The sequence below is a fragment of the Sylvia atricapilla genome, chromosome 2 (genome assembly GCF_009819655.1).
Source record: "Sylvia atricapilla isolate bSylAtr1 chromosome 2, bSylAtr1.pri, whole genome shotgun sequence".
NCBI lineage: Eukaryota > Metazoa > Chordata > Aves > Passeriformes > Sylviidae > Sylvia > Sylvia atricapilla.
The window spans coordinates 53,847,580-53,967,682 of NC_089141.1; the positions used below are offsets into that span (position 1 = coordinate 53,847,580).

The 120,103-nt window shown below is 40.9% G+C and overlaps 3 protein-coding genes and 2 non-coding genes across 5 annotated transcripts; 4 read left to right on the forward strand and 1 right to left on the reverse strand.

Annotated features, from left to right (window-relative positions):
* The first annotated feature begins 10,422 nt into the window (after positions 1-10,422).
* TPT1 (tumor protein, translationally-controlled 1) lies at positions 10,423-15,594 on the forward strand. Its single transcript, XM_066313306.1, has 6 exons — positions 10,423-10,564; positions 10,808-10,881; positions 11,527-11,717; positions 12,442-12,547; positions 13,844-13,960; positions 15,370-15,594. The coding sequence occupies exons 1-6, from the start codon at positions 10,537-10,539 to the stop codon at positions 15,370-15,372; spliced, it is 519 nt and encodes a 172-aa protein (XP_066169403.1). The 5' UTR covers positions 10,423-10,536; the 3' UTR covers positions 15,373-15,594.
* LOC136358280 (small nucleolar RNA SNORA31) lies at positions 15,175-15,304 on the forward strand. The gene has a single exon (XR_010743041.1). It is a non-coding gene; the product is annotated as a small nucleolar RNA SNORA31 (small nucleolar RNA).
* Positions 15,595-16,246: 652 nt separating the features above from the next.
* LOC136358281 (small nucleolar RNA SNORA31) lies at positions 16,247-16,383 on the forward strand. The gene has a single exon (XR_010743042.1). It is a non-coding gene; the product is annotated as a small nucleolar RNA SNORA31 (small nucleolar RNA).
* A 6,881-nt stretch (positions 16,384-23,264) lies between these two features.
* On the reverse strand, positions 23,265-102,476 carry GTF2F2 (general transcription factor IIF subunit 2). The gene is made up of 9 exons (XM_066313311.1): positions 102,333-102,476; positions 95,843-95,916; positions 95,334-95,352; positions 94,355-94,499; positions 87,605-87,643; positions 65,310-65,391; positions 33,418-33,517; positions 28,498-28,641; positions 23,265-24,103 (listed from the first exon to the last, which is right to left on the reverse strand). The coding sequence occupies exons 1-9, from the start codon at positions 102,396-102,398 to the stop codon at positions 23,984-23,986; spliced, it is 789 nt and encodes a 262-aa protein (XP_066169408.1). The 5' UTR covers positions 102,399-102,476; the 3' UTR covers positions 23,265-23,983.
* On the forward strand, positions 73,608-77,180 carry KCTD4 (potassium channel tetramerization domain containing 4). Its single transcript, XM_066313313.1, has one exon. The coding sequence runs from the start codon at positions 73,749-73,751 to the stop codon at positions 74,520-74,522; it is 774 nt and encodes a 257-aa protein (XP_066169410.1). The 5' UTR covers positions 73,608-73,748; the 3' UTR covers positions 74,523-77,180.
* Positions 102,477-120,103: the final 17,627 nt, after the last annotated feature.

Consider the following 120,103-nt stretch of genomic DNA (forward strand, 5'->3'; position numbering starts at 1 on the left):
ACTGAGGGCTTTGGATGAAAGCCAAGTCTTTAAATAGCACTGGCCACCAGTAGAAATCCAAAGCAGTGGATAGTAAACTCAGATTAACAGAAAGAAATAAAAACTATCCCCATTTTCATGGCATTGCTCTTATGTGCCTGGCTGGAGCTCACCCCTTTGCCTTGCCCCACAGGATTCTGAAGCTGAGCCAATTTCTATCCTGCTGTTTAGGGGCCCAGCACAGTTCTGGGCACCACGAGCACATCACACTCTGCAAACTCTCACCCTGTGTCTGCAACATCCACTCTCCCAAAAAGCAGCTTCTCTCTAGGATGTTCAACACAAACCCATCTGAGACTAGTGAGAAAATGCACCAAAAAATGATCAGAATAATTTGCATGTATTTGATGTTCAGCGTAGTGCATCTGTTGCATGGTTTCCATATTCATGCTGTTCTCAGAGGAGAATCGTTTGCTTTGTGCAATAAGAGCTACGCCCCCACACCTCCCTCATTTCTCCACATTCACTTGCTCCCATATGTAATAATTTTTTCAGTGGGATTTCTTCCTGGTTTCCTATCCCCATAGACTAGTAATGATTTGTTCTATGAAGCCCTGCAGGAGGTGGATAAACATTACTGGCCTCATTTCATGCCTGGAGAATCTGAGACAGGAAGGTTATGCACACACTGCCATCGCAGAGAGGAGGGGCTGTAAGCACCAGGAATTTCTCTGTTGCCTCACAGGTGTGCTCTGTGCTCCCACGCATACTGTTGAGCTTCTTAAAACTGAAGGATAGCATGACCTTTGAGGAAAACAAGCCCAAACCTAACAGGCACTGTGTGCAGTATGGCCACGGTGGTTGTTATTTACAGCAGAAAAATATGTGTGCTCAAGTTTGGAAGTGCATGAATGTGTTTTCTACGTCCCAATGCACTTTGCTTGTACACATGTACATGTTTGTGAGTTGAGGTATTCACGTGTGGCAGGATGTCCCAGACAGGAAATTTGCTGTGATGTAATGCCTGATGAGCCACAGCTGGAGGAACACAGGAACACTAGAGCACATTTCAGAACAACTTAAAAATGAGACACACAGACAGGGCCTGTGGCTGTACAAAAAAGTGCAGAGGGTGGATGTGATTTCTTGGCACTGCTGAAACAAGGCAGCCCGACCTTACAGCACCTCTGTAATCCTTCGCTTACTCAGGGATATTCAACACCTCCTTGGCTGGGCATTTGAGCACAGTCATTAAACAGTAAGGAAGCTGGTGGCAGCTAAACCACCTGTCACATGGGAGGAAGGTTTTGCTTGCTCTTTCAAATGTTAAAACCAGGTCAGAACTGTGAGACAGCAGAATCAGACGAGGTGAAATCCTCAGGGCAACAGCTAATGTAATTGGCATAGCTGGGAGCTGGTGAGGCAGAATGGAGAGCGGTCCTCCCTCACCTCAGCATGGCCCCACAGTTTGCCAAGGGTTATTTCAGGGCAGAGAAACAGAGAGAGATGACTCCCTAGCCTCCTTATGACTTTTCCCCTCAGTGTTTCTAGAAATGTTCTTCCCCAAGGGTGTATATATTGACAAGTTAATAAAAGGGCATTTAAAGATATAGAGGTATCTTCCAAACTCCTTCCTGAAAAACATACAAATCTATGCAGAGGAAGACACTATATCAATGTTAAATTTCCTGACCTCCAGCAGTCCTTCGCTTTAGGGCTTCTTCCTCAGACAGAACTGCTTAGTAGCCCTTTCTGCAATTTTTAAATTGCTTTTGCAATAATCTAAACTTTTGGCATCCACAGCATCCTCAAGCAGTAAGTTTCACAGGGTAACTGTACACGGGGTATTAAAAGGAGCTTTCTTTTGACCCTTCTGAACTTGTCGCCTCATTATTTTCTTGATGTTCCCATATTCCCTGTCTGCTGATAGATGGTGAATAGTTGGTCTGCTTTAATTTTCTCAGCTCTGCTGCTGATTTCAAAGATTGCCATCACACCCACCACCCCAGATATCTCTTTTTAAAGTTGCTGTGTCCTATTCCAGATTAATATTTTGCTCTTTGCCTCTCTTCTTCGTACTGGTCCCACTTTTATCATACCTTTTTGACACTGGGAAGCCAGGACTGCACATGGCGCTTGACATTCCTGCATACAACAATTATTTACAAAATATGTGTGTGTGTACTTACTCTGTGTGCATGTATACAAACATTTGGCAGGGATGTTTCTGGGTTTATTCTCTATTTCCATCTTAAAATGTCATTAATAGTTTAGACTTGTGATCAGCACTGTGAGATGCTCTTATGTTTTCATGGTATTCTCTATTATCACTTCAGGAAACTCTGCCTTGAATTGTATTCATTAGCTAAACTGCTTTTTTTTTATGTAAAGCTCCTGAGGAAGTACATGAGATCAGCTCATGTGGTTCTTCCATTTTTCCTCTCTACCTACAGTATCACAGCCATGAAGAGAGACTTCCATTGCCCACGGACCCAGTGAAGGAACCAAACAGTGAGGAACACCCTTGTTCATCCTGTATGAAAGAACTCACAAATAATATAGTTGTGTTTTTTTAAATAAATACAGATATTGTGTGGCCAAGTGTCTGTGTAGAATGGGGTGTACTGCGCTCCATAAGGATCTGAGCATCAGACAGGCCTCTAAATCCACATTAACACAGGTTATGAGCTGCCATCCTATACGTGCAACACTCACAGGGGACTGGTAGGGCCCAGTCCCCTTTTCAGCAAGTATTTGTTCTGCAGAGGACGATGGAAATCTCCATCATCAGAAAATTTGAAAAACAAGGTAAGCAAATATCTCCCCAGAGGAGTGCATGACTAACTAATCCCCCTGATGAAAGAAGACTGGCTGACTGAACTCTCAAGGTCCTTTTCTACCCTTATCTTGAAGTGCCTCAGATTATCAGCCATCTCACAGATAGATAAAGAGATCAGACTCTATTTCCCCAGAGCATATTCGTAGATAGAATCTGCAAACACCTTCTTCTCTCATCCTTCTCTGAAAATTCCTCTTTTTGAATAGCTCCTACAGTGCTGCCATACCTTTCTGGAACAATAAAGCAGTCCAAAATCTCAGAAGCTGGAAGATACCTCCTAAATGTCCAATAGATCCTTTGTCACCCAGGTACCTTTTTGATTTTCACAGAAGGGATATCCACAGAATGTAGTGGACACAAAATTCTTATCAGAAAATAATAAATATCTGTAGTGAGATCTTTGAAAATGACAGCAGCTTTGTATTTCCAGATGACATGTGTTATGACCTCATGTTACTGGATTGCCATTTGAGAAGCTGTTTTCCAAAATGGAATCTTTTAGTCCTGTTGCCTGCTATTCCCTACAGTATTTTAAAGTGATGCTTTGAGAGACCAAAAGGTTCGTCTACCCATTTCCTGGAGCACCTGCAGCAAAGTTTGCTTTCTAAATGTGTTACCCGCTGGTAGCGTCAGAATTATTGGGATAACACCATTAACATGCTGAGTGCTCTGATGATTGTTTCCCTATTCACAAGACTGAGAGCTCACACTGTGGAACAACGACCTAAAAAGCACACAGGGATGGGTTGAAATGGCAGAACTTAATTTCAGGCTTCATAAGATTTCTGAAGCAAATGCCATTCTGAGAAATGGCAGCTGAGTGAGTTGAACATGGCAGGATTAGCCCCTGTAATGGTTAAGATCTCAACAGACTCCAGCTCATCACGAGTGGATGCTAATTATCTGGAGTGAATGGCATCTGTGTGCAGCATCCAGCTGGCCAGGGGCCCAGAGCGGCTGCATCAGTTACCGGCCCAGGATCGAATTTTACTTGCGCTGGTCCTGGGGCATTTCAGGTGACATGGGAGCGGGACCAACAGCAGTGGAAAAAGCTCTGGCCTCCTACCAAGGTGCGCAGAGCCCGGCTTGCTATCCGCCGGCTTCCGTCCCGCCATCTAGTGGGGTGTCTCCACATGGCACAGGCGTTTAGAAATCCTTAAGGCAGGCACGAAAATAGAGAGCTCGTGAGAGGACATCTTCTTTGAGTCCTCTCAACAGGGATCGCTAAGGTAACTGAGGGTGTCTTCAATGCGAAGAACTGGGCAGAGACATTTGCCTTAGAAGCACTGGCTAACTTTGAAGAAGTGCCTGTGGATAGAAATCGTAACCTCGGCTCACGTTGCAGTAAAACCAGCTCCATGGATGGAGCCGTGAGCTGCCCTGCTGGGACCCTCTTCCCCAGGGCTCGGCAGCTGTTTGTGCTCAGGCTCGTCCCTCACTCCCCATCTGTGCTGTGCCGCCCGCTGTGTCCGGCCTCATCCCAGCCCTGCCGTGGCTTTAGACATTGGTCCCACCCTGGGACTGAGCCCCTGCTGGGGAGGACACTTCCCCTGCCTGCCGTTCCAGCTCCCCTTCCCTTATGTAGCCGGCCTGGCTGCTCCATGAGAAGTCAGCTTGAGCTCTCTTAATAAAGGGATCTACTCGTGAGCTATCTCTGCTGTGGAGTTTAAATAGGATAAGCTCCATTCCCATTCTTTACAAAACAATTGAACCAGCCAGGCATGCAGTGATAACTTTTTTTTTTTTTTTTTCCTGTGTGGATGATTTTATAAAGCCTCCACTCTGCTATAAGAATGGATCTCTCTGCAGAGGGACATCCAGCTTTACTGCCCACGGACTAAGGAGAGTCCCAGCCAACACAAGAAATTAGATCCTTGCTCACCTTTGCTTTAGGTTTGGCATGGAATGAGCCCTTTCTGCAGCATACCTCAAATGTGAGTTAAAGGACTGTACCACATTGTATTCCAATAGGACTAAAATAGGGGGTTACTAGGATTCAAGCTCTGGGCACTGCAGAACCTGAATGCTTTCTCCTTCTGTGTACATGTGATTTCCATGCAGACCCATCTTGCCAAGCAAGGCAACATTCCTCTCTTATAATGTCCCTTTTCCAAACCCTCTTGTTCATTCTGAATAGGGATTTGAGGATATTATTTTTATCCTAATTGTGTAACCACTCTGAACAGGTATAAATGACAGCACATAGTTCATCTAAGAATCACTTGATGAATAGGGTTAAAAAGGACCTAGAGACAGCCTGTCCCTTTGCTGTGGGGCAGAATCAGCCATCATCTGTGTCAATAATAACAGATCTAACATGCTTTCTGATCTTCCATGAGCAGGTTTCTAGATTATTCTCAAAAACCTGCCAGGACCAAGAACTAGGTAGCAGCCTATTCTTTGCTTGTCTATTGGCTGTACTGGAAAACATTTCCAATGGCTAATCTAAATCTTCCTCGCAGCAAAACAAACTCACTCATGTTCCTTCTGCTCATTCCCTCTGCTCTTGTGAACCCTTGCTGATCAGTCACCATCCCTGGAAGTATTTAAAAGACAAGTAGATGTGGCACTCAGGGACATGGACTTGGCAGCGCTGGGTTAATGATTGGACTTAATGATCTCAGAGGCCTTTTTCAAATCAAATGTTTCTATGACTCTATGATTCTGGTTCAGCTTTGGATCCACCAGTATCCCAGATCTTTTTTGTAGAACTGCTGCCCAGTTCTCTGTCCTGTGTCTGTGGCTGATCATTTTTGCTCTGCACTTGCAAGCATGACGTCAGAGCACCCATATGGAGCTTATCCATATCATCATCTCAGTATTCCCTGGTATTTGCCAGCAACAGAAGCCTACAATAGAGCAGAGGGCCAGGGCCAGGATAAGGCAGCAGTTCCCCCATGCACTCTTTCAATTTCTAGTAATGTATTGCTCAGAGCTTGTTTGAATGTTATGCTGCATCTTTCTGTTCAAAAGCCTTTCGTAGATTTTCCTTTTAGTAAGTATTTGACTGCTCATCGACCTGCTAGTCTTGTCCAAATGCCTGTTAACAATCCAGGCTACTTGTCCAATGTGTCAGGATCACTTTTTAATTCCAGTCTTAATCTCCAATACACTTGTGGTCCTTCCCAACGCAGTATTACTGCCACTTTAATGAATGCACCCACTATTCCATCATTCAGCACATCAGTGGGACACACTGGCAGCAGACCCAAGGATCAGGTGAAGGCCTTTCCACCACAGCCCTTTCAGTCACCTGGATGTTAATAAGGTTAGTAAGTATAAAATTGCAGGTGGGCAGCACCTTTCTTCATAGTTCTTAACTTGGGAATCACAGTCCTGTTTTTCCTAAAAACGCAGCAGTTGCAGTGCTGGCTGACAGCCTCACAGCCCCCAGGGCAGGGTTTGGATGAGCTGGCCTGGTGCCAGCAGTGCCACAGATAAAAGCGGTTTGTAGCTGCGCAGTGACCTCTGTGTCTGCTCGCAGAAGTGCAGCTCCCAGCGAGAGAAACAGAGCTCTCAGGGTCCTGGATGCATCCAGAGGAATTGTAAATATTGAAAATGCCAAGGTGAGAATACCTGCATTTATTCTGACTGCAAAAGGGGCTGTTGATCAACCGAAGACCTTCCTTATAGTCTAAAAAGTATCTATAACAAAGTGATGCCTTTGTCTGGGATACCTTCGTCTATCTAGTCCAGTCTAACATGGTCTATCACTTGTGAGCAGATCTGAGCTGATAAGCTACACTAATGATCAAAGCTCAACTCTTTCAAATACTAATCTTGGGATCTGGAATTCTGGCTTAGTACACTGCCAATGTAAATCTAAATGATGAATTTTGGCTAGAGATCCAAAGCAGTCGAAGAATTGCCAAGCACTGGAATACAGACTATATTCATAACATAAACTCACCTGAAAGAATGAAACTGGTGGTCTGGCTTTGTAAGATCAATTCCCAGTTAATAAGAAGGGGTAACAAATTGTGATCAAATCTTTATTGCCTGGAAATGCCCCAGGGAAAGAGCTTGAAGGAAACAAGTTAAAAGCTACAGTTTCCATCTGTGTGTGTTGAAAGAGGGGCTACAAAGTCACAGATCTTTGTTTCAGTCCTATATTCCAGACAGTTTTGTGAAGACATGGGCTGATCACCTGCATACTCTTTCCCAAAGCCTTTGTGCTGGGAAATGCACTGGGGAAGGAGGCACTGGGCACAGACTGTCCTGCCAGCCTCTCTGCAGTGCCAGGGCTTCCTGAGTCCTTTAATCTTCATTTTTCCAGTTTCTTTCTATCAGCATATATATATGTGTGTGTGTGTGTGCATATATATATGCACTTAGGATCCTCTCCTCCACACCCAGTAAATTATGTAAAACATCACCACTATTATGTGATTTTCACAGCCTTTTGTAAAGGTTAGAAGAACAGCTGGTGCCACCCCTGATGTAGTACCCCAGTATCACCTTTCCCTCCAGCCTCATCTATGCTTTATTTTCACTGATTGCACCCTGCAGGAGACATAGCTGATGGCAGGATCTCCTCCCTTTTCTTACAGCTCAATGGGAGTTGCCACAATGGGCTGAAAATGTATTATTTATTTAGGGAAAAATAGTGTAGTATCAGCTGTCATCTGGCACTTTAATCCAAGACACAATTAGTTGACACAGCCATATCCAGATGCTAATACTTGATGGAAGTAATACTGCAGTAATTCACAACTGTCTGAGGTGTGGCTTTCCATGAGAAAGGCTTCCTGGGAGACTCTGCAGACACCTGCCTAGAAAATCCTCCTCAGATACTATTAGAAGACTGATCTATAAACCCACAGGATTTCCATCAGTCCTTTGGAATTTACAAAACATGAAAGGTGAGGTTCACCATCAGGAAAACCTGTCACATCATTTTGGCTGTCAATCGGTGCTAAAAAGGTGGAGGGAGGAGCCACATTTTTAATCTATCACTCTGAAATGTGAATCCAACTGCGGCTGGATGTGAGAAGTACTTGAGGAGGCCGGCTGGATAGAAAGCAGGTGAGGAACACTAAGGTTGGCTCAAATGTCACTGTTTTCTGAAAAAAAAAAAAGGAAATCTATTTCACAAAGTATCAGCACATTACATAATTCTCTGTTTATATGGGATCACAGGAAAATTTCAGCACTAGTACCTCAGTGAGGCCTATGCCAATTAAAACACTGCTAACTTCAGCATGATACTGATTTAACTCCACATCAAACTGGTGCTCACACAGGAGCCTTGACCCATTTAACAGATGCATTTTTAAATGACATCTCATGTTTTACACCTGCAATTCTTAATACAGACTTACAGGCAAGGCAAAGCAACCTGAAGGTCCATCTACCTTCAGACTGGGCCAAAGGCTTTACACCCTGACTTCAGCAAATTGAGTCAACTGATGAATTTGTAAGAGATTTCTGGACTACTGCAGAAATATCCATTTTTCTAGAACAGTCTCTCGAAAATAAAACCAAATTGAAGCACACCTACTAACTGGATGTTTTTAGCTGCGTATTACATTATGTAGAAGGAGCCAAATGTTCCCCTGTCACTCAACACACTGCTGAAGATGTAAGTTGCTCTTTTCCTACTGTGGTTTGTAAAAAGAGGGGCTATCTTTTATCAGGCCAGCTGCCACTAAGAAAAAAAACAGGATAAGCTTTTGGGCAGAAGCCCCTTTTTCAAGCTTGAAATAGCAGCAGTAGTCTAAGGTGAAAACCAGCAGAGAACAACCTATAAATTTAATTAGATTATGTAAGCAGCTAGACCATCTTAAAGAAAGGGCACTGATATCTGGAGCAAAGGAAGGAAGAGCAGAGGAGGAGGAGATAAAAAAGGAGCTCCACTGGCACACACAAAGAAAGCAATGAGCAATTTACTGCCTAAGGAAAGTGAGGGACAGAGAATTGTGTCCTGTGCCCTGATGTTTCTCCCAAGTCCAGGATCATTAGCAGCATTAAGCGTTTCAGGTCCCATGATGTCTTTTGAAGGTATTTTATCAACGTCTCTGAAGAATCAGAGTTCAAGTGAGGTCTAGATTTGTTTCAGCTGTGACAGGCTGCTGCAGAAAAATATCTCCAAAGGGGGAAAAAGAGGTCTAGGCATTACTGTCCTTCCGTCTTTCATCTCGACCCTGACAACTGGGCTAAATCTCACTTATCCTTAGAAAAACAAGGAAAATACACCTGATGCAGCCAGCCCTTCCTCAAGTTCATGAGCAGTGTCTCTGAACATACCCAACTCAATTTCCCTGAGGGATTAATAACAGGAAGAGTTCAACAGCTTCCTAATTATTTCCCTGTTTTGAAAACATCACTTATTTGGAGGAGGTGCAGCATCCAGTAGAGCAAATGTACGTCCATGTAGTGCAAATGACTCTGTGTGTCCCCATGTCACAGCCCTTGCAGAGTCCAGAGCCATTCAGCAGCGTGTGGGGATGACAGTGAGGAGGCAGCTGCTGGAAGTGGCCAGGAGAGCTCACACAGACACACATCTGTCAGGCTGCCCATGGAGGGGACACCTTGGCTGTGGTGGGACATGGGCAGCAGTGCTTCCCTGGGGCGCTTGGGAAAAGCTTAGGAGCACTTCTCCTTGGAAAGTCAGTGAGTGGATTTACGAGGCTGCATGTGTTAGATGGGAGGCTAGTTTGGAAAATGTGGGTGCAAAGATGCTTTTGCAACACAAGGAAAAGAGGGTGGATATACATAATCGCCTCCCTGAAAAAAAAAAAAAAAAAAAAAAAAAAAAAAAAAAAAGAGAGAGAAAAAAAAGAAAGGTTGCATAGATGTGCCCAAAACTTGTACCGTCTTGCACCAACTGGCAAAAACAAAGTGAAAATGTGATGATCCCAGCTCAGTGACTCCGGGTAATGAGGAAAAGGCCAGCGATCACACATCCCAGACACCTGATAAGAAGTTAGACAAAAAGCAAAGTGTTACTAAGAGCTTAAAAGATTAGAAGAAAGAGGAAAATTGGTGTTGAAATCCATGAAATGCAACCACAGGCAATGAGGGAGAGGCACCAGCCCTGCTCTGGCAGGGGCAGGACTGGTTTCTCTCCAGAGGTCCCTGCCAGCCCTGACCCCCTGTGACCCGGGAGGGATGAAACCCTGCTCCCCGTTCTGCCCGCTGAATCTGAGCAGCGCCCCGGCAGCCAGGAGGGCGGCCTGGGGGGCACCAGGCACAGCATCTCCAGCCGGGCAAGGGAGGGGATTGTCCCGCTCTCTCGGGGCTGGGGCGGCCTCACCTGCAGCGCTGCGGCAGTTTTGGGCGCCACCACGCAGGGAAGACACGGAGCCCTTAGAGCGCCCAAAGGAGGGCAATGCTGGCGGTGACGGGCGCTGAGGGGAAGCCGTATGAGGTCTCTCGGTGCGCTCAGGGGTGTGAGGCAGGCCCCGGCGCGGTGACAGCGCTGGGCCGGGCTCTGGCGCTGCCGGCGGCCGCTGTGGCCGGGGGGGCGCTGTCCCGCCGCGCGCTACGGGAGCCCGGCGCTCGCGCCCCCTCGCGCGGCGGTTCCGGGCGCGGCCGCGCGGGGGCGCCGCTGGCGCAGGGGCGGGGCGACGCGCAGTGCGCGTGCGCGGTGACGCGCGGGGCCGTGCCCGCTATATGAGCCCCGGCAGGCGCTGACTCGGCCCTTTCCGCCCCGCTCCCGCCCCGCGCCCGGGTCGCTGCGCTGAGACCCCGCGCCCCCGCCGCCCCCCGCCGCCGCCATGATCATCTACCGGGACTGCATCAGCCGTAAGGCCGCGGGGGGGGCCGGCGCGGCCGGGAGGGGCGGCCGGGCTGGCGTTGGGAGGTGGGGGGGAAGCGCGGCCCGGGCGCCGGGCCCGGCGGTGCCGCCGCGCATGTGCGGGGCTGGGCCCGGGCGGGGGGGGCGCGGGGCCCGGGGGCGGGAGCCATGGGAGGAAAGTGGTGGGGGCCGGGAGGCGGAGGCTGACGCGCCTTGGTGTGTGTGTGTGTGTGCGTTTGTGTCCCCCGCAGAGGATGAGATGTTCTCGGACATCTACAAGATCCGGGAGGTGGCGGACGGCCTGTGCCTGGAAGTGGAGGGGAAGGTGAGTGCCCGCCCGCCCCGAAGGAGGGAGGGAGGAAGCGTTGCCGCGGTGACTCACGGCCGCTGGGAAATGGCGGTGGCGTCCCTGCGAAGGGCGAGGAGGGAGGGAGAGACGGGAAAACCCACCTCGGCCCAGTGCCTGGTGCTGCCGTCGGTGGTGCCTGTGAGAGAGATCCCAGGTCAGCCGGGCTGGAGCGTAATGGGTTAGGCACGGTGGGGAGAGTCGTGCTTGGGAGTCGTAGAATCGTAGAATGCTTTGGGTTGGAATGGACCTTGAAGATTATCTAGTTCCAACCCCTCTGCCATAGGCAGGGGCACCCTCCACTAGACCAGGTTGTTAGGGCCCCTCCAGCCTGGCCTTGAACACTTCCAGAGATGGGGCATCCACAGGTTCTTTGGGCAACCTCTGACAGTGCCTCCCACTTAAAGAGTTTCTTCCTAATATTTAATCTAAGTCTGTCTTTCAATTTGAACCCATTGCCCCTTCTGCTGTCACTGGGAAATTAGTGCTCGAGTTGCAGCCGGGTTCCTGGCACTGAACTGTGTCTCTGGAGTTGTGCCCTGCTGTCAGGTCATAGGTGTGTAAGAGCAGTAGCGTTAAGGTTTTTTGCAGAGCCGTTAAGTTTTTTGATGTCTCTAAATCTAGATGGTCACCAGGACAGAGGGTCAAATTGATGACTCTCTAATTGGTGGCAATGCCTCTGCTGAAGGTCCTGAGGGAGATGGAACAGAAGCCACGGTCATAACTGGTGTTGACATAGTAATTAACCACCACCTTCAGGAGACCAGCTTCACAAAAGAATCCTACAAGAAGTATATCAAGGATTACATGAAAGCGTAAGTGTTGATAAGCTTTTCCTATCAGTTGGATTGCAGTGGTTTTATGTGCTTGAGGTTATAAGAACAGCATTGGTTTTATTCCTAGCTAGTGTTAGTTCTGATACAGGTATGAAGCTGGCTGTGAACTTGAATCATGTCTTAATGCTTGGCAGAACTGGAGCCCTAAAGAATGAGTGCTGGAATATCTGTGTTTATCTTGGCTGAGGTAGAGGACCTGATCATGTGCTTTGGATCTTACGTGTAATGTTGCTGTTTTCTTTTGTATTTACCTTCATATGGAAGGGAGTGAGGTGGTAAAGAAAAGCTTCTGAAGCTTTTCTAGCATGACAATGTAAACAGCTAAAAAACAAGTCTAGATAGGTCTTTTTTGCTAGTTCATGGTGTAATTTCTGTTGGTTGGTGTTCAGTGGGGTTAATACTGAAAGGGAAGAAGCTTTGTGACATGGATGGGTGATGCTTGCTCTTGCTGCTGTGGAAAGGGCTTGTTGATTTTTGCCTATCAGCAGCCTGGTCATAAAAATGACCATGGCAGGAGTTGTAGGTAGTGTTCTGTGATTTCACTTGCAAAATTAAGTTAAAATTTGGGGGCTTTGAGAGGGAGTGGGGGGAAAGGCAGCAAAAACTCAAAAAAGGTTGCTGCGCTCCGCTATGACATTCTGCGAGACAGTGAAATTATTAAGTTAGAACATGTTTTCAGAGCATTTTTTCTTTCTCCTTCTAGAATCAAAGCCAGACTTGAGGAACACAAGCCAGAGAGAGTAAAGCCTTTCATGACTGGGGCTGCAGAACAAATCAAACACATCCTTGCCAACTTCAAAAACTACCAGGTAAGTTATGTCTCCTTACAGCAATATTGATAAGTTGTGATTGGGTCATCTGCTGAATAGCTTTTTGAGAATTTTGAGGGCTCTTGTTGTGAGGATGCTAAACCTGCCTTTCTCTGAGAGCATTAGGGGCCCAGAGAGTCGGGGAGGGAGGAGAAGCAGCCAAAGACAGTTAGCTGTTAAGGGGTCCCATTTCAGCTGGTAATGCATGTAGTTAGCTACATTTATTCAGGGATTGTGCAGTTAAGACTTGGAAGGTGGATCACTTTGGCCCTTGCTGTCTCCTATCTGTTCATAGCAGCATGGTAAAAAAATCAAATCACAGAACGCTTTGGGTTGAAAAGCATCATTGAGTTCCAATCCCCTGCCATGGGCAGGGACACCTTCCACCAGACCCAGGTGCTCAGAGCCCCATCCAGCCTGGCCTTGAACACTGTCAGGGGTGGAGTATCCACAGCTTCTCTGGTCAGCCTGTGCCAGTGCCTCACCAGCACCACTGTAAATAATTTCTTCCTAATATATAATTTAAATCTTAATATCTTTTAAGAGTTTGAAAGCCATTTCCCTGTTCCTATTGCAACGTGCCCCATCAAAAGTCACTCTCCAGACTTTTTGTAGCTACCTTTAGGTACTGGAAGGTGCTGTAAGGTCTCCCTGGAGCCTCTAGGGGTGAACAGCTCCAACTCTGTCAGTCTGTCCTCATAGGGGAGGTGCTCCAGACTTCTGACCATCTTAGTGGCCCACCTGGGCTTGGTCCAGCAGTCCACGTCCTTGTTTTGGGATCCCAGCTCCAGAGCTGGATGTTGCAATCCAGGTGAGGTGTCAGCAGAGCAGAGGAACAAAATCACCTCTCTTGACCTACTGGTCACTCCTCTTTTGGTATGTTTGGGTTTCTGGCTGCAAGCTCACAGTGTGGAGTTACATGGAGTTACTGGTCATCCAACAGCCCAAGTCTTTGTCCTGTCGGTTTGTTCTCCAGCCCAGCCTGTATCTGTGCTAGGGCTTGCCCCGACCCTGGTGTAGGTGTTTGCATTTGGCTTGTTGAAGGTTCCCATGGTTCCACAAGGTTCCCATGCACCCACCTCTCCAGCCTGTCAAGGTCCCTCTGGGTAGCATCCCTTTCTTTGGTGTCAGCCATGGTTGGCACTAAGGTGGACAAGCTGCAGAGTAGGAATATCCCTGTGACTGATCAGGGAGACTTTTACACTGAGCTTGGTGGTGATCCATTGTTTGTGTACAAAAAGGCATTTTCTCCTGGCATTAGCCAATTAAATGTCTAAGTGACACATTGCTCTGAAGTTCTTTGTAGGGGAGAACATGAATCCAGACGGGATGGTGGCTCTCCTGGATTTCCGTGAGGACGGTGTGACCCCATATATGATTTTCTTTAAGGACGGCTTAGAAATTGAGAAATGTGTAAGTACTGAGCTGAAGTGGGTGAATGTGCCCAACTACACGGTGAGCTCCTTCCTCTCTTGTTCTCCTGTGTCCTTGTTAAAGTTGAACAGTAACTGCCAGTTTGAAAACCTTAAATTTTGTGTAAGTACAGCCTGATTGGGGCTTTCATATTATATAAAGTCCCTGAAACTTTGAGTACTATTCAGTTGTACTAAGAGGGAATGTACTGTCACTGCAGTGACTCATGGTGACATGATGGCTAAAAAATGCAGAAGGGATGGCCCTGGTGAGATGTGTGTAACTGGGAATGGGTTTAATCCATTAGATTAAAGAGCAGGCTGTCTGAAATGGAGCACTTCTACTTTAGATCCTTTTTTTGGGGGTTACTTGTGAAGCTCTTTGCATGGTCGTGTTCCATCTTGTTTCGCTTAATCTGATGCCCTAAGTTTAAATATTACCCTAAATTTGGGAACACAGTAATACTTAACCAGGTACTTTCTGTTTGAAATCTCCAACTACCTGAGCTCAGGAAAGCTCCTGTGCTCTTCTTTAACTGATCTGTATTGGAATGTGGTTGCCACAATACAGTATTTGGATCCCAACACTTGTGGGGTTTTGGCTTCCTTGGAGACCTGTGGAATTCACTGCAGTATGGGATCACCAGTTGCTTTGTCCAGTCACTGTGGACTTATCAAGTCTGTATATAGACAGCTAAATTTATCTGTAAAGCCTCTCACTCTTGCTATGCAAGACATGTAAAGATGAGCCAGCTTCTGGTGTGGAGCAGTAGCCCAGTTAAAAGAATACTTGAATTGGCCAGACAGACACAGCACCTCCCACAGCCTGATGGAGGGGGGATGTCTGTCTTGGCCCTGGAACAGGTGATCAGCTGGAAGATACCTCCTGGGAGTGAAAGTTTCTGTGCACCTCCTCTACAGGCGCACACCTTTTATGGATGTGGTGTTTGGGTAACTCCATCTACTTGAAGGTGGGGTAAAAGATCAGTAGCAGAGTGCTCCCATGTGCAGTAAAACCTGCTTCAGCTCCTTGGTGCAGCTGTTTTCAGAGACAGCGGGTACGTTGTAAAGTCTGGTACTTGTTTAGGATGTGCTCTGACTTGAGAGGAAATCTGAACTTTGGTGTGTCAAGCAGGAAGGGTGGGAATGAGTGTTCCACCTGGCTTGCTCAGCAGCTGGTGGGTGCCAGTTGCTCTGTACAATTGTAAAAATGATCAGCATCCTCTGATAGACCATGGGCATTTTTCCTGTTGCTCCCTGGTTTGCACTAAGATGCAAAAATAACTTCCTTGCGCTTTCTGCCTGCCTGACTGTGGCAGCCCAGATTGAATTAGGGAATACAAAAACAAGTTACAGAAACTTGCTGTTACTGTCATGATCTTCAGCTAACCCTTGCTACTCTTGTTTCAGTAACAAATCAAACAGTATGGTTTTGGATCACTTGTCTTCATAGCTGGCTGCTGTTTCTTCTTCATCGGCACAACACCAGGAATCAGCAAAGTCTAACAACTGGACTGATGTCATCTTGAGCTTTATTCACTTATTTTGACCCTGATTTGGAGTGGAGGCATTGTTTTGAAAAACGAAAAAAACATCTATCATGTAGGTTGTCTAAATAAAACTCATTTAAACCCATTCTAGATGATGTCTTTTGGTCTGATGTGTCTCAAGGTGACTCGAAGGAGAGGTTGCACCATGGATTGGGTGCTGTCAGTAGCACAGCTGGTGCAGGCACACAACTGGACTGTTTCCAGACAAATGTCACAGTTTGCCTGTGGCACTGGAGATCAAAAGTAGGTTGAGGTCAGTGAGGCAAAGTCCAAGAAATGTCATAATGGAGTGGACCACCTTCACCTTACATGATTGTGCAGGGGCTTATCTCTTCCAGAGATAAGAAATAAATAATAAAAACATCCTAGAATGGAATATGTGCTACTCAAGCAGAGTGCTGGCTGAGCTGCTTTGTCAGATGAGTAATTGAACCTCTCCTGGGCTGTAGTATGTCTCCAAGATCAAGGCAGGAGGCTGAATGGGAATACTGGAATGAGAAGGTGAGGAAATTGCTGTTTTCCAATACAACCCGCCTGTGGTACTTTGTATTTGACAGCTGTTGGGGAGCCTATGAACTAGAATTCATTCAAGTTTGTGGGATTTGGGTTTTTTCTGTACTTGATCTTTTAGAAAGAGATGTTGGAATGACCAAGCTCTTCCCTAGACTTCCTCCAAACCAGGAGGCTTACCTGAGTGTTTGCAATTTACAAGTTCCTGCAGTGTTCCTTGTTAGAGAATGCATCTGTTTGACAGACCTGGAGCAAACGCTGTTGCTTCTCAGGTTCTTTCTTGAGATGCAACAGTAACAGGTTCCTTGCGCTTTCTGTCTGTCCTGACCCCGTGGCAGTTTGGATTGAATAAAGGAACACAAATTCCTTCAGAGCCACAGCTGGAGCATGGGCGTGTCTGTTGCTGCTGACCGTGTTACTGACCAGGGATGTTGCCTTGGCCTGCTAATCATTAACTTTTTTCTGCTGCAGTGATGGCAGAGGCATAGGAGGTTAAGGTGCCTGAAAGGGGAGGGCATGGCCCATGTGCCAACTGTTTATCTCCTTTGAAATTTTCACGTCTTTGCTGTCTGGTGTGGTTTTTGGTCCCTGGTGCTGGAGGGTGGAGGTGGAGAGGGGTTTCTGCAGGGGTGAGATAGATGTGGCAGCAGGCTGGGAGGAGTGAGAGACTGGAGGAGGGAGTGGAGTGCAGTGCCCTAGTTATCTCGGGTTCCTGTCTGGTTAAATACACGACATTTTAGCTCTGTGGGAACTTTATATATGGGGGTTTAATTTTTTTTTTTCTAAGCTTTTTCAAGAAAGCATTTTGGGTCAGCTGAGCACCTGGATGAGGTACAATTTTGGTATAACCTGCTTCACCCAGTGGGGCTGAAAGGCAGGGTGGCAGGTTCAAAGCCTAGGTAAAATCAGTGAGGCAACTCTTGCTTTTCTTGCAGAGGATGTATTTAATGGGGCCAGGTGAGGGTGTTATCTTCCCTTTCCTGATGCATCTTCATTAAAAATGGGAGCATTAAAGGAGAGGGAGACACTTAGTTGAGTAAAGTTAGTGCAGGCAAGGCAGTGCTACCCCTCATAGCCCTGGCTCCCACTTCCTGTGAGTCAGAGGTTAAAGCTCCGTGGAGCTGATACGTGGGAGTGGAAATGACTCCTCCTGCATCACTGGTCCTGCCGAAGCTGGGAGCCCTGGGCAGCAGCCTGGAGCAAATCGCCACGTGGCACCTGTGTACACATGCTGTGCTGCTTTGAAAAGCAGCTGCTTCAAAGCACAGCACAGCCTTGCTGCTTGGTTGAATGGCCTATTGTGTGTCATCCTGTCTTTACTCCAGGCTTATTGGGGTATTTAATTGCTGTGTGCAACACATTCCTAACTAGGGAGTTCTTTGCTCCAAGCAGGTGTGCTTTTTTCCTCTGGTGGGAAGGCTCCTTTCAGCTTGCTCTAAGGAAGTGTCAGTTCAAAGGCTCTGGAGATGTGAGATTTTGTTTGTTTCTTAAACGAGTTGAAAGAGAAGTCTTCTTGCACTCAGTGCACTTCCCAAAAATGCATTGCCGCCTTCAGGTTCTCAGGGAAGAGGATAAGTCTTGCGCTGCAGCATCAAATGTGTCAGATGCACCAGGGAGGGTGTGGCAGGGAAGGACTGCGGCAGTGACAAGCAGCTGCACTGCTGTGGAGTCAGGCTGAGGGAGAAGTGGGAGTAACTCCATGCTGTGCAGGGGGAGGCTGGGAAATGCACTTGTCCACAGCCCATGACACAGCTCTGCCTTGGGAAGGAAGTCGGCGTATTTCCTCATAGCATAATTCCTCATCTTCAGCCCATCTTCATTTCAGACAGCTGTTTCTTTCCTGGCCCTGAAAAGCTGAAATGATTTGGAAAGGGAAGTCTTCATACTTCAAACAACAGCTTTGGAGTTACTAAATAATTTCCCCCATGACAAATTACCCTGGAGCTGCTTAAAATACAGCTGGAACAGAAGGACAATTTTAACACTTAGCCCTGTCTTGTTTTAAAATGTGCTTATCAGGCATCTTGCATTCCTGGAAAGACACTTTCAGTGGATTTGGGAAGGATCCAAACTGCATTTTCCCTGAGCCTCATGGAGCAGGTTAAGCAGCTGGGTAGAAACCTTCCTTATGCTGGCTCAGGTCTCAGGCTCTGTGGGGCCAGGAGGCTACTTCTGCACCCACGACAAGCTGGATGCCGAGAGGGGAAGGAATGTTGATCTGCTTATGAAGAGAAAAACTTGCCTTTAAGTGTCAACCTTTGGGACTGAGGGAAGCAGCTGCTGTGCTGGGCAGGTGTCTCATGGTCCCTTTGACCTTTTGCCCTCTCACCCCACTATTCCCCCTCAATATGTTTTTTGTCTTACAATTTTGCTACCCCCACCAACAAATCCACTGTAATTTTGCCCTCTGGAAGCAAACAAAAAGCCCCAAACGCTTTCCATGTGCCAGGGACTGATGTTAATGACGGAATGCTACTACAGCGGCCTTTTGGTGCTTGGCTGTCTGCCTTGAGAAAGGGTGCAGAGCTGGGGGTGTTGATGCAGTACAGGGAACATCTGGTGTGCAGGGAGAGGCACTGGTGTCCCCACTGCCCCTCTGGGGTGCCCAGCCCTTAGCTTTGCTCGCTGAGCACGGGCTGGGGGTGGATGCCAGAGCCCAAGTGGGTAATGGTCTTGGAACCTTGTGCAGTTCCAAGACCTGCACAGCCTGGGAGAGAGGGAGAACCTGCAAAGGGAAGATTCTAAAAAAAGTATGTAGGAAACACAGTTGGGTTTGATTTGTGGTGTGGGCTTTTTTGTGGATTTATTTTTTAACTTAGTTTAGCTTACAGCCAGGAGACAACTACAGTAAGCTTAGAACATGGTTGTTGTCAAATACAAGACTAATTTTTTTTTTTTTTCAAATATGGGGGAAAAAATGGGAAAACTGCAATTTGCTTTCTTCCCTAAGCAAGTCTCTGGTTGCTGAGCTGGTACAGGTCAGCCCACTGCAATCTTGGCAGTGTTTTCAGTGACAGCTGTTCAGGGAGGATGCTTTTCTTAACGAGCAATAGTATCTACATCAAGATACTTCTGCTTTCTCACACTGTTGCTGGCTTGGAGCAGATAGGATGCCTTCCTCTGCTCCTGTGAACCGCCGTCTATGCTTTAACTCTGATGCCACTTTTCTAGGGAGTCACTGCCACTGTAAGCTGGGATGTTTTTGCTCTGGACAAGGACATCTCTGTTACTGTAGGCAACAGTGGGAGAGCAGCAGTTAAACATCATGTTTATTAGTTCAGGGATAAACGTCTTGGTAGGAGGAAAAAACCCTAGCCAAGTCTGGAAGTTTTTGCCCTAAACAGAACCAAATCTATCCCCAAGAGCACAATCTTGCTGGTTTGCATCCCTGTGTCTTGGCTGCCTTTTGGTTGAAGCTGCAGCTGGAAGCTGTTGTGCAGAGATCACAGCCAAGTGCCCGTGGCCAGGGCTGGTGGTTTGAGGGAGCTTTTTTTGCGTGCCAGCAAATGCTGGCAACCCTGCGTGTTCTTGCAGGAGTGGGTGGGATGTTGTTGAGGATGCACATGGCCGCTGGGCATTTTAGCCCACTAGAGCTGCATTCATCACCTTCCATTCAGGCAGAAAGGAGCCAAACACCCTTGAAGACCTTTTAAAGACCATTTTGGTTGTGTGATGCCAATGTGGCAGCAGCTGGACGCACTGATAAAAATGCTGAGCCATTGTTTCTCTGCAGCCCACACTTTATCCCGGGAGCTAACAGCTGGGATTCACCTCCCCATCTGTAACCACCAGCAACAGCAAGGAAGCACTGCTGGCATTTCAGAGAGCAAGCCTCTATCTTCCTATCCTCAGCAAGGTGCAGGTGTGCTGGCACAAAGCAGTCCAGCTGTTTGATTCTTTTTTTAGAAGGGAATGGCAGCAGGGAGAGAGGACTTCGCTGCCCCTGCAGCTGTGTGGTTGCTGCAGCCACAGAACTGCCTGCAGCTGCTGGTGCTTCCTCACGCTGCCCACAAAAAGGTGTTTCAGGGAGTCAACTCCACCCTTCACCCACCGGCTGCAGCTGCCCCAGCCTGGCAGCCACCCCCGGCAGCAGGTGCCATCCCAGTCAGTCCCCCTGTGTCCTGATTTTTCAGCCATGCTCATTTCTGAGTTAAATTCTTCTCGGTAGCTGTTACAGTGCTGTGTTTTGGATTCGGAATCCAAGCGGTGTTGATAACACACCGATGTTTTGTTTTTCTGCTAAGTCATGTTTACCCTAAGTCAAGGACGTTTTTCTATTGTCTCATGCTCTGGCAGCGAGGAGGGATGCAAAAGAAACTCAGAGGGGAGCAGAGCTGGGACAGGCGACCCGGGCTCACCAGGGATATTGCACACCACAGAATGCCATGCCCAGTATAGAAACAGGGGGACTTAACCATAACGGGGGGGGTGACCTGGGTTCAGGAAGGGGAGGTCTGTCATCAGTCAGAGGGTGGTGAGCACTTGTTTTGTCCATCACTTGTTTTTCCCTTTCTATTATATTATTTTACCATTACTACTATATTTTACTATTTTTAATTATTAAACTGTTCTTTTTCAACATAGAAGTTTTACTTGGATTTTCCTCCCTTCCCTGGGGTGGGGGAAAGAGAAGGGAGGTTGAGTGAGGAGGGGATCTCTAAAGGGGTGGCTGTCACCTCGTGTCTGCTCAGGTCCCTGCTGGTACTGCCTGAACTTACTGACTATGAAATTTCCAGTGATTCAAGCCAATCTTTCTGGATAAGCAATGCTGGAGAGTAGGACATGTTTTTAATCTCATTTAATGGCATTTAGCACACAGAAACTTCTGCTCATGCCTGTGGGACCCACACATCAAGCAGCATGTTGACCACTAATATTCAAGAACATCTGCATGAGCAGAGCTCGGCGTCAAGCAGAGACAGCAGCACATGGGAAGACCAGCAGGGAATTGTTCATCACTGCTGCGAGTCCAGAGTTTAAATTAATCCAAATGTGGGGGCCAGGGAATCAGACCTGAACGCCTCCAAGCCTCCTTCTCCTCTCTTCTGGCAGATGGAAATCCTGCCAACAGCACTTGCATAAGGACCTTGTGCAGAACAAGTGCAGCAGAGCTGGAGAGGTTTTGCTGGTTATTAAGCAGTGGATCCAAATGAGGTTGTCCCAAATGCTCAAATCATTATCCCAGCCTTGCATGAATTTAGACTAGTCCTGCAGTGCCCTGGGTTACTGCAGAAGGTAGAATATGAGCAGCATGTTTATCTTGCTGCTTCTGTCTCCATGATGGTTTGTACTGCAAGATCCCATGGCTTAGCTGCAGGCTGGATAATGACCTGCCATGGGCACATCAAAACTCCATCATTACCATGTGCTCCCACCAGGCAGGAGCCAGAAGAGCCCTTGAATGCATAGCACAGGTCCTGCTGCCAGCACAGGAGAGCATCTTTTATGCTCTAGATCAGCATCTCTGTGGGCTCATTTTTCCCTTCTCTCGTGCCACTTGGAGTTTGTGGCAGCTTTTGAGGCTAAAACTCCAATTGCACCCTAACATGCTAGAAAAACTTCAAAATCATGCAGCAAGCAGGCAAAAAATGTAGTTCACAAACTGCTTGGCTTCTGGACTCTCCACTGGTTATCTTTTCTTAGTTTACTCTAATATAGCATTTCCTAGTTCCATTTTTGAAATTGTATTTCCTCACTGGCCTGCTCCTCATAATTTATAACTGGTGCTACTCTGCAGAAAGCTGCAAGCAAACCAGTACACCTTGGCATTCCTCAACCTTTCTGGTTGCTCACTGGTTGCAAACCTCACCTCCTTTTCTGTTTACTTCTAGCACTGCACATTTTTAATGATACCCATAAAAATCAGCCCTTTGCAAAGACCATAAACCCCATAAAAAACCGAGTGCTCTGCACATTTTCCATTACTCCTGAGTAGAGCTTATTTACCCTGTCCAAAGGCACTCTGTAGATCAATACCTCCTTTACTTACATGTTCAGGCATTTCACACTGACTGAAGACAAACTGTGAAGCAGCTGACATAAAACCAGAAATACAAGCAGATCCAAAACTTTTGTGCTAAAATAATCCTGCTGGAGATCCCACTCAAGGTAACCATTTCCCTCTGAAATGGCACAGTCATTTTTACCTGTGGTAAGGAATTACACCACTACTTAATCAGGATTGCATGGTATCCCCTGCATGGTTTTAGAGGACCATGGACTAGGTCAGGGAGAAGCTGACCTAGACTTGCTGGGTGTTCAGCTTCGACTGCTGAAAACAGGACACGGGTCCCACAGAAGAGCCCAGCGCATGAAAGGCAAGAGCTCTCATCCTACACATCCCTGAACACAAGTCCACAGAGGACTCGAGCAGTACTATGAGGACAGCAGTGTGAGCAGGCCCTGGCTACTGGCTGGGAGCACATCATGTTCCTCAGCAAGACACAAAGGCTGACTTCCTGCCTTCCTCTCAGCATCCTCAGATGGCTTCTGCAGCCATCTGCAAGCTGGGTCCTGCTGCAGAGCCCAAGAAGACACAAGTCAGTGGCAGTATTTATGAAAGCACATCCCCGTTGGAATGTCATCTGCTCTTCAAAACTCTCAGCACTTCCTCTCCTGGGAACTGGACACTCAATGCCACTGGCCACTGAGCACCAGCCCAAAGTGAGCTGTAGAGAGATACCTACACAAACAACTCTAGAAAAAAATGAACTGAGCAAAATTGTGTGAGTTATGTATAAGAGTTGTTTTACAAACCTCTGAAAGCATTTGACCACTCCCCAAGCCTTTCATGCTTTCAAGTGGACCAATAATGGAATGTTTGCTTCTCACACAGACTTCCTGTGCCATTAGGGTGAGCAGAAATGATGCATATACCTGAAGGACATGAGAGAATGTGAAAGCTGAGCTGTAAAACCTCACCTTCTGCTTCATTTACAGGTATAATAATGAGGTTATCCCACTCTGTTCTTTGCTCTTTCTTTGACATAAAAGCTTTGAGAATATAATTAAATAGTTCCCTCCCTGCTCCCTCCTAAAAAAGAGAGACAATGTTGGAGAGACAATCCTTGCAGTGTGCATTTCAAAAAATGGGAACAGAGAGACAGACACATCTAGCAATCTTTCCCACACCACAGAGGAACCCAGTGGCAAAGCCAGCAATAAAAACATGCTTTAAAAAAACACTTCAGACTTATATCACCTAAATCACAACGTGTTCAGTCAATAATATAGAACATTGCGTGGTACAAATTAAAATAATGCTTTTATTGATATGCTTAAACAAAACACAAGTATCAGCATAAAAACCAAACAAAAGATAAAACTATTCCTTGCTGTACCTAACAGACATTTCATTTTTTTCTCAGTAACCACATGGACTGACATCTTCCCACTGAGTTTTGGGGTTTAAAACTGCATTGGTTTGTTCCCAGGGAGTCTAAGGATTGTGATGAGCACCATGGTTGTGGCTGTTTTTCTTAAAGCCTCATACCAAGAGGAGGATCATGCCCATTCCACACAAACACTGCACAAAGGGTTGTGCACATGTGTAGGCTTCCACACAAAACCCTGACAGATCCCAGCAGAACTGAGGGTATTAGCCTGGTTACACTGGAATGCAAACCCACAACGTTATGGGTTCCTCTAATATACATTTTCCATCAAAGTTATTGAGGGCTGGAAAAGCCACAAAGCTACCAAGAAAAAGTAAGAGGAGAACTCAAAAGATTTCAAATAAGGATAAATCTAATACAAGTTTATTCTATAAACTTCTCCTATCAAAGTACAAAGCATGTACAAAGAAACGTACAAGAAATATTCCTTGGGGAAAAAAGCTACAGAAAATTACAAAGTATCAGATGCTTTAATTTATCTTCATCCTTGCAGAATTGCACTGTGCTCAGTCCTGACTTCAAACACCACAGTTCCCTCAGTGCAATCATTCTTACATCATAAATAATTTTTTAATCACTCTTTTCTTCTCCTTGGTAATGTCTGTATTCCGGCTTCAGCTCCCATGTGTTTTTGTGGGTCCCCTTCACATTGTAGATGCCTATTTCTCTCAAAATTTCTTTCAAGTATATCTGAAAGGAAACAAAAGTTCCAATTAAACAGGCAGGCAACTGCCACACTTCCTACACACCTGCTCAACTGCATGGACTCTGGTCCTAAGGGGCAGAGAGCCTGGCTGGCTGATGGGCACTAACTGGGGTGGAAAGGACTCTGGGACAGACTTCGACCCTCAGGCATGAGCAGAGATTAGTGCAAGTCCCAGGGATGCAGCAGGGAGCACCTGAGTCCCAGGGGTGACAGCTCCCAGGCAGTGCCTCTGAGAGGCAAGTACTCCAAAGGCTGCTGAAATGAAGTTACCAGCACCTCTTGGGAACTATTATCTCACATCTTCTTCCTGCTGGAATTCTTCCAACTGAGCTAAAAGCTCTTGACCTTTCTTCCTGCTTGAGCTGGGATTATCTTGAAAATCTTTGCCTTATTCAGACTTTGTCAAAGCCTCAAGATGTTGGTTTTCATGCCATTTTGCAAAGCTTTAAGCATTTTATTATGGCCTCATTTTTAGAAGAAAGCTGAGTATGTGTCTGAGAATTTTCTAATACCTTAAAATACTAAGACTTGGAAGAAAAAGAAAAAAAACAAGCAGAGCTGTTATACCAGTAGTATAATCTTTGACAAAACACAACCCACTGATATTGCCCATCTTCACTCTTTATAATAAACACCAGTAATTTTTAAGAGTCACAAGAGCCTGCTTGTTTGTTCAATTATTAATTGGGACTGAGCTGAATGGATTGTCATGGTAACCACAGACCACAGTTTAAGAATCCCCACATTAAATTCATAACCGCTCAAGTTTGAGTAATCCTGTTGGAGTGCTTATATTGAACTGGAATTGTTGGAATGCTTGTATTTTCTGCATCTACAGTTCCACTAAGCACAAATATCAACATACTCCAAGCCATTAAAACCAACAAACACATATTGAAGACACAGGAAAATAGGAAAGATTGATTGTCTAAGGTCTGTTTCTTACACTCTTCCCCCCTTTGCTAAATGGAAAAGCTAGGAAATAGTTAGTCAAAGAAGTGTCTTTTAGAGAAACTTATCCTTACTCGCCCTCTCCAGGTATACATTAGAAGTACACCAAGCAGCCTGACACGTAAGAAATGTGACCGTCATGGATGTGCATATGAACCCATTTCTTAGGTCTTTTTAGGGTGTTTCCTTTGAGCAGAGCAGCTGGGCACAGGAGCAGGGAGTTCACTGTGCAGGGATGGCTCCTCAGCCTTCGGAGGCACGGGATGCAAAGCCCAGCAGGTGGCAGCAGGAGATCACCGAGGTCCCCTCGCACACCTCGTCTGTTGCAGAGATGCCGTCATTATTCCCGTCAGGTACCCGGGACACACACGCTCGTTATGACACCGATGCACCACGCACGGGGCAGAAGGTGCTGGGAGCAGGTGAAACAGCCATTTCTGCATGGGTGTGTGCAGATGTGCACACCTGCACATCCACTGCCTATTTTGCAATCCCTGGACACGAGGCAGAGTCACTGACAGACACTTCAAAGCATGGCAGAATGGGTGGGGGAAACACCTGGCTGCAAGGTTAAATTCTACTCTAGATTACATGGACAGAGAACTGGAAAAAATCCCTCATAATTGCACTCAATGCCATATTCATGTGCAGTTCCCGAGGTGACAGATGCAGTCTGCCTGTGAAGCTGGGTCACAGGGTGGGATGCTGCTGGGCTCAGGCAGAGTGGAATGCTCTGGCTGAACTTTCCACAGCATCCACCCAAACCCATCCACCCAGCTATACGAAGGCTATTTTTAATTTCAACTACTTTTCAGACCTAACTACCCAGGCAGTTCTGCTTCTCTCAGGGCTAAACTTCCAAGAGTGTAACAATGGAACAAAACCAACCAGGCAGCTGAGGTGTTAAGGGAGGGCAGTTGAGAGCATGAACCCCAAAACGTCACTGTGTGTGCACAGACAACACTGAACTGACAATTATGAAACATGGATAATCCTACTGTGCTGTACTGTACCTGACAGCAAGTAGCTTGAAGAGATGAGTTCAGGGGATGCCATGATTTTTCCTGAAGGATCAATTCTCCTTCTAGAAACCAGGACTCCCCACCTGGGTCTACACTGCACCAGGCTGGCCTGTATATCTTGAACCATAGTGCTCTGATACTTCAGCATGGAGAGAAACCCCACGCTACTCCCAGTGATGCCAAATACAGAATTATAGAGCCTGCCTGATTGCTAATCAGGGGCCCACATTTTTTCCTCAGGAAGAAATCCAGTGTGTTTATGTACATATAATTCTAGCACAGAAACTAATTTGTAAGTGAACTGTTAATATATTTCAAGCATCCTCTACTCTGTTCTACCTTTCCTCATGATTTTTTTTAATAGAAAGTGAAATGTTATCATGGAATTATGGGATAAAAATTTCAGAGGAGTGAACTTACAAACTCTGAAAATCCTTCTGAAACTCTGAAGGGGAAACAAACCCCACTGTATTTAGGACACCCATTACTTAAAGCTAAAATAGAAGAAAAAATCTGAGTAATCTACTCAATTTTTAAAAAATACAGTTCATCTTAGACCACTGGCTCCATCCTAGTTCCATTCTTCACAAATATTTGATTCCTCACAGAGAGTTGTATTATATTCTCAGCCATGAAGCCCAAGTCTGGAATTACTGCAATATTTCCAGGGAGCATTCAGTACTTACATCTAGGTAGGTGGCAAGAGATTTGCCTGCTACTGCAAATTGTTACTTTGCATTAGAATGAAAAACAAATAAATCTAGATTTCCCTAATATAACAGTAATTTACATTCGGAAAAGATGTGTTTTGTGATTTCATGACACAAAGATGGCAGTAACTTCTTCTCTAACATGCAACATATTCTGTAGCAAAGGGTTTAATTTACTATTTACTTTTACCGTTACATAAGAAAAATACCTTTATTTATTTGTAACTTCAAGTTGTCCAGTGGCTTAAGTGGGAGTTGTGGGTGACTACCGCAAGCTGATGTCATGGTAGATGAGATAAATCTGTACTGACTTGCATTCAAAGTGATTGAGATAGTGACTGCCACACTTCTCTTACCAAAAAAAAACCACTTAAAATTTTCTTGCCACTTCCTCCTTATCTTCCTTCTATTCCTCCCTCCTTCTCAGCTCCCATGACCCACACACCTTCTCTGCCACAGCGACACAGAGCTGACTCATGAGATAAATGAATGGAAGACATGGATATGTTACTCAACTTTCAAGTTTCTTTCAAGGCACTAGAACACAGTGAACCTACGTGGATTTCACTTGGTTAACATCTTTGTGCAACTTCTAACCAAACAGATTGTTCACTTATACAAATGTCCTGACAGAGATAAACTTCATTCTAAGTGTGAAGTGAGCAAAACTAGTAAACATATTCATTTCTGCCCCCATTTTTTACGGAGTATTTTTTCCATAATCCAGCTGCTACTGTTCTTTCTTCTGCCTTAGCGCTAACAACTTGTGACATTGTTGCTTCATTTAGACTCAAACATAATTAAGTCCCCTTAAGTCTTCTGAAATCTGCAGCTGGGTTGAGGATAGATATTGAAGTTGGCAGTGAAAAACATCAAAAACACCAAAGGTCCTTTGCATGCCACTGTCTCCCTCCCACTCTTGCCTGGGCTGCTCAAGAAATGCTTGAATACAGAAAGAACGGAAAGAACTGGAAAGTTATGGTTCATATAGGAAGAGGCTGAGAGACACTCCAAGACAACAAAACCATCACATATGCAGATGTCTTGGTGCTTTTCTTGTCTGTGTATCAAACACTGTTTAAAAGAACACCCCAAATAAATCCTAAGTATCAACCACCCAAGCTCTTTAACTAAAAATTATCCAATTTGTAAAGGAAATTCAAATTATCCAAATTGTAAAGTGATTTTGAAGGCATTGTCACAATGCCTGAGCTCCTTACATAGATAATCCTTGCATTTAATACAAATTCCATGACATACAGAAAAAGAGCAACCCCTTTTGTTGTGTTGTGCTGTGCCAAAATAAAGTTCAGAAGGTGAGGGGAGGGCCAACCATAGACTAACACAAGCTTGCTACTGCCAAGAGAACTAGCAGTGAGGACAGGAATAGCAGGGGAGACATGAGAGCATTACAGAATTTGCTTCCTAGTACGAAAGCAAATCAAATTAAAAAAGAGACCATTTAGGTTATTTAAACTATCTCTGTCAAGAAAAAGCACACGCTGCAATGCTTGGTATCCTAAACTGTCCTACAATGCTAAACTTAAAACTTGGTTATTTCAGTTTGTTGTAAAACATATTCAGAGAGGAGTTTCTAAGGAATACAATATATATTAAACCATTTTCTGGATATGTAAAACACATAGAGTAGAAACTACTGAAAATAGTTGTATTTACAAGACTTCCAGTACATACCACTGGCTGTTTGGTTATGTCCACCAGGTCTTTAATGTTGTAATACTGATGTTTCTCAAAGGCTGAAAAAAGCATGTCCAACACTTGTTGTTTATCCGCTCGAGCTCGTTTTCCATCTTCTTTCTTCTTCTTCTCATATTCAATCTGTTACAAAACATGTTTTAAAGACATTCATATGTAATGCAGTATGATTCTCAGCACTAAACATTAAGCTACAAAAATCGCTCTTCTATTTAATAGAACACTGTTTAATGACTCAGTGCTTTTCATCTGGAAAGTTTTCTTTTGAACAGTCATATATTCTTTTATGAACATAAGCTAAGCATTTTGTCCTCAGCACAATAAGCTTCTCAGATGTGTGCATCTGCATTAACCAGAAAAAAAAAAGCAGAAACAGAGCCTGCAGGTGCCCAAACCTGAAAGAGAATTAATAATAGCACAGGAATCCAGACTGAGACGGTATTCTCACTCCGCCTATGTTGGGGTCAGCTTCAGAGGTACAATGACAAATGTTTAACAACCTCCAAACTGCCATGCTTAGGAAAATCCACAGACCAACATGGCTACATCCACAATCATAATAAGCACGTGCCCAAAGGATGTTTCCAACAGCTCTTGGACACTGCCTCATTTTCTCCAGAAACAGCACTCAAGGCATCAACTCCATCAACATACAACCAATTTTCAAAGACACACTTTGAGGATCTGGACGGTTTCTCTTCAGAAGAAACCAGAGTAAGACACATGAAGTTACACTAGTCCCAAAAAACTAAACCTTATAAGTAAGCAGAGGCTCCTTGCTGCCACACATCATCCTACTTCAAACCGCACATTAAAAATTACTTAACCATTATAATCTGCACCAGCTGACTACATATTTTCACAGAAACTTTTATCACCTCCAAAAATACTTCCTCTGATTCATCATCAGAAGCACAGACCAGCACACCCCAAGCAAACCCCAACCACCAGAGAGCACCAACCGCGACACCTGCCAGCACATCACCCCATCCACCCCCAATACCACCCTCGAGCAGAAAACCATCCAGCTCCTTGGAACCAACAAAAGTGATCCAGAAGGTAGAGTAAGTCATGCAATCATCAAATGCTTTCAGGCAAACTGCGTGGGTGAATCCATAGCAGCACAACGTACAGCAGAAAAGATGCATGTGATCAGTAAGGGACACACGCCTGGCTGTAAATGAGATAATTCTGTATGGGAGCTGTTCTGCTTCTGATGGCTCAAATCTGTCTCTCCAAAGGACGACTTTCTGATGAAAAGCCTAGAAAGGAAAACTCACTGACCTACTGGATACTAAAGGTCTTATTTTTAAGAAGAAAGATTGGTTTTATGGCACAATTTATTTTTTTCTATGTGTCCTTGCCAGCTAACTCCCTCCTACTCTCAGAGTCAAAATAGCCTATCTCTTGGTAGCTGTCCCAAAGTGGCTAAACACTATCGCCACCTTTGCCATAGCTCCCAGGTCTCCCAGCCACATTCTGAAATGGATGTACATCATCAAACTGGATGCAGAGCAATTACTCCCAACCTCTCACTTGAAGTTTCTTACTTCTGCTTTAAACCTAAAATGGCCATGCACAACCAAACACTTGCCTGCTTTTCTAGCTCTGTGTAGTATATTATAAAAGCTACAATCTCACCACACAAACCCATCATGCAATGGATTTTTATCCAGTAACACAGTTTAGTATAATTATTTAACTCTTTAGCAACTGCATTTAAAGAAGACTAAATCTTCAAAACAGTAACATTTGCAACACAGCAAACTGTAACATCAAGCAAACCAGCTGGACAGTACATCATCTTGGCTGCCATGATCCACAGCAGAACTGCTGCACCACAGACATGAGAGGAAGAATGTAAATCCATGACACTGGCCTTCCTTTAAACAACAGCATGTCAAAACATTTTCTTTTTCTGGAAGTCAAATAGACAACTATTCTAAAAATTCCATGTGAATAGCCTAATATTGTTAATTCATTAATGTATAAAACCAACTCACACAGAAAACTGAATATCAAACCTTCCCTTTATTGAAAAGTTATTAGCAGCTGGTGCCCCAGTTGTCCACTCTCTAATTAACAACACTCCAGCATTTCCCTCTAACCTCAGCAACAGCTTCCACTGTTGTCTAAAAACAGAGCACATTGAGAAGTGCTTAAAAAAAAAAAAAAAAAAAAAGCCTGGTGTCTTCCCTTGCTGATTTCTTCTTTTTGGTCTTGTGAATACACTGCGCACAGCAAGTTACAATGCAGCCTTTCACTTTTTTCCTTCCTGTTTTCTTTGCAAGCAGGATCTTTTATGGAGTAGGCTAAAAGCACTTTTTAATAGTCATATAATAGAATGCACATACATTGTAAACTAATTAGATTTCTTTAAAATTGTGTGTTTTTTAATTTAAAAAAACATTCAAATACTATTTGATTTCAAGGAAGGACCATTTCAGAATAAGCTGTTTAGCAGAGAAGCTGTGAATTTATCCCCAGAAGACTTGATACTGAAATCAATTTCTCTTTGTTTACCTTCCCAGGATGTTGCTAAGCTTGCTGAAAAGCTGCCAAAATTGCCTTCTTGAAAGTATCATTAATACTGAAGCTGATGTAACTGTTTTGGTAGGCAGCAAATACAAAAGTGATAGAGAAGTTAGAATAAATCCAAAGCTTCATCTAAAGATGCTTCAAAGTAGTCTAAAGGTTTTCTTTTCTCCTGAAGCATGGGTACGAACCTCTATAGTACATGACACTGGGACGAAAGGATCACCAAGAAACCACAAAAAGAAGCCTCTGAAGGGGTAACCAGAACCACTGAATACACCATTTCTGCTGTATAATGAAAAATAATTAAGCCATAGAAAGGTTCCAGCTGCAAGAATATTAACCTTGCAACTTCGTAAACACATTCAGTATTTACAGATATAATGGAGGTCTCTACCCCAGAGAAGAAAAGCTAAGTTACAATCTTAGCATATATTGTAATGCAACTGCAATTTCTTCAAATAAAAATGTGGGGTTAATATAATTTCTTGCAAAAATAACCTAATCACTTTCCCAGTCCTTGAATTCAAACAAATTATTGCCATTCCCCATCCACATGTAATTTATTTCCGTCCTCCTTCCTACTGTATGTTCATTTATAGATATATGGAGAAGCCACATTTAAGCCCCATTTTATATTCTTTCCTCCAAGAAATGTTAACCCTTTCTGTCTTACTTAGCAGATACTCATTCTTCCCTCAGAAACTGCTCAGATGATGACTGTATTAGCATATGTGACAGTTTGTACATTTTTATTTCTTTCTTGCGAAAGTCCTGTCCCCAAAACAGCACCCATATGATTACATGCAATGGAGCAGGTTCTAAGAAAGCAGTTGCTGTTTGAAAACAGCAGAAAAATTCAACCAAGAGGTTTTAGAAGTTCATGGACTTTTCTTCCCAGTTATATATTCTTTCAGCCATCTAACCTGAATCTTAATAAAAGACTTAATGAAAAGAAAGATTTTGTAGAAAGTAGTCATGCCTTGGCCTTTAGAGTCAAGGCAAGGTCAAGGTGACTCAAGTACATCTTACTTGAGATTTTTTCCATCAGAACACCTTTAAGGTAGATGTGAAAACTAAACACACTGCTGATGTATCTCTATGACCATGGACAGCTATGTAACCAATAAAAACATTACAATCAGGACACAAGAGTATCATCACTTTTAACAGGCCTGGTTATACCCCTCAGTCTCACACAAGATTTAAATTTCCATAATGATATGATGACCTGCAGTTTGCAGCTGGAATAAAGATACAAAGATCATCTCCAGGTTGAAGTTATACTGCTGAAATTATGCTGGTGTCAGGGAAATGGAACAGCATCCCACTAAAAAGAGAAGCTGCACCCCACCAAAGCTTATTCCAGAATTAAAAGAAGAACACTAGCAGCATCATAAAACAATATACTCATGTAAAACTGCATCTGCAATAGTAGGGCACATTAGTGGGACTGTTTTGGTTAAATGGCATTGCCTCAGCTAAACAGTTATATTGGTATGATCACCCATGCACAGAGCAAACTTTGAACAGTAACTACAACAAAACAGCCCCATGAGAGAGAAATTATTATTTCTGGTTCCGTGGCAATAGATGGATGTTCATAATAATGCTTAAATATCATCCAGTATATTGTCACTTGTTTTATGTAAATAAAATCTTAATAAAAAGTGTAAAAGTTTACATGAATAATACAGTGATTCATTTTCAGTATGACTTAATGTTCCTTACATTTAACATACTCAAAGAGGTTCTTTAAGGAAAAGGACGTTATAGTTTATATGTACATCAACTGATCTGGAAAAGCAGTGTGGGTGTAATATTGACAAAGCCAGTGATGCCAATAACATGTACTGTGAAGGTATGAAACTGAGAAAAATTATCAGCTGTTACTCTTTCCTACTTATTGCCAATTCCTCCAAAGGACTGTAAACTAATAATTCTTTTCAAATCCTTAACCCTCACGCAGATGATAAGTTATTTGACTCAAAAGTGCTTTCACATCTCATAGCACAAAGCCAGAACTGCCTTTCATCCACAAATGTCAAAATTACTTAAAAAAAAATATTAGAGGAAGAATGTAATAAAGCCACTAAAAAGGGTTGGGTGAAGGTGGTCTGCCCTCCATCAGATAATACAAGACAGTTACAACTGGCAGACCTTAGCCCCAAGGGTGATATGGGTCTTGAGACAGAAAGAAGATCTCCAGAAGACAAAACTAAGGAGAAACCAGATGACAAAGCATTGCCAAAGACAGTGGCCAACTGTGAGCAAAAGAGCTGCTGGACAGCAGCAGAGCAGTCCTGGAGCCCTAAGCCAAATTCCTCCTCAAGAAAAGAAGGGAAAACAGTAAAAGCTACTTACATTATATTGATGATTAGCCACTGGTTTATAGTTTGTGGTTACAGCTTTGTCCAGCTGCTGTGATAACCTTACAGGTTTAGAAGATTCTTCTATCTGTAATCTACAAAAAAGAAAACAAGAATAAAAAGTTCAGACAAGCACACACTCAAAGTGATTTTTAAAAATCTGCAATTATGAACCAGCCATTATCAAAGGTCAATTGCAAACAATCCCCAAGGCAAAACAGATGCACTCTTCTGGATTAAGTTCTTCCTACTCTATTTTTGCTTAAGGACACTGAACTATTAGGGTGCTCTATGCTACAGAAGATACTGAAATGCTGAAAATCAAACTGAAGATACTAAAAACAAAGTTTGAACACGAATTTCACTGCAAAAGCCTAATGCTCAGATTGCAAAAAAGCCCTCATTCTTAAAAAAGGTCAAACCCAACCCAAAATCTCACAGTTTATGCAGCTGAGGGATGAAAAAGCTTTTCATCCACCTCTGCTAATCCATGACCTTCTCTAAGATATTGAAATGTAAAAATATAAATGTCTGAGACCTTATTACAGTACAGTAAGAGAGTGCAAATAAGTTTTAAGAGCATTATAAAGACAGCAAAATACACCCAGCTTCAAATCAACGTGCAATCAAGTCTCTATTACACAGATAACAATAGGTGACCTTCAGTCCTCTTTGGGAAAGACTCTCAGAAGGTCAGAGGTTGAGAACATCTTGTCAAGATAATCCCTATGTAATTTAAGGCTTCTGTATGTTGATGTAGAGGCAGTGTTCCATTTAATTCAGATTTAGCACCCATGAGTTTCTACTTGAGTTGAAGAGGCAAGAATCCAAGCTCTAGAAAAGTACAGCACAATGGTCCTTCAGACAAAATGGCTTTATGGCATATCTGCTTAACATGTTAATTATCAGTGAAGCTGTTCTGTTTCCAAAGGTGTATCTTGTAGGCAGAGGAGTCAATTTCCATTAAACACAGCATAGCACAGCTAAATAAATGCAAGATATTTCTTTCCAAACAAAAACTAATATGCTAACATTAATGCAAATAATAACTGCATGTCTACAAGTCTAAAACATGATAAAACTGACAGTTCTTTAAAAACAACTGTAAATGTTTAAGATCACTGATTTATTTTTGTAAATATATCATTTACACCCAAAAAGATAAAATTTAAGTTCAGCATATTTCTGATTTAACATCTGAACAACCTAAATAAATTACATTTGAAGGAAGTATTAAATTAAGAAGTAAATTATCTAGTTGTAGCAACTTGAAAGAAAGAAAATCATCCCTCATAGTTGGTATTGCTGGACAGTAGGTGGGGTAGTTTTTTTCTCAGACATAGATAAACTTGAATTTTTGCAGACTTGTTACTTTTTCTGTAGTTTTAACTACTCTTAAGCAATCATTGCCTCATATCCTACATTTTTATATCAATGCTGCCTTCTGCCCAAATGTAGCATGTTTCTTTCTTAGCTTGAAGGAAAATCAATTGGCAGGTAAATGAACAGTAAACATTTTTTGCTTATCACAAAACTTAATTTTTTGGCCTTCAATCTAATTAAATTATTTTAAAGATTTTCTTGATCTGGTTACCAAAGGTATTCTAGACTCAAGTTTCACAAAGAGGCATAGATCAAAACTAAATCACGACCTTTTCTACAAATCTCTCTTTTTCTCTACTTCTCCGTGGCTTAATGTTTTAATTTTTGGTCTCAATAACTGTTTAAAATTTTAAATAGTTTGGCTTTAATTATTTAATATTTTTCCCAGTTCATCATGTTTCCTATTGGTTTGATCTAGGGAGTTTTCCAGTCCTCCCTCTCCTGTATTCTAGCTATTTTTCATCTCACTTCTCCCACCATTTTTCCCTCTCATAAAGATTTCCTGCTCAACCTGTTTACTGATACTGCTCCTGTTCATGAGACGGGCTCCTTGATACCAACTGGGAATTCTTGTCACTCTCTTTCCCTCCAAGGCCACTGCACCAACTTCATGTGCCCTACATTAATTTATTTGATTTGCAATGTTGCTCCAGAGTTCTTCTCATAATGGCTATAGCACAGGGTCCTAACAATACTTAAATACATCAGATGATGACACATTTTCAGGGAGTGCCAGGCATTCAACAATGGCATTTCTTCATGATTAATCCTCCTGGCACTGGGCTTTATATTCATCACTCTTTACAATGTAAGTTTACAGTATCCTTCATTTCTTCAGGTAAACAGCCAAAGAACAATAGCTCTTCAAAGATGAATTGTCAGCCATGGACTTTAGACACCACTAATGTTCAAGGCCTCTTCCTGATCTGGCATTTTAAAATTACAATAGAGGAAATTTCAACCCCCATTCAGTGCAGCTTCCTTAAATTAATCCTTCTTTGCACAAAAGTACACCAACAATTTATTTCTTAACATTTTTCACTCACCATGCAGGATATGCCTTTCGGGTCTTTTATGTTAACCTGCCAATTTCCAAACCAGTAGAAAACTAAATGCGTAAGAGAGCTAATACACTTGTCAGAGGCCTCCCTCCAAAGGTTGATGGGAGTGAAGGTACATGTAATAGTAAAGTTCTCCAGCCTACAATCTTGAAAACAAAGAAAAACTTACTACCTGCTTAGGAAACAGAATGTATGCCAACCAAAGAAAGTTTCAACCAAGTGAAAATGAAAAGGGACCATCTAAGCTGGTTTTTGAAATGGCAGAAGACTTCAGAAACAACTATACATAGCAAGTAACAAATACTTCAGCTACAAATGTATGTCTCCAAAATTTCAGAGATATTTATGTTGTACTTTGATATTTATTCCCAAAGGTTTCCAAATCACCACCACAGATCTTACAGATCTCAGATAGACTTTAGAAAACTGGCTTACAGTAAAATGTTAACCTTTCTTTTTGTTTGTTTCTCCTGCTGTACTGAGAGCTAAAAATACACTACATTCCTGATACTACTTTTTAATGCAAACAATTATAGCTGTGGCCACAGGCCAGTATGGAAATTTATATGGGAAGCATGGTGACTCAGGAAGCAAACCTTTTTATTAATAGCTTTTATTCTACACATGCATCTTGCTCTTCTCCCTAATGGCTGCCCTTCCCATTTATTTTTCAGCAGCTTTCACGATTTCACAGAGCCTTTACCTTCCTTCTGCCAGGCTTCCACGTGCAATACTGTCATACAATCCTATGTGGAATAATAGCTATGCACATCTGGAGTTGGCCTCCCAAAAATGCATGAATAAATGGAGTGACAAACATGGTATAAACAACAAATTAGCAAATGGTTCACGTGGGAATGAAGCACTGAAATTTGCTTAGCACATTACAAAGGGTAAAGACAAAGAGCCCATAATAATTTTGTCCAGATGATTTGTTGATACAGACACTCTCTGCAGGCAAAATACAGCATGGTTGTTTGGGTTTTTTCAAAATCATGCTGCAGTTCTGTTATATTCAGAAAGTAGTATGTCTGGGGGAATATAATTGACTTTTTAGGCTTGCATAGCTGTTGTCTGAAAAAAATTGATGACATACATGAGCGTATACATTCCAGTAATTATACACTCAAAAATACATAACAAAAGCTATAAACTGGGAATTATACTAGCCTTTTAGATAGATATTTTAACATGTTGCAGATATAATTACTTTTATGTTTTCATTTCTTTAAACAGAATTGAAAAAGCAGTATTGACCAAGATTATCAGGCAGCACTTTATGCAGAATTTTCTCAGAGTGGACCTGCTGAATCTTAATTGAAACTGCTGGTAGGAATAAAGAAAAAAAATCAATAGATATTCTGAGTCACTAGTGACACTGACTTAAAGAAGCAGTGGCTTTTTACCTATTACTTTTTCCTATGATTTGCATGAGTTAAAAGACTTGGAGCTCTGAACGATACACAAACCTCTAAGGAAATAAATTTTACACTGAATTCTTTTTGAAATAGCTAGAGCCATAATTCATGCTAATATCTGGCCCAAAAAAATAAAGAGAAAATGCAGATATTTTTTCCCCAAACTGCCAATGAATTAGCAACAGAGCAGCGACCAGCCTGTACACCGTGGTGTTTTCTCATCCAGCCCCTAGATCAAATATAGCTCTTCCACCTTGAAATACAGCAAGTAACCAGCACAACATCGAATTCATCATGGTCATTTCCCAGCAAAACACATTTCATACCACAGCTTTGATTTGACATAGTGCTTACAGTTGAATAAGGGGGAAAAAACATTCAAACTGATTGGAAATAATTCCTTAGGAGTTCCAGCATGTAGCAAGCCCACACAAAGAGAAAGATAAAGACAGTATTTACATTCCTAGGAAGAGATATTAATTGTTTTTTTTTAATACATGTAATCTTCAGCAACAAAAAACAAACCAAAGACCTTTAGAACTGATAATCTACTGTGATTAATCTTTTGTCACAAAACAAGCGTTTCAAATATTTGAAGCAGGCATTAATCAGAAGCACTGCTAGGGCTTGAATTCTTTGCGTTTCTAAAGAAATTATTTTACAGATGAGAGAGGAAAGCTTATATACCTTTTTGAACTCCCATATGTACACAGTGTAAGTAACAACGCAGTAAGTAAGGAGTCAGCCTTACTGTTGCAAAAAAGGAAAAGTTGTGTTTCTTCTCTCTCTGCATTATAATCCAGCACAGATGCACTGGAAGAGAGCAGGCCCACTGCCCAAAGCTTTGGAGGACAAAAAACATAAACTCTTCATCTTTGCACATCTTTTTTCTGACTACTCAACAAAAGTTCCCAATCCAATACCAGGGAACCGAAAGCCAAGGACTAATGCTCTCATCATCCCTTTCTCAGTAATTCTGTACTAGAACAGGCATTGACAGCTGCATTACATGAAGTTTCACAGTACCTGGTATGAGCTTTTTCTTTCCTTCCTTATTTCACTAAGCATCCCAAACATGACAGAAGTAGGTACGTCCTGGTAAGTCTAATCCAAAACAAACTCATAAAATAAATGTAACTATATAGCCACGCATCTACTCCTCCTGTGTTCATCTGGACTCCTGCACCTTGCTGAGGTTCAGGTAGAATCTTTTTTACTTTCCTTCTGAGCAAGAATAGCAATACTGTCAGAAGCAAGCAGATGATCAACAAGAGATGAACATTCTTATGAGATACTGAGACTAAAAAAGTTTGTAATTCTATGAGAACTGAGGGACTTCAGCACCCTGTGGTGCACCTTCTGCTAGAACAAACCCATGGCAGTGCTCAAGTACAAACAACATAGGAAATTATCAGAATGGCCACACCAATAAAAACACACACTATCAAATAATAAAAACGACAATCTGTTGCTACACCAAACAATCTGTCATATATTCTCAAAGATCAGAACACGCAAATTGTGCACGTTGTGTTTCACTGCAAGGAGCCCTACAGTCTCACGTTCCGTGGAGGCGGACGGCCGCCTCCATCGCACGGATAAATCCACTGTTCCTCAGACACCCAGTGTTACTCCAGCACAGTAGAAGCAAAGTGAGTCTGTCCCCGTTTATGAAGACTAGACAGGCAGACAGAAAAGAGCATGAGCTGAATGAAAATGGCTGCAAATTAAGAAGTGCGTTTTTAGCATTAAGTAATGAAATTTTTCAGATTATTAATACAGGATATGATTTATAACTAATTTTAAGTCCTGAAACCCTGGCATTTCAAGAAAAGTGCTGCAATTATTGTGTTAGATACTAGATTTTCTGAAGTTGAGATCTTCAACTATATATGTTGAAGGATAAGCAATGAATCATATGCATATATGATAATTTCATGTCTAATACTCAGACAGGCACTACAGCCATAACTGAAGACTCCAATCCTACATATCATATCTTCCTCCAGTACAAAACATCAGATGATATAAATGGCAATTCAACAATAAGGAAGAATTTCTTATGCATTTTATTTTCTGAAGTGACAAAAAGTGAATAATTGATTAAAACCAATCCAAGTTTTCCTCTCTGAATTCAGTATTGCAAATGAGTAAAACATTCTCAGCTAAGCTTGTGTGAACAAATAATGTAAAGATAAAATAAGACCTATTTTAACATTCTAGGAGAGATTTAATTGAATAATTCTCTCCATTTGTTTGACGCACAACTTTAAACATGTTCAGTGATGCACTAATGCAATTAGCATGAAGAAAATTGTAACATCTGCTTGACATCCAAGATATTTTTTAATCAAGCTCACGTGTGTCTACAGATACTTCCGCAGAAGCATTCTGACACTGATGAAGTCAGGCTCTGGCTTTGCCTGGTCCACACTGGGGACAAGGTGGAAGAGTTCTATCTGAGTTTAAGTCCAAAAAGGAATCACAGCTCAGAGGTATCTTCTGTGACTATATTCTATCTTCTACATTAAGTGAGGTTATAAGTAGCCTATCCATTAGTGTGGCTGACAAAGTTTCTTGTCTTTGCCTCCATTAGGTTCATCTGTCCAGGTCTGGGTCTCTATGTTTTGTTTGCTGCCTCTCCCTTTTATTCAGCACCCACCCCCTTTTGCAGTGAAAGGGGGCCATGACCAGATATCCTTAAGGGGAGAGATTCCCATTCACCCCTGTGAAGCACAGCAGCCTCTGCATTCTCCTTGTCCTCTCATGACTTGGGGCACAGCATCACTCCCTTGCCCCCCAGGTGAAAAGGCCCTTTCAGCACTGTTTAGGTTGTTGATTGAAACAAAATTGCACAACCAACCACAGAATCACAGGATCATTCCAGTAGGAAAAGGTCATCAATTTCAAACATTAACCCAGCACTGCCAAATTCACCACTAAATCATGTCCCAAAGCTCCCTAAGGACCTTTTAAATGTCTCCAGGGATGGTGACTCAATCACTACCCTTAGCAGCCTGTTCCAATGCTTGACATCCACTTCAGTGAAAAAATGTTTCCTAAATTACAATCTAAACCTCCCGTGGTATATCTTGAAGTTGTTTCCTCTTGTCCTACCATTAACTGCAAAGAAATGAGCACTTCTTTATTACAATTCACGTACTCTGAAAGAGCAAAGAAGTTTGTAGCTTTGCAGCTGTTAAAAACGACAGGATTCTGCAGTCCTTTCCAACCTATGGTCATCATAGTCAATCAATTAGCGCCCAAAAGGAAAAGAACTCTCTGTTATTGGTTTCTGCCATACTTCCAATATTTTCTTATTAATAGACATACCACTAACATCTCTGTTCCGCCCAGTTTCCCATCCAACACAAGTAATAAGATCAAGTTTGAGGACAAGCAAAAGCAGAGCTAAAGAGGATGGTCTTCCCTGAGGATTAAGTCAGGGAAAAAGTGCAGCCATGCGGGCTCAGTTACATGCTGTAGCTCTTTATGGGGCACTTCATCTTAATTTCTAAGTGGATAAAACACAGTAGATTTTTATACCAGGGTGCTTATACTTGTGGCTTATTCTAGTGACAGAAAGGTCTAGAATTAGGCTGACGTAAAACCTGGATGTCCATTTCTGTTGTCCGGAACATGTAAGGGTACCTTGACCACAGGCATGAGACAAGGTTTGGGATTGGCAGAGTGATAAGGTACACCTTATCAAAAGGTACACCTTAAACAAAAAATCAGGCAATGTGCCAGGAAAAATGGGAATGCAGGTGATATTTTGGGGAGACAGCAGTACAGAACCATAGAAATGTACGCTACATACATAAATCCCACATGGAAAAAGAGAGGGAGGCAACACAGAGGCTACAGGAAGACAACACTAAGAGGACAACGCAACAGGAATGGCTGGATGGGCAGGAGTCTGGTGCACATATTCCTGAAAAACAGCAAGAAAGGGATTAAAGTAGGTTGAAAAGCCTTTGTGTTTGTTCAGCTAAGACACACAGGTGATGATCCACAGGCCTCTGCCTCTGAGCCAGTCCATACAGCACAGGCAGATGCCAGCATCTGAAATACCATAGGGATGAGTAACCACAGAGCGGTTCCTGGCTCTGGGGGAAGCACCAGCAGCCTCACAAGCCCATTACTAATATAGAGAAGACGATCTAGGAAAAGTGACTCATTAGCAAACTAAGCAAGACAGAAAAAGTCCAGCTCTTTAATTTTAACACTAATATTATCTCCTGAATTAAAGCCAGATAAAGTCTCCTTTCTTGCTTCCATTTTCAAAGATGCAATTTCCTCCCCTGCTCCTATTTTTCTCAGTCCTCAAATTTCTCCACAACAAATGGATTTACTTGCTAGACACAATTTCAATTTAGATTTTAGAAGAGGAATTCCAAATTCTAAACCATTATTTTTAAAAGCAAAACAAGTAGACTTGTCTCAAAATTACATAATCTTTGTTTTCTTGCCAAAACTCATCTGGTGTGCTTAGAGCTGTTTTGAAACCAATGGTAGAAGTAACAGGGATTTTTAGGTCCAAGCAACAAAAAGCTAAATAGTTCTTGTCAGTCTGCAGATGCAGAAATCATATGCACTTTGCTAATGGGAACAAGAAATGAGAATTTTAAAGCATAGTTTGTTAGACAGAAAAGATACATCTTTATCATACCCTGAAAGGCCTAGGTCTTGAACTACTGGTAAAAGGGTGGATTATTTACAAGCTCAGTCAATTCACTCCACAATGAAACTGCTCACAGCTAAGGAAGTAGAAAGAAAGAGGCAGACTCTTGACTACAAGTCTGGAAAAAAAATCCCTACAGTACCTCAGCTACAACTCTTCAATCTGAACCTCTCCTCCCCTTCTACTGCAAAACGTCTTTATCAAGTTACAGTTGCCAGCACTCTGCCTCCAACTACATGCTGCCATCTCTAGAACTCCAATTCCCAAATACTTCACCACTCTCTTGATTGTTCTGTAAACAGCCATGGCATCTGGCTCAGTTGGGGATCTTCCAGTTAAAATTTACTGTAAACAATTTAACAGTTTGTGACAATCCAGAAAACATTTGGACTCCTTCCCTAGAAAACCTAGCTGGCTCAAATCCTCAAGTTTCTTCTCTGTCTCCTTCTTCCTTAGCCTGCAGACCCTAAAATGCTGGACAGTAAGAACATCGTTTTGAGGACCCACCCCTCCCTTCAGTCAAAATACGCTTGGAAACAACCATCAAGGAACTGCTGCAAAGGGCACTGAAAGGCAGCTGCTGGGAGAATGCACTGCACATGCCCGTGGGTTAATGGCTATACACTGCCTCTGATAGCTTAGAGGGGAATCTTGCACAGTTCAGCTGCGGTTCAATGGTATAAACATATGGTTGCACTAAACTGCAGAATTAGCTCACACTGAACTGCCAAATTAACCCACCCAACACTCTTTCCTGCAAGCAAAGAGAATGAAATTAGTTTTAACTGAACTCTGAAATCATGCTTAATCCAAACAAAATCAGCATTAAGTTAAAAAGAAAAGCTGGATAGTTCAGCAACCCTACGCTATAAAAACCAAAGCAAATGCAGGAACATTTACCAGTTTATCCCATAAACCACAGGGAAAAAAGAGGTAACACAGGACAGACTGAAAGATGTATCAGTTAAACCAGAAAACTGGAGATTTTTTTAAACTTTGACCATGATTCTTTCAGCCAATTGTATTTCCTTTGCCCATTGTACAGAACTACTGCTCTGCTGTATTTGCTCAAGTGGTTTAATTACATTTTAGCTCCTCCTATTCTGCAAAACAAGTGCTCCCCCAGCTCCCTCTCCCAATATATTATATACCTGCTCACCTCCACAGGAAAATCACTGCTGGACATCCTCACCTGTTCAACTGGGAACTGTGCTCTCACAAACACAGCAAGAGGATACCGAGCCACAGCAAAGCCAGAGGCAGAAACCAGCTGTGTGGAGAGAGCCCAGCAAGCAGGAACAGGGCTGGGAGCTGCAGGGCTGCTCTGCAGCTGGGAGATGATAGCAATGGGGGAAAAGAGCCACCAAAGGGTCACTTGCCACAGGACTCCACTCCTGCTTGCCAGGTTGTGAAGGAAGGTTTTACAGCAGCCCTGCATCATTCAGTTTGGTTTGAGACACCTTCTTCAAGGTCTGGTCTTTGAAATGCTACTGCAGAGGGCAAACCTGGATGTTATTGTCTTAAAAAGCCTTGAGTAGGCTTCTGGGCATCATCCTCAGGGTGGTGCTTATCAAAGCCACAGCTGTATCACCATTAGCCCTGAAAAAAGCTGAAGTGAAGTGAAAATACCTTCAGGATCAGGAGACTGTGGCTCAAGACTCAGCTTCAAGCCCTGCTATAGCTTTAAACCAACCATTCTCAAAGTTATTTCGAAATATCTTTCTTTAAAAAGCACACTGATAAGCACAAGGCACAGCAAGGACATGGCTAGGTTTTAAGGCAACTGAGTCCAGAAAGCATAAGATTTCATTTTGCATTTGAAAAATATAACTTAAAAAATAACTATGCCTTTGTTTTGAAGAAGAAACCAACATAAGCTTAGTATAGTTCAGGACATCATTTTAGGAACACTCCCTAGAGAGCTTACTTGTTAAGAAATAAACTTAACTCCATGCACTTTGAGGTCTGCTGCATTAGTATTTTCTTAATTAGAGATTTTCAGAAGAGTGCATCTTATTTGTGAGCACAAAGAAACTCACCCAGACTTCGTGAAGCCATACCTATTCTGTTATTAAATAAAAAAACTCCAAAGATTTGATTATAGATTTGTCTGGCATGACAAATTCCAAAAACAGTTAGTGGCTGAAGCACAAACATTGTCTAGCTTCCCCAACAGGAAGCTGGATAATTGGGTTTTCCATAAGATCTGTGTGAAAGCAGACTCTCTTCATGTGTAATTTGGTTGAGTATGTCTTCAACATGGAAGGGGGGAAAAAAAAAAAAGGTCATGAACAAAGTTTCAGGACTAAGGACCACTGTGTTTTAAAGCTTACTTTGCATGGTGTTCCTTAATTAAAATTAAGGTTTCAATTTTAAAACATGCATACATACAAGAATAAATGCTCCACACAAATTCACTGGTTCATCATGAACTGAATTTGTAGGTCAGTAATCCAAACATGAAATGTAACATGAAACCATTATTACTATACTAAAATGTGAAACCATTACTACTGAAAAAAGTATCAGTTCCCCCAAAACTTCTATAGCTTTTAATTCAGTGAGCATATATTTCTCAAATGGCAGTGTTAAACAGAGTGTATCAGTGCACTGAATCTGACAGGGACAGGCTGAGCCTTCCCCACAGCAGCACTCACACAGCACCAACACCGCCAGGGGCAGGAGGCTGGGACTGGGCAAGAGGTTGGGATGGGATGCAGCCAGGACAGCTGACCCCAGCTGACCAAAGGGATAACCTGTACCATATAGTGTTATTCTCAACAATAAAAGTTAAGAGAAAGGAAGAGAATGACATTCCTTATGAAGGCACTCTCTTCTGAAGCAGCTGCTATGTGTACTGAGGCCCAGCTTCCCACAAAATGGCTGGACACTGCCTGCTGATGGGAAATATAGATTAAATCTTTATTTCTGTTTGCTTTCATGCACTACCTTTGCTTTCTTTCATTAGACTGCCTTTAACTCGACCCATTATATTTTCCATATTATTTTTTTCTACTGATGAGGAGGGAGTGTGAGAGAGCAGCTGGATGAGCATCTGGAAGTCAGTCAAGGTTAACACACCACACTTTAAAATGCTAAAAAATTTGTAACTTTATAAAAGTTACCTCGGTATTAGAGATACTTAGAGCTGTAAATGTTTTAAAAATGCTTAACATCAATGAGAGAGAGTTCTCTGGACTCAATACACACACTACTTTGGCAGAGAACACACAGCAGTCAATGTAGGTCAGCTCAGAATGATGTGAACTGCTGGATATCTGCTCCTTCTCCAGTGGCATACATGGTATACTTCCAGGAACAATCATGGGATATCACAGGTACTCAATATTTTACTATGTCTTCTAGTGGCATGTATCCCGGGCTATGGCAGGGGTTTGGAACCACATGATCCTTAAGGCCCTTTCCAACCCAAGCCATTCCTTGATTAGATGAAAGAGAAAGTGTTCTTTTTCTGAATGACATGTCTCCTATTAAGTTCTTTTTGGTTTACATAACCATCTTGAAAGATATATTAATTTCTGTTGTTATTATTTATTGGCTTTGAACAAAAACAAAGTTATAAGCATCTCCAGAGGATACCATCTTTTGTGAAAGTTGTGAAAGCTCTTTGGAGCTGGTTTAAATTCCATGGGAGACCAATTTTTAAAATCTACCTCTAAGTCTAAAGGAGATGAAGACATTCTAGAGAAAAGAACCGGAAAACAGTTTCACTCAAAAATCCCCCCAAACAACAGCTGGAGTAAATATTTTATTTTTAAAATTTAGAGAACAGTCAAGCAATTACTCAGAAAGAAAAGAAGCTCCATGTTGGTGTTTTTTTTCCAAACAGATGCCTTTCTATCATGTTATTTCTGCAAAACTTGTTGGACTACTAGACCTACTCCACCACATCCTTTAATTTAATAACTCCACAAGGTTTTGGAGGACTCACATACCCTTTACTGCAGTAGGAAATGAAACATAAGTTACCTACCACTTTCCTTTCTTTATTGCTAGAGCTGCAAACATTTTGTGCTAAGTAGGGAGAAGAAAGATGCCTCTACAAGCCTGTTTCTTCAGCTATACAGAACCTCAAGACTTCTTGACAATTCAGCACTTCAGTCCAAGCACCTCCTGCTTTAGAGACTACAGGACCCCTGTGCTAAAAAAGATAAGTGTTGCAGTAGCCCTCTATTAGAGGGTAAAAACGTTTCTTCTCAAGAGCAAATTGTATCAATGGCTGCATGAAAACTAGGTTTACAAAGGGGACCAGCAGCACGCTGCATTGTAATACAAAAGGGCAATGAAAAATAATAACATACAAAAATACCGAAAAACAACATAGGATTGTGCATTGAAACAAGGTGCCTGTACAATAGGTGTTCTGTTATGCCATACCCCATGTAACACATGAAGCAAATACCTTATTGCAATGAAATACAAACAACCTGAAATGGGACAGCTCCCTCTGCAAATGTTCCATGACAGACGGTACTGGAATGGTATTTGCTGCAAACCAGATTAAATCAGTTTTAGAAACCGAATTCCATCAATGAACAGATTGCACCATCTGCTTCTACTAATATACATTAGAGAATGTGTATTTTCCATAGCTGCATATTTACTCTGTAATCAGAAGCCTACGAGACAAAAAGGTATAGCTTAGCTACAGAATGGCTGAAAAGCATCATCATTTGAGAATGTCAAGGGTGTAAACAAAGAAGCATTTAGGTTATTGAAGGCTGTGCAATGAAGTAATGAAATGAAATTAGGCAAAAGAAAATTCAAGGAGCACACAGGAACACTAACAAGTCATCGCAGTGATGAGAGAAATACAAATGAAAAAAGCGTAGATATAATAAATTTTCTTACTAATAACATGTAGAAAAAAAGAAATAATCTTTCAACTGAAGCCTAAGCAAGGCTGTCTGGAAATCTGAATTTTTATTACATGTGTTTTTGTGCTTCCAAGAAAAACAACCCAGATTTGAATCAGGAGGTAAGCCAACATTTGAAGTTTTCATGGAACAGAAATCCTGTAAAATTTTGTTTTGGAAATCCAAACATGATGTTCCCAAAACAAAATATGCTTTCCCAGTATCCTCAGCAGCTGCTGACTGAAAATAATGCAATTCCTTTCATGTCACAACTGCCATTTTTATGGCTTGCTGTGGTGACAAAAATGACAGAATCTACCTAAAACTCCAGCTCAGGGACTGCCAAAGCACCTGCAAGCCCTTCTCTCTGACAGTGCAGCCATGTGAGTTGCTCAAAATTCCAGAGCCCTGCATGGTCCATACAGCCATCCAGGTGACTTTAGAGCCACTGACATCTCACACACACGACCCCTTCTTATAAGCATCTGAAAAGTCAGGCTGACACATTGATGTGACATTTTGTGGCATAATGATATAACAGCAACGTAAAAATGAACCTGAGAAGCCAGGGTGAGATTTCACCATTATTATTTTATGCATCCTCAGTAGCAAGGACGGTTATTTCCAGGACAGCAAGATACCAATTGCAATTAATGAAACAGTATTTCTTCCTAAATTGTGGTCCTCTCTTCAAAAGGACAATAAAAGAAACAACAACTACTGGGGCATTAACTTTCCTCAATATAAATGCAAAATAAGAGTTGAACTCTTCAGGGTCAGAAAAGAAAAAAAACGAGATATGAAGGTATGACTGAGGTGTATGAATTCATTCAGTCCAGGAATAGGGAACAACTCTATGATGTGAATACCACAGAAGTAGCAGGCATTAAATCACAGGAAAATCCACAGCAAACAGTTCTTCACACAACATGTAAATAAATGACAGAACTTCTTGATGCAGGGAATTAGGAATGCTAAAAGTGCATGTGGGTTCCCAAAAAGTAACTTTATTGATGACTGCTAAACACCAGGATAACCCAATAGTCCTTGAGATATGTGTATCACAGGACAAGCACAGAGTGCTGGATTTAGCAGGAAAACTGAGAAAACAAGCACTCCCTCTTTCTCTCAAGCAGAGTGAGGCACTGAGCCATGCCCCCTCCCCCCAAAGTGAGCAGTTACAGCCTGCTCTGTGTCACTAAGCACAGCTCCATGCAGGTCTGAAGATTTGTATGTGCCAAGCACTCACTCCAGCTCAATAAAACTGGCACTCCAGAAAGAAAAACACATCAGACACTGTTGTGATTTTTTTTCTGACGGTCTTGAGAAATATTAATTACTGGGATAGTAATCGTGTTTCATAAACAGCTGCTGCACATAAGGTAAAAAAAGTTTTAGTGTTACACTAAATGTGCATAGATTTAATTAGCTTCTGCTCAAAGGTACCTCTTAAGAGAAACACGGGATCCAACACAAGGACATAAAGACATTATATTGCTGCAATCATATTGGTGGAAGTAAGTCTAAGATGTAGAAGAAAACTGAAAGGAAGACTTTATGAGTTGAGTATATACTATTTCAAAACCAAGGCTTCTGACTTCAGAGTCTTGCAGGGGAAGAAGCATCTCATATGACCTATACAGATAAAGGAAAATAAGATGAACCTGGTCTTTACCTGAAACTGGGAAGTGATCATGCCACACAATTTCTGTCAGGACATGCAGAAGAGCACCATCAGTTCATTTGCCAAAGCAGGACTAGTCAGCTTCTTCAGACCTCTATTTCCCCACTCCAAATCACAGCATAAAATCGACCACACAAAGTGCAGTCTTTTCTGACCCTTGGGTATAGGCACTATTGCAGAGTGTATTAAGAAATCCCAGTGGGCCATGCCATGACCATGTGAATAAACACAGAGGTACCACTTTGGAATAAAGCTCATGCTAAACAGTTTACCCAAAACAAGTCATAAGAGGAAAAAGGTGGAACATGCATTCTTGCTGACCAATGAAACTGCAGAGAAATTAAATTATTTCCTCAAGATGGACATACATGACAAAGCTGGATATTTACACCTATGATAGAAAAGAACTACAATAATAAAAATAGAGGTAAAAAAGAAAAGTTTGTGAGTTAGTGTGTTATTTAGAATGAAGTAATATAATCATGACTTGATAAGAATAGCCTCAAGCAGGGAACCAACCCTATGCATCCATACAGACATTCAGATAGGCCCACCTCCTAAAGCTAGAGAAAATGAAGAATGAAAATGTAGATAGAAACACACAACAGATAATTGGAAGAGTCTTTTGACTAATCAAGAAGTCACAATTACATAAATAAAAAAGGATTTCTTCAAAAAGAAATGAAGGCACAACAGAGAGGAAAAAAAATAACCAACAAATACAAAGGAGAGGTTCCTAAACAGCCTTCCTAAGATATTAACTTTCTGTACTTCACTTAGGAAAGGGATATCAGATAGTTTTGTCTACTTGGGGTTCTTAGATAAACACATTCATTTGGAGGTGGACTCATTTGTAGGTGAACATAGAGAAACTACTATTGCACTCTAATTTCCATCCAGAAGTCAAAATAGGGCATCCCCAAGGATAATTCAATGACGAATAGAAACTGTGGATGGAATCAAGTATCTTTCTTGTAATCTTGAGGGGTGTTTTATGGGGTTTTTGTTGATTTTTTTAATGTCTAGACCTTCATCTTCCTTGAAGATGGGCTACTAGCTACTTGTTTTGAGTCACTTTGACTGAGTTGTTTCTAAAAGAATCCTACTTGCTGCAGTAAGAAGCTGTATCTGAATAAGAATCGTTTTGTCATCTAGCTTTTAAATCCTCTAAAACGGATTTTTCTTTCCCTTCCTTATTAATATTGCAATGAACTGAAAGTATTTCTGCATTCTGCCAAGACTTCAACAATCATTTTCTTTAACTTCAGAAAAATTCTGAACAAAACCAAAGCAAAATATTATGTTTTAAAAAGTAAGGAAGATGCCTATACTCTCTACTGATTTACCTTAATAGAAGGCAAAAACCGCAGGATGCACTAATTGCCTGGTCCCTGAGAGCTCAGAGTAGATGACTCTTTTTTTGCCTCAATTCCTTTCACAGGAGACTTTCAATTCACACACAAAACTGAAGTGAAAGCCAGGTTAAATTTATTTTAATCTGACATTAACTTAGTCCAGGACACTTGCTTGTGCTCACAGTGATTAATAAAGAGAAGAGATGTAACTGCCAAGCCAGTGTGAGAAGCCAGGCTCTCTGAAGAGCACCTGGGAGACAGAACAATACTTAATCATTCTGAAGGCAGTGTTGCAGAATGGGTGGCCTCCACATAGCATTTTATTTCAGGGGAAAATCCCTCCCTATTATGGCAGTATCATCTTTGCTTACACAGTAGGAGTAGACCCATGAAAAAGGAAAAAAAGAATTGAAAAAGCAACCCAAACTATATGATCACATAATATAGCTAACATACGGGATTCCATTCCAGCATTAATGGAGTGATATAATAACTGCTGCACCTGATGGAAATCTTACTCGATTTCATAGGATTTAAGGATCAGACCCTAAAAGCTCATAGTAACTACTTGGTTAGTGCAGCATCACGTGAATTCACAACATTGCTTGATTTCTGCCTTTTAAATTTTGCTAAATAAATGCCTTGTGCATCAGTCACTTCTTATGCAGACACAGAAATAGATCAAAAATACTCTGGTAAACATCAAAGCTGACCATGTAACATGATGCTTCCACTGCTTCCAAAAAGGACACTGGTTTTTCTGAACTTAGTAAGCGCTTGTGCACTTCCTTTTTAGCAAGTTTCAGATATCTATACCAAGTATTACTTCTATTTTGCACTTACTGGATTTCCTAAATCCCAAACTTGAATTCTGTGTTTATTCTTTCATTAAAATTATGGCACATGTGACATGTGGGCAAATATGCTTATAACTCTTCTTCATCTTCTCTGGATGATACATGGGACACTTGTGCTTCGTTCATCAGCTTCTGAAATGGATCTGCCCATAATCTTCAAATTACTTCATGCAAAATTAGGCAATTCCTGATTTTCATTACTCATGTTCATTGCTGCAATATTTACACAGCAGCAATCATACAGCTGCACATGTACAGATCGGAGCACACCACTAATCACATACATTTCATTTGGTTCTATTCCTCTACAAGCAAGGTTATGGTTTTCAAGGGCCACATTCCAGGCTCATATCCAGATGTTCAGGGACCAGAGAGTCCCTGAAGTGTATAAAGTCATTTGAATTTACTGACCCTTTCAGAGAAATAAAACCACAAATAAAGTATGTCTGCCATGTTACTTCCTAACGTGTGTATCTACAGCTAAAATATGACAGCTTGTTTTCACTAAAGCTGGTAATGCTTTACTTGTGATTCCTTACAAATAATTTTGAAGTATTTTTAAAAATTATATTAAAAGAAATTACAGTTTGAAATCTTTGTTGGAAAATAGTAACAATAGATCACTTTATCATTTGTTTGCTCTTTTCTCATCAATTTAGATGAATGGCTGTGTCTGTTTAGACCAAGCAGCCGCTTTTCAAGCAGCTTTTACAAGTCTTACTTTCCTTCATACAGCTGAAGTCTCATTATATACACAGAAGACAAAAGTACAATACTATTTATTGTCCTCTGTTTAGCCAGTTTCTAAAAAGACTTCCACAAATGCTATGCTTAGGTAATTGAAGCATGTGAAATATTTCTTTCAGCTGTATTATGCACACTTATAAACATGAAGTAGAGTGTAATACAAAACAACTTAGATTTTTAAGAACTTATAAGGCAATTAAATAACTGCCATATTCCAATCTACGTTCTGCCAAATTTCATAATGCAAGTACAGACTATGCAGCAGCTAATCTACTTCACTGAATACACAAAGCAATAGCTCACTTTCCATAAGCATTGGCTGTTAGGCATGTCAGGAACAAAAACCTATGTGCTCACTGCGGCTAACACCTACCATTTACTCACCTAGCATTTCACTTACATGCAGCTTAATGAAATAATAATAAAAAAAAAATCTAAATGCTATATAATAAACCACCTCCAGACAGTACAAACTAATATCCAAGTGACATACAAAGTTAGTTTTTTATTTTTTAAAGCAGCAAAAGATGTATTAATTGATAATTCTTTCTGTACCAGAACATGCAAATCTAAGAGTACAGGATAGAGAAGTGGGAAAAAATACTGTGTAGGACAGCAATGAAATGTCTTAAATCTGGCAGATCTCTTTGTTAGCTTTGTCCTCATTAAGATGCCACAAATTGTGCAAAGCATTTTTTACCCCTAGAGTGGATACTACATCAGGTGTTTGTCTTCTAATATGAAAATGGGTTGAAAAGAGTTAGAAGAAGAAACAGCAATATAAACAGCTTTAATTATCTACTCCAGTTGGATGATTTAGGCATCAATTTATAAAACCTACACCATTACTCCTACTCTAATATGCAGCAGCATAACTATGCTGTAGGTGTTTCTCTCCAAGTTGCCCTGAGTACCTCTCATGGTTGGTATTGCAGTAAAAAAAGTGCATTTCATGTTAGTTTAAATTTGTGGTATAAAGACCGGGAAATGAGGTTTAGGTGCACAGTTAGAAATTTAAAACAGATGTTTTAATTCTGCTACATTTTATTAGGAAATATTCATATGATTCAGTTTCACAGCATGTGTGAATATAAATCCCCAAGAGATTTAATTAGGTGTATTTTATCATAAATTGCATTCCCATAGACATATGCTGCTCCTGCTTCCTGCTGATAATAACAAAAACCAACTGACACTTAAGAGCGTATCTGAAGTGTGGTTTTCTGACATTAGGTACAGTAAGAGAATAAAAAAACAGTGCTCAATGTATCAGTGGTTTTCCCAGTTGCTTTACCGTACTGAGATAGAAGGCAGATTATTTTATACAGTACAAATTAACCTCATGAAATTCTGTGTTTTGTGAATCTACAAAATATATCTTTTGCTTCCAATACCATAAACATGGTATATGAAAAAATTCTCTTTGCTGTACCCATAGATGTGCTTTATGAGATCCTACAAAACATTCTGTTGTTTTGAAAATCATAGTTTTGATAGATTAAGCTCTTGTTAACAGTCTTTTCTACAATACAGCGATTTCTTAATGTTCTAAGCATTTTGATCATAGTTTAAAATTTTCAGGATATAGTACTTATTCCCTGAATTTCACTTCAGAAAAAGAGTACTTATTTTCATCAACTTTGTTGAAAAGCTCTTTGTCAACGTGAGCCACCAATTACAGAATAGTTGAAATGATCTTGATTTTTCTAAGCAGTTCCCAAAGTCAAAACAGAAGCCAATGTCTGAAAAATAAAGAAATTATTTGGAATTTAATTTGAAAATTATATACAGGTGGTTGTTTGTTGGGTTTTTTTAAATTTGGTTTGAAATGTATTATATAAATACAGATCTAAAGAGTAATTCTCTCTCAGATATTATCACTTAACATCTTCAGGTATGCATCCACATATTGGTGTTGATTTCCACGTTGTCTGCTATTTTTATCCCATATTTTTCTACTCCCTCCTACACTCACATACAGTGAAATTTCTCTTTCAAGATGACTTCACAATTCAGAATATATCCCAGAATGCGGGGATTTTCTTCTCTCTTTTTACAAGCAAAAATCTGGCCATGGGTATTTTTGTGCTCCTGTTTCTTCTGTCTGTTTTCCACTCAGAAAAAAAAATGGAGCAAACTAAGATACAGATAATATTCAACCTCGTAACAGGTTTTGAACACAGGGGTTTCTTTAACCTCAGAAACAGCTATAGTTAACACTGCTGGAGAGCTAGAATCTTTTCGGATATGACACAAGAACTTTTAAAAATAAGCTTAGCAGATAGAATGTGTGTCTCATTACTTCTAGGCCAAATTATACAACTTTTTGAAAAATTTGAACCATTTTGAAAGTGATTTTATTCACCTCCGTCTGGTTTTGGATTTGAAGTGGTTTCATTGTCTCAGTCATGATGGTCTAAAGGTTAACAAGTGGCTGAGTTCATGGGAAGATAAAGACTCTGTTAAGCTATTTTTTTACACTTAGATTCTTCACCTTTAAGGTGTTGTCACGTTCCTGACTGACCCTAACCTGAGTTAACACTGTTCAACCAGTTCTGAAGAAGGACAGAAGCCTGTGTGTCTTCACCGTCTGCAGACTGGAATCATGAAGTCAGAACCTTATGTTATAAACAAAAATGAACTCTGTAAAATCCTCAGTTTCCCCATGCCTATTGTTGGGAATGCAGTGCAAAGCCCCAGAACTGAATACAGCCAAGAGCAGAAAGAACACAGGAAAGCTCTTTGGTGAGCTGTTTCTTTGTCTAATTTATTACTGTTTCTTCTTTATCTTCCTCCTTGGCAAGGTCTCAGTCAGCACTCAAGAACACACACACAGTCCAAGGGAACAGCAGGGCTGTAATTCAAATTTATATTACAAGTCGCAGGGTACAGTTCCTCCTGATTCTGCCACTGTCATTAAGAAAGGGGCTAGTCAGATACTCCTGAAGAAATAGGGACCTGTTCAAAGACCTAACATAGAGACTTCATTGCCATTAACTTTGGTTAGGATCCAGTCTGTTCTCAATTACTGTTTCAGTGTGTCCAAGACCTGCAAGATCATATGCTGTATCTGTTAATTTCTGACAAGTATTTTTGGAATTGCAGAATTAATTCTCAGAACTGTCTGTCAGGATGGACTAATACGTTAATAAGTCAGGAGGTCTGCAATCTTTGGATTTGGAAAATCAAACATAAATTATCGATAGAAGACACTCTATGAGTTGAGCACAGATTTAAATTTCTTTATCTTTTGAAACTGCTGCTGAAGGTAACTCCTGGATAAAACTGCAACTTCCCCTTAGTAGAAAGGGTCACCCTAAACTTTACCAGCAGGTTGAGTGCTTGACAACACCAGAAGCATCCACCACACTTAAAGTTTTAGTGAGAGAAGTCTCTCTCCTGGATGAGGGAAGGGAAGGTAGGGGATAAAAGAAGACACATACAGTGATCAATTGAAAAAAAAGTCAGTTTGTCCTGCAAAACATCCCAAATCCCATCAGTCTGCTGCTACAGGTTTCACTATTGCCCTTCTCCACCTTGTAAACCTAAGTTCTGGTCTGTGCACACAGCGGTTTCTAAACTAAAAGCGGTTCAGAGATGGCTCAACTACAAATGGCTTTAGATAGCTTATGTTACAACACCCTAGCAGAAACAATGGATCCCAAAGAAAAGAAAACTAAATCGTTTTGATAGAACAGGTAACATATATCACTACCTACCAACACAATACACTTAGAAATCAATAGGATAATAATTCAGGCATGCAGAGTCACTTTTAGTGCAGAACATTAACAGCCTTGAGCTGTGCCAGAAACTCGGGTGAAGATGAGAGCATTTTTTTAGTAATTTCCATTTAGTGGCCTTGCTATATCTTAATTACACTCTTGGAAACTTTTATTTAAAGTAGCAGCATATAATCTCTCAAAGTTTCTCTACTTTATGCTATACCTTGCTTTCAAACTTGTGGCTTGCAAGCACCTGAAACAGCTGACAGCTATCAGGTGATGCAATATTCATTTTAACTTTGGGTTTGAACATTTCAGTTTTCTTGTGAGGCACTGGGAAAGCACAGAGCAATCACCTGGAACACGGCACTCCAAAGCAAAACAGATCTTTACAACTCTTGTGTGAGAGGCTTTCTGGGCTGTGAGCCCACATTGACAGCTCATGTCCAATTTTTCATCTATCAATATTCTCGAGTCTTTCTCTAGCAGGCTGCTCTCAATCACCTGGTTTGCACTGATACTGGGGACTGCCCTGCCCCAGGTGCAGGACCTTGCATATTATCATACATTTATGTGCTCTACAGAACAAACTTACACAAAATTATAAATTGAAGTAACGCTGACTCTAAACCTTAATGATCACTGGTGGATGTCACAAAGTTGTTTCAGTTCCAGCTTTCTGCCTGGGCCATCAGGGGAGGAACTAAGCAGCAGAGTCCATAATCACTCTTCATGCCTTCCTGCTGGGGTCATCACAGCATTCAAGGTACAAGGTTAGCTCAGAAAAAACTTCTCATTTCAATCTCTGGTATGGATAAAGCACATCAACCCTATAACAGTTTCACTGTACTATTCAACAAAACATACAGTCAGATTTGAGTTGTAATACTCTTTCTACTAGTGCAGAGGTATTTGTGTTGAGTCCTAATGGCGGTACTGGCTTAGTGTACAGTGCAAAATTTTCAGTGAAGTATCACAGATACTAAAATGACAGTGATTAAATCCCAGGCAAATCTACTGACTGACAACAAAGGAGGCAACAGTCTAGCAAAAATATCATAACAGACTTCAGGAATGGTGCAATTATTGTATACAAGGCTCAGCTAAAAAACTTATTTCATTAAAAAGCACAAAGCAGCTTGCAAATTTCAAACTCAATGTAGATTTGAAAGGAAGGAATACTTTCAGGATTTACACATCACTAGAAATGACATTTAAGTCATATTCTGTTGATAAAATACCATTTCAAAGAGAAACCACCTCATTCTCTCACAGTCATGTCAGTCTTGCAGTGGTAACTGAATTAAAATAGCAGCATATGTTTTTCTTAAAGCCATAAGCAGACACATCTGTATTTAAATGAAGGCATGGAAAGAACAAAGATTCTGAGAGTCATTATTTTTATATGAAATTCTTAAATTTGTGCATGTTCATGAATGTATATAAGAAATATTTCAAGCAGTGGTCCTTTGTATTCATTTCTGCTTCTTTCAAGCTGTGGGAAGTAACACTCTGTAGAAGAGCTTTTGTGAAAAAAATATTACTGAAAATGATTTGCACTTGATTTGAAGTGTAAATAAGTCTCCTATGATTTTAAAGTTCCTTCACTGTATTTGCAGCTTAAGCACAAATTGTTAGCCCTTGATACTGGCAATCCCATTTTTTTTATCCAGATGACTCAAGAGAAAAGAAGTGAGCTTAAGAAGACTAGATGAGTGAATTTCAAAGAATTTTACATTATATCTCTCACTTAAAGCAAAATAAAGTGATTTACTGTTCTTTTCCATTTTATGGCATTAATTTGAAATCAGCTTCTATGCTTTTTTAAAAACATCCCAGACTTAAGCATTAGCAGGCAGATGCACAATATCCTCTTTTGGAAAACATTTCAGGATTGTGCCTGAGTACTAACTGATTGTTGCAGTGCTTCAATATCTTGTATTAATATCTGAGGCATTTAGAGAATGAAAGTTTTCCATAAAATGCAAGGCTGTGATTAATTTCTAAAGCTGGCATCTTTTCCACTCCCAGAGCCTTTGAGGAGGACAGGAGATACCTCCACTGCTTTCCCCCATGGTGTAGCTGGTCCTATGGCACTCTAGGACTTAAGCTCCCACTGAAACTTTAATGCCTTCAGGAATTAAATCACACACTGATCACAGGGAAATCCAGTTTGATAAGCACCGGAATCCTACAGACAGACATTCCTTCAAAAAAGAACCAGGAACAGAGGATGAACGGTTTGTCACCTATGACATCATCCTTGACCTTGCTGACATCCCAAGTATCAGGTATTTGGAGGGACATGTGCACCCTGTCACCTTTCAGACCATTGTTTCAGTGCCTTCTTGTAGCTTCATGAATTTCAGAAATGTTTTGATAAGCCAGGAAATCAATATCTCAGCAACAGAATTTGCCACCCGATAATTCTAATCTTTGATTCTGTACCAGGTAACTTTTAGTACTCAATTATATAGAATTTTTGGAGCTCCTTTGCAGCAGGGAACTGTTGGACGATACCTGTCTACTGATCTGTTACAAACTCCAAATATCATCAGCAGTATGTGAACAAAGTGGCTTAAAAATAGAAGACGTGGTATGGTGCTGACATTCTACATATTGTGAAAATTTGAGCTTGTCAGGCTGGTAGTTGCCAAAGCAGTTTTGCAGGGCCCAGAACACAGGCAGTACTCAACATGACTACGGCATTTCGAATGGTGGCTAGTAAGAGATTCATGAGCTTTAGTGAGCTCTGCAACAGAGAAAATGCTGACACAAATGAAGAAATGAGCTTTTTTATTTACATCAGTAACACCAGATCAGTCATGGTAATTAAAACTGAACTCTCTGATTTTCACCCACTATAGTGTGACTTTCATATTACAGATGGAAAAGAGGATGAAAAGGAATATGCTACCCTGGGAAGAGGAAGGATCTTCCTACATACTAAACAAGTCCCTCACTGAAATCTGGAATGCACCTTAGCAGCAGAGACATCTCTGTAATTATTGTTGCCCTGGTAAACAGTAAAGTTAAAAGACCTCCAGCATTGTCCACACCAAGGACTCTGGTTTCAAAAGACAGTGCCAGTGACATTAAGGTTTACTAGAATTATAAATATCTAGAACTTCTGGTGCTGAGTACTGGTACTGAGTGAAGGCTTCTTCCAGCCTGAAGAAGCTGGCTACGACTGAAGCCTGAACATACTCCAGGGTGACTATTTTTAGCCTCACTGCTTTCAGCAGACAGAAAGGAAATGGATGCTATTTTGCTAATTACCATAAGGGCAAACTAGATATGTTCCTAAATGCAATGCCTCTGTTTCGTGAACTTCGTGTCAAAAAAACCCCAGGACAACAAGAACTCTCCAACTACAACTACTGATTTCCCTCCCCATGGTGAAAGGAAAAATTCATGGAATATTAGCCATAAACTCTTCTTAAATATTCATCCCAAAGCATCTCTCTTCCTTCTGAAAATAACCTTCATGCTGGGCTTCTATCAACAATATACCTTTCTAAAAAGGCACAGAACATATTCACTGGGCTCTCTATTTAGAAGCTATTTCAGTTCAGAGAAATGAAGAGGAATCTGGACACAATCTTGGGCAACCACCTCTCGGTGGCCCTGACTGTGCAGGGGTGTTTGGACCAGATGACTTCCAGAGATCCCTTCTCACCTCAACCATTCTGTGATTCTGTGACTCTCACGTGGAAATTATGTTATGTAAAAACAGAAAGAAAGCAAATTTCATGCCATGTGTTAACGAAGCCATTTTAAGCTAAAACAAAAGGAGAATAGTAAGTTCAGCCAGCAAAGCTTTCTTTATCCTCTGTCACCAGGTTCTTACAAAAAAAAGGAAACTGAGATCCAGTGATCAGATTAATGGTCTCTCCCAAAATTTGAGGAAGTATCAGTTTCCATAACCAATATAATTAATATGCTAGAAAGTCTATTAAGAAAGAAGAAAGGAATGTCTTATGCCTCTTACCCCCACCTCCAACCCACTCAGATTAGCCTGTATACACTTGGTTACTAGAAGCTGAAGACAACAATGGGGTAAAAAGAACACACTAACCTTCTGCATCCAGCTGCAGATTTAAGAGATACACAATAAAATACTTGCTGCATTGCCAACAGTAGGCTATGCCGTATTTATTAGGATCATTATAATGGCTGGAAGCAGTGACCAAAATTACAACCTTTTTCATATCACTGAACAAAAAAGCATGGTAATATAAAGGACCTATTAAAATCCAGTCTCAGAACACCACTTGAGAGAACAACAAAAAACGACAGACAAAATGAAAAGGAGAAGTGACAGTGAAAAGAGTCTAAGATCACAAAAAAATATATAGCAAACAAACAAAAACAACACTCCTGACCTCTGCAATGGGGAAAAACCACTTCTCTGTGCTGCTGAGATCATCTCACTTAAACCTTACTTTTCTTACCCACTTCTCTCCACTACTCTGTTAAAAAAATGTGAAAAACGGACACAGATACTGGAAGTACGAGTGTGTCTGTTACTTTGCAGTCCAACTGTTCACAATTGGAGTTATTTGCTTGATCTGTTAAAAACTGGTGGGTGTCCAAGAACACAAGAATAATATAAAATACATATCTTAACAGTACAGCTTAACCTATATGAACATGATTAACATTATTACAAATTGCACATAAACTCTTCAGGAAAACCTGTGATTGTAAATACTCTAGAATATGAAAAGAAATTTTTTTTTGTACTTGATGAGTAACTCAAAATATCCCAGGAATGTTTTTTGTACTATGCTGAATCCTACTTCAAGCCAGAGAAACTAATCTTCGGTACTTGAAAAATCAAGGTCGAGTTGACTGACAGGCAGATGCAATCTCAGTCCTGCATAAAAATGACATCTCACCTCAAACAAACTGAGCAGCATTTGTGCAGCACATCAGCCTTTGTGGAAAATGCACAGATGTATGCATACATATGCATTCTGGAAAGAAATTCATAGCCAACTAAGCATATTTACAAGAATACAAAGTGGCATGGTGGTCAAATGACTCATTTTCTTCTGCTAGTAGGAAGTATTTATGGGGAAAAAAAAAGGGAAAAAACCCCAAAACAACCCCAACCAAAAAGAAAAAAAAAAAACCCACAAAAAAACCCAAACCCCTGGCATAATGCTCATTTTCAGCAATATACTGAGCTGTCAGTCAGTCAGTACTCTCTCAGTACTTTAGAAAAGGTGAGCAACTTATCTCCACTAATTTAATTTCACTTGCTTGACCTAGAACACCAAGCTTCAGGACTTCTACAGGCCTCCATAATACAGTTACAAAGAAATGTGACTTTTCAAATGTGGAAGTTCATTAATTATTCTAGAATGTTCTACAACTCATTACCCCTAAAAGTCTATTATGCATGTTTCTTCCAGCAGCTTTTTCTAAGGACTTTCACTATATACCCTGTAGAAAACTCTTATAAGAAAAAGAAAGAAAATACACAAAATTTTTGCAGTCTTCTTACTGTCATACTGGCAATCACTATTTTGACTAATGACACTTCAAGACGTATTTTTTAATTACTTAAGAAAGCCATAGGGATTACCAGCCTTGTTGCAGTGTTAAATGTTGCCTCTTCTAGACTTTTGGTAATGCTAGGACTCCTCTCTTATCTTCATGTGGTGCACAGTGTGTGAGACTTCAGTAATTCAGATTAGGTATAGTCAAAGCAGAGTATTCCAAAAGCCATTGTGAAAGGTGACCAGCATTTCAGCATCACATTTGAGAATGAAACAAGGGTACTGAATTCATCCTTTTTCACCTGCCACTCTCCACTGTTGCAGAAGTGCTAACAAACACTTCACACAATTCATCAACTGCTTGAGCTACAATTCACATGTGCCTTCAAAACCTCCTCAGAGAACTGCAAGCCTGTGTGCCCAGCCACCCCAGTGCAGAGGACCTGAGCAGTCCTGGAGACCTTTCTGTAGCTACTCAACTTGAAAATGTCAGTCTGAATTGGAGCTTTGCAGAAGTCGATCTCAGAGATTTTTTCTTCTTAACTTTGCCTAAAAATGAAATGTCTAAGATACTGTGTTCCAAATACTTTTTTTTTTTTTTTTTTTTTTTTTTTTTTTTTTTTTTTTTTTTTTTTTTTTTTTTTTTTTTATTATTAATGTGAGGAAATGGAAAAGGGGGACTGAGAAGGAACTGGGAAAGAAGACAGTTTGCTACGATCAGAGGGATGAAGAGAACAGATGTGAAGACCAGTGCAAGGATGGAAACAGGTAATGCGGCAGAAAGAATCTGAGATGGCTACAGCTGGCATGATGATCTTCAATATACAGAAAAAAGGCAAATTTCATGCCATGTTGTAATGAAGACATTTTAAGGTAAAACAAAATGAAAACAGTAAGTCAGCCAGCAAAGCCTACTTTTATCCTCTTTTGTAAAAAGTCCCCAGGCTTTTACAAAAAAAAGGAAACTGAGATCCAGTGATAAGATCAATGGTCTCTCCCAAAATTTAAGAATGGATCCATTTCCATAACCAATATAATTCACATGCTAGAAAGTATATTAAAAAAAAAAAAAAAGAAGAAAGGAATGGTTTATACCTCTTTTTTTTTCCCCCTGCACAACTCTAGCCCTCTTTTTTGAATAGCAAAAATCCTTAAGAGTACCAAAATCTTCTCATCTCCTCTCAAGTCATCTGGAGCCTGAAGGGATCCTGAATGTCTAGGGAATTCCTCTCTTCCTGTGCCCCAGGTTTCCCAGTGCAAACAAGCTGCTTGAAAGATCTCTGTCTTTGTGGGGGGGAGTCATTGATCCAAAATGGTTAAACATTGAGATCATGAAATTAAAATCTCTTAAGCCACAGAAAAACAAAATTAAGGCAAGATAATAAATCTTTATGGTGGAAATTTGACTACAGTAAAAAAATAGTCTGGTTTGTGTGGGACTGGCTAGGGAGGATGTGGAACCTGCCTAAGGCAGCCTGACAGAAGGGAGAGGCAACCTACCCAGATGATATGGGTGGTGGGGGCACAACCCTGGTGCAAATATACAGTGTGCTGCACAGTGAGACATCTGTGTGACCCCACCTGTGACACACACACTGCTACCACAGTTCACACGTGCCCCCACTGTCTGACAGGCTCCATGGGGCAAAAAGGAAACTATTATAGACTAGTGTAGGCACAGTATTTTCTGTGAAAACTGCACAGCAAAGCTGTCTGCAGTTAGGAATGGTCTGCCTACTTTTTTCCCCACACAGTCCAAATATTTTTAAATGGGATCATGAGACCCACTCCCACAAGACAGAAATCATGACAGCTGCTTGGAAACCACATATTATTTTCCAGCTAGCCCCAATATCTGTAAATGTAAAACCAACCATTAAGGTGCAATGAAGAAGAAATACACTGCTAATAAGAATTTTGTAGGAAGTTCAATAGCACAAAGCTTTACTAGCGCAGGATAGTGGGAGTTTCACAGTATTTGTCCCTCTTCTAGAATGTGAATTTCAGGAAAACTGAAAAATTTTAAATAAACCAACAACAACAAAACTTGCAAAATGGAGTACCACGTGAAGGCCATAAAATCTCTGGTTTACCTCAGTTAGGGAGCAGTTATCCCTAGACACACATCTGTGCCTTCTATTCAACATGTTGGGAACATCAGCCATCTCCATCCTTTCTGTAATCAAATCCAAAGCTGGGGGAAAAAACCCTCCTGACTACGATATTTGTTAACACTTTCACTCACACATGTCACCAGTTTCTGTAGTTTGAACATCCATCCTTAAACCCCCATGTCACACTTATCTCCCTCTTAACTGTTGGCAAAGCCATCACAAGACCATCGCTTCACCCTTGTGCTGAAACTCCACAGAGCAGCAAGGAAACCAATGCCACACCACCCATGCACCAGCTGATCTCCTTGACCCAGATGCAGATGGCAAAATAGACAGGATCCATATCTGCATTAAAAACCAGGAAGTACATAATCCTTTTTGGTTACTGCCAGCCCTCAGAAAAAAAAGGGATTACAGATTTTGAGAGTGTGCAGCTTCATTTTCTAGATCTTAAACATTTGAAGCAACTGCAATTATCTTTTAATTTTATTTCCTTCCAAACTCAACTCAGTATTACAGCACTCAAAGCCTAACAACAGACTTGCTGTTTTATCAATATTATAAATTCCACCTCTGATGAGTCTCTCTCATACAAAGCACAACAGCAAATTGAAAAATGAAAAAAATGGTTTGATATAACATAGCTCTATAATGTATGTGTTTTATCTTTAATGTTGTCACCTTTTTTTTATGCACAGACTGTAGCATGTTGAGGGTGGGAGAGCATAAAGGGAGTGAAAAGTTAGATCCTACTATTCAAATACCAGATACAGTATTTGGATATAAACCAATTCCTTCTGAGGCTATGACTGCTAGACGTGCTAAATCTCATGCTGATTCTCAACAGATCAGACTATTTTTTTTAAACTTCTCGGTAGAAGGCAAAAAAATCTTTAACAACATGTAAAGTTAGAAAGAGGAATACACAGCCTGACAATTTTTCTAGAAGAAGGAAAAACAACGGTACCATTGTTTTCACCTGTCAGTGTTTTCAGAGACAAAAATCTGCTTTTGTGTTTGTACTTCTGTTGCTCCTATAGGAGTAGAACATCACAAAATTGAAGACCAGGAGGGCTGCATCCATACATACATGACAGAAAGTAGAAAAATTCAAAGTTTGGGTAATACTTAATAAAAACTATCAGTTCTGTTTTGGTCTCTTTCTGTGGCCTTACTAGAAGAAGCTTATCTGATCAACTGTGTAAAAAAGGAAAAAAAGCATTTGGATCAGGAAACCTGTGATTAGAACAATAATGAAGCAAATACATCTTACATTCTATATTCATTTAAATATTTAGTATATTTAAAATTGCCAGATTGAAATGAGTCTTCTTCTACATTACATTTGCCTCATACTCTGCTTCCTACTGATGACAAAAACCATGACAGTAATCACAGAACTCCATTTGAAATGAAGTAGTTCACTGTACACGAACAAACTTATGGTACTAATTTGCCAACAGCTAAAACATAAAATGTCAGTGAACTCAGTAAGGAAATACTGGAGCAATTTAGATGACAGAGAAGGTTAATAAAATACAAGATACTGAAAATGTATATGATACATAGAAATCAGATCAGGCATTGGAGAAAAACATCACTTTGCATTTTCTGTGTTTCTTTTGACAGTTCTAAAACCAGTCACGGATGACTGTCTTCCTGAAATTTCCTGCTTTGAATTTCTCTATTTACAACAAACTCATGGTATAAAAGAGTGATTTCATGAAAACCCACATGCTTAAAATGTATAAAGATACACTTAATATAAGGCACATTTCAATCTCAAATCTGATTACTAGAGAACACCATCAAGTTAATTACCCGTAAGGTATATGAATCACATGGTAAATTCCAGGGGTATTCACTGAAATTTTCAGAAGTTGCTAAATGATCCTGTTAAATGTGTGTCGTGGTTTCCATGCCACTTCTGATATTTTCAGTCACTACCTTTTCTAAAAAGCATGCCAGTTAGATCCAGCACTTCTCCAGAAACTCTTTCCTCTTTAGGACATTTTAAATGTCTTTTCAGAGATCCTTTTAGTCTAGCATGGCACCATGTAAAGTAGAATTAAACTCGGGTGATACACAGAAACCCACACTCAAGAAGTGTGTCCCAAGCAGACCAATGCAATCCCTTAAGTCCTCAGGAAATTCAGCTTCAATCACATTTGAATGCAGTCAGATGTCCAGATATTAAAAGGTACATGTGATCTAGTAAGAGATCTGCATATGATGGGATGCAGAAGTCCCACTAGAAGCATCACACCACTAGAAAAAACCAGAGGGAGATGCAACTCCCACAGCAGCCTTCATTCCCTCCCTACAGTAAATCCACCCCAAAAGCAAGATCAGTTCTGATTCTGTGTCAATCTGGTGTAAGACCATGATAATACTGAAATCACCCTTCCCTAGTAAGGCAATAATAAAAGCACCAAAGTCAGATATCACATATCACATGTCATGAAGGACTCCTACCTTTTCAGCTTCATATAATTTTCACTAGCTGCAGGTCTGCATTCAGCACGTTGCACCACTATTCCTTCCAAGGCAAGTTTATCTAGAATGAAAAGAAAATGTAGTAAAACTGGACATTAGAAGAAGATCCACTAAGATGGTCAATATTAGGATTATTTTTCACTAATTAAGAATTTACTAAATATAACACATAATTCAAACTTGTCAAATCAAGTTCTAAAATCTCTGCTATTTAGACACCAAATAAATAAGCAGGAAAACCATGTTTGCAGAACTGGTATACCCTAGACTGCCTTGTTTTGCTTTCAGATGTTTTACATATTAAGATTGAATCACAGAGCTCAAACTTTAAATACGAGATTGAAACTCCTTTCTCTAGATGTTGCACTCAGATTATTATCTAAGAACTGTGCTCTGTAAATGGGCAATTAATACAATTAGTGACTGTGAAAAAAACAATCTACAAAGAGAACCTGATAATCAAAGTATCCAAAATTAGTGGAAAATAAAACAAAACTATTCTTTTTCTCAGGAAGAGTACCACATTATCCTCTTGTTAAAACTTCTTTTGAAAGTACACTAAAGGAACACAATGCAAAGAAGTAATAATACAGCACATGTCTTCAGGTAACACTCCTCTCTGTACATTTACCTCTGTGACACAGTCACTTTGTTACCCTGTGAGGCCACCTTTTGCCTAAAGCAACAACGACTAACAGAGCAAGGAACTACTAGTCTACACCATAAAGGTAGGTAAACCCAAAAATTAAAAGGAACTTAATGCAGAATTGAAGAGAGAAGTGATTGTGGGCAAACTGCTTCACTTCTACTGTGATGTTCTAGTGCATAATGTGTGGGTGTGGGAGGAGTGCATGTCATTATATCTATCCATCTCTTTTGGGCACAGGCAGTGCAATATGTGTTAAACAAACACCTCTGGAAAAGCCTTCCATTACAAGAAAGGATGAGCTTTAAAGGCTTGATTAGCTCTCAGTATTAAAATGTCCTTCCAAGGACACTACACTGTCATTGTCACCTTCTGCTGGCACTGTCGCAGAAGATGACAGAAATGTTTAGAGATACTGATGCCCAAGTAACTCAAGGCACTCTGAGACACCTCTGTGTTTCCTATCACCTTATAGACTGAAATATTACTACATCTGCACATCCAAGTCTGCTCTCCCTGAATAATGCCAGAAGCAATTACTCAGACATCATGATTTTAAAATTAGGTAACCTAAAATTTCTTGGATTGATTCAAACTAAATCTTTAAAAGCAGTAAGAATGCCATATTTTTTCAGATAGGTTTAAATTAAACACAGAAAATTTGTTTCAAAACACTTGTGATTTCGTGGATTCCCAGGTTAATGGTCAAAAGAGACAACTTGGTGAATTTGCCTGACTTCCTATGTATCATGGAAAACAATACATAGAAAAATTTTATCATCTTTCTTCTTTACAGAACCTAGTAACTTCTTTGTGACTAAAGTGGTACTAATATTGCTGCTTAATTTGTAGTAAGAATTTGGCTTCAGCTTCTAGCAGTTGGTTCTTCTTATGACTGTCACTACTATGGTAAAGAACCTTTCAGTACCTGGTGTATTGTCCCTTAGAAAGTACTCATAAATCGTAATCAAGTTGCTTCTCAATCATCTTTTCAATAAATGAACCAATTTAAGCTCATGCGTTATCTCATCACAAGACATTTTTGCCATACTTAAATCACTCTGGGGTTTCTTATTTGCATCTTGTTCAATCTCAAAATGGGATTTTTTAGCTTTTGCGGTCAAATCCAGATGAAATGTTCCAATTACTTCATGTACAACGCTGTGCATGGTCTTCTAAACACCACCTGGCAGCTAAGCTTGTCTGCTGTCAAAGAATATCCACAGACCAAAAACCAAGGCTTATGTCCCACTTTCCCTGGACCCTCTTAGGGATTTTAACACAATCTTAGAGTCTAGTAGAATACACAAACCTCTGAAAGCAAGACTGGAGTGAGGGAAGAGAGTTTTATTCCTTTTGCAGCCTAATGAGACCTCATTCACCAAGCTCAATTTCAAAGACTTGGGTCTGTCTTCAACTGTTGCAGGACCAGAGATGCAATGAAAATACATCCAAAATGCTACATATCTGCCTTGATGTTTCCACAATCACATCAGCCTAGAAGGTAATGGAGGAATAAGGCATGAAAGTGGTAGTTTCCTGTTAAAAACACCTACTCAAAGTAGATAGTACAAAATAAATAGGTCCGAAAGACTAGCTAAGATCAGTGATGGGAAGGGAAAATAAGACATTTTTCCAGGAGTCTCTCACTCTCAGTTGCCCAACATGTGATGGCAGATACAAAGTACCCTCTTAGCACAGCTCCAGAAAGGCTCCTCCACAGAATCCATAGGTTCATCATTAGCTGCCAAATGCATGCTCACCCTGACCTCCCTGCCTGAATGCTCTGGTGCCAATTCATAAAGCAATTTTAACTATTGTCTCAGTGAGATGACAGATATGCTGGGGAGACACAGATTCCAGCTTGGAATCCTGATGACGATCATTATCAAAGAACAGAAACATTTAAGCCAATGTTAATAAACAGGAAGGAAAGAAATTTACTGGAATTGTGCAGTAGATGGTCTGATAGGGGTTGGATTTTTGCAGCTTTTAGAGAGAGAGATGGATTGGCTTGGAGATTTCAATGTATTAATCTTCTAGTCTGACTGCACTCAGACTAGACTGTGATTTCCAGCCACTGTCTTTTTGGACCATTGACTGCTAAACTGAAGAGCCTGCTAGGAAAGCATTTCTGCCCATCCAAGCACTTAGGCAGTCTCCAACTTTATCAAGCCTAATAAAAATAAATTATGTCTTCTTGACCCTTCCATTATGCCAATTCTTCTGCTTCTTAACAGTTCTTATTGGCCTGAGAAAGTCCAGTTCATGTATATCTCTCCTGAGATGTCTCTCACAGTCAAACTTGACAGCAAGTGGGTCAGGTTCTGGAGTTCACCAACTCCTCCACCTTGTGAGCAGTGCCAAGGAAAAAGGGAGAAAAAGATCATACTCAGGATGCATGGTTCCCAGGCAGCAGGAAAAAGGAGATGAAAGGGTAGTAAGGACAGGCTATGGGCACATGTGCCTCCAGCTCCTCAGCTGCTAGAAGATGGGCTGTTGCTTCCCAGCTGTCATGGTTTAACCCCAGCCAGCAACTAAGCCCCACGCAGCCACTCACTCCAGGATCAGGGTAAAGCTGGAAAACTTTAAAGGCTGGGATAAAGACAGGGCCATATCACACATAACAGTTACTAGGGAAGACAAATGCCATCACTCCAAATGTCCCCCCCCCTCTTCCTCCCCCACTTAATATACTGTGCATGATGTCACAAGGTCTGGAACTCTTGGTCAGTTTGGGTCACCTGTCCTGGCTGTGTCTCCTCCCAACCTCCCATGCACCCCTAACTTGCTCACCAATGTGTCAGTACAAAAAGCAGAAAAGGCCTTGGCTCTGTGCAATCCCTGCTCAGCATTAACAAAACATCCCTGTATTATCAACCCTCTGTATTATTAACACAAATCCAAAACACAGCCCCATACCAGCCACTGAGAAGGAAGTTAACCCTACCCCAGCCAGAATCAGCACATCAGCATCCAAGTCAGAAGCCCTGGTAAGCTCACACTGCTCACTTAAATTGGTGTGCACCTTCCCAGGCTTTCACTTCTGTTGGCTGGACAACAAATAGCCCCTTTCTTCATTAGACCTCAGCTCTGCTCTTACAGACCAAAGGCATTTTGTGGCACCTCTCTTGCCTCAAAGCCAGTGCCCTTCTCAGCCCATCTTTCCCTGGTAGTTATGCAACTAAGGAACAGGATCTCCAGGTTTTCACTTCGCATTCCCTTATTTAGGCATCCAGTGATACATTCTATGTTTGTTTCACTGACCACTGCACAGAATGATGACCTCATGCTTGGCTGTCAATGACCTATTATACATAGATTAGAGCCTCTGCCCTAACACTCCTGCAAACATAAGTACTGCAAGCTCGGTCTACAGTGTATTCCTGGGCATATAAACTTTGTATTTGGTGATAATAAAATGTTCTCCAAACAAAATTCCCAAATGGTTTGTATCAGCAATGTATTGACTGTACTCTCCGGTGTATCATCTCCAAAACCATCAGCAACTACCTCATTGATCAATCACTGGAAAAAAATTGGACCAAGAACCAAAACACAGCAACATCTGAGTGACAGTTTTCTGCTTAACATTTGCCAGTTTGAAGCCTGCAGGTTAAGGTCTGTATTGCTAAATGATAAGGAAGCTAATGCAGTAGATATTCTACTACAAAATGACAAATGAAACATACTGAAGGATTTAACAGAAAAAAGCATCACTTCCTTTGCTGAACAAATTCTAATTAAAACTTAAAACAGCAAAAAAAAATTGGCACCACCCCTTTTCTCTCCACCCACATTGATTAGAATTATATTACTCTTCCTTAATTTCTAACTGATTGATCTCCAAGTCAGGTATTTTATCATTTTTCATACAGCAGCTTTTCATATTTAAATACCTGGCTCATCCAATTAATCTTTCAGATATTGGCACAGCAGTTGCTTTTCCAGTATTGTAGAATTGCAATGGTCAAAAATTATTAAAAATATTAACAGAAACTTTGACTTTCTTTTAGATAGCGCTTTAGAAACTCTTGACGGCAATTTGTTCAGACTTGCTGATTTGAAATTCTTTAATTTTAATTACTGTGTAGAGTTTGTCTTCAATAGCTGTTAATCAACATCTGGAGATATTATTGAAATGAGAATTTCTACGCTACACTGTGAGACAGGAGCTACTGAATGGTCTAATTGTCCAACAACCTGACCAATTTTCTGTGTTACAATGTTAAATGACTAGCAAACTGCTTCAATAACTCTAACAGATTGCATTAGCATGGCTTCCTAATACACTTCTAAATTTCTCTCCCTCTTATAGGTGACAATTTTCCTCATATTTTTTTGTACTCTAATAAAAAATATAGGTGGTTTCTCTAACCCAGGTTATTTTCACTGACAGCAGACTGTCAGTAAAGCTGATATTCTTTGTATAAGCAAGTAAACTGAACCATTGGTAAAGCACCAACTTTTCCATGGTGTGTTCTGGTCCTGAATCCTCAGCTCTATGGCGTGCTCAAGCTTATAGACCAGCAGACTAGGAGGTTCAGGAAGAGGGCAGAAGTTGAGTGGGAATGAGGTTATTCTCTAAAAGGAAACATGTAGGGCAGAAGGAGGGGCAGATGCCTAGCTCCCTCCTCCTAGGTTTTGTTTTTATGTAAAAAAAAACAGAAATCTAGCAGCTTACCAGTAGCTGCTAGACACCAGCACTGAATTTTCACTGTCTCCAGGACAGTTTGTCTGAGCAAAACCTGGAAATCTCTGTAGATTGCCCTTCTGGTGCAACCCAAAGTGTGAGTAACTTGGGAACGGAGTACTACTACTACAGCCACTCTAAGTGCGCACAAGGGTGCTCAGTGTATTTTCTGACTTAATCTGAAACCAAAACAGTATCCTTTCAACTGCTAGATTACAGCACTATTCCCTACTTCAGTGGCAATCCCAGCATACAGGTAACAGTAATAATTTGTGAAGCAGCAGTCACCTTAGAATTGCTACCCCACATTGGCAAGCAGGACACTTCAGCTAGATAGGGCAGAAACAGCAAGTTCCTCTATTTCAATACAAGTGGGCAGCAAGAAGATCTGGGATGCACTTGGCATGTCTCAGCTATCACACACTGGTACACAACACAAAAGACTCTCAGAGCACAAAAAATGATCAAAGTCTCTAACTTGATTGCAAGAAATACTTCCGCATCTTTGTCAAAATGAACTTTTGGATGATCTCTCAGTGCATGGACAAAAAGACATAAAAAAGTAAGTTATATGAAATCACCCCACTAAAATTACATGCACTACAATACCATATGTATCACCAAGTGCTAAGGAAGAATGAGGACTTTTTGAGAAAGTCTTGTAGTATGGCACAGAAAGTGGAAAACTTTAGCTGAGAAATGCCAGGCTCTAATTTTGTGTTACAGATGACTGTCAGCTGCAGTGAAATAAAGCTACATGGGTTTGTAGAGATGAAAATTTTACAGCAGCTCTAAATTTTTCAAATCTCGAAGGTTTAAGTGTAAATATTCATGAACTCCACAGAGTATATTTTCCACACCAAATCCATTTTGAATATTTTATCATACAAACCACTAAAATGATTTTGCATGATCTTTCAAAGAATACTTACTTGTTCACAGAAGTGGAAAACATCAACTGCAAGTGTTAGAAAATTGAGAAGATGATGAAAAGAGAACACACACTGTTCTGTAAATTCTGTCAATTAAAATTAAAACAGCTTAACTGGACATAAAAAATTTCTTATCTTTTACAAATCCCTTCTCTCCTTGGAAATCCCTACTCACTTGTACCAGGATGCTCCTAGCTCAGGTTCAAAATATTTCAAGTTCACTGTGTGAGATGAAAGCACCATCAATCATTCTCTTAAGGTTTAAAAGCCAATAAGACAGTTCAATATTTTAGCTATGCACAATCTAAGAACATTACATGAATTTTCCATCACTTGACAATAAAATAAATTTGAATGGATGTCTCCTGTAATGGAAAAAAATCTTACTTGAAACTAATTGGTTTTTTCATTTTCTCGATTACTAATTCACTAACTTGAATAACTTAGTAATTAGTGAAAGGAGTTAATCTTGAAAACAACACCCAAATGCTTAAAAATTAGAAACTAATTGAAATCTCTTTGACTGAAGTTATGTTAAACATATCTATGGAATCAAAGAGTTAAAAATAAAACCATTACTAATTTCTGGTAAATCAAACCTAATTAATAATATCTGCTTAATATATCACATACAGGAGCAGAAAAATTTAGCATATCAGCTCAAGGGATAAGACACCTTGGCAAGGAGGAGTGAGAGAAAAACATTTATTTCCACTAGAGCCAGTTACCAAATAATAAAATATTATAGTGATTACTCTGTGGTATCAATAAACTGCCTTACTGACAGTGGGAGCAGTAGGAATAATATACTTAGAGCAGAGGAATTCACAGAAAAATAATCTGCCTTTCCACTGCTAGTCAGACAAAGCAGGACACATCTATCTGTAAAGTGAAAAATACATCTTGAAAAAGATAGAACCTCCTCCTCTCCAGGTCTAACTCAAGAAAAACCTTTACTCCCATACATGCTGGGGAATGCATGCAATGGCTCCCATCTGTCCACTCCCCAAGGAAACGCCCATAGAGATGTGTGGAGAGCTTTTCCTTTCCTGCTCCAAACTGCAAACATTTAAAGGGGAAATCTTTTTCTGAGAGGCAACTGGGAGGCTCAAAGTACAGGAGAGAATATAGGCATTTGATTCCAGCGTGCTGTGCCGATGTTTCTGCCTCCCTGTACCCCAGTGTTGCTAAGCTATGGTGTTATGTGATGCTCAAAGATATCTGTAGGCACACAAGCCCTTTGTTCCACAGGGCAGCTGAGTTTTTCAATTGAGAAAGAACAGACTGATGCTAGACAGCCCTGGTGACTTAAAAACCATCACCAATATAAATGGTAAATCCTCCCTGTAAAACTGTTTTTGTCTATGGCACACAGGAAGGCAAAAAAGCAAAACCTAATCTGGCTGCTGTTCTTGTGGTAGTGAGGACAGTCCCTTTGACTGCAAATAAAAGCTTCTGTCACAAACTTAAAACAGTCAGACCAACAAGTCCTTAGCGCCACTTCCAGGGTATCTACTGTGGAAATATCTCACTGCTGCACACATGCCCGATAAATGAGTGACATGCATGTGCACACATTCCATAGATGACACCCCCCTTATACACACAGGGACACCTTTTGTTTCGGTGCTGTCCTGCTGTATGCATCAGGTACTGTAATCAGTACTAAAAACGACGTGAAAAAACAGGCTTTGTGAAAACAAAAACCCTTGAAACACAAATGAAGCTGTTTAACACCATAAGTACAAAATACGATTTGGCCAGCTGACACAACAAATGCATCTTCAAGTATTAAAAATAAGTTGCCATTTAGTATAGCAGTACATATTTCTGTACAGAACCCCCTAAGCTATGCAAACTACTTGGACTTAAAGAAAAGAAACAAAACAAACAGTTGTTATACACTTCTTCCCTTACACAGTTAAATGCAAATTCTCTCTTACAGTCATATTCCTGCTATCTCCCTGCACACACAGCTGATACGCCACCTACTGCAAACCCAAGCTGACAGTCAGAGCAATGCGAGCAGCATTTCCATTTCAACATCGAGCTGGAGCTGAATAAAGGTGCTTTTTAATAAGAAACATCCTCGTTGTAAGCTAACAAGAGCAAAGCAGGATAGCTGTATTGTTGTCCTAGCTTCAGTAATGGAGAGAAAAGGAAGCAGGAGAGAAAATGAATGCGAAGAAAAAAACAGCAACTCTGAAAGCTCCGAGCTAGACAAGGACTATAAAACGTCTCTGATTACTCTGAATGTCGGTGGTTATCTATATATCACACAAAAACAGACACTGACCAAGTACCCAGATTCTTTTCTGGAGGGGATCATAAATGGAAGAATAATGTGCCCCTTTGATGCAGATGGTCATTACTTCATAGACAGAGATGGACTCCTTTTCAGACACATCCTCAACTTCCTACGGAACGGAGAACTTCTTCTACCAGAGGGGTTTCGAGAAAATCAACTTTTGGCACAAGAAGCCGAATTTTTCCAGCTTAAGGTACTCTCAGAGGCAGTGAAATCAAGGTGGGAGAAGGAACAGCTAGCATCTCGAGAGACCACTTTCCTGGAAATAACTGACAGCCACGACCGTTCACAAGGACTTAGAATCTTTTGTAATGCTCCTGAATTCATTGCAAAAATAAAATCCAGAATTGTACTGGTGTCCAAAAGCAGGCTCGATGGATTTCCAGAGGAGTTTTCAGTATCTTCAAATATTATTCAATTCAAGTACTTCATAAAGTCTGAAAACGGTACACGATTGGTACTGAAGGAGGACAACACCTTTGTCTGCACCCTGGAAACTCTTAAATTTGAGGCTATAATGACGGCTTTGAAATGTGGATTTAGACTGCTGACCAGTCTGGATTGTTCAAGAGGGTCGATTGTTCACAGTGATGCACTGCATTTTATCAAGTAATCACAAAGGCAAAGGAAACAAGCACGCAGCCAGTAAAGCTCCTTGAGCTGCAGCCTCCTGGCATCACAAATAATGCATCTAACTAGCCCTGTACCACAGAGCTCAGCTGCTAATCAACTGATGTGAGCTAATGGTATGTAAATCTCATAATGACATCTATCTCTGGCTTACTTAAGCTGAATGAAAATTTTATGCCTGAATTTAACAAGAATTATCTGCTAACATTGTAAACACAGATGGAATGCTTTATGTTCTTTGTAATGTTTTCTCAATGCTGTCTTTGAACCAGAGAGTCTAGCTGAATTTTTGTGTACCTGTGTGATGAACGTGCATATACCTAACTGCTCTGCTGAGCAGCAGTGAGAGAATTTTCATATAATAAGCAGGCTTAAAATATGTTTGCTTATAACAAATTCAGAATGGATTTTAACCGGAATAAATGATTTTGACTGTTCATTAGTGTTCATGGTAATCTATTGTACTGAATCTACAAAAACCAAGATTGCAAGAGTTTAAAATAACCAACTTAATTTTTAAGTTTAATGGTTTCTCGACTCACTTAACCCCAAATTTACACCACATTGCTATACGAATAGCAATTGCCAGAAACATGTGAACCAACAAAATAATGCTGAGTGAGATGAATTTGATTACAGAAATTGGGTCCAATCTGCACAGAATGTTCAATTTTCTAATCATACATACGTATCAAATAGCTAACAAAAGTATTTGACATGAAGTTTAGCATATTTCCAGTAATGGCATCCTACAATGCCAGTTAGTATTTCCTAGCAATCATTTGTGCTCATAAGGACAGGCAATGAACAGAGCCCTTGCTCTGCACAGTGGCTTACTAAACACAATGAGTACTATCAGTTCTGAACAGACCACCTGCTGGCATTAAAGACAATTGACTCTAAGTATTGGAATAAATACCTTTGTTCTCCTCATCTCCACTATTTATCAAATCTTTTGATTTATATTTTAAACAAAGTTTTAATAGTTTCTATAGAATAACTGTAACTAATTTAAATACAAGTATTACAAACCAGTCACTTCACAAATGCAAACTGAAAAATCATCACAAAAGGCAAGAAGAAGCAGCACTAACTCAAAGCTTTGTTTGTCATTGAAACCAATCATCATTCACAACTCACATGAACCCAAAATTCAAGCAAAATGCTTATATACAAAGAAAAAAAACCAACTAAGTAGTTCTCCCAAAACATCAATCTTGTACAGGAGAAAATAATGCCAACAAAAGGCAGTACAATCCATACTAGAAATGACAATCAAGAAAAACAGCTCACAGAGGACAGGGTGAGAACAGTTGTGGTTTGGATTTTAGGGGGAACAAATCAATCCTAAGTATCAAGGGCTGAGAATACAAATGCAAGATCCACTTATCCACTTACCAAGCTGAAATTCTTTTTCACTTTTAACATACAACAGGTGCTGTTAACTAGGTCCCTTGCTAGAGATGAATTAATACAGCGATGCTACATCTCCAGACCAGGCACCAGTGACTGAAATACATTCCAATATGATTTTATCTAATGGAGGAATTCAACCTCTCCAGAATACACCACCAGGATGAATCCTCTGTCTAGAAACAATGAAGTTTTCTATCTAGTCCTCATATTACAGACTTACAGTTCATAAAAAATGTGCTTCTATAAAAGATACGGTTATAAGTGGAACTTTTCCAAACTCTAATGCTTAAAAAGCAGATCACTTTACATTTCAGGCAAACAAGCTGAAGGACTGTCCATGTCTCCCAAAACTTCTCTGAATTTGCCCAAATGCATTGATTATATACACACAAAAGATACATAGTAAAATACTATTGTTTACATATGCCACCAGCATGTGTCATCTTCTTTCCTCCCCCTCCAAGCTATTTTCAAATTGATGCATTAAAAAAATCCTAATTAACCACTAATCTTGTGCTTCTCAGAATCTGTAGGACTTCTGTGAAAAGAAAATGTGAAAGCTTTCCTAAAAGAAATACAAAATCCTGCTGAACTTCTAGAACAAGAACTAGAAAAACAATCACACAGGACAATTACATGAAAAGCCCTTTGTAGACACAATTCTCTACATGAGCAAGGTAAAGTGTCATGACAATCTAAAAAAGCTCCATAATGAGCCCACAAGTTTTAAAGCAGCATGCTCACAGTGCTGTCAAATACACAGCCTGCATCAGCACAAAGTCTGGAGGAGGCTGTTGCTCCTGGGATGTCAAATCATCCATTTGCACTTAAATGCTTTTGATTATAACCTTCATTTGTCCTGGGTCTTTGACTGAGATTTAAAATGTAATTGCAGCTGAAAAGAAGGAAAGCAAAAACCAATTAATAAACGATTAATATATGTTAACTAAAATATGTTGTGGTTGCTCGCCTTCCAGTTGGGCTCTTAGGATGCCCAACACCGAGAAATCAATTGTTAGCACTTCCCTATCAGAAGGCAGCACCAGTTCTTTATTGGAGCATGACTTTTGTTTATGAAAAATCAGTAGAGAATTTGATGGGTCTGCATTTATTGTAGAAAATACTTTCAGAATATAAGTTATTCATAAGCTGATAATCACAGGTAACACGGAAACCATCTAAAATCTTCTAAGAATATTCTATAGCTATTCATAAAAGATTTATTTGCCAGGTTTTTGGTTCAGAGTATCTACTGCGCTCTCAACCTACCAATAATAACTTGAAAATAAAAGGATTTTTACAGTGAAAAATGTATCTCTCTAATCAGTATTAAAATAAATACCTGTGTTGTTTGGTTGGTTTATTGCGGGTTGGTTGGTTTGTTTGTTTAAAATTCAATGATTCATTACCTTACGTAATTTTCACTGGATTTTTTGTGTCTTTCTATGACTGACATCTATGGTGCATATGTAAAGTCATCTGCTGCAACACACCTCAATCTTGTTTCTTTTCCCTTTTTCATGAGCAGTGATGCATTTCTACAAGTGTCAGGGTCTGAAATTTTTACATGCTACCTCTGATCGAAGGCATCTCACTCAGCTCTTTGAATTGCACAGCAGAAAGGAACATGGAGGTAAAAGAATTAATTAATTCTCTTCCCTATTCAGACTAAACAAATCCACTACTGTCTTAAATCATGCCATATCAGCTACAGTTAGACACTTCAAACTAGATATAAACTTGAGCAATTTTTCAGGGCAGGAGGGTCTTGTTTTGGTATATGAACAAAAAGACCACATAAAACCTCAACACTGTGAATAATGTTTCCTTTGTACTCCATAAACATACTAAATATAACATAAATATACTGTGCATATGTTCAGTTGGTCAGGATACTTGAGTTCCATCACAGTAAGATGAGCCAGAAAAAGTACCCAGTTATGCATCAGCTACCTTTTCTGTCTTTTCTTTAAAGTTGGAAATTTCATATTGAATAACTACTATGACAATATGAAAGCTGCAAAATCAAGCACTCAAGTCAGAAATACCCACAGTTGTTCTAACAATATTAACATTACTTAGTATATGATGTGCATGCAAAATATTTCTATTCTCCTTTCTCTCATTAAGACTTGGATCCCATTTCCCCAAGGAGGTATACTTAGCTTTCTCCCAGGCTTGGACAGCTCTGCTTGCCTCCCTGCCTGTTTTGTCAGGTGAGAAAAGGGGTCACCAAGCATAAAGAACAGAGAAAAGGGGTCACTTGCAGAAAGGACAACTGAAGGCAGGACTAAATTCCACAGACTACAAAAAAATGTCCTTGCCCCTATTAGTTTCTTGAATGACTACTCATGGAAAAATATCAATGACTGTCAAACTGACCAAAATATTGACACACGGATACCCATCTTTCCCCAATGGTGGAGGAGAAGCCAAGGACTCTATCACACTTGGCAGTGCACTGGCATAGATGTCAACTACATGGATTTCTTTATGAGAACAAAATCTACAAGTTTTGTAGGTTTGTAGAACAAATCTACAAGGCTGCACTATGACAGACTAAGGCCTGTTTTAGCCCAGTTTTCCCTGGTGACTGGGAACTGTTTCCATTTAGACTTCACATGTCTGGGAGAATCCTCATTTTTGATCCTTTGACCCTCACATTCTTTCCTTGTCCTGTTCTTTCCTCTCATCATACAACAATTTTTCGTTTTTGTTTCACCGTCCCCCTTCCTTTCACCAGGCCAGTTGTGGGTCTTTGTTAGGGATGCCTAGGAAAGAAAAAATACTGGGAAAAACATATACAAGGCCTGCTCAAAGTATTTCTCTAATCACTTACTGCCCAATGACTTCTAGAGTCAGATGTGGTTTCTGGAGGTAGTCTTGATGGTGAAGTACAGAAGCTGCACAACAAGATGAAATTGCAGCTCCAGTTCTGTACTTTCAGTACTGACTCACCCACTGACCAGTGTTTCACAGCCTCATAATTGCACTATTGATATTCTCACACACTCATGTCTTATTTTTTATTTTTTTGCATTTGTACCTATTACAACTGTTTAAGTGACAATAGGTCACTTCTCTTCTACAACAGGTAAAAATTACATCATCATTTGCAGAAAATCAGTGGCATTGTTATTTTCACCTCTTAAAAGCATTACAAGGTTTGCACTTAGGAAGACCTGAAGAGGTAAAGAAAATGATCTTCTTCCTCCTTTCTTCATTAGTATAGAAGCAGAATAAGGGCAGGCAACAAATAACAAAATTTGATAAGAGCAGTGTCTAATCCATTAATTTATTTGTGTAGAAGGGTCATGTTGCCCTAATGCTGCTGACTGATAAATCAAGACTGGGGATGAAGAGCACAAGTTCACTTGGGTCTGTGACAAAAATAAATACTATTTTCCTAGGCTGGATCATCTTTGTTAAATAACTATTACATAAACCTAACATTGTCTGCTGCCCTGCAACACAGGGTAGATTGACAGGAAAGTGACTACTAGCTTAAAAAATGAAGGAATCCTTATATGAAGAGAGAGGCTTGCATAATTTATTGTGTTGAAACAAAATCAGTAAGTAAGACACAAGAAATTTAGTATCAGAAAAAATAACATTTGGGGGTTTGTTTATATTTGAAATAGACATTCTGTAACTCCTATGTATTGGTATATCATAGAGAACATTGTCTCAAAACACTGCCTCTGTAAATCATTATCATTCCCAATAAAATGCCAGAAAACAAGCAGCATGGCAAGGACTGGGGAAGGTAGGAGGAAGATATATGAAGACACCTGAGGAACACAGATGAGAAGGCACTCCAAAAAGAAACTGTGGTTGCCTTTCTTTCTGAAATTGCGGAATATTCTGTAGAACTAGACAGTTGATTTCTTTTCCCAAAAATGTTCATAGTAGGAGTACCACACACAGCTAATGCAACAGTCTCCCAAGAAGCTGTTTCTATCTGTGCTGTTCAAAGCTGGTACAGTAATTATAGCTGTTAACAGCAGCTACTCATTTAAAACAGTATTACGACATGATGATATGCAAGCTCAACATGCTAGGATTTCAAAACCAAGTCATTAGAAGATGACTCCTATAAACTGAGTCATTCTGAATGTCTGTAAGCTTCTCCTGATAAAGCTAAAAATTACCACAATATTGCCTTGTTCACTGGTGGTGTGACTTCGGGGGACATACCCTTGGCTTACACACAGTTCACGAAAGCCATCATTTTTCTGGGCATTAAGGAAGGATCCCACCAGTTGCACCCCAAATATTTATTTCAGTTCTGTGAAAAGCTAGATCTCTATGCTTTTCAGGATACATCTTTTGTTTTCCTTTGACACCACCAAACTTTCAGTGGCAGCTTTGTTCCAGCCTGCTCTAACCGAAGTACAAGGTCTTCTTGTTCACAGCTCCTGAAGAGAAATTTGGCTTCCTGTGTAAGGGGGTGGCACTTGACCACCAACAGAAACACATCCAGGAGACGAGAATTCAGATTTAAAAACCCAAGGCTGCTGGCTGGGTAAATGCCTCAGGAAGATGAAGTCCCAAGGGGCTTGCTAGAGTCTGGAGTCTTATGCTCAAGGAAGTCTGCAGTGCTGGACTCCCCCAACTGTGAGAATGGGAAGGAGGAAGTGTGGTGAGAGAGCTTATGAGCACTATGAGATGAAGAGAAAAGGGCTCAGTGTCACTCAGTGTCAGCTGAGGGTCTTGGTTTTGTGATGAAGACAGATGCTCACACAGTGGAACACTGAGGTTATACAATACAAATAATAGCTAATAATCCTGAAATCAATAAATAAATAATGGGGATAAAATTTACAAAATTCACCTTTTGCTTTTCATATGCCAGCTTTCAAAGAGAAAATTTTCTTTACTGTAGCCAAAATCAGAGGAATTAACTTTTTTTATAAAATTGTTAATAGAAAACCTCAAGCTACAAATCTCCTGCTGCAGCTCCACAGAAATCTATTTGTTAGCTCCTAGGAGGTTCCTGATTTTATACTTTAGTGAACAGATGAAGTGAAAAAAAAAGTACAGGTCAGAGGTGGATACAGACTCTCTGAATTAGGAAGAAAAAATAAGCAAACAAACTAGCAATGAACAGGCTAAGCATGAAAAGACGCAAACAGACCAAGCAACTATAATACCAAACCCAGTCATTTATTGCTTGTCTACTACTTAAATAAGGCCTTTGGCAAGTACTAGAGATAAAGCAGTACATTTTCTCAGTGCTGAAACTGGTAATCTCAGAGGACACAAATTAAAGGTCCTGCCAGCCAGGTTGATAAGAACCAGCTAAAGAGAGGAAAAGGTACTCTTGAGGTTAGAAGTCTTACCAATACTAACATTATCTAAGGCCTGCAGCATTGCCAGGTCTTGTGACATTTCTAACACATTTTCCAAAATGAACAGCAAATAAAGTTTGTTCCCAACAGGGCAGAAATCTAACATGTAGGCTATCTTATGCCTCCCCACATGATGATTCAAGTCCACTTCTGTAACTTTTCTGCCATGCCAAGATTATGATTTCTGAGTTTGTCCACAGAGCTCCCCCAGACAACCTGAAGGAGTAGGACAGTATGCTGTAGCACAGCATCACACTGCTCCTGCATCACCACTGCTATTGGCAAGATGCTGAGGCTGGAAAAGCCTGACAGCTCAGGAAGAGCACAAAATGAGCTTTGCTAGACTGTTTCCAGACTCAAGAATACAGAAAACTCAGGTCTTCCAACTGCACTACTGCCTTCAGTGTTCTTTCAGCTGCAATTACCAAAGGCAAAGATAAATGACTACACACGATCTTGGAAGAGCAGATCTCACCTTTGCTTTAATTGCTTTCCCCCAAAAAAGTTATTTCCATGGGTAAAAAGAAGAAACTTCTAACTAAACATCCCTGGTGGAATCTGTGTAACAACAGTATAGAACTGGGGCAGGGGGCGGGGGAAAGCAGGCAGGAAAAAGAGGGAAATAAAGCCTGAGTGTAACAGTACTGGGTCAGACTAAAGGTCTGGTTTGCTCACCATCATGACTCCAGTGAACTGGTCACAAGTGGACATCTGTGAAGGAACCCAAGGACAGTGCAAACATGTATGATTCTCCCACTGGGTATGCATCCCAGTGTCCACCTGGATTTTGTGGCTTGGGGTCTCTCAAATCAGATGTCCCCTCAACCTTAGTCCCCTTAGGTGGATTTTGGCTGATGAGAAGCTCAACAGAACCCAGAAATGTGAGCTCACAGCCCAGAAATTCAATCATACCCTCACCTGCATCAAAAGAGGAGTGGCCAGCAGGTGAAGGGAGGAGATTCTGCCCCTCTCCACTCTCTTGAAATCCCATGCGGAATATTGCTTCCACCTCTGGGATCTCCAGCATAAGAAGGACACAGTCCTGTTGGACAGGTCCAGAGAAGGGCCACAAAGGTGATCAGAGGGCTGGAACACCTCTCCTATGAGCACAGGCTGAGAGAGTTGGGGTTGTTCAGCCAGGAGAAAAGAAGACTCCTGGGTCACCTTAGAGCACCTTCCAACATCTAAAGGGGGCTGTAGGAGAGACACTTTTGACAAGGGAATGTCATGGTAGGACAAGGAACAAATGCTTCTCAAAAGAGAAAAAGGGTAGATTTAGATTATATATGAGGAAGAAATTCTTTATTGTGAGCACGGTGAGACACTGGAAAAGGTTGCACAGGGAAGCTGTGAGTGCCTCATCCCTGGAAGTGTTCCAGGCCAGGCTGCATGGGACCCTGAGCAATGTGATCTAGTGGAAGGTCTCCCTGCCTATGGCAGGGGGATTGGAACTAGATAATCTTTAAAGTCTTTAAGGCAACCCAAACAATTCCATCATTCTACAATCTTTCATAACTCTTTGGTCTCTAAGGTTGTGTCAGCCTTTAGCAAATACCACCTTTATGTCCACATCTTCAGTCAAGGAATTCAATTACATTCTGCGTGCAGAACCACCTCATTTTATTTACTTTGAAACTGACTCCTGCAAGCCTTACATCTGTTACATGTCAATCTCACACTGGCCAAGACAGAAAACATTTGATTTTCCTCTGCCCCTTTGATCCATCTGAATTTGCAATACTCCAGAAATCTGAATCCATCAAATGTGATCATGTTGGTAAGTGAGTGAACTGCAGTAATTAGCAAAATACCTCATGGAAGACAAATACAATTTGTGAAGTTATGATCTGCAATGCCTAAAATGGCTAAGATTCCTGGAATTCCTCAAGAGCCATGAGGAAAACAAAGAACTCTGATACAAGCCAAAAGCACTCTTGTGTTTAGTTCAGTACTTCTACTGATGCCTTGAGAAGGCTGACCTGGAACAGAGACTGGACAGAGCTAGAGAATAAAGCAGGAATTTATTAAAAGGCCTTTAAGGATACATCTTGGGCAGTACAAGAGCCTGACCAGGGCTACACCCAAGGTGGACCCAAAATGGTCACAAAACGGACAACCCCTCATGAGGTCTTACACTTTAACAAGTTTTGGTCCATTTGCATATTGGGGCTTATTGTCCAATTACAGCTTCAGATTATGAGGTCCCATCCTTCTTGTTTTCTCTCTTCAGTCCATCATTGTTTATGCTTTTGGGCCAGAAAACTTTTAACAATTGTCCTTGGTTTCCATCTGGAAAAAGATTTGTTTTGTCTACCTATGCTGTGAAGAGAGCTCACTAACACCTAATATGAGGCTCAGAACTACACACCTAGGCAGCACAGAATCTGAAAATATGAAAGCTAAAACTTAAGGCATCACTACAAGACAGACATGAACAACAGAAGGACAAAATACAGTCATGGGATAAACTCCCATTGTTTTGTATCAGGTTCTGTTTTCAGGAGAGAAACTGTATAACAGCAAGTACATTAGTTTGCTCAGACATACATGTTAGACTATTCATACAATATACTAAAATAAATAGCCAGACTCTAAGGACACATCAAGGACATTTATGCAAATCCTCAAAAAATTTAATTCCAGTTAGTGCTGACCTACATTAAATCCACATAATTTTGCTATTCTACCACTGCATATTCTCTGTTCTTCCACAATACTTACTATAACCAGTACCATAGGCCTTGACTACAGGGACCTTAAAGCAGGAATCGTTGCTTCTTTGTGCATTTCAACAGCTATCAGTGGAGTCTCACGCTGATTACGGCTCCAGGAAAGCTACTGGGAAGCTTGCATTTTCAGTTGCGTTGTATTTATCTGCCAACGAACCCAGTTATACTTTTAAGACAAGAACTGTTTCTGTGTCTTGAAAATGGCAGAATCTGCATCTAAATTATCTTCAACACTGAGTGGCAAGCTAGTATTTAAATTAAAAGTTACTGTTTTATTTGTCGTAACAATCATTTTTCAGTTAGAGTTTTGCTTTTGAAGATTAATTAATATATGTTAACTGCTTGAAAGAGGATAAAATCAAATGTGCATTTAGCAGCTTTATACCATCCCATGTGATACCATAAGTCTCTGTCTTTACCAAAAAATTGCTGATTTTATCACATGGAGTTCAGTGGTTATCATCATGCTTACAATGAACTTCAAATATTCCAACATATGTGTAATCAACATGTGAATCCTTTTTTTACCACAATATCAAGAAATTGAGGAAGTGGCATCTACAAACAGTTTGAATGCTGTATATTTGAGTCTGCAGTCACAAATTCATACACTCACAATTGGTAAAATTTTAATACTAAATTCACCCTGTATTGTCTGTCTACATGCTCAAAGCTTGGGCAATATTATATACTCAGTTGCTGCCCATGCAGCTTCCATATAATGCACTTCCACAAGGACAGCACCTGATTGCATTTGCTCTTACATGAGAATGCATTTCTCTACTGTATCATTCTCAGCAGACTACACAGGCTCAGAGCAGCAGCTTCTGCATATTTTTATTGGGGGGGGAGCAGGTAACACTTTATACTGGCACAAATGCTTGGTTTTCACAGCTTCTGTCACCACTGACAGCACTTTCAGGTAGGTGCAAGAAATGCCATAAACAAACAAGAGCCATATACACATATTTGGATTTAAATCGCTTGCTCATCCTCATATAGGACCAAGCAAAGTCAATTCTCATTTCTCCTTTCCTTTAGCTTACTGTGTCATTTGCTATGCTCCTTACACTTTTAGCATAAACCAGCCTTCAGGCACTAAACAACACTAGTTGAATCACCAAGAATTATCACAAACTCTAAATAAATAGGATTTCTGTATGGAAAAACTGATCTAAAATTATAAAATGCAAATGGAACTCAAATTTAGTTTAAGGAAACTTGTCCCACATAAGTTTTCATTCCTGAATATTTTGACTGCAAACATCATACAAGATATTATGCATACTGAAGATTTAAATGGACTCAACCAACAGGGACACTTCATGGCAGAAAAATCCATGAGGTCCTGTTAAGTAAAACACCATAGTTTTTGGTTCTGGAGCTCCTTGAGCTGTGAATCATTAAAGGCTGGAAGAAGCTAGAATAGGTTGCCCAGAGAGGAGGCAGATGCTCATCCCTGGAAACATTCAAGGTTAGGTTGGACAGGGCTCTGTTTTAGTTGAAGATGCCCCTGCTTATTGCAGGGGTGTTGGACTAGATGAGCTTTAAAGGTCCCTTTCAAACTGAACTGTTCTATGATCCTCTGAGAAGTATCTTGGGGATGTACCATTGTGCTTCTACCATGTTCTTACACTCATCTCAGGGTACCTGCTGCTGATCACACTGAGAACAGGACATCAGGCAGATGACATTTAGTCTGATCCAGTATGCCAGTCTCTCTCAAACAGCATCATGTAGAGTAGCAACACTATCATGGCTTTTCTAGGTGGTTTAGAATTATCCCAACAATAAATGTAATTAAAAATGTCATACATAATACTAAGGATTTGCAAAAAAAAGTCTGAAGTTTGATAGCACCTTACCAATGTAAAAATGTTTTAAGGATGTAAATCAAATGGTTTCTGAATGCCATATCTGATTTACTTTCTTTACTTACTATGAAAAACCCTTACATATTTTTATTACAGTAATACCCAAACAGATATTGTTATGCTAATATAATAAATAAATACATTAAAGACTTCATCTTTGCCTTAAAAGTACTTGATGTAGGCCAAGAAGAAGTAGATTAAAAGAAAAATTGAGTATTAAATAGCCTGAATTACTTTAGAGGCAGTTTCGAAAAGGTCATACGAGTTCCACAATGATTTTGAGAAAAAAGTGAATAAGCAAACAGGGTAACTGATGGCTGTGAGTTGTCCTTCATACGCCCCAGGGTAACCAACTACCATCACTCAGAGAGTGAATCCACAACCAGTTTGATTCTATCAAATGGGATTAGAACTCATCTTGTCAGCATATTTAAACAGCTCACACCATACAGTAATTCATTCTTCTGGCTGAAACAAAAATACAAACAACTAAACACGTGCCATCTTACACAGCATTCACAGAACAAGGAAGAGGCACCAAGAGTGAAGAGCGAACAATTCAACTATTCAAACACAAACTGAAACAAACCACAAAAGCCAAGCAAAACCAAGAGTGCACTCTTACAACTAAAAAAAACCAACTAAATTAAAGTATCAAAATTCTGATTCATTTTAGCAGTTAAAATCTCAATATCTGATTCACACGAGACACTACACAGCAGTGAATCTCAGTTTTCAAGTGGTAAAAAATACCAATCTCTAGGAGTAGCCTTTCTTATCTTAAAACTGCACCACAATTCACACAGAATCAGTGAACAGGTTTTACCAGAAGAATTGCAAGCTATAAAACACACCTTGGATTCAGTACAAGTCTGCAGACTATAACATTCCTAACACCAGTCTTCTGACTGGCTTAGGTCAGTGTAATAGAAGGAATCTCCATTTTACAAAAGATCCCCTGCTACAGAAAACAAAACCCAAACTCTACTTTTAGCCAGACATAAACTATACACTTTTGACAAATATCTGATGCTGAAATGCAATTCAAAAGTCAGATATTAGAAAAAGCAGATGTCTTCATGTTTAAGTGTCCAACAAGTACTTTCATGAAGACATTTTAAACACCCACTAGCATTAGACTTATGTTTAGGAAATGTTTTTAAGAAAAGTAGGATTTTGAAACTCTTTCACATCTTTCACTTGAGCCATCTCCTATCTGTGCCATTACCACTTAACAAGTGCCTCTCCAGTCCCAGTACTATTTAATTCATCTGCATCAGAGATAATCCTACTTTTTATGGACTATTTTTATGACTGCTTAGTTTATACAATAGAAAGCAAATAACAAAAGATCTGGAAATGTGTTACAAACTTTTCAACCAAAAGAAAAGAATTTAAAAACTGTATTTATTTAAACAATAAATCAAAACAATATTGCAAAGAACATTATGTTTGTAAACCTCTCTCTCACCATTTTATTGCACTTCTTTTAAATAAAAAATATTAATGATTTAAACTTTTGGGAACAGCAGATAAACAGTTCATGAAGTTCTTTTTTAATGCAATGATATTCTATAGAATGTAACAAAAAAGACCTTTTTTTTTTTTAATCTACCGATTTCTTAAGAAGCAAAACTCAAAATCTGCAATATTAAGTAATTTCTTAAGTGCTTCAAAGAAAGTGTCTGTACTCACCAGCACTGCCACTTTCTGATTTTTCTTCTGATTGGTTTTCTGGAAAAAAATAAACAGAAAAGTAATCATTATGTTTCTGTGATGATTATTTGAAATTACATCTAACAACTGGGTTGCAAAGTAAAGAACAATAAATTAGGGCAAAATCAAAATCACTGCATTTGATATATGTTTATAACTATACTTTCTGAAGAATAATTTGCTACTAGGAGCAACAAAAAAATAGTCCTTCAGTGCCCAAACTCAGGAATGGAAGAAACCATTAAAAAGAAACTGTTAAACGGGAGAACTCTATTGCACCACTGACTGAACTCTGTGAACAAAGTTACACATTTATACAAAGCCAGTATTAAGATTATGCTCAAGCAATGTACATTATTCATTTATCTCACTGATCAGTTTAAACAAACAAATATTTTTGTATATTACAAAAATAATCAGGGTTCTGCAAAAGAATGTTCTTAATTGACATCAGGTAAATTTTTGACCTTGATCAACCTCTTCTCTACCCTTTCTACAGGCCATGGAAGAATTTCTTTCTTCAAGATTTTTCCTTTCTGATTATTTGTCCTCAAATGCTACTATAGTCCATTGGTATTTTTTTTGTCAGGCACTTGTCAAGCACAATACATATAATCAGAAACATCTCCTGTTCCATGTAACAGAGATTCATAAGAATGTATGAAATAGACACAGTGTTGCAAAGTGCTTTGCTAAAAAAATTATCACTCTGGTGAATGGCAGAGTCAGATTCAGAAACAGCTTTCTGCAAGAAACTCCAATCCCTCATTTCAAGAAATGGCTGCCAGTAGATGTATTGTGGTAACCTGAATTGTAACCCCTACCAAATCCTAAAAGATTAAACCCCTCCATTAATTCGTCAGTATTATATTTGACTGTTCCTCCTATATTTCTCCTTTTTATGCATCTTCTGATGCAGAGAACAAAAAGAACATTTTCACTTCCCAGAAACACAGTTAGAAATGAATGGTAAAACATACTTGTCCTTTGCTTTCAACTCAGGCAAGTTACAGCTGTCATTACAGGCTATTTACTTACAGGCAAGAGTGAATTACTGCTCTAAATCAAAGTAATTTTCGAGTTCAGTTAGGTTGATAATTTCTGCCATTTACAGGCTGGGTATTAAAAGAACTGAACACATAAAATATTTTAGAAAACCTTTTTCTTGCCTCTGGTTCTTGCTGCCTTTGAAGGCTTCTGTCCCTCTTTTCTGATTGATACAGCTTGAGAGCCTGAGGACTAAATACCAACATAAAAACCAGTATCCTACAGCTCCTTCTTTCTTTACACCAGGTGCCTGTCATTAGTCTTAGCAGCTGAAGGCACCTGCTTCCTCTATGAGAAACAATCATTACACGGCCCCTTCCCAGCCACGAGTATTCACAAAGTGAGTAAAGACCCCTGCCAACTTTCAGACATACATTCAGGATCGCCTGTTTGCAGAAAACCAAGTATTTTCTTGTTGACATTATTTTTTGTGCATATTTGGCACATTTACAGCATGACATAAAACAAATACCCTAACTCAATTGTAGCTTAATGAAGGAAACATCCAGTACACACACAAGAAGCCGAGAGGATGAAATGAAGAACATAAAAACATACCAAGATACGAGCACCTGTCTGAAGTGAGAAGTGAGATGCAACTGGACTTTAAGCTCTTTAATTTCAAGTCAGTTTCAAAGGAAGACCAGAGCTACCTCACTGAAACTATTGCCAAAGACATCGCACTTGAAGATTGCTAAGAGCATCTCTGATTCAAATACCAATAAATGTACCTCATGTCTACAGGGAAAGTGTGTGTGTATCTGCCCTCAACAGCAGAGACAAAAACCCAGACAAAACTCAGGTCTTACAAACAAGTGACATTTTTCTTCTTCATCTTCTCAGTTTTGTTATGATTAGGTCACAAGTTCTGCTTTAAAAATCTTCTCAGCATTAATATAATGAAGAAGGTAAAGAAAGTTGTACTATGTCTACCAAGTATATTTCCTTGATGCAGACTACAGCTGCTCAGCCTCCTCTACAACATACAAGAGTTGACAAACAACACTGATAAATGTCAACAGATTGGCGTTGGTTAGCTGGGGTTTTTTGTTGTTAGTGGTTTTTTTGCTGTCATTGTGGTAGAGGGTGGTGGTAGTGTGTTGGTTTTCTACACATATATCAGTGAGACTGAAAACAAAAGGTAATTTAAATCAATGAAGTATGCAAAAATACTATTCCCATCACATTTGGCCCATTCTAACAGACCAAATATTTTGTGTGTTATACCCTCAGTTGTTTAAATTTGTACAGGAATTAACAGTCTATAGTTTAATAACAGAAATGAAAATAAAAATAACTTATCCCTGCCAGCTGCATTGCTTTACAGTACTTTTTAACCCTCCAACAAGCATATGAAGTAATTAAATAAACATAATTTCCTTTTTTTTTTTTGAGATTGAGAAGGAGTATGATGTAAGCCACTACAATTGTTATCAAAATGGACTGTATGTCTCAATTAATACACACAAAATTCTGAGGCATTAAAATGATGTCTGTAATTAAACTAGCTTGAGCCACAAATTCTCCTTTTCTGACTAAGGGTTTCATCTTTATGAGTCTCAAAAATATTTAGAAATTTGCATAAATGCCATAAATTTGAAAGGCTGCTGTTGTTTCTATTTCTTCTGATCATGAGGCTGCTGATAGGTTTTCTGCTTCTGCTAACAGTCCAGAAAAGACTGAAGTACATAACAGAACAAAGAAGCATTAGGTTAGATCCCAAAACCTTCTGGAGACTGAAATATGTGGTTAAGTAACAGCGTGAACAGAAACAATTGGAAAGTACTGTTAACGTAGACAGGTACATGTCAAAACTCCTCATCAAGCTGCACTAAGATGGCAGAACCATGAGGGTGTTTATTTCCTATGATGAGGAATTTCAGAGTTCATACACTTACCTAATAGAACTGCAAACAGTATTACAAGGCATCAAGATTCTGAGCACACTGTATTTTACTGAGAATAAATAAGTGTAATTAAAGAAGTAGCTGCTCTAATGAAAGGTTTTTATTACAGTTTGTTCCCTTCACATTTCTTTAATGGCTGGATATAGTAGATATTTAAAAATAATATATACAAAATACAGAATTAAAACCTCTGAATATTCTTTCTCACTGGAATACAATTGCACATTGTATGTTATATGATAGGTATGATTCATATATAAACTTAGAAAATGTCCTTTCATATATGAGAAGATGTCTAAAGGAAAAAACCCAACAATTCAAAACAATAGGAGAATATTCAAGGAATGTGGGAATAAAGGAGCTGTTCTTGGGTATATTAGGCAGAGTTATGTGTATTGTTGAACAAGAACACAAAAAATAATTGAGCATCATTAACTGAATTTCTGAAGGAGAGAAGGCTCAGGAAACTGAAGAAAAACAAAATTATAAAAGCCAGCAATGTTCTGTGGAGCATGAAAGAGTGAGACAATCCATGCATGAACGCTGCTCAGAAGCAAAGCTCTGGTATGTGTTCTGCCAATGGAATTCTCTGAACACTTTTTACTTTCAGTTAGATGGAAAGAGCAAGAAAAAATTTAAAGATGCAAAAATAGACATTACGGCTATCCCACTTAAGAAGGGGGAGTTGTGAAGATACATTCAAAATTTAAATAAAATGAATCATCTCATCCAACTTTACAGAAATATCTTATACTTTATTTGTCTACAGTGTAAAATCCTCTCCTCCACCCATCAGTCCTTTACAGTCTGGGATGCAATTGCCTGCCAAGGTCTGTGTTTTCACAAGTCATATTAGTAGCACATTTTTCAAAAAACCAGTCTAATAAGAAACTTTTATCATCTCTTACAAAGGTGCAATTTTATTTATATTACAATCTAGCAAACCAAAACTACATGCTGGTAGAAAAATTAAGCATCAAGCAATTAAAGCAGTGAGGGAAGTAATGTATAAGTATAATCAGAAACGTTTGCAGTTAAATGTTCAACAGAAGTGTCTTCCCATTCCTTTAACCAAGAAAGAAATTACTGTTAAATTACTGCATTATCTTCTGCTAGGGTGTCTGCCAGTGGGAAGCTCAGAAAACAATTTTAATCAAATATACCCTATGTATCAGGCCCATGAATTGCCCCCAGATAGTTTCTGGCTTTATGCACATAAGAAGAATTCATTTTGTTCAATAAGACACATTATAATATATGCAGACTCTTCTGCTTTTCACCCGCCAAAAAACCACAGCTATGATAGCTGATGACAAAGATAAGATAAAATGACTGGAAGCACAAATAGCATTGTTGCATAGCAACTGTTGATGTACATATGGTGATGTTTATGGAACAGAATGTAGTTCATATTTAATGCAGAAAAAATACCAAAAGCAGCCTAGACAGCAAGACCTAGACAGCAAGAGACAAGTGTGCTCTGGATCCCTCTGCAGACGTGATGGATGCCATGCTTCCCACCAGTTTGCTACACTCCTGCTCAGGGACGCCACCACAGGCCTCAGCGATCTGCCCTGCCATGAAGGCAATGCAATGGCCACATGTGCAACAGCCTTGCAAAGGAACTAGGGAGATACTTTGTGACTACCACCTTCAGAGTACACAGTAGTATTCCCTGGGGCTATTTTAAAATACAGAAATAGGCAAAGAAAATAAATAAATGGGAGAAATCTCCAAGCTAATCCAAAGAGAAGATGCAGCACATGAAGATTTTTAACAGGCCAGTATCTGGGATGGGAGCTACTTTACCTATTAACTTCCTATTAGCTCAGATACACGCTGCAGAAGAGCAAGAAACTACAATTTGTTACATTTTGGATACAACAAATTGCATCTCAATAGAGCCTACTACTGTCCATTAACAAATATGGGACCACCAGAGATGCACACATTAACAGTGAAAGAACGAACAGATTTCTTCCAACACTACAAGTAGGAGAAGCAAGTTCAGTTAAGACAAAGCAAAACAAAACCCACGGAAAATCCATTCAGAAGACTAAAAATTACATCATGGAGAAAATATTAAATTACTTGTCAAATTTGATCTTTTTTGCTTGCTCTAAATGACCTGATGAGTCAATGTGAAGTGCTGAATTATCCAGAATATAAAAACTGCCTACAGCATCTTCCAAGACCACAGCATATTTCAGAAAAGCCATCAAAAACACAGTCACTACAACATAAGGATCCCAAAGTTAAAGGACTAAACAGAGAATAGATCTTAGGACATTCAATGTGCACAAATAAAGGGCGGAGGAGGGAACAAATCACAAAGCCACAATCAAAAAAAAACCAAACCACCCTGTACAAAACAAATCCAACTGCTTTACACCTTTTGCTCTGGTTGATTTAAATCAGTCCTCAATAAGGGTATTGACTGAGAGTAATATTGCATGAAGCACTTTTTTTATCCATATTTCATTTGCCTAATTCCTCAATTGCATCCTTCTAGATGACATCTGCAGTTCCATACCAGCTTAATCTTTGGCCCAGGGTTCAGAATGACATATTGCTTGTGTTACATGGTGCAGTTTAAAAAAGAAAAGGAACAAGAGGCTTTTCAGAAAAAAATATGCTAATTATACTATGAAGACTAATACTGGTCTGTGAACCTAGAAATGAGTGAATTTCAATTTCCTATTACTGCCTTGCAGTGGATTGACTGGTGCACAAAGATATGCAAGCTTTTATAGAGTGTTTTTCCATGGTCAATATAATGGGTTTTTCCACAGGGATTTTCTGGCATCCAATACAGTGGCAGTTATCTTTCAGTTGGGACATCTGTACAGTCCACTCTTCAGACATCTTTTTTCTCACTAGCCATAATTCATTTTGAAATTTGTTGAAAATGGACATGGAGCTCAAAACACGCCTACACACTTAAGCACCTGAGTGTAGCTTCAGAAACATGGTGCCTGTAAGGAATCTGACTGGAGTTTGGAATATTTGTGTCACATTCCTTTTAAAAAAATAGTCAAGGCAAGAAAATAACAATAAAGTATATTTTTGATTGTACTGTCTCTGTAAGAGCATAAACACAACAGCAAGAGGTTTTAGTCATTTTGCATTTAAATCAGTTTTAGGAAAACTCACTGACTGCATGTTATGCTTGCTAGTCTCAAACAAAAACAATTTTGACAGGGTCTGTGCATATTCAGTGTTCCATCCCAACCATTTCTCATGTAACTAACTACCCTCTGCTCCCAGTTATTATATTAACTTCTACTCAGTAAATCCAAATAACTTTTTTTAGTTGCTAGGAAATGCAAAATTTTTAATTGATTAAATAAAAAATGGATAGAGGGAAAATCAGAATTCCTATAAAATTATATTCAGAGCAGAGACCAATTCAAGGAGAAAAAAGCAAATACTAGTTCAAACGAAAAATACATGGGAACACAAAAGCATTGTTTCTTCAGTCAAAACCCTAAAGGAGAATGTACACAACGTACTGCACTCTGAACTGCATTCCACGTTCTCTCTGCTCTCTCCAGCAGACTCAGAGCTGAAATATACATGATAACCCTGGAGAACTTAAATGAGTTGCTCCATCACACCAAGTAATCAGACAGACACAAAGAAATTACAACAGTGTCAGCCACGCAGAAAACAAGAAAACAGCCAAAATCTGATTTCCAAGTCTTCTGTCTTTTACAGCACTGAGTTTATTGAAAGCAGAAATACGGGAGTCATAACAAGTTTAATTCTAACTTACCTACTGAAGTTTCTGTGAACACTGTTAAGGTCTGTCCTCCCACACTCTGCAGAAGAAATGGATGTTCCCTTGGTGCACTGACTGAAGCAGGCTTTCCTCCAATATCACTGATGCTTGCGAGCTCTTCATTCAAAGTAAATGACACCTAACAGTCACAATTGCCACAGTGTTACTAAACAGATTCAATTACACTGTTTCACAAGTTATGGGGAAACAAAAGGAGACAAAACACAAGCAGTATAGTGCATTTCTATTTCAAAAAATAAAGGGTGATATAAAAGAGTCTTTCCACACTGATCTCTTGTTGAAATGCAGAATTCAAAGCTTTCATGTACTTAATAAAATTTACTCAGCTTTCAAAAAGTTGCAAATTACTTCCTCCTGAAGCCAGAGAACAATTTGATTTTTCTTATGAAAATATACAGCATAGCAGATTTTCAGCCATTGCTCAGTATGAGTGCTGAAAAATGTTTCACACAGCCAGGTGAGCTCAGAAAAAGTGCTGAAGTACCACAACAAGTGTTACTAGCCTGGGACTCCTGAATTGCATACAGCCCACAAGAGGTTTAAACACAGCTCCTTTGCCATGTTCACACTGTATGCTAAGTACAGAAACTAAGGAAGGGGGGACTGGATAACCAGAATCCCTAGACACAGGCCACAGCCAGGAACTTGAGAGGGATACTTCATACCAACACTGTGTGCTTTTTCTGTGCATCCTCCTTAGCCTTTTGTACTAACACATCTCAAAATGTTTGAAGTGAAGGTAATCAAAGTGAGGGAACAGAGAGACCTGATGCAAGTCCTACAGGCATCTATGGGCAGAGCTACTAACAGAATTCTCTCCTCCTGATTCTGTGGTACAATGCTTCACTAGAGGTATTACAAAAAAAAAAAAAAAAAAAAAAGATGACATTAGAAACCAGGACATTCTAAACAGCTTTTAGAATCCAAAATATAAACTTTAGCAGTTACTTACTTCTGTTCTTCCTTGATTTCTGAAAAAGAAAATATTTATTATTTAATAAACATATAAATATTAAAAAATATTTAACAATGTTTCCATAACTTAATTCCTCAAGTTTAGTTTTCCTGATAAAAAAGCAAATTCAAATTCTAGTTCTATTATTCATCTTCACTCCTGAGCTGTTCAATTTTTTGTCATGCTGATGCCCAAGAATAAGCAGGAAAAGTCAGCATGTGAGAACAGAAGCAGCAAAATAAAACATGCAAATAAAAGCAAATTTCATAGCTAAGTTTCCTTAAACATAAGAAACCTCATGTAATGGGACAGAGTGACTCCCCAGTATAATTTTGTACAGTTTATATTCCTAATCACTACACAAGTAAATACTGTTCATGTATCAGAGAAATATGCACAGTGTTGGCAAGAAACAGGATTATGTCATAGAACAGGTGCAACATATACTTATTTTATGCAGATAACTTCTAAGAAACACAACCAGTAACTGTAGAGTAAAGGCTTACTTGACAATCCTTAGTTTTCCCACTTCACCTCTTCCTGAAGCTTTACTCCATTGTTGTGACAAGTATTTGGGGACCTAAGAAAACAGATTTCAAGAAAAGCAGATTTTAAAATTCTATACAAATTGTGTATGTGTAAATACTTCAAATGCTTTTACCACTTCCGAGTGAAGTATGAGCTAAATACAGTAGACAATAGAGAACCATAGATGGTTTTGGTTGGCAGGGGCTTTAATGGACAGCTAGTCCAAACCCCCTGCAATGAGCAAGGACATCTGCAACTAGATCAGTTCTAGCCCAGACCTCCATCCAACCTGACCTTGAATGCTTCCAGGGATGCCACATCCACAGCTGGTTGGGCAACCTGTGCCAGTGCCTCACCATCCTCATCCTAAAACGTTTCTTCCTTACAACTAGTCTAAATCCACCCTCCTTTCACTTAAAACCATTACTCCTTGTCCAGCTGCTATAAGCCCTACTAAAAAGTCTGTCCTCATCTTTCTCATCAGCTCCCTTGAGGCACCTGTAAGGTCTCCCTGGAGCCTTATCCTCTCCAGGCTGAGCAGATCCAGCTCTCTTGATCTATCTTCACAGAAGAGGTGCTCCAGCTCTCTGATCACCTTTGTGGCCTCCTTTGTACCTGCTGCAGCAAGTTTGCATCCTTCTTATGTTGGGGACCCCAGAGCAGGACACAGCAATCCAGAGGGAAGTCTCACCAGAGCAGAACAGAGCAGAGCAAGGGAACAGAATCCCCTCCCTTGACATACTGCCCATGCTGCTTTTGTTGCAGCCTGGACAGAATTGTCTTTCTGGGCTTTCATGCCAGGTCATGTCCAGCCTCTCATCTACCAGCACCCCCAAGTCCTTGTCCTCAGAGCTGCTCTCACTCCTTTCCTCCCTCACCTTGCATTGATACTGGGAATTACCCCAACCCAAGAGCAGGACCTTGTGCTTGGCCTTGTTGAACTTTATGAAGCTCATGCCAGCCCACTTCTGGAACTGTTAGATACATAAACATGCACATATACATACATATATATGTGTGTGTGCATATACATTCTGTTAGAGAGTGCAAAGATAATAATGCAGCACAAAAATAACACCAATGTAGTGTCTCAAATGAGAGAAAAATCTTACTAACTTCAATCTCAAATACTACTATCCAATCCTAAAAGGCAGAAAAAGATCAGCATCATATTCTTAAACTAAGGAGTCTCGGTATTTTATTTGGTAAAATTATACTTCGAAATATTCATTAGAAATTATCATCTCTCGGGGAAAAAAATCAACCAGTCAATCACAAGGATGAGAAGTTAGGCAACTTCTGCTGTGAAGGGAAGGCTTAGAGTCTGGGAACCTCAGACATGTGGAGCAGCAGACCACAGCCTGCTGCAACTCCTCCAACAGCAGAACCATCCCAGGCAAATCTGCCTCCCATCACTCATTCCCAGCTCTTTGCTGCATTGGGCAAAGTCTGTGTGCAGCTGCTGGAAAGAGCAGACTGATCTAGCTAGGAGAAGTGGGTGACTTCTGTGTTTTAGCTGTGCTGATTTTGTGTTTAGCAGGTGGAACAACCAAAGCAGCTCCCAAACCATTTTCCAGAACAGCTGCACAAAGTCGTGATTAGTCCAGGGACAGGAACTAGACCTGCATAACTCGAGGATTAAAAGCTGCTGCAGTGCTGTTACCTCACCTACACATTAATTCCTTCAGTTGCAAAGGCTGTGCTATCTGCAGCATCAGGTGGCCTGGGCTCAAAATAGATAATAAAGATCTCCAGCAAGAGCACCCTCCTCAGAACTTTACAGCTATGTTCTTTACTGGCACAGCACAGTTTGTCCTGGCTCACACAGTCCACAGCTACTGAAAACACCTGTGACCACATGGAAAAACGGTGTGAGGCACAGCCAGTGAGAAATGCACTAAGCTATGCCTGGGGCATTTTCTTTTCAAGCAGCAAAGAAGGACTTTGAAACCTAGTTTTTGTCTTGCATAGAGTAAAACTAAGCCAAGCTGGGAAGAAAAAGAGCCCATTCCTATAACTTGCTGACAATGAGCAACTTTCTAATTTCCTAAAGCTCAAATTAAATTAACACTAACTTGGCATTTATCAGTTCTTCAAGAACTCCAGAAGATATCTTGGAACTGGTGCTTAGTTAGCACTTTCCTTTAGACTCATAGCACGCCATGAAGTACACATGGAATAAGTAGAAAATCCAGATGCCCCAACTGCTCAGACAAACTAAATGGCAGTCCAGGTTCTCATAAAATTCAGACAACTTTGGTCAAAAATACCATAAAAGCACAACAGAAAGCCATGAACTGGCACAGTCTATTGACATTTTTTTTGTTTCTTTTCAAAGTAGTAACTTTCTACAGGAGGTTCCATGCCAGATCAGATATAGTTTTCTTTCTAAAGTCAAGATAAATGCTATGACATGCTCCAGCTGACTCAACAGCAATACAATTACATGCTTGTACCTAATCTCTATTTATACTGCCAGCTAATGAGGTAGATGCACATTCAGTATGAGTGGACAAGGACTGAAGTGCTCTCATGGTGCTAAAATCACTGACCTGCTATATAATACATTCAGACTGGGAATTTGGTCAAATTAAGAGGTTGCAGATCAATCATACTCCTTTCAGCTGGATGGGAAAGTCTCAAGGAGTGCATTTAATCATCTTTCTGCTGGCCCACCTGCAGTCAAGGGCTATGCAGAGAAAGACAAAGGGTTATAAAGGGCGGTGATCAAAGGATTACTTCCAGCTATCCATAGGTACTTCAGATAAAACCAAGTGCTACTCACAAACCCACATGCTAATGACATAAACAATCAGGAAAGACTAAAGAAAGTCTTAAATGCTGTAGACATCTCATTATGCACCTTTCTTTTATCTTTAACATAATAGTTATGGTAAAGAGTCAGGTTTCAAAGTCTTAACAATCCTTGAAAGAACACGTAGAAAACAAGAGCAACCTCTTTTTTTACAGGGCAGAATTTTCAGATATCCCACAGCAGGATTTTGAAAAATACATACCCACAGAAAGAGTGACCTGTGGACTGAGTGACTGCCCAACTCAATGTAGCCTTTCAGGACAAGTGGCCTTTATTCTGGGATTTGTAGATAAGAGCACTCTTCTTTCCAAAGAAGAAAAAATACAATTTAATCACTTGACCAAATCTGACGTACTGAGCAGCATCACCTCAAGCCCTCCCCACTGCTGTTCTCTTGTTACTCTATCACACAACCCCCAGGCTGCAGTACACGGGGCATGCTGCAGGCACTGCAGGACACAGGGGCCCCTGCTCCATTCATCTTTCAGCCTGGGCACAGCTCCTACCCCCCTTTAGAAGGGAACACACAAGCATCTGTAACAAACTACTTCCAGTTTTCTGCAAAAAAATTAAGTTAGCTCTTTCTCTGTATAGCAATCCATCCAATCATCTCTGTATAGCAGTGTATACAACAGAAACTAAGGCTGATGCCAGATCCTATGTTTTAATTTTCCTTTGAATATACAAAAAATAATTAAATAAAGATATCATCTTTCTGGCTATAGAACAATGCAGCAGATTAAATAAAAAAATCTGACCAACACATTCCAGTGAACAAGAAATTAACGTTTTAATGACTAACACTAAATGGGCATCGTTTAACCACAAGTACATAACCAAATATTCTCACTATTTCTCCACCTTAGCCTTCTCTGAAAGCACAGAAATAAAAATCCAGTTGCTTTCTGGATTTGTACTAAAGCAACTCACTTTATGGTACCCCCTTTTACTGCTCATGCTTCTAAAATACCCATCACAACATTTTTTTATTGCCTGTTAAGTAGTCTCTCTGGAATACTTCCTGTGCTAGCACAATGCATGATAGAAGGAAATCAAATAAGCCAGGTTTTTTATTCCATCAGAACTGAATGCTCTCTCCCTCAAAGGTAGGATAAATTCAGCCTTGTTGTCCTAGCTAGTGAAGATAAAAAGTACAGGTACTATGCACTGTCTTGCCTCTGAGTTGGAAGTCCTAACAGATGTGGTTGTTTCCAAATTTAAGTCCAAAGGAAATGAAATGATAAAATCCTGCATACCCCACATTATGGTCTATCAGTGTCAGCATCTTTTCAATATGTTTTACTATCATTAATACACAAGAAGACAGATGTAAGTTCAGAACACATGCATGAAGGACTACACCAACATTTACTTGGAAGAGTAATACTCCAGCTTTCCTTCCAGTCCTGTTTTCTCATTAAACAGAGTGGCACCAACTGTAAGCACACATGTGCCTGAAAACTCCTTGCTTCAGGAAACATCACACTGTATCAGACTAAAGGACAAGCAACTTCAGTGTCCTGTCTCCAAATGCAGCCAATGGCAGCTACTTCAGAAGGAACATACAAAGAAAATATATTTCCCAAGCATGTTCTTCTAATTTCTAGGGTGTTTTAGCAGACATGGGTTTTGGCAGTTTATTACTTTTAATCTCTCAATTCAATTTTTCTTGCCTGAATTCGACTGTGTTTGAGCTTCTGGGAAGTTTTGACATTCAGAACTTCTAATTGCAAGAAGTTCCAAAATTTAACTACCCATTGTGCAAAACCTCCTTTGCTTGCACTGAGTCCCATCAATGAATTAATGTGACACATCTCTAATTGTGTTTGAACTAATTCTTTCCTGTTCACCTTTCCCTATTCACTTATTCCTTATCCACCCATGGCATTACTCACTGCTTCAGATGTCTACCAGATTTCCAAATCAATCCTCTTACCAGCCCAAAAGGTAACAAGCTATTTAGGAGTTCCCTCCACAGCCATCATTCCTTGTTGCCAAGACCAGACCTGGTGCTCTTCTCTGTACTGTTCCCAGGTCCACTGTACACTTTTCACAGCAGGGGGATGAGAACACGGCTACACAGAGAATTCTGGATAGAGGCAACATGATGGTAGAGTAATATTTTCTCTTTTGTTTTCTGTGTCTTTTGTAATCATGCCCAATGTTGACTCTGCTCATTTGACATGTTTATGGTGTTATCCCCATGTACTGAAAAAAACACTCCTCCTGAACGACAACAACCAGCAGAAACCCAACTGCTGCTCACATATAATTAGGATAGGTTTTCTCTATGCATACCAGATTAGATCTTTCAACTCCTAATTTCATCTGCCATTTTATCATCCTGTCACTCACTAAGTCATGATCTACTTCTGCAGCTTTTTGCTGCCAGCATACATTGATAGCGCACAGGAGAAGCTACTACAATTAGAGCACTTGCACAGTGTCCATTGTGGCTTTGTGACACCACACACTCAGGTGTCAGTACAGAAGAGGAAGCCAGATGCAGCAACCTGCCCACCAAAAATTCTGCCCAGGAAAGCAGGTCTGAAATCCCCAACCATTTTTAAGGGCCGCAGTAAGAAGTTTTGGTAGTTAAAGTATGATGGTATTACACCCCCCCTCACCACCCAGGACTAATATCTGGGTACCACCCTGACCCCCACAGGTTCTTTGAAGCTGATGGTCTAAACCTATTCCTAAAGGAGGAAGAGGAGGAAGGAACTGTTTCTCCCAAGACAGAATAAATATAAGTCTAGAAAAAGAGGAGCAGGCCCAGAGGGGACTCAAAGCAGGCAGAGGGCAAGATCCCCCATCAGCTTCAAGTTCCTCTTTCTGAAACCATGCTTGGTTTTAGCAGAAAAATGTCTTGACAGCAAAACACTCCAGGGAACAGAGCAGTGCCAGCCCGTTAGTGGTGGCACCGGACTGGAGCGTGGCCCTGCACCAAACAGATTTGATTTGACACCCTCACTGCCTTTTCACAGCCCCTCCACTGCAGCTGTATTTTACTAGCACCAAAGGGAGCTGTAATGACAAGACATTGGTTCACTTTCCTTCTTGGATGAGGACAGTTTTCTAATCAGGATGTGAACCTGGGCACACTCAAAACTTTTTCCAACTCTCAAAGTTTTGGGGCAATAGTAGTTATACTGCCATGTCACTCGTCACAAACTACTAGCAAGGACAAGGAAGAGATGTTTTACTGTGAGGGTGGTGAGACATTGGCACAGGTTGCCCAGAGAAGCTGTGGATGCCCCAACCCTGGAGATGTTCAACGACAGGCCGGATAAGGCCTTGAGCCACCTGGTCTAGTGAGAGGTGTCCCTGCCCACCTCTAGGGGGGTTGGGATTAAATGCTCTTTAAGGTTCATTCCAACCCCTCTACATTCTGATTCTACGATAGCTCCCCGGTAGCCAAATTTCCCTGCGGTGTCTCCTTTACTCAGCAGGCATCCGGGCCCAATCCCGCGCTGTCCTCGAGAAGGGGAACAGGCACAGCGGCTGTCCCGGGCCACAGGGCGAGCCTGACGCGGGCACTCCAGGCCTCACGGCGCCCACCCCGGGCACGGCGGGGCGGGGACCAACGGAGGGGCCCGGCTGCCACAGGCCGCGCCAGGCCCGGGCCCGGGGCCGCGGCGGCGGCTCCTCACCTTCACCAGCCACATGCCCGTGTTCTGCTTGGCGCCGGTGAGGTCCAGCTCGCCCTTGTCGCTCATGGCGGGGCAGCGGCCGGGCGGCGGAAGAGACGAGCAGCCGGCGAGCGCGGCACAGAGGAGCACCCGGCACACGGCGGCCCGCGAGGGACAAACCTCCTCCGCTCGCAATTGCCGGCGGGGCGGGCCCTCGCTGCGTTGGGGCCGCGGGTTCGGGTCCCCGGCCTGCCGGAACCTTGGGAAGGGCGGGAATCGGTGGTGGCCGCATAAAGCTCCAGTATCACACAATATCCTGCGTTCGAAGGCACCCGTAAGGACCATCGTGTCCAAATCCCGGCCTTGCACAGGATATCCCCAAGTGTCACACCATGTCCCTGAGAGTATTGTCCAGATGCTCCTTGGTCTCTGTCAGGCTGGTGCTGTGACCACTTCCCCAGGGAGCCTGTTCCAGTGCCCAACCACCCTATCAACATTTTCCTGATAGCCAGCCTAAACCTCTCCTGTAACAGCTTCAGGCCATTCCCTGGGGTCCTGTCAGGAGTAGCTGCAATGAGCTCTCCCCCAAGTCTCCTCCGGGCCGAACAGACCAAATGACCTTAGCTGGTCCTCACACAGCTTCCCTCAAGGCCCTTCACCATCTTCATTGCCCTCCTTAGGATGCTCTGCAACAGCTTAATGTATTTTTTATATTGTGGTGCCCAAAACTGCACAGGGGACTCAAAGCACCAGCACAAAGCAGAGCAGAAAGTTATTCCCTCCTTGTACCAGAAGAGTTACCCCAGCATGCTGAAGAAAGACAGCAGCATGCAAATGATCTAGGGGAGCTGGAGGAGCAGCCTGGAAAGAGGAGGCACTACCATGATGGTGCTCTTCTGTGTGGGAGGGAAATGGTGGCTAGAGGAAGTGTTGGAATGGGCTATCCTAACATAAGAGGGCATCTCAGACACTGAAAATGTCCTATGTCAGGAGAGAGAAAGAGCCTGCCCATACGACTCTGGGATAGGTTTTTGGCTTAGAAAAACCTAAGTCCTTATTTTATGACTGTCTCTATCCCTAGGGAGGTTTCCCCTCTTTGCAGTTTAACCTTATACTTCCCCTCTATCCACTGTGTGCCCAAGAAAGACATGGACATGCTGGACACACTGGCACGGGTTGCCCGGAGAAGTTGTGGGTTCCCCATCCCTGGCAGGGTTCAAGGCCAGGTTGGCCAGGTCTCTGAGCAACCTGGGCTAATGGAAGGTGTCCCTCTCCACTGCAGGGGGTTTGAACTAGGTGATCTTTAAGGTCCTTTCCAATCCAAACCGCTCTGTGATTCTATGGCATGGAAAGTATTTTATTATCTTCCTCTCTTCTTTATTCTTTTACTGAGGTGTAGCCCTTTGATTTGCCTCCTCTCATACTAAATAACTTCAGTTTGTTCAATTCTGTCTCTTAGGTCTATTTTTCAGACCTCTGGTAATGTCCATTGCTCTCTGAATTCCCTCTAGTACAAGTTTACCTCCTCTTTGAAATTATGTTGCTCAGTGGTGAAGGTTATACTCCGTCTGAGACTGTATCAGCAGCAAGCAGAGGGTTTTTTCTGGTACAATATGCAAGAAATTGCTCATCTGGCTCACAAAAAATGATCTCAGTATTACATCTCAGATATGATAGTCTAGCTTTCTAATTATAGACAAGCATTTAGGTAACCAAGGAGGATAATGTTTTTATACGTATATGAAGCCGTAACAGCTAACACTGAGCTATTAGGATGATTAGCATTAGTTACATTTAAAATTAATTGCATTTAAAAATTGCTCTTGTTTTTACATTGGAACTGTGTTTGTCTGCAGAACTCAGCTGGGAGGGTGGATTTTATGTTGTTAGTCAACTTCCACTGAAAATTCAGTTCTCTTTAAGACAACCTTACATAGACACACTAGAGACTCCTCAAATGCTAATAAAAATGGAAGAGGATGATCTCAACAGTTGTAAGACCAGGCCCATTTTCTGGGACTGAGTGACCCGCAAATATTGTAGGCCTAAGACCATTAAGGTTTGTTCACCTGGAAAAAGAGTGGAACTGCACAGACAAACACCATTGCTTTACAGTCTGCTTTGGATCCTGCTCATAAGATCATAGAGCAGTTTGGGTTGAAAGGGACCTTAAAGATCATCTAGTTCCAAACTAGTTCCTGCCCTGGGCAAGCACAATTTCCACTAGATTAAGTTGCTCAGGGTTCCATCCCACATGGCTTCAAACCCTTCTAGGCATAAGGGTACTGCAACTTCTCTAGACAATTTGTTCCAATGTTTCATTAGAAACACTTAGAAACATTTCTTTCCATGTCCAATCTAAACCGACCCTCTTTGAAACCATTTCACTTTGTCCATTCGCTACAGGCCCCGAAGAAAAAGTGTCTCTCTCCCTTTCTCTCTTGTAAGCCCCTTCAATATACTAAAAGGCTGCAAAAAGTTCTCTCTGGGGCTTCTGCTTCTCCAGGCTGAACGCGCCCAAATCTCTCAGCCTGTCTTCATATCAGGGGTGCTCCAGCCTTCTAACCATTTTACTTTCTTTCCTCTGGACCTTATCCAATGGGTCTGTGTCTGCCTTGTGCTGGGAACCCCAGGGCTGGATGCAGTCCTCCAGGAGGGATCTCAAATGCTCCCCCAGGATAAGCACTGAATTAGAAAGAAAGCTGTCCCTCTGCCACTGCTCCCAGCCCAGTCTGTGTACTCAGATCACATGCGCCAGCACATTTCAAAAAGAGAGGAGCAGTGGAATGGATGTCTCTAACAGGGGTGACATTTGCAGCAAAGCAGTGTCATGGGGGTTCAGATGAGCCTGTGCTCCACTGGATGGAAGGAGAGGAGCTCCACTTGTGAAGAGCCCAGCAGCAGGTGACAGGAGCATGCCTGACCACCTCACGACTCCTTAGAGAGGGTATCCATGAGGAGTCATCACTCATATTCCAAGTGTAAAAGACAATAGCAAAAACCTCTGTAGAAGCCTGACAATTAGGGTGGCTCAGCTGGCAACCCAGAGGGGAAGGCAGCCCCGCAGAGATCTCTCCTGGCTTCCTCCAGGCAGCCTTTCCATACCCGTTTCCATGGAAACTGAATTTAAAGGGACAACAAGCAGGAAAAAGAGTGCATTTTCATTAATTCCTCATTTAAAATCTCAACCTTGTGTTTGCCAGGGACACATTTAGTGCCATGGAGGAGGATCCATGGGCCAGCTGCTGAGCTACAGAACTGTGTGTTAGTCACCCATTTGCTTCTTGCTTGCATGAAAACAGATGTGTCTGGGAAGTGAGATGGCCAAATTCAGACTTGCACAGCCTTTCTCTCTTTATTTGCCACTTGTCCAACTAGGTGAGATGAAGAGTTGACAGTGTCAGCAGCAGCCACACAAAATTTCTCTTCATCTGTTTTAGGAACGGGCTTATTGATGCAGCCTGGTAGTGCTGGGTGAAAACCAGTGCAGCAGAAGATGCAAAAATCCTGATGCTGCCCTGTTGAAGCTGATAGGAGTTCTGCATTTAGGAATCCACGTTCTTTCCTCAAAGCCCAGCAAGAACTAAGGAAGTTGCCTCCTGGGAGCTGGTGGTCCCACAAGATACCAGTGATGGAGACCATGAGAGAGGTTTCCACATGCACTGGAGGAGCTGAGTGCTGCCCAAATCTGGACAGTCCCTGAGTTCAGCTCTGTACGCCAGAGCTGTGCTAGGCCTCCATGAGGTCAAAATATTTGGGTCTGGAGCCAGAGCTGAGATCCACTGCGAGGCACTGAGGGAATCTCCTGCAGAAGCTGATTTTGTTTTGGGAGCCTTGTGCCAGAAAACTATTCCACCAACAACTGACGCTCTAACTTCACTCATTCCTGCCAGCCAACCTCCTTATCCACAAATTAAGGCCCCAGGGAATGCATATTGGAAGAGGAAAGCTAATTGGGGGAGGTTGTTACAATGTTGCTTGTTCTACTCAGTGACAAGTCCAACACAGCCTCAACAGAGCTCTGCCGGCCAGCAGGGATCTCTCCCGTATTTTGAATACCTGAAATTTCAGCCAGCAAAGACTTCACAGACTTACAAGGATGCAAGAATTAAATCTCAAAACTACCATTATTGCTTGAACTGCTTGAGTAAGAGGATGGCAAACTTTTGCCATCTTCAACTGTAGCGTATCATTCTCTTGTTTCTGGTGCCATGTTGCCTCAAGCTTGACTGCGTTTTACTGTTTGCATTTGTTCTCACGCAGCTTAAAGTAAACTATGTACATTTTTAGAATTGTTTACATATTTCTCCCCTGGCAGGAGAAAGATGATTGATGGTGATGTTCACCAACGAGGTCGAAGAGGTAGCTACCTGTGTAGCCAATCTTTGGCCTGCTTGTAAAAGGTATTTAAGATGGAGTCAGAAAATAAAGTAGAGAGCTGCATGAGAACAAATGCAAACAGCAAAAAGCAGGCAAACTTGAGGCAACAGTACCATCAGTCTGTGTAGACTGGAAAAAAGAGAAGAAATTATCTGCAAAGACGAAAACAACATCTGGGCAGATCATGATCATTTATTTTGGAATAAGAGAAAAGAAATTCTGTGTAACTTATCCCAAAACAGGGCATGGCCCATCAAGCTGTGTATCTGTTTCCTGAGGCAGCAAAGAATACTCACTGGATCCTTTTAAGACAAAAATATATGTTGGTGCTTTTGTGTTTTCAGACTGCTTTTGAGCAACATGTTAATAACAGACTTGTTTACTCCAAGCTGTTCTGCGGCAGAGAGTTGGAAAACATCAAGCACAGGGCTGAGCTCCTATTTCAGTACAATCCTAGGCAGTATGAAATCTTCAACATGGCACTTCTGCTGCAAAACACAATATAAAAAGGCGCTTCTGAGCAGAGGGCAGCCTTCATTAATTAATTGATAACTTTTAATTATTTCTGTATATTTCCAGCCCCACATAGCTCCATCTATGCTATGTATTGGAGAACATTTAGTTTTCATGGTAATGGCACTGCACTTCTGCTTGCAGTTCCAACCCATACTACGTCTTCCATCATATGGACAGTGCACAGTAAATTTGACTGTAGGCATCTTGGACTCTTGCTTGTTAAGATTTTCACCATATCAAGGAAGGAGTGGGAGTAGGAGAAGAGAGAGAATTGAAAGACACAACTGCAAATTATTTTTTTTCAAAGGAAGAAAACACTTGTCAGAGAATTTCAGATACTTGGTTGGAACCTAATTTAAAATAATTTATTTTAAAATGACCATCAAATGACCATCAAATTATCTCTTTAACTCAAGGTACTTTTTGTGCACATTAGGCATAAAAAAGTATCATCTAGTCTTTTTCATCAGTGTCTCTCAAGAAGGAACTTTAAGCATGCAATATTTTCAACCTAGTAATAGTACAAAGGTAATGTGAGGTCTCAGCAACTTGTTGCTTTCTAAAGTGCCTTTTCATCATAGGTGTATAGAAAATGTTACATAGAACTGAGTTTTTACCTGTTCTTCTGCACTCCTTGACATTTTTTTTCTGATCCTCTTCTCTGGTAATGTACTACCTCAGCACAAAAGGTCAGTAGCATCTACAGTCACCCATCTCCTGGACTTTCCACTAATGAGTTGGTGAAGAGAAAGGCAATCTTTGTTCAGCTACCAAAAAAATTGTTTTCAATGGATTTATTTCTCTTGTGTTTAACAAGACAAGACTAAACAATTTAACAGACTTTATTCTACACCACTGATATTCCTCTTATTTTATAGGTATAGACAATGCACAGTCACCCAGGTATATTATTGATGCATAAATTATGTCCTAATGAACTACTGTTTTGCAGAGGGAGCTTCCCAATGAGACTAAGAGAAGGCTGTGTGACTAAACTGAGCAAAAACAACATTAGCGACCAGAAGAACAAATCTACAAGGCTCCTGAAGAAAAACAGGACACTTCTGTTGGGAAGTCTGCCAGCCTGAAAGCATAGGCAGATGTATACATAATTTTGAGATTGTGTGTACATATAAATCCAACAAAGGCGTCTAGTTTGTGGATGTCACTGCTTCAGAAGTGATCACTCTGAGACCCTTCAAGGCCACGTGTGTCAGTGTCTTGGGTTATGTAACAAAAAAAGAGCTTATTCTATTCCATCTCTTGAAACCGGTTGGGGAGGTGTTTTCATTATCTCTTGTAACTCCTGGGGGGAGGTGGGTGCTTTCTGGTAATGGGCCAGCTGTTAAAAGTGGGTGGGACACTGTTCCTTATCTCTTCCATGGCCCATCTGCCCTCCATGGGGATATCTGCTGTTAATGGGTCATTAAGGCTCACCAAAGACATGGCACATTACATCATCCCATTGTGAGATGCTCCACCCAGTAGGAGGAGCCAAACTGTTCCTACTCAGATACAAACTGAGACATAGGGATACCAGACACTAGTTTTCCACTGGATTCCCAAAGGAAGACTGCCACTCCAGGAGGGCTTGCTTTGGACTGCTTCCAACACCCTGACCAATGAGGTGTCAGGTTGTATTTCTAACTCTGTCAGGGTTTCTAGGATTTTTTGTTTGTTTTGTTCGCTTGTTTTCTGTACTATTACATTTGTATTCTTAATATTTCAAGAATAATAGGAATTGTTATTTCTATCCCAAATCTTTGCCTGAAAAGCCTTTAATTGTAAAATTATGATAATTTGGAAGGGGGAGGGGATTTACATTCTCCATTCCTAGGGAAACTCCAGCTTTCCCTGGCAGATACCTGTCTTCCCAAACCAAGACCGTCAGTGCTGTCATTAAAGGAAACAACCCACATGCATTTACATCTAACTTCACATCCCACCCTTGCGCCTAGTTGTAGCTCAGCCACAGCAGCTCTTCACAACAAAATCTCCCTGAGATAATTAACTGGAGACATCAGATGTGTCTGCTTCATTACTGCTGTGCACTGCCTGCAAGATCTCTCCATAGTTTTTCCACCTATTGGCCTTTGCTGATAACTTGCTTTTTTCCCTATGTGCTTCTTGGCACTTCTCTAAAACAGTGCTAATGATATAATAAATATGATTATGCAAGAGTGGTTTGCGTCCTTTCAGCAAAGGCTAACAATGCTATTACAGACCAGTGCAAAATACATTCTCTTTGCCACAAAGAACAGCTTTCCCATCAAATTGAAATAAATAAACTAGGAAGTGTTACAGACCTGCAATTGGATTGCATTTTACCAGATTTCTATTGATGGGTGAGGTTAAATAAGGTCTGAAATTTTGTCTTCTAGTTAATTGCTATGGCTTAAACAACAACAAAAAAATCCACCCAAAAACAAACAAAAAAACCCCACACAAAACCAAAAAAAAACCCCAAAACAAAGAAAAAGGAAAAAAACAAAACAAAACAAACAAAACAAACAAACATACAAAAAACCCAAAACAACCCAACAACCAAAAAAAACAGAAGAAAAAACCCCCCCAAAAAACCCCCCAAACCCAAAACAAACAAACAAAACCCCAAACAAACAAAAAACCAAACCAACAAACAAAAAACCCCCACCAACAAAACACCACACCAAAACCCCAGAAATGACATTTCAGTCAGTGGCAGGAAAATAAACAGAAAAGGAACCAAGGAAAACAGAAAATAAAACAAATGAGATTAAGAAGATCCAATGAGAAGGCAGAGGCCAAATAGTTGTGAGAGGGGAAGAGATCACAGCTAGCCCTGATGGCCTCATGTTGATTCATTTTATCTTCTGGCAAAAAACACATGGAACTGGGGGGAAGGAATACAATGATTCTAGGATTATTTATTATCAGAGGTAATAGCCTGCTTCTTGTTGAAAACTGCAGACTTACTAGTGAGAACATTTTCTTCTGGAAACTGAGCATCTGGCAGAAGCAGCCCTCAAATCAGCACTTGCAGCTTGCAGGATACGTCCACCTCCCCCCTGAAGCTTACGCCCTGTTTCACACACATTTGTCATTTCTGGAGTCTCCATATGATCAGGTGAACTCTTCATCTCATATAATCTTGAGGATGAGTCATTGAAGCTTTTTCTAACAAAGCTGAATGCTAACCTTTTCGTTAAATTACCTGAACTTTCTTTGTTCACATGGAGAACTTCTAGGGTGAAAGAGAAAGTATCTTTCTAACAATGCTAGGAATAATGAAGTCTGGTTTTTCTTCCACTGGAATCTCATTTTACTGATTTTGAGTCCTCGTTTTGGCTGAGATAGGCTTTTCTCTCATTATTAATCTTAGGTATTAATACTATGTTAATACAGATGTGTAATACTTTTCCACACGTACCGGGCTGAAACGGTAAAAGGAAAATACATTAAGGATTTTCTCAGCATGCAGAGAGATGAGTAGTAGACTCAAGATTAAATTTCTTTGTTTTGCTTTCCTTGACCTTTTGTTCTGATCTTGGTAAGATATAAACCATGCTTCTGCTGAAGAAAACCCAGACATAAGAGGTTACTTGTGCCTGCCAGCTCATCATGGGCTTTCAAGGCATACAGAACTCTTTGCAGAAAGGAGCCCACTGCTATATTAGAAAGGAGAACAGCACAAAATTGTTGAGATAACTGCTCAATAAAACTCAGCTTTTGAAAATCAAGGCAGGTCATGCAAAGTGTCCTCACACTTCGATGAGTTGTAAGTTTGGCATGACATCCATTTTGAGCACTTGTGGTGAAGCCATTTTCCCTCTTGTAAAACACTGTTGATAGAACCACAATTATGGTTTTGATGAGGGACTTTGAACTGGCCTGTTGGAGTAGCAGGCGACTTCACACAAAGAGAAGCAAATGTACAAAGAATGGGTAGCAATTTCCTTTGGGTACAATATGTACTTAGCTGACATGCCTGTGCGGAGCAAAAGGCCTGGTTATTAAACCATCCATTGCCTCTGCTGAGCAACACTGCAAATTACTTCTGACAGCCATTAAGAGGTGCTTCAGTCAAGCACCCATAACTGTACAGCTCTTCACTAGAAAATTTGCTGATATTTTGAAAACATTGCGATACTTCTCTAGTCTTAGAAATCCTTGACAACTTGTCAAAGATAAGAGTCCAAGTCACCGCAGTAGTAATTACTCCTCCAGCCTGCTAGAGAAAGTGCCAGATATTCATTCACGTTCCTCTTAGGAAATGTGAAGTCCCTGGCAGATAATAACATCCTTTTAATGTATTTAGAGCAATTGTCCAGTCTGATCCTCTCCAATAACATAGTTTCTGTAAACTGCTTTTGAGAGTGCTGGGAGAGTGCTTGCTGGTCGCAGCATTTCCATTCCCTCACTGTTGTTAGTCTGTACTTGTAAACAGTGACTGAAATAGAAACGTTGAGTGTTGTCTGAACAGCCAGTATATGCTATGAAGAAAGTGGCTCAACAAGTAGGGGCAGATTCCACAGCCCCCTGTTCAAGTGAGTCATCTCCCTGCACACAAGTGGTGCTGTCAAGTTCAATAAGCCTGTCTGTGCAGGGCTTGAGGATCACACTCATAGGCCCCCCATCATCCATGGCATGGGGACAAGGATGTAGATGGCTTTTGCATTGCTGATCCTCTGCATATTTATGCACAGGTTTGTGAATCTGCTCTCAGTGGGAGAGTGTGTGAGAGGAAAATGCAAAAAAAGGTGAAAAATCAACAGAAAGTTACAAGGCATCTTGCCCAATTTAAAGAGCCCATCAAAGTTAACATATCATTGCACAAAATACTGCATTAAATATAAAAATGATTCCTTGAAAGAGTCATTAAAACCGCAAAGTCAAGTAGCCAAAAGTTAAAGAAGGCCAAAGTTTAGGCTTCTCACACCCCATTATTTCTGTACCTCTATGTTTCTGCATTATAATAGAGCCTTGAATGTCATGACTACATATAATTTAGCTTGTTTTTCTATGAGAAGGAAGCCCTTGGGGTCACGTTGTCTCTGTAGGTGTCTGCTTTACAGTGGCTCCATCTTTAACTTTTGAAACCATCCATCAGTTTCAACCAAAGCCTAAAAGTACTATACAGCCATAAATCTATGGAAATTAGAGGTCCAATTGAGGAAAGAGACACTGCTAGAGATGAAGAGAGAGCAAGACCATTGTTAACCCAGCCCTTGAGGGCTAACAGAGCAACCTGAGGGAGGACAATGCTTAAAATACTACTGGTATGAGAAAGGACTCAGCTGGTCTCATGCTTTATTAAAGTCTTGGCCCCAATCAAAGCTTACCTCCTCTGTTCTCTAAATGGGATAAATATGTATTGTGGTGATACTTCTTCAAAGAGTCACCTGCAGGCTGGGCTCCTGCTAGCCCCAGAGCTACTCGCTCTTCTGCACAGCTCAGTCCCACACTGTCAGCACTTCCCTTGGGGGCATTGCTGCAGCACTGGCTTGGGCCACATATGGGGATTCCCTCGTCCTCTGCCCTGCTTGCTGCCTTCCACGAGCAGTGCTCCTTCTCCAAGCCATCTCTGAGGGTCTCAGTCAGGATGCCTGGCTTCAGGAGAAGAGATTCAAGTCTTCTACCACTGTGGAAGTGTACAATAGAATTATTATACAGCTGCCCTGGGAAATATTGGGGGGACACACTGTCCCTCTCATGCAGTAAGTTGACAGTGAATGCACAAACCCCTGGGAGAGAGCAGTAGAGGTGGTTGTCTGGAGAGAGACTGGCTGTGGTCAGGAGCAAACACAAGCAGTGATGGATAAGCAGTGGGGGAGATGCAGACTGGAGTGGCTAAGCTGGAGCCTGTCCTCCTTATTCTACAGATGGGAAACTGAGGCTCGGTGAAAGAGCAGCTCAGATACTGCTTCCCTTCTGGAGAGGAGTCTCCTGAAGGGGTGCAGAGGTGTATCCTCCAGGCAGGGGCTGAAGGAGTGAAGGGGACTCTAAACTTTGCAGGGGTTTGTAGCTATGGACCATTGTTGCTACTCAGAAGTCAGCACCTATTTTAAATTACTGCTCAAACCCCATTGTGTCCTGTGAAATAGAATTTAAAATCTCCTGGGAAGCATGTCATAGTGTCACACCTCTATTTTTTAGAAACCAGAACCAGTCACATTCTGCCCCTCCTATTTGCAGTCTATGAAGCCTTTTGGCATGCCAGTATTGTAAGAGCCAAAGGTTTCAAGATAAGGATTTTTATGTAGGTGTAATAGCTTTTCTGAAGCCAGCTAGTATATCTGAAGAAAGCAGATGAGTTTTGGGGCATGTACGCTCCTGAGGAAAGATGAGGTGAATTTCAAACCTAACTGCATCTCGGGAAAAATTGTTCTGGGTTTAATTAGACCTGTGTCTGAGCTAGACATCTGACAGCACCTGTGGAATATAAAGATTACATTGGTGGTTATATCCTAGGGAGAAAAGAGATGCAGGTAATTTGTAGAATAATAGTAGCACGATGTAGAGCACTGGGAGATTGATAATTGGGAAAGGTGCAGAGAGGAGGATGGTAATGTGTTCTAAAACATTAGTATTCAGGAAAGTAATGAGATACAGTTCCCAGATTTACCTCACAAAGATATTGTAGGATTTTCTTTGAGAATCAGGGCTGGAAGATCAGAAATGGAACAACTACACTGTAAGAAATGTTGCCTGTTGGAAGCACGTCATTCTGGCTGACTCTTTTTGAAGAGCTGAAGGATGTATCTTTTGACAGGCTGAGAAAGAAGGTTTCATTTGCCTTTGTGAAGTTGTGCCTAGTGCATTTCAAATTCCCAAGCATTTGGCAGATTTCACTGTCTCATATTTGCTGCTAAACCAAGAATTCCTCCTGGTGAAGAGTTTTTAATATGACTTTGTAACCAAGACTACTCAATTGCTAATTGAGGGGGTACAGCAGACAAAATAGGATGATGCCTCAGCTGCCTCTGTCATCTCATTTGATATTGCTATTTGGATGTTGGTCGAGATTCCAGCTTTTTCCGTATGCTTAAACCCAGATGGGAGATTACAAGTTCACTTGTCCATGTCCCAGGAGGTATCAATTTGTTGGGCTGTGCCCATCTCTGAGTGCTAGAGAAAATCACCACCAACTGGTGGGTGACCAGGCAGCTCCTTCCACACTCAATTTTCCAGGACCCTGATGAGCCAGAACTGACAAAGAGGTTTGGGACAGAGATTTCACCAGTTGCCTCAGCTGATGGTTGTGATACTTTATTTCATCCCAGAAATTTGCAAGGCAAAGTGGATCTCTACACATCCTTCAAGAGGGCAGGCCACAAGATTCCTACTTGTCAGCTCAGGCACACAGATGGAGAAGTCTGATCCTCTGGGGTGGACAGGTTCCCTGCTCACAGATCCTCTCATCCTGGCATTGCTGCAGCCCCTGCATGGGAAAGCAGATCTCAGCCAGCCTCCTTGCCTGGGGTACATCATTGCCAGAGCAGGTCTTGGGGAGCTGCTTCTTAGGCACCAACACATTTCTTCTCAGCATTTGTGACCTGAGAGGGTAAAAGGCTTCTAGTTGGGGGTGTATTTGGTAAAAACAAAACAAAACAAAACAAAACAAAACTCCTTATGCTAGCAAGAGTCCCAAATTTGCCTCTTCCAAATTTAAGTCCATATTCTAAACCAGAGCTTTTTACCACATGGTGCTAGGAACTCTTCAGTATGGACAGTGCTGGGGGTTGTGCTCTGAAATACTCTAAAAAAGTTACATTGATGTGACAATTTGTGACACAGGGTCTCATGGGTGAATCAGAGCTGACACTTGGAGCAGATAATGCCAGCTTCCAGGAAAGCTGCAAATACCTGGAAAGGAGGGTCTCCTGCTGCCTAGATTTTCAGATAATGTTTGCATTTAGCATCATTGCAGATCCTCTTCTGGTTCCTGGCCATGCACTTGTCCTGCTAGAGTATCAATACTGATATGCCCTCAAGAAACCTCCTCAAGACTATCTCCCCATAATCCTCATCACTGTGGTGCTGGTCTTGTGCTAGATTCTGCCCTAACAGCTCAGCCTGATGCTTGTGTCCCTCTCCCCACTGAGGTCTCTGTTCTGAAAAGGTGTTGGAGAGAAGATGCTGGACCAGGGGTAGCAGCAGGGTGACAACATGGGTGTGTGTCCTGGGAGGGCTCCGTAAAAAGCTGGCGTTTTGGTGTGGGCTCTCTGCCACTACCACAGCATGATAATGTCAGGAAGAACTGCACAAAGTCTTCAGTGGTGGCCTTAAGTTACTTTGTTCTTGGAAACTCTCTTTGTGGACAATAATGCATACATCAAAGGATTAAAGTATCACACTCAGTACATGACTGTGGGCACATCCTCTCACTTCTCTCTTTCTCTCTCATGCTGGTTTGGAAGAGGCAATTAAAACCCAGTGACATTTGTCATAGGTGGTGCAGAGGTCAATAGCACTTGACCCATGTGACTCCACACAAGAAGGGCCACTTGGTTCGGTGACAGCAGCCCAGCCCTCTCTTGGCTGCCACAGAGATGAAGTCTGAGAAGCCTTCACTCCTTTATTTTCCTAGATGATCTCTGGATGGCTTTGAAGCAATAGCCTCAAAGAAACCTAGCTGGTGCCAATGCAAGCTGGAGAATTCACGGATCCTCTCAGATGAGCATGCAGGGAAGGTCAGATCCACGTGGTGTGGGCACCAAAGAGCTGTGCACTGATGAGGTTCCTGGGCTCTTGAATCATAAGTCCAGTTAGAAAGCCATCTGTGGTAATTTTGAATTAGCTGACTTCCATCTGGCAGCGAGTCAGGAAGGCTCAGCTGCAGGGCATTAATTCCTTGTTCCTGCCACTTTGCCTCAGTAGGCTGATGTGGAAGGGTAGAAAGTGAGAAGCCACTAGCAGAGCAGCTGGGATAGCACATGGCATTTTGTGTGTGCCTTGCTTTCCACATCAGACCCATTATTTGTGTTCTGCTCACGTGATGATAAAGGCTGAGCCTCACCTGAGTGGCAGAAGATGGAAGTTACCTTGGAAACAACAGGAACACCTTCATGACTTCTAGACAGCTTCCGCCTGGCTACAGACTTGGTACACACCAGCAGCCAGCTGGTCTCCTTTTCTTGAAGTTGCTTTTAGCCATTGTACTTTTTCTGCTTCTATGGGAACATACCACTTGGATTTTCCGTCTCCTGGTGCTGTGGGGCATCAGATGGGGAGTGGTGCTGCATTGGGAAGGAGCACTAGGAGCTTGGCTTTCTTGCTTTCACACAGCTCAGATGTCCCTCTAGGTCAGGCCAACTCTTTATTGCCCTGTCAGGGAAGATACAAAGCAGCTGAACATAAAAAAGGGAACTCCAATCAGTGGAAAGAACCATTAGGCTTCCATGGCCTCAGTGTCAATGGTGTGTGACGTCCTGCAGAGCAGACACATGACCCTGTTGTGGGTCATGGAGAAACACCTAGAGGTATATACAATATGATGATGAGTATAAGGCTCATTGAGGGATATGGTGGGAAGAACATTTTAGGGATTGTCTACAAGTTGTTTTGGCATGTTTTCCAAGGGCTGTGGGAACATACAAGACTTAGTTGGGGATGGATTAAAAGTGGGAAAAGAAAGGAATTGAGGTGGATTGGAAAGCAGCAATGTGGAGGGGAAAAAAAGGAGTATAAAAAGGGCAGGTCAGTGTGTTTGCCTGAGCTCTGCCTGCACTTGATCACTCCAATCTGTTCTGTATTCTCATTAAAACCTATTTTTATCTGGTTTAAACCAGCGTGTTCTTTCTGATCTGAGTGGGTGTGTGTGAGCACAGCCAACGTGATGCTGGACTGGCTGGCGAGCAGCAGAAGAGGGCTGAGTGGTGCAGCTGCAGCAGGCCTGAGGGCTGGGGCCTGCATGTCCAGGTACCAGCAAGGCTCTCTGAGAGAGACAGTCAGGTAAGGACAGACAGAAGGTGTAATTTGCCCCAAGCTGTCAAACTCCTGGCCGGGTGTCACATGTGCAAAGACAAGTGGCTACATGAAGTGGCTTCACTTGAAGTGAAGCAAGTGGTTGCAATGTTAAGCAGCTGAGTGGGTCAGCCACTTCTTTTTTTCCCCTTTCCTCTAAATCTGTTTATGAGAATTGTTTTTGAATATTTATGTTTGGAATAATTATTTGGAAGAAGTCACAGCTGCATCTGCTCCTGCTGAAGTGACAGTTTGTACTGTCTCCTAGAGACCCTAAATTCCCACTCTGAAAGAAAGACCTTGTTTTTTAAAGCTGAGGCTTGATTTCCATGCTGATTTGAAATGGGTGTAATTTCAAAGAGCAATGGGACTTACTACTGGTTTAAGGACACAGAAGAACTGAACCAGAGGCTGTTGCAGTGACAGCCACTTTGGGAGGACCCAGAAGTGTCTGCCATGACAAAATCAGCTCTGCATGGGTAATTGGGTAATGCCTCAGCCTTCTTGTCATGTTTGAAAAGAACAGAAACACCACATTTGTGTGAGATCCTGTTGTGGGTCACCACTCCCCAGACATCTGCCAGAGCTGGAAGCATCAGAAAGATGCATTTCAGAGGTGCACAACAACAGGGAGCTGCAATTGTGTTCCTCAACCATCTTTGTGAGCACGTGAGGAAAATCTGAAGAGGTTGTCTGAAAGACACTGCACAACCTGTTGGGTTTTTTCCCCCCCCAGCATATAAACCACTGCACACAATTCATAAGGACAGGAAAACACATGCACATGTTTTATTTGAGAATTAGGTAATTATGCAATTAGAAACTATATGCCCTGTATGCAAGGTGGATGGCAGGAGTTGATGCATGCACAGAAAGGTTTCAGATTCTGATTTTTAATGCTATATGACTCCTAAATCAACATATGATTTGTAATTGGCTGGACAGAAAGAATAACAAATTTACATTTCAGAAACAAAACAAGTCCCCAAGCTCAATTAGCCCTGGAACACTCAGAATCTTTGGAGCATTTTAAATCTTCTTTTATGTGGAGAAGTTTAAAGCTTCTTTTATGTCCCGTTTCCCATTGGACAGAAATACATCAATGTTTCCTCTCAATATTCCTCTCTAGAAGAAAGATATTTCCACAATGCCATTTTGATGCTATCAATATGATGCCATCAAAGCCCTAAATAAAACATTTCTATTGCTATTCTCTTGATTATTTGGGAAATGCAGTTCATCCCAGGAAAGCCAACATGCACAGGGGATCCACCAATATCTATTCTGCAACAGCAACAGCAAAAAACAACTCCATAAATAGATGTTTACATTTTAAGAGCATAAACAGAGATTTTACCCAGGTATTACTGTATAATATTCTAACAAAATTTTCCATTTCAGACAGCATGGTAGCTCAATATATTGGTCCTGAAGACACATACAAAGCAATCAGCATGTTTCCTTGAAATGTCTTTATTGCTTTAAATTATTCCTCGGTAACAGCAAACTCAGCAATTGGGGTTTTTTGTTCTTTTCCCTTTCTTTTTTGTTATTAACATATAATATTCCTTAAAATTCCTTTTAAACACCCAATTTATCATATGCTACCACGAAATACTTCTTTTTACTGGCTATACTATGCATTACACACCTGTTTAACATTTCAGGAGGGAGACCTCACTCTTGAGCAGGAATGTTGGACATCAGTATAAATAAAGGATGCCTATGCCAGCACAAATCAAAGGCAAAAGCAATAAAATCTAGACTCGTGGAGTTTTCACATACAGAAAAACGCCCCTGAGGTTTTTTTTTTTGCAAAAGAGGATTTCGTGATATGCCTGGAGTCAGTATGCTGTGACACGGGCTGGCACTGCAGAATAGCAACAGCACTCATTGAATCTGTGTTGGGAGATGGTTACCAGAAACACTGCATAGTAATTATGGTGAAGATTCTCTGTGAAATAGATTCTGGTTTTTCAACTGAGATTCTGAAAAAAACACCCCTAACATTTCAGCAGAAATGCTTTACAACTTGTCCAAATTGTAGAAGATGTCTCATCTTTTCCAATAAAAGCTTCCAGAGCTTGTAATTTACTGAGTTACTGCTTGTTCTAATGACTATTTGAGGGGAATGGCTTGGCATGAGTAAGAGATGAGTTTGTTTATTAATTCAGTTCAAAGGTTCATACAATTTACAGAAAGTAATGAAAAGCTTAACTTGAACTCTCAACAACTCCACTTTCCCCCCCACAAGCTCGTAACACTGATACCATCAAGTCTTTAAGAAGCTGCTGCAGAGTGGAGGGGGAAAAAAGTCAAAACCAAGTTCCCAACTCACACCAAGGCTTCATTAATTAGGCCCACATGTTCCACAGATGGAAGAGAAGTGTGATGGCAAAGGGGCTGCTGCACTCCTGGCATGAGAGCTCTCCTCTCAAGCAACACTGCAGAGCCTCCTCTCAAACGTGGCTTTGGACAGGGCAGAGAGCAAACAGCAGGGAGCCAACTGGATCTGGCTATCTGTGACATCTGATGACCAGCCCTCAGTTTGGAGGAGGAGGGGCCAAAGAACAAAAATCACACCAGAGCACAGAACAACAAAACCAAGGTTTTTATACACGCAGCCCTCATCCTTCCTCCAGACTTTGAATGAGCAAGGACTGCATGATACACTCATCAAGTGTTTTTTTTCTCAGCTGTGAAGATTTAGCTAGTCATGCCATGCTCACCCTGTCATCGCTTTAGTTGCCTAAAAAAATCCCAGACATTTCTAATACTGCTTTTCCAACAAAGAAATCTACATTTACTCAGAAAATAGAATCTTAATGAGGCTTTGCTTGCTGAGTTAAAAAAGCATGAGGCAAAAGAAGTCTGTATTAGGGGAAGAAAAACAAATAGACCTTATTTAAACCCTCCTCTCACCCCAAAAAAGAAGGCTCAGAAACTGAAAA

What these genes read in the sequence shown, in the direction of transcription:
- TPT1 (XM_066313306.1), top strand. Translation starts at nt 10,537, where the DNA reads ATGATCATCTACCGGGACTGCATCAGCC. An exon ending in CTACCGGGACTGCATCAGCC is followed by an intron (nt 10,565 to 10,807) that starts GTAAGGCCGCGG and finishes TGTCCCCCGCAG; the next exon opens with AGGATGAGATGTTCTCGGAC. An exon ending in CCAACTTCAAAAACTACCAG is followed by an intron (nt 12,548 to 13,843) that starts GTAAGTTATGTC and finishes ATTGCTCTGAAG; the next exon opens with TTCTTTGTAGGGGAGAACAT.
- GTF2F2 (XM_066313311.1), bottom strand. Translation starts at nt 102,398, where the DNA reads ATGAGCGACAAGGGCGAGCTGGACCTCACCGGCGCCAAGCAGAACACG. An exon ending in CGGGCATGTGGCTGGTGAAG is followed by an intron (nt 95,917 to 102,332) that starts GTGAGGAGCCGC and finishes CTGTTTTCTTAG; the next exon opens with GTCCCCAAATACTTGTCACA. An exon ending in TGGCTAATCATCAATATAAT is followed by an intron (nt 28,642 to 33,417) that starts GTAAGTAGCTTT and finishes GTTTTGTAACAG; the next exon opens with ATTGAATATGAGAAGAAGAA.
- KCTD4 (XM_066313313.1), top strand. Translation starts at nt 73,749, where the DNA reads ATGGAGAGAAAAGGAAGCAGGAGAGAAAATGAATGCGAAGAAAAAAAC.